General features: G+C 37.9%; 2 protein-coding genes across 9 annotated transcripts in view; both read left to right on the top strand.

Annotated features, from left to right (window-relative positions):
* Positions 1–31,697: 31,697 nt before the first annotated feature.
* Positions 31,698–134,219, top strand: Rps6ka3 (ribosomal protein S6 kinase A3). 8 transcript variants are annotated; one of them, XM_028873223.2, is made up of 25 exons: positions 31,699–31,716; positions 53,161–53,254; positions 54,211–54,247; positions 59,823–59,869; positions 60,892–60,948; positions 82,421–82,537; positions 88,261–88,342; positions 96,197–96,277; positions 96,842–96,921; positions 97,461–97,567; positions 103,223–103,260; positions 103,446–103,588; positions 104,478–104,548; positions 111,142–111,230; positions 111,414–111,478; positions 111,777–111,879; positions 112,560–112,684; positions 115,067–115,192; positions 117,887–117,976; positions 119,362–119,520; positions 121,510–121,671; positions 123,175–123,251; positions 124,599–124,716; positions 132,267–132,407; positions 132,965–134,219. In XM_028873223.2, exons 4-25 carry the CDS (start codon positions 59,867–59,869, stop codon positions 133,085–133,087), a joined length of 2,157 nt encoding a protein of 718 aa, XP_028729056.1. In that variant the 5' UTR covers positions 31,699–31,716; positions 53,161–53,254; positions 54,211–54,247; positions 59,823–59,866; the 3' UTR covers positions 133,088–134,219. The 8 variants fall into 8 exon arrangements, with proteins under 8 accessions (XP_037054949.1, XP_028729056.1, XP_028729062.1 ...); XM_028873227.2 differs by lacking the exons at positions 31,699–31,716; positions 59,823–59,869 and adding exons at positions 32,090–32,172; positions 60,180–60,201; XM_028873222.2 differs by lacking the exon at positions 31,699–31,716 and adding an exon at positions 32,090–32,172.
* Positions 134,220–143,605: 9,386 nt separating this feature from the next.
* Positions 143,606–144,179, top strand: part of Eif1ax (eukaryotic translation initiation factor 1A X-linked) — a 15,197-nt gene continuing 14,623 nt past the window's right edge. The window contains exon 1 of the mRNA XM_028873230.2: positions 143,606–143,811. Coding sequence (XP_028729063.1) covers positions 143,796–143,811 — 16 coding nt within the window. The 5' untranslated portion in view covers positions 143,606–143,795. The remainder of the gene's footprint in view (positions 143,812–144,179) is intronic.

Raw genomic sequence — 144,179 nt, 5'->3', positions numbered from 1 at the left:
TGAGATCATGTTTGCAAAGGTTGTGTCATGTCCTGAATATAGCATTTCCCAGCCCTCTCCCTGTCTTCTGGCTCTTACATTCTTTCCATTCCCTCTTCCACAGTGTTCCTGAGCCTTAGAGGATATTATGTAAATGTCCTGTTTTCAGGATGTTCATTCTTACCTTCTTGAGTCGCCATGAATTTCTACATTCACTGCCATTCACTGCAAAGGGGAACATCTCTGATCAAGGATGAGAGTTGCATCCTTAATGGGTAGAAACATTAGTATTCAAAGTGCAGTTTGTCGCTGAGTCAGTTTAGCTAAAAAACAATGTTGAGTTCCTCCTATGGCCTTGTGCTCTTTCCCAGCCATGGGTTTTTGACTGAGTTTACAATTCCAAGCATGTATTCCTCCTATGGAGTCCTCAGATCCAGTCAGAGAGCAGTTAGTAATCCCTGTAACAGTTGTGCCACTACTGCACCAACAGGCATGTCTGGCCTGGCAATTTCAAACTACAGTTCACAGGATTCATACCTGGGAAACACCACTGATGCCTTAGCTCCCCCAAGTAATCTGCACAGCACTATTAACATCATGAAAGCTACCCACTTAAGGAGAAAGCTTCCAACTGAATTCCAGCTTGCTTCCTCTATATCTTGCAATCAAGATGTGTGTTGTCTTTGGCAACATGGTCTTACCATCTAGTTCTGGTGGGCAACTGAGAGGAATAACAATAGCCTCTATTATATTGGGGGCCTCTGAGGATCCCTTACCAACAACTATTAACAAGATAGCCTACTCCAGGCACTAGGATTTTTATTTTATAAACAATGGCTTCTAGGAACAGCATTTTTCCAGCTACATGATATATCTCCCAACTGTTTTTAGCGTATATAGTTTTTCATATGGTGTTTCCAAAGGTCCTTCACTTTGGTTAATATCCCCTCCCTACCCCCTCACCTCGCCATCCCAGTTGCACCTTTCCATCCCATTATTGTTCCTCTCTAACTTCATATCATCTCTGTATTCTCCATCTCTATCTTCAGAACACGTATGTTCTACTAGTTCCCTTACCTTGAAGCATTCTCCCACTGATCCCTTTGTAGTTTCCTGGCTCCTCTAGGGGCTGCATGTTAAACACTTAACAGTAAAGATTTGAAGCTAAGATCCAAGTGTGAAATGGATTTTTACATGTTAAATGTCTATATTAATGGGATTCCATGCAATATTTCCACATAATGCATATTGAGGACACTGATCATATCCAGCCACCTTTGTTCTATACTCATCCACCCCCTGTACACTTTCCAGTGCCTGGTAATCACTATTATACTTTCCAAATCAACTGTTTTTCTTGTTTCCACATTTGAGAACCAAGTGATACAACTTTCTATCTGATTTATTTTTCTTAACATGATGTCCATTTCCACCCATTTTCCTGTAAATGACATGATTTCATTCTACTTTATGGCTGAGTAATGTTCCATTATGACTATAAAACACATTTATTTTCTTTATCTATTCTTCTGGCAAACACCTAGACTGATCTTGGCTATTGTGAATAGCACTGAAACAAACAGGAATCTTCAGGGATCTTTTTTTAATGCTAACTTTATGTCCTTTAGACACACACATACACCGGCAAATATGTACATACACACTAAGAGAAACACACACTGGTTGTATAGCTAGATTATGTGTTAGGTATACTTTTAGATTTGTGAGCACTCGCCATACTGTTTTCCATAGATAGTGTACTAGTTTGTATGCCCACAAACAATATGCAATTTCACCACATGCTCACAGGCTTTTGTTTTTGCTGTGGGGCAATAGCTACTCTAACTTGGGTGAGATAGCATCTCCTTACAGTTTGGATTTTCATTTCCCTAATAGCTAACATTATTGAGCACTTTTTCAAATTTTTATTGGGCAGTTGTATTTCTGCTTTTAAAGAATGTCTATTCAGGTCATTTGACATTTTTAATTGGATTACTTGTTTTCTTTATTTTGCTAAATTCCCTTGGTTCTTTGTAGTTTCTGGACATTAACCCTCTGTTAATTGCTTCCTTTGATATGCAGGTGATTCTTATCTAACTTCAAATGCACAGGACACTGAGGTCTGCCCCGTATATTTAATAGTCTGTCTTTCTTCCACACATCTCTCTTTTATTTTCTTATATTGTTCTCAAAGATTCATGTCCCTCCCAGGATTCTTTGTCATGTATTAAATTCTTAAACACATTTTAGTCTTCTTCCAGACTCTGTTCTGTTCTCTTGAACTATCAGCCTAGTTTTGTTTAATCACCGTATGATTGGGCTTTAAAATTTGTTCATTAATATGAGAAAACACATTGTCCTTCTGATTTGGGTGTGGCAGAACGGGCCTATAATCCCAGCACTTGGAAGACTAGGGTTGAAGAATTGTCACTAGTCAAGGCCAGTCTGGGTAACGTGGGGAGTTCTTGCCTTAAAAAAAATAAATTAATAACACAGACATCATCCCTTCTATTTCTTTTTTTTTTAATTTGACTTTTCTTGAACATTCTACCACTCAAGGAAAAGTAGAACTTGTATTCAGTTTCTTAAAAAAGATATGTTGACTATTGGCATTACAAATAGAATTAATTGAATGAATATATTAATATATTAATTTAGAAAGAATCACATTTCAAAAATTGCCCCCTTCCCCAAGATTTACAGTGTCTTTCTATTTGGTCAGATTTCATTTTTGAAACCTACCCGTTTCCTTTCTTACTGTCCTCCAAGTCATATAAATGCTGTTGTGTTTCCTCCTCTTTTATAACTAGGTGAGTCCCCAAAGACAACATTGCAGAAATGTTCCTGGGATGTGATATTTGTAGCCAAGGTCTGACATTTATATAGGCTCATATTCAAAACCTGTCTTTCAAAATTAAGATAACATTGCAGGAAATATAGTCAAAGTAGCTTCTGAACATACTTCAAGGTTTTCCTGCAAACACTAAGTGGACACCAGCATCAGACATATGAACTCACAAGTATCCATGGCAGTGTTCTTAAGAGCAAAACATCCTAGAAGTGGGTCCTTCAGGCCAAGTCCTAGATGGCGACTACTCTAGCTGACATCTTGACACCAACCTCAGATCAAGAAGCAGATCTTCCTAAAGGACTGAAAACTCCTGATCCACAGACAAAGATAATAGGCATATTTTTGTTACTACAAAGTGCTAATTTTGAGGTAATTTGTTACGCAGCAAGAGATAACTAATGAATATGGAACTATATATAATCTTATCCATGCTGCTTCTCTGGCTACATATGTTATTTTGTTTCTCAGAAGATCATGCTGCTTTCTACCACTGTTCCTATTGCCTGCTAATTCCTGCCACAGTGGTAGTTTTTATTTAAAGTAAAGGTTAATAAAATCCAAGACTTCCAAACCCAGGAAGCAGAAAAGGCAGCCTGGAAACAGATGTCAATTCAATGAGAAGAATATCTAGAATTTTCCAACTGACAATTTTGTCTTCTGGATGAGTAGTAGATTGGGTTCTTTCAAAGCTCAATACTGTATTGTTTAACAAAAGCCAATTTCTGTTCTGGGTAATTCCATCCTCATCAGCATGATCTCCTAATAAACAAAAGAGTTTCTAGGTATACCGGGAAGGGAGTGCCTTGGAGAGAAGACTTTCCGGTTCAAGTCACTAGAAAAGTCTATACCCCTCTATAAATAAATAAAAGTTTCATTCTGCTTCACAAGCAGGACACCTATAAATTTTGTTTTATGGTTTTCTGAGACTTGATTGCTTCCCAGAGCAGGAGGAAATAAACTAGTTTGCTGTTGTTTCTTTTCTCTCTCATGGCATATTCAAAAGGAAAATCAATACACTAATGTTAAAAGCACTTAAAACTTTTTAAATATCTTGACAAATATTACAGGGAAGTCTGAATTGTAGAACACTTGTAATAAAACAGTTTGTTTAATACATATATATAAATCCAACCTGATAGCAGACTTTTCATAAATAGAAGACAAGTTGAACTAGCTTCAGTTAGAAGACAATATATACTGAATCAGCTAAACCCATTTGATCAGGAGAACTTTTTTCTTTTAGTGCTGGGGACTGAACCCAGTGCTTCTCAAATAATAGACATACACTCCTATCATTGAACTACATCCTGTCCTGACCATGAGTCACTACACTAATACAAAGAGAAGTTCTTAGTCCCTGGTAAACCAACTTATAGTGCAAGGGCATCTCACATATATCCTGTTATGTCAACAGTATTCTTTCTATTTCTTTCAAGAAAAACTGAGATCTAACTTGATCGGGATTCCAAAATAAGGATTTCAACAATGACAGTAACAACAAAACCCTCATATATATGACTGGCTTAATCTTAAAACTACTACAGCAGCCGGGCAATGGTGGCGCACACCTTTAATCCCAGCACCTGGGAGGCAGAGGCAGGCGGAACTCTGTGAGGTCAAGGGCAGCCTGGACTACAGAGTGAGTTCCAGGAAAGGCACAAAGCTATACAGAGAAACCTTGTCTCGGAAAAAAAAACAAAACAAAACAAAACAAAACAAAAAACTACTACAGCAGCAAGCTGACATGCATGACTGCATTCCCATCTACTCAGAAGGTTGAAGCATGAGGCTCACTTGATATCATAAGTTCAAGACCAGCCTGGGTTACATAAATATACCTTACCTCAAAAAAGAAACAAGCTACTAGAATAGGAGATAGAATAGGAGGTTGACACTCTCTCCTCCTTGGCTTTTTTCTTTCTACTGCAACTGGCTTCCTCCATGTGACAGAAAATATAAATAATGATAGGGTTCAAGACACAACTGCTCCAAAAAAAGGCACCATGGCATTCAAGCAAACCACAGAAGCAGGAAGGACACTTTCTGACCTTACTACGCCTCTCTCTTCTTAAGCAGGTCATAAAATCTCGGAAGTACTCAGTTACCTTCCTCTGAAGTAAGCCGTAAACCCTCATTAAAGAGGTGCCCTCAGCCAGGTGTGGTAGCAAATGCCTTTAATCTGGTACTTGGGAGGCAGAGGCAGGCATATCTCTGTGAGTTCAAGGCCAGCCTGGTCTACAGAGTGAGTTACAAGATAGCCAAGACTGTTACACAGAGAAACCCTGTCTTGAAAAACAAAAAGAGGTACCCTCCACTTACCTATAAGGAGCATGTAATCCCATACTCAGGAGGCAGAGGCCTCCCTGGGCTACACTGTGAGTTCCATGCCAGCCTGGATTACATAGAAAGACCCTGGCCCCACCCCACCCCCAAAAAAGCACAAGGACAAGACTCTTGGAAAACAGGTCTTGTTAAGCTTCTCCTTCAAGATTATTATTAGATCATAATTTTTCATCCAATCATCTCCTTCATGAAAACCCACTTGTCCATTAAACCTAGCATGAGAATACACAGGTTTAGCCATTTCCTGGGTGTCACGTCCTTACGGAGGTTCCTGGATCACATAAAACTTACATTAAATCAATGTGTATGCTTTTCTCTAGTCCCTCTGTCCTTTGTCACAGGGTGTTCAGCCATGAACCCAGCAATAGGCAAGGAAAGGAGAGCTTTCTTTCTCTGCCCTAACAGCTGCTTCTGGCTTTTATGTCCACTTTTCAAGCCTCTGGGGAGAAAATGGCCCTAGCTTTTCTTTCCATCTCTAAGATATCTTAGGTCCAGACTCTGAATGGCTTGACTTGGGCCAAGTGACCATGTACCTGCTACCTGACCTGACGCAGCAGGAATGGCTGGACAAACATTGTCATCCTTATGATCACCAAGTGGCTGAAAAGGCAGTTATCAGATAGAAAAAAGTAAGCAGACAGCCCAGTCTTTGTGCTGTCTTTTGTAGAGTTAGTTTCTTAGGACGTCAATACATTCCATCAAATGCTCATGGGAATTTTCAGAGATCTGTAAAATAAAACAACCTCATGTTTATAAACTTCTGCCTTACTGAAGCTTATGTTCTTAAACACTCTCCCGAGAACCCACATAAGAGAACATATATACTCTCTTCAGTGTTTCCTGATTTTTTTTTTTTTTTTTGCATCAGGATATCGCTATGGAGCACAAACTAGCTTTAAATGCACAATCCTATTTCAGCCTCTCAAGTGCTGGGATTACAAGCATGTGTCACTCTGCCTCATTTCGTCTCATACCTAACTTTTCCTAAAGACTTTATGAGATAAACACAAATAAGATTCCCACTAGTTATAAGATAATTGAGTCCAAACCAGCAGCTTTGTCATACCAGAGATCTCATAGTTAATCTCCCTATAGGGTATAAATATTTTCCTAGTTTTATATTACCATTCTGTTTACTAGAATGAGAGGCATCAATTCATGCCTTTGCTTAGAAAAGCATCATCATGCCGGGCGTTGGTGGCGCACGCCTTTAATCCCAGCACTCGGGAGGCAGAGCCAGGCGGATCTCTGTGAGTTCGAGGCCAGCCTGGGCTACCAAGTGAGCTCCAGGAAAGGCGCAAAGCTACACAGAGAAACCCTGTCTCAAAAAAAAGAAAAAAAGCATCATCATTACCTGAACTCAGGAGCTGATGCAGAGGTCATGGAGGGGTGCTGCTTATTGACTTGTTCTTTGTGGCTTGCCCAGTCTGCTTTCTTATAGACCCCAGGACCACCAGCCCAGGGGTGGCACCACTCACCAGGGGCTAGGCCCCCCCTCATCAATCACTAATTAAGAAAATGCTCCCTCCTTTCAGATGACTTTAGCTTGTGTCAAGTTGTCATAAAACTAGCTAGCACATTACCTGCGTGATCGTTAACTAATGTCTGACCTTGATAGTTTGAGAAGCATGAAGAAGAAGCCAGAAAGACCCCTCAACCTACCAAAACTGTGCTCTGCTGTATCTCTGCATTTGGGGCCTACCACTCTTGCCCTGCCACCACCATGCCCCAAAGAAAGGATGAAGGGTATGCTAAAGGAGGCAAGGCCAAAGCAAAGGACAAGCCACAGAGAAGATCTGCAAGGGGGTCAGCCTAAGCCCAACAACGCCCCTGCAAACAAGGGAGAGGAGATGCCCAGAGAGCAAAAGACAGAAGCTGATGTTAGCAAGGAGGGGAGCAATCCTGAAGAAAGTAGAGATGCCCAAACTGACCAGGCACAGAGAGCTGCCAAGTGTACGCAATTTTTTTTAATAACTGTGTACTTCTATTGACTGTACAATTTAAAACACTATTTTTTTTATCAAGTTTTAGAAAATGCAGGATTTTGTTTTACTTTTTAAAACAGTTATGTTGTTAGCACACAGAACATTTCACTGTTTGGGGGTACAGGGGTATGTGTCACTAACAAAATGTCTCCCAAGCTGAATTAATGGGAAAATATCTTCCCTGCTAATCTTGAATGGCTTATCTTGGCTTCAGGAGGGATTTCCTGGTATTCACACACCTGGGCCCCTTGGCACAAAAATACCTAGAGACATGAGAAAACTTTAAGTTCATTTTACTCCCTCTCCATCATCAACATAGACTTAACTCTTAAAACCAGAGTCCCGCTGGGATCTAATCCCCTAAAATTGATTTGACCAGTATGTTGAGTGAACTGTGCCTTGCAGTGACATCATTGAGTTGGTGTTCCTCAAAAGAGTAGTGGATCCTTTTCTGAAAGGCTTTTGCTCACTGGGTGGTGTTGGTATGTGCCTTTAATCCCAGCACTCAGGAGGCAGAAGCAGGCAGATTTCTGTGAGTTTGAGGCCAGCCTGGTCTACAGAACTAGTTCCAGGAAGACTTTGGCTCTTCAGGCTGAAAATTCTACCATTTTAATTTCATTTCCTAAAAGCAAGGGTTGGCTTGTGGAATGTTGTTAAACAACATCCTTAGGTGAAAGGTCAATTCTCACTCCAAAATTGGATTTCATAATGGCTTTCTGATCTTGGTAGCCTTTATAAGAAGGGAATTTGGAAACTCTTGCATACCGTTAATGATCGTTACCCCATGTCCTTCCTTAAACACCCTGATGGTTTATAAAATGTATCATTAATAAAGCTGGATAGGTTCAGCTTGAAAAAAGAAGTGAAACACAATGTAGCAAGTTTGAGACAACCTAGGCTACATAACAATGGCCTATCTCAAAATAAAATACATTTTAAAATAATGAAAGAAATGAAACTATTGGAATGTTGTGTAATATTTTGATTGTGTTCTGATAAATAAAGCTTGCTTGGAGTCAGAGGGCAGAGCTAATCTGTTAACCACAGAGGTTTTGGAGGACTGTAGACAGATAGGACAGGAAGTAGTAAGGTGGGTGGAGAGGGATCTTGGCCCTTTTGGAGGAAGGAACAGAGCAGGTTGGAGAAGACTAGTGGCTTCTCTGTTTCTCTGATCCTTCAGGTTCTTACCCAGATACTGACTCCTGAATTTTTATTGATAAAGAATAATTAGAATAACACTTCATTGGAGACTAAGAAAGCTCATAAGGGAAGCTCCTTCCCTTGCCTAATGATTACTATTAATATATTTAATAGTTGATGTTTTTCCTAATATCCTCTCCTGAGCTTCTTTATGAGGTAATAACTTGCAAAAACTACAGTTATGGCCACCCTATCTATCCAGTATTATGCAGATCACATGAGTGATTAATAAACGTGGTACATAAGAAATAGCTACTTTTGTTCTTATCAACCTATATCTATGCCTAAAGAATTTTCAAGTTATATTAGATCATACTGTATATGCCTATATCAATTGATGAAGAATTATCTTACAATCCAGATGTATTGATTCAATTTAATGTTCTAATTACATCACAAATATGGAGAAGCAGATTTAAGTATGCATTTAAAGAATCAAAAGATATTAATAAACAAAAACTTTCAACAAATATTTGAGTCTACTCACTAAAAGATTATCTACTTGTAACTCCTATAATATTGTAAACAAAGTCAATGTGAAAACAAGAATCAGGTTCCAAACTGTTTTGAAATATACATACACACACACACACACACACACACACACACACACACACACACACGTATATACATACATAATTCACACATACACACATAGAGTATAGAGTAGGAAAAAGAGATATAAGCAAACTGTACTTTGGATCTGACTTTACCCACATTCTATTTTTGTGCCCTTGGTTTATGACCTATGCACATGACCTGAGCAACCCTCCAAGTGTAACATTTTAAAATCTTATTTCTGTTTATCAGTTAGAATTAGATTTATTTAGTAGCAAATAAAATGGATCCAAATACTTGTAACTTAACAAGATAAAAATTTACTTTTTTTTCACATAAAAAAAATGAGCGCTGGGCAGCAGTGGCACACGCCTTTAATCCTAGCACTTGGGAGGCACAGCCATGCGGATCTCTGTGAGTTCGAAGCCAGCCTGGTCTACAGAGTGAGATTCAGGACAGGCACTAAAGCTACACAGAGAAACCCTGTCTAGAAAAAAAAACAAAAACAAAATGAGAAGTGGGGCTGGAGAGATGACAAAGCAGTTAAGAGCACCATCTGCTCTTCCAGAGGACCCCAGTTCAGTTCCCAGCACCCACATGGCAATTCACAACAGTCTGTAACTCCAAGATCTGACCCCCTCACACAGACATACATGCAAGCAAAACACCACTGTACATTAAAAAAATTATTTAAAAAAATGAGAAGTAAGCAATGTAGCCTTTATCTTCATAGTCTAAAATAGTGGTTAGAGAGCCACTCATCACTTCCATGCTTTAGACAAGAAACGCAAAAACCAAATAACATAAGAAATAAAATGCACACACTAATTGTCTTATAGCAAAATCCTGAAAACTGATAGCCATGATTTCTGTCAATATCCTGTTGACCACACAGTTTCAATTGAAAATAGAAAGTGTAGTCTTAATTTTTCCAACTGCAGTGTACAGGGAGGCCAGTGAAATGCCTCAGTGGGTAAAGGCTCTTGCTGCCAACTCTAACAAATTGAGTTTAATTCCCAGAACTGTAGTGATATATTGTGTACTCTAATAAACTTGCCTGGGGATTAGAGGACAGAGTTAACCACTAGATTAGACATAGAGGCCAGGCAGTGGTGGCACACACCTTTAATCCCAGCAATTGGGAGACAGAGATCCATTTGGATCTCTATGAGTTCAAGGCCACACTGGCAACAGAGCCAGGCAGTGTTGGCACACACCTTTGATCCCAATACTGGGAAGCACACATACCTTTAATCCCAGAAGTGATGTCTGGACAGAGAAAGGTATATAGAGTGTGAGGAAATAGGAGCTCACTCTCTTTAGGCTGAGAATTTCCTGGAGGTAAGAACTAGCGGCTGACTGTTCTGCTTCTCTGATCTTTCCCCTGGCTCTGGGTTTTTTTGTTTTTTTTTTAAAGACCATCTAAGATTCAAACAAGACAGAACCCACATGATGGAAAAGAGAGAACCCACTGCTGCAAGTTGTCTTCAAGTCTATAGTGGCACATGTACACACACACACACACACACACACACACACACACACACACACACACACACACATACACACACACACTGATGTTAAGTGCCATAAAAATTAAAGCAAGGGAGAGGATAAAGAATAATGAATGATGTTAGTAAATGCCTATAATCCCAGCACTCTGGGTGGGGGGTGAGACAGGAGGATCATAAGTTCAAGGCCAGCCTAGAATACATAATGAGTTCCTGTATCAAAAAAGAAAGCAAAGTGACAAAATACAATGGAGGTGATAGTTGTTATTCTTAGTAAAGTGGCCTTGCTCACCTGTAGGAAATGAAGTCTATCACATCTGAAGGACAAACTGCCAAGCACAAACTGCAAATAGTGTATGCAAAGACCCTGAAAACAAAGAATAGATCTGTGAGGAGAAAGGTCCATATTCCCACTCAAGCCACTATTTTGTCTACATATGAAAGCTGAAATTCTGTGAACATCTCACGACCATAATAGATAAGCCAGAAGTCCAAACCAATTCTCTGAGAATTGTGGGTCAAAACGATGGAATCCGAGTTCAGTTCTCCCTTGAGCCCATGTGGTGGAAGGGCCATGCTGACTCCCACAGGATGTCCTCTGACCTCCATGTGTGTGTGCATGTGTGGGTGCATCTGCACCACAAACAAACACATGCAAATAAATAAACAGATGTAAAGGAGGATCTCAATGACAATGTCATCAACGAATTAATCTTTGGAACTCCCTATTCCCTTGTGCTCTTGTTGTATTAAAAACATGAATGCCCTTCATTCTTTAGCTACTTCTAGATGGGTATTCAGCTCTCTGCAGTTCAAAAAAAAAGAACAGTGGAGAAATCTTACCTAGTATAATACAAAAGAGTGATACTTTTGCTTGATTTTACATTAGCTTTTGTGCACTTCTCTAAAAGCTTAACCTCTAAGATAAAATGATGAATAGAGTTGAGGTTTTATATGAAATGGAGAAAATCTTTTCTACAAAATAACAGAGAGAGAGAAAAGGTTATTCCTCTTCAGTCAAATGTATTTGGGCAGATAACAATGACATCAATGGTCTTGAATTATTTAATACGTTCTTCCACAATGTCACTTATGAGTAATGTCTTTTTCAGGTCAAGATAATAAGAAACTTTTCTTTGTACTTAATTTACCTTGATCACATAGGGTTTTTTTATTCATCATATATTTTGCCTTGATAATGTGCGTTTCAATTAATTGAATTCAAAACACCACAAGATATATACAAAATACAAAAGCAGAGAATATCTAATAAGCAATCACCCCACATAAATAAGCCTCACTCTAAATTACTAAAGCTAGCTATACAGAGTTCATAAAGTTCAAAGAACCAAAAATGACGAGCAAAGCATAGCATTAAAATGTAGAAAAGTTCTATTACGTGAAAAAAAAAATCTTTAAAGCGTATTTCTCTCTAAGGTAAAGCTGTTGTGACTTTAATGGATCTGGGCGGTAAGCTTAGATTCTGAGTTGGAACAAGCTTTAAAAAGTACCAGGAAAGAGCATAGTTCAGTAGCAAGGGCTGGAAAAATAGGAAGAAGAAATAAAATGAAGCCAAGGAAGAAGATGAGATTATGAGATCTAAGTTTTGTGTAATTAAAATGAAAACTTTCCATTATGTTTACATAGATTTTTATATAAATCAGCATTCAAAACTTATAAATATGTCCCCCAAATTGCTACCTGTCCATTATCTAGAAGATACCCAAGGAACTCTGCTTTTGAATTAGTGAGAATTCATTGGCATGTTTTTTTTATGATACTATATATATGAGTTGCATGAACATTTTAGGCAGTGTTATTGAAATTCACCTCAGTTGGAATACTTCAGTAGTTTCCAACATTTCTAATTAAGCACTAAAACTTTAATAACCACTTAAAGAACATTTTATAATATAGGCTTAAGTGAATGAATTATGTTGCATTACTTCCAAAGGAATTTAGCAATGACCTAACTAAGACCATTCATTGTTGGCACTGTCTTAATGTTAGTATTAATTCTCTTAAATGGAAATAAATATTGACTTGGTTACTTATTCATTCACTCAATATCTATCAGCATGGTTTTGAGTGAAGCCGTGTAGTAGGTCATGTAGAGAATATTCAAGTGAATTAGGCAGCTACTCTATGCCTTCTGATTCCATAGTTAGTTTGAGAAAATAAAATATACACACAAGCTTATAACATGAAGTCGGAGTGGTAAATGATACAAGAGAAACCATAGAAGTTACTTTCATATAGCTGTGACCACATACATGACATAAACAACTTGAAGAGAGGAAATCTTTGTTTAGTTCAGTTTCAGAGAGTTCAGTCCACCATGATGACAGGAGAGCATGGTAGAGCAGAGCAATTGATGTCACAACAATCAGAAAGCAAAGTAAAAGTGACTACACATGAGGCCAACCTCCTATTTTTTCACAATCTCCCAATAATGCCACTGCATTATGAATCCATTGTTGGATTAATCCATTGATTAGGTCAGAGCTGTCAGGACCCAATCACTTTCCCCAAAGTCAATATCCAGTCAACCAAGCTCCCAATTGACATGAGGCTACAGGAGACATTTTATATTTAAACCATGACAAACATGGACATACAGCTTAAAAAGAGTAAGATTGCCTAGCAGTGGTGGCACACGCCTTTAATCTCAGCACTCGGAAGGCAGAGGCAGGTGGTTCTCTGTGAGTTCGAGGCCAGCCTAGTCTACAGAGTGAGATCCAGGGCAGGCACCAAAACTACACAGAGAAACCCTGTCTAAATAAATAAATAAATAAATAAATAAATAAATAAATGTAAGGTTGTATTTATAGGAGCGAGCTACAATAAAGGCTTGGTGGAAAGTGAATACTGGTGTTAGATGTGTTTTTTTTTTTTTTTTCTAGCAAGGAATGCTTACTGAGAGGAGCTTTGGGAGTTTAGAGCTTTGTCTTACTTCCAGTTCACTCTGCTCGGTATTGTAATTGAAGATGTGATCTCTCAGTTTCCTGATCTCCTGCTGCCGTGCCTCCTTCCACTATTATAGACTCTTCCCTTAGAATTACAAGTCAAAATAAACACTTTCTTTCATAAGTTGCTTTTGGTTATGATATTTAATCACAGCAACAAAAAGTAACTAATAAAGTATGTGTGTACATTGAAATCTATATTCTGCATGTGAGAAAAATAAGTAATATTTTTGTTTTGTGAGGCTGGATTATTTCTTTTAATAGGATGGTCCATCCATTTTCTTGAAAATGATGTAATTCTGTTTTTCTTTACATATGAGTAAAGTACCATTGTATATGTATCCCCCACATTTTCTGTATCTATTCATCCATTGATGTACACCAAGGATGGCTGTAGCCTGAGAGTTTTTCTGCCTTGCCCACAATCAGGACAAACCTCTGCCACCCGCCAGTCCCACAGCCGCTCAAACCCAACCAAGTAAACACAGACACTTATATTGCTTTCAAACTGTATGGCCGTGGCAGGCTTCTTGCTAACTGTTCCTTTATCTTAAATTAACCATTTCCTTTTATCTTAAATTAACCATTTCCATAAATCTATTCCTTGCCACGTGGCTGGTGGCTCACCAGCATCTTCACATGCTGCTGGTCATGGCGGCGGTTGGCGGTGTCTCTGGTCATTGTGGCGGCTGCAGCGTCTCCTTCTGCCTTTCTGTGTCCTTTTATTTCTCCTCTCTGCTAGTCCCACCTATCTTTCCTGCCTAGGTTTTATTTATTAACCAATCAGAACAACTTGACATACAGACCATCCCCCAGCACAGCCAAGTGCAGACCATCTCAAACACCTGCACTCAGGCCCATGGTCCTAATCATCCTCTATACGGACCTGCTGGGTAACGCCACAAGGAACCCAAGAAGGGCTCCCACAGGACATACAGAACATCCCACAGCAGATGGCTATATTGACTATTGTGAATAGTGCAACAATAAACATAGATGTGCAGGTATGTGCTGTTGAGTTAGAGTCCTTTATGTATATTCCAGGAGTTGTACACCTGGGTCATATGGAAGTAAAATTTTTATTTCTTTGAGTAACCTCCATACAGTGTTTCTCTTTTCCTACATCCTCACCAACATTTGTTGTCATTTGTTTTTTGATGATGGCCATTCTGAATAGTGAGATTGAGTCTCAAGGCAATTTTAATTCGCATTTCTCTTATAGCTAAGGATGGTGGACATTTTTCATATATACCATATTTGTTCCTTCTTTTGAGAACTGTCAGTTCAACACATTTAGCCATTTATTGAATGTATGAGTCAGTTCTTGGTGTTTAATTTTTATCTCTCTGTATATTATAGATATTAATTCCCTATCAGATATATAGCTGTCAAAGATTTTCCTCACTCTGTAATCTCTTCACTCTAATGTTTCTGTTACTATGAAGATTTTAAAATTGCATGCAATCCATGTGTCAATTCTTGCTAATATTTCTTATATTGCCTATATTGTTAAATTTTTTCCCCAACAGTTTTACAGTTTCAGGTCTTACTATTTAGTTCTCTGATCCATTTTGAAACTATTTTGTGCAGGAGAAGAGATAAGGATCTAGTATCATTCATATATACATGGATACCCAGTTTTCTTAGCACTGTTTGTTGAAGAGGCTGATTTTTCTCTAGTGTATGTTTTTGACACCTGTTGTGTGACACTATTCCTAGAGAGATGTTGTTGGAGAATATAATTTTATGGTGTGTTACTTTTATTTATGTTGCATTTGTTTAACTCTGTGAAGCTGTGTTACTGTACCTGTCTAAAACACCTGATGGTCTAATAAAGAGCTGAATGGCCAATAGCAAGGCAGGAAAGAGAAAAGATAGGCAGAGCTGGCAGGCAGAGAGAATATATAGAAGAAGAAATCTGGAAGGAGAAGAGGTCTAGAAGAAGCCAGAGAAGGAGAAGGACATCAGGGGCCAGCCACCCAGCAACACAGCAGCCACAGAGCAAGAGTAAGATTTACAGAAGTAAGAGAACAGGAAAAGTCCAGAGGCAAAAGATAGACGGGATAATTTAAGTTAAGGAAAGCTGGCAAGAAAGAAGCCAAGATAAGGCCAGGCATTTATAAGTAAGAATAAGCCTCCATGTGTGATTTATTTGGGAGCTGGATGGCAGGCCCCCAAAAGAGTAAAGAGCAAAAACAAACGACAAGATGTGAACAAACATATAATTACCCTAGAATCAAACAACAGACCTAAGTAACAACACCCAAATCCAACTTGTTGAACCAATGAGGTTTTCTGGATTATTTAAATGTGTATATATGAAGTGGTCAGAAAAACAAATGCCACATGTTCTCTCTCATATGCAGATGCTAGCTATGAACCTTTGGATATGTGTGCTTAAATTAGGGTACCCATAAAAATCAGGAAACTAGTAAGGAGCTATGGGGTGTATTTTAAGGGAAAAGAGACAGAGCAGAGTTAGTATGGAGTGAGGAGAAGAAATAATGAACCAGGAAGGATTAAGTGGGATGAGAGATGGGAGGGCAAGGTTGAAAAGGGAATATGTGAAGGAAATAACTATATGAAAGACCTTTGAAAATGTCATGTGGAAACTTACTACTATAAAATCTTCCTAAAATATGCACATACATAAAAGAATTTACATGTGTTTACCCAACAATGGGGCAACAATGCCACTACTAGATGCCAAACATTTAAAAAAGAAAAGAATAAAAATTAAAAAAAGCCTAGTACCAGGAGGTTACCTCTTTCAGAGTTTTTAGAAAGTGGGGCCTCATAGACACCCCCAACATTGTAGACTATTGCTATTTGTTCTTCATTATGCTACATAGTTTGAGGATAAGACTCTATTCTTGAAAATGCCACATGCTTAAGTTATAACTTCATCCCTATTGGCTAGCTTTCATGGTGCTGGAAGGCATTTTGCATGCTACTGGGGGAGAAAGTAACCAGTAGTCTTACATAGCTGTGAACCCTGCAAACTACAATAACAAGTAGCCTGGCAAGATATGCCCATGTACAATAGTGCCACAAATGTTATGGGAGGAACCAACCACTTTCCGCATAAAATTAAGACCTATTTCACAAGACAGAATTCATGCCATGCCTGGCACCATTATAGTGTCAAAGAACCCTTGGATGGGTAAGTCATAGGTCCTAGGTGAGAACGTACTATTATTACTCTGCTATGTGGATGCAGTATTAAACTGTGTCCTAAGTACCTACATTTATACCCATAGATTAGTGCATCTCTTAATCCTCATCAGAGAAACTTTTTTTTTTGCAGTAGATGGCGATTAACAAAGTGGTCAATTTGCAGAGAATAAGAGACTATGGAGTGCTAGAACTAAATGGGACATCTATATCACACTTCTTCCTCCCAAGGTTCAGCAATTGTCATGGGAGAGAGGGCAGAGTGATTGCAAGAGCCAGAAGTAGTAGGTGACTGCAGTGAACCAATGTTTTACAGACATGACTGAGCTATTGCACGCATGCACTCACAGCAGCTATGACTGCATGTATAAGACCTATGCAAGATCAAAGTAGACAAAATCCAGCATAGATTGGGAAGGGGACCACAAAGTCCCATCCCTACTTAAGGAGCTAATAGCAACTGATGGTTGCTAGGAAGGGGAGGGGGTCAATTTTCTCCAGGAATGCTGCCCCTGAGAGACTACCAATGCTCTAGTAGATGGCCCCTGCACTCATGCACATGCTGGCAGCTCTAAGTGAACTAAGTGGACTGGAAAAAAAGAGCACCTGAAATTGGGAATGAATAGTGGTAGAAGAAATAGAGGGAGAATTGGAGAGGTATGGATGTGGGGTGGGTTTAATCCAAACGCATTATATGCATGTATGAAATTTTCCAACAATAAAAAGGTATATAGGCAAGGGATTACTTACAGGAGTGTCAATGACTCAAATGCAACTACATCACCAAAAGCTCACCACAGCATGGGGTGAAAACTGGAACCCTGGCGGTCTCCACATTATTTAAACTTGGGGAGAGAGGTTTCATGTGCTTCTGCTGAGTTTTAGGAAATTCTTGAAACTTTTGAGTTGTTTACTTCTTGAATCTTAATGAGTCTCCTTTTAGAATTTTCTGAGTCTTGTAGAGCCTGTTCAAGTGGAATGTTTCAACTTCTAGGAATCACTGCATGACAACACCTTTGTCAAAACATTGGTGACTGTGACAATGTGGATTTATTTCTGCTTTTTATTATATTTCACTGACCTATGTGTTTGTTCTTGCACCAGTTGCCTGCTGGCTTTGTTACTGTAGCTCTACAATATAATTTGAGATCAAGTGATACTTCCAGCGTTGTTCCTTGTGCCTAGAATTGTTATGGCTGCTCAGGATTGTTTGTGCTTCCATACAAATATCAGGGTTGTGTTTTCTGGGTCTGTGAAGAATTCTGAATGGGATTTCTCTGAATCTGTAAAACAGTTTTGAGGATGCCAATTTGTGAATCACTGTCATATAATAAATAATATTTAAATCCATGGGCTTGTATAAGACCAATAGGGAGAAAACATTGCTACAGTGGGACAAGAGAGCTTGGTTGTTTGAAAGATGGATAATATTTTGATAGACAGAGATATAAACAGTATCTAACTGTAAAGAAGAACATAGTGAACAAAGGCTAATTTAAAGACGAGCTTAGCATAAGTAGGAGAGCATAAGCATGAGGAGATAATGGAAGGTTTTTAATTTGCAGAGGGTTTCTACTTCTGATGATATATGAATAGTACACACATATGACCACCACTCTCTTTATAATAACTATAAATATAAATCAATTTTTCCAACATAACATTTTTATTGTTTGGGAATTTCACATCATGTACCCTGATCACACTCATTTCCCAGTACTTCTATGTCTGCCCCCTCCCTTGTAACCTCCCCCCCCAAAAAAAATTAAGAAAAAAAACAAGTACAATTTGTTCATGCATTCACTGGAGCATAGTCAAACTCTCAGTGGCCTGCCCCTTATGAAGAACTGAGTCTGAAACCAATTTTTAATCTTACTAAAGGCACTGGAGAACAAATAAAAACTGCCAAGTGCTGAATGGGTAAATGCTTGAAGGAGAATACAGCTCTCTTTGAGTTTCCCATGTTCATTAGCTTTTTGCTTAGAGAGAAGTTCTGGCCTTCACCAAACAAGGTAGATATAACTAACATTATTTACTGAAGAACCAGAAAGCAGTTTAGAGAGAAAAGTAGAACTCTCTTAAAGAAAATATCCAGATTCCAGGTGTTTTAAATTCTGTGTTTAACTTTGCCTAAATCTCTGGTTGATACTGAAAACACATGTACATGGCAGATTACAAGAAAACCAGCTCAGACTTACAGATTTGGGCTAAAACTTCCAGCTGCTTCCCCATTTGGAATCTGAGTTCAGCTCAGTCCCTTGCCTATAAAAACAAACAAAAAAGATGAAAACTTAATTCATACTCCCTAGGCATGTCATTTACAACATGTAGGACATAATTCATAATCATTAGATACATGGATAGTAAAACATGACTCATGCTCAAGAGAAATAATAACCAATGGAGAAAATGTTGCAATAAACATCCAAAAGGAAACGCACTTATAGTGTATAGAGCTGAGTAGTCAACTCATCATTGCACACTTTAGGAGAATGAATCATTTAAGTCAGTAGATGAGATGAATTTAAGTAAACAAAGGCCAGAGGTAGGAGAACAGTAAGGAAGCTATTAATTAGCAAAAAGATACTTTGTGGAAGACATAACTTGGATATAGGATGAGAAATTCATGTTGGGAAATATTTGATTTCAAATGTTAACATGATATTCAGCTGGAGTATCCAACGTGAGCCCCAAATACAAGATGGAGTTGTGCAAAAGGTCAGAAGTGAAGCCTGAGGAAAATAATTTGGAGTCTGTCAATATAGAAGAGATTACTGAAGTCCTTTGGAAGTTAGGTTTGCAAAGTAGAATATGGGTATTTAAATGCTAAGTTATGTGCATTAGTTGTCAAGTACTATGATGCTTTGTGTTGTCAACTTGACAAGATCTAGAATGTCTAGGCATGCCTCTGGGGATTATCTTGATTATGTTACTTAATGTGGAAAGACCCATCTTAACTGCCTGGGAGACCATTCCCTGGGCAGGGAACCCTGTGTTGTATAAATGGAGAAAAGGAACCAAGCAGTGGTGTGTGCTTATTGCTCTCTGTTTCTGCTTATGGATACAATGTCACCAGGTTTTTCAAGCTCCTGCCACCTTGCTTACCTGTCTTGATGGACCATACCCTTGAATTATGAGCAAGGATAAACCATTTCTCCCTTAAGGTGCTTTTGTCAGAGTATTCAGGAAAAGAAAGGAATACAACTACCATGTGCTTAAAGCAACAACCAGCCAGAAGAGGCAGTGCATGCCTATAATCCTAGCAGAGACTGGAAGATTGTGAGTTTGAGGCTAACTTGGACTACATAGTGAGATCCTATCTTTAAAAAAACAGCCATTTATTTGGTCTAAAATTTCATAAAATGGGAATTCGGGCTAAATTCAGCTGGATATTCATTCAGCTCCCTTGTAGATCCATCATGCCTCTGCAGTTAGCTATCTAGACCTTGGCTGCACGCTCTCACTATTTTTGAGCAACATCTAACACGTCTTATCTCTACTTCATGTGCTCTTTCTTCCCTGACTATTTCTGACCTACATGTGTTCATGTGGACTCTGAAAAAGGAAGCAAAGAAAGGTGCAGTATTAATGGGGCTCAGACTTGAAACCAGTACCACATTGCATACATCACATTCTATTGGCTAAAAGTAGTCATCTAGTTGCCCCAGGTTCAAATAGCAGAAAATCATCTCCACCTTGATGGAACAAACTGAAAAGTCATGCTGTGAAGTGGCATGGTGTCGTGTGACCAAACTTTTCCTAGGGATATGCAACACACATGTCTACTCACCCCAGTTAGCGAATGAACAACTGAACAAGGACTGATACTACCAAAGTCCAAGTTGGTGGAACAATGAGTTTTATTGGAGTGACTTACAAGAATATAGGTGAGGGGTCATTTACAGGATCAGAAATGACTCAAAGACAGCTGCATCACCAGAGTCCACCTCAGCATGGGCGACAGCTCACAAAGCTGGGAACCTGGAGCACGCTGCACAGCCTGCAGGCAGCTAACAGGATAGAGAGTGTCCTTAGCAGGTGCCTCAGTTGGTCTAAACCTCTTCCAGGCAGCTCAGCTGGTCTCTGCTTCTTCCAGGTAGCTGCTCTGGTCTCAGAATCTTCTTTGCAACTTTTCTCCTCTGAGAGTCTTCTTTGAAGCTCAGCTTTTTATTGTTCATTCTGGCAGGGAGGGGACTAGTGAATCTAGTCAGTTTCAGGGAGTTCTTGAAACTATTTTTTAGTTGTTTACCTCTCTGCTTAAGGAGCTCCCCTGCAGAATGGAATGTTTTAATATCTGGGGAGACAGTTACACAACACATGGATTCAAGCTTAGTTTGTGAATTGCAATCTACCATATAATCATGGATTTGCATATTCATGTTCATAGAACATTATTCATGATAACCAAAAGAAGCAACCCATTTTCTCATTGATGGATGAATAAATAAAATAAACAGTCTATTATAAACAATATTACAAATTACAACTGGTCAAAGTGCAGAGAATGAGCATCTGTAGAATGCTCAAGTACAAATGGGACATTTCTATTACATCTCTTCCTCCTAAGTGGGGAGCTATTGACAAGTTGATAGCTTCTGAGGGAAGGAGAGTTTGTTTTCTTTAAGGGTGTGGCCCCTGATAGTCAACAATGTTCCAGTGGATGGTCCCAGACCCATGAGTATATGAGCAGCACAAATTGGAATCAATAGGCTGTAAAACACACACACAAACACACACACACACACACACACACACACACACAGAGTCAGGAGGGGATGGGGGTTAGATATTGGAAGAGTCAGGGGAAGTAGTAGGGGTAAATATTATTAAAGTGCATTGCATGCGTGAATGAAATATCAAAAGTTAATAAGATAGTATATCTTAAAAGAATATTACAAGGATGTAGATAAATATCCAAATTAAAAAGTCCTTAGGAAAAGATTCAGAGGGGCCTTGACTGCAGGAGCTTCTATCCCTGTGAAATTTGGATGCACTAGCCTCCTGGCACGGAGATGTGTTCATCAACCTGGAAACTCTCCAAACCCCACAGCTTAGGAAATTTTAATGTCTGCTTCATCATATAGGCATGATTAGTTATTAACTCAATCTCCCATCCCTTTCTTCTCCCTGGAGCATGACAGGGATGAAAGCTCCAAGCTTCTAATCATATTCAGAGCCCACCCAAAGTCACCTTATTACCACTGACAAAATTACAAGAGTTTTAGGAACTCTATGTAATGAATTAAGGGCAGAAACTCTCTCTCTCTCTCTCTCTCTCTCTCTCTCTCTCTCTCTCTCTCTCTCTCTCTGTGTGTGTGTGTGTGTGTGTGTGTGTGTGTGTGTGTGTGTGTGATGTTATAACATGAAATGGAATATTATTCAACCTTAAAAGAAGGAAATTCTGTCACATGCCACAACGTGAATGAACCTCGAGGGCACAGTGCTAAGTGAAATAAACCAATCTTGAAAGATTGCTAAGTGAAATAAACCAATCTTGAAAGACTGCTAAGTGAAATAAACCAATCTCAAAAGAAAAGACAAATAATGTATTTGTTACATAAGGTATCTAAAGTAGACAAATTTCCAGAGACAGAAAGTTACATGATAGCAAACAGGGCCCAAAGTAAGGGGAAAATGGGGATTGTTGTCTACTGGGTATAGAGTTTCAAGCTTTGCAAGATTAGAAAAAATGTTCTAGAGATTATTTGTGCAGCAGTGTGAATGACTTAAGACTACTGAACTGTGCACTAAAATGAATAAGGTGGTAAATTTTGTATGACATATTTTTGTTACAAAAATAAAATATTAAAAAGACAGACTTTATACATGACCTATATTTGGGGGAAAGGAAAATAAATGAAAAATCAAAGGAAACAAACATTTTTGCTATGTCTGAAACTAATGGAAACCATCACTGTGAGATAAAGGGCTCCAAAATTTATCTTTTGCTTACAGGAGTTAAATGGAGGCCAGCTCATCTGGCCTTCATCTCTTCAGGCTAGGGTTCACACCATCTATCCTATTTTCCAGATTTATAATATCTGGTGGAAACTCCAAAGCCAGACGCACATTCTTTTCTCCTTTCTCTAAAATCTGTCTATGCGAAAATACTAGATATTTTAAGATCTTGATTTATGGAAAAGCATTGTGGATTTTAAGGAATTAGATGAGGTTTTCACTAAGAATGCATCCTTTGGCTATAGGTCAGAGCTAGTGAAAAATGCTTTGAAAAGCAGACCAGTGATAGTGAAGGCCTAACCTTCAGAAACAGTGACAGAGAGAGAGAGAGAGGGGGAAAAGGGGAGGGAGGGAGGGAAGGAAGGAGGGAGGGAGAGAGAGAGAGAGAGAGAGAGAGAGAGAGAGAGAGAGAGAGAGAGAGAGAGGAGAACAAGTAGATTAGAAGATTAGAAGGTAGAACTACAATCTAGTTGTGTGATGCTGCCTGAGTGAAAGATGAATGAGAGAAGGACAAGGGTTGGATGGTATGATGAAGACTACCTCCCACACACCTCCCTCGCTTCCTTTCTTTCCTTACACAGCCGAAACACACATACTCATCCTGACCTCTCCATTTCTAACTTGTTAAACTAAGTCAATGCTGATACAACAAACCTCTAGAAATTGAGGAAGAGAAGAAAAAAATTTTAAATGAAAAACTTAACCCATCCAAAAACTTAACCCTTCCTATAGAAGGAAAGATTGAATTTTAAATTGTTCTAATAATAGTGCTATACCATATGAGGGAGAAGTTTTTCTTGTAACATTTTCCAGATTCCAGAGACCTATAAAGAAGAGTCAGGATTGTGTTGTTGATATTAAGTCTTTAACCTGAAAAAATAGAATTGAGGCTATATTCTTAATCCATTTTAAAATGTATTGCAAATTCCTCTCTATTGTTATTTTTCCCTGTTGCTTGCAGAGATAAACATGCTATTTGAGAAATCTTAAGTTATAGATGTAATACCCTCGGAAGTAAAGATATTTTGCAAGTATATAAGCAAAAATTATCTCCATGATTGTATTAATCAGGTAGGGCTGATTAATAAATAATAATAAATAATAAATAAATAATAAAGTACCACAACCTGGCTAGCTTTAAGTGTCAACCCTGAAAACATACATGAAAGTAACATTATACAGACTAGAATGTTATATTTAATAATATATATGTGTATATAACAACAGTTAATGAAAAAAACGAAGCCATGAATTTGAAAGAGAGCAAGGAGGGATACATGAGAGGGTTTGAAGGGAAGAAAGAGGAGGAAATGATGCAATTATATTATAATCTCAAAAAGAAAAGAAAAAAGAATTCCATCCCCTTCCCACCCTCCATTCAGGAGACTGAGGCTGAAGGATGATGAGCCTAAGGCCAGTGAAGGCTAGCCTAGCCTAGCCTTGGCTAAGCACAAACGAAAAGGAAAGGAGAGAGAGAGAGACAGAGACAGAGACAGAGAGACAGAGACAGAGAGGAGGGAAGAGGGGGAGGGGAGGAGGGATTATCTTACAGTTGTAGAAACTAGAAGTGTGAGATTATGGTAGCCCACAGAACCTAACTCCCTCTGAAACCTGTAGAAAACCCTTTTTAGCCCCTCCTTAGCTTCTGCTGCTTTGTTAACCACCCTTGACATTCCTTGACTGGCAGGTGCACCATTTCAACCTTCCTTTGTTACAAAGCATTCCCCCCACCCCGTATCTTTGTTCACAGAGCAACCTTCTTAAAAGAACATCAGTTATATTGGATTAGGGGCCTACCCCATTAAAGTATGACCTCGTTTTGATTCATTACACCTGGAAAGACAGTGTTACCAAATAAGGTCATATTCTAAAGTAGGCGGGATTAGGAACTGAGTATCTTTCGGTCGGGTAGCACAATTCAACCCTTAACAGTGTTTAAAGACCTACAGAAAAGTTTTTCATTATTACGCTTTCAAAATACCTGGGTTTGTTTGTTCTCTCTCTCTCTCTCTCTCTCTCTCTCTCTCTCTCTCTCTCTCTCTTCTCTCTCTCTCTTATTGTACTGGAAAGGGAACCCAGGGCCACTCACATGCCAGGAAAACATTCTACCACTGATCTATATCACCAGCCATCAAAAAATATTATATATTGCTCTTTGGAAATAGTAAAATATTTTCAGTTTCTCTAAATATCATTTCACAATAATTCTTGCACAAACATAAACAATTTAAATGTACACAGTTTTATTAAGTGGTATTAATTACATTTTCAAATAAAGCTATTTAACCTATAGTTTCACCCCTTACTTAATAAGCCATTTTAAGTTATATTCAGGTTTTTAAAGAATATTTTTGGGGAATCTATACCCTCAATGTATTTTTTCTTACCCCTATCCATATAATAAATAAGTTACTGAAATCATAATCAATGTGTTACATGATGTAAATATACTTCCTTTGTAAATGGCATAATTAAATAAATCACCAGTTTTTCCAGCAACAGACTTCATTTAACACTGCCTCACTTACACAAGTTTGTTATTAAAGTTGCATATTTCCCAAGCACAGAGATTTAGAATTTGGTAAGTAGCCACAGAATAGAGTTCCATTTAATTCCATGGTGTCACTTCCAGTTGAGCGTCCGTTATGGGATGAGTTTAAATCCAAATAAAAAAAAAAAATCCCAGAGTTTTTCTTAAAGTTATCTTCCTAATTGCAAACTCAAATCTACATTCCAGAGAACAAACACAAACTTTAAAATAACCACAATAGCAGCCACATTCTAAAACAATAGTTTCATAATGTTTAGGCGTTTCTTTTTCTTTTCATTTTTTAAAATTTCCTTTTTTTTTTTTTCTTTTCATGATGATGAATAGGAACCGGTGGTCCTTGGGGTTTTGCTTCAAAATGGTTTGTGAACTGAAAAAAAAATGAGAACCACTGTTCTAACCAAGCACACTAAATTGATAGTTATAAAGCAGAAAGGCTGGCCTCTGAAGGAATGCATTATGCTATGATTTTTGCTTAATGTTAACACAGTCATTTTTAATATTGGTTTGAAAATGAAATTTGAATGTATTATCTCCCTCTTATGAATTAATGTTTATAGACAAGAACATTTCGAGGGTCTTTTCTGCTCTAGTCAAAAAACTGAAAGAGAACAGTAGCTTATTAATGCTCCAAGAATGGCTTCTCAGTTCCTTGTCAAGTCTCAAAGCCTCATAATTCTTTCCCTTCAAACGACTCTAAAACAGAATGACACCTCCAAGGATTAAACATTTTGGAAACCAATAAAAGAAAACATTAAAGCATGCCTGACACAGACTCCATATTTCCCTGTTCCTCCTGTGTTCCCTCCATAAGTATGAGTCAGGTACTGTTAACTTTGAATCAGACATTTGTTAATTTCTTTTGAGCGTTCTATAAACAGGTTTTGATCATAGCCCATGAGGCAACTGACCTGTAATCATTTGCATTTCAACACATGCAGCTTGAAACACAAAACAGCCAGTTACCCTACATTCTCTTTTATTTAAATTCCACAGGAAGTTACTCACAGTACCTTTGTGTGTGTGTGTGTGTTGTGTGTGTGTGTGTGTGTGTGTGTGTTATGAATGTCCTAAAGAAATAGATAGTACTACAATAAAATGCTCTCTCAACAAATGGAAAGCAATAACTTTCAAGAGTCACATTATGTACTCGAGAATACTCCCTTTCTGAAATGTTTAACAAAAGCTCCATTTATTGAAGGCTTTCTAATGACGATGTACTTAATGCTTTCTAGACATGATTCCCATTTAACCTTCCCAACCATCCAATGAGATGAGTACTATTATTCTTATTCAGACAAGGAAATCAAAGCTTATTTTGCAAATACCCACTGAGCAACTCTTATATGCCAATTCCTGTTCTAAACAAAATTGAAACGCAGAGAGATAAACAAATATGAAACTTGGATATACTCTTATCGTGACCCCATCCTCCCCTTGTGGAAATAATGCTGAAGAAAATGTTCCATGGGCCGGAAAGATGGCTCCGTGGGTACACACTCACTGTACAAGCGTGAGGACCTGCGTTTGAATTCCAAGAACTTAGGGAAGCCCACAGACCAGCTAGACTGGCACACACAAGTTGTGAAGAACAAAGAAGAGACTCTTCCTCAAACAAGGTGAAAGGTGAGGACCCACAAACCCCTGAGGCTGTCCTCTGACATCCACACATGTATGCCTGTGTGAACACACACAAATAAATACAGTTTTCGAAAGGAAGCATTTCATGTAGCTGTATTGTAGAATGCCTTTACCCTTGTTCCTTATAGATTTTATTAATGTCTTCTTTCATCGTGTCATTGAGCTTTCTATCTGGAGAGGAACCTAAGGAAAATGTTTATATTTCCAAATATTTGAATTTTCTCAAATAAAACATTCAAATAGCTCTTTATTGTTCTTTCTTAAAGGCTTGTATCATGGTATTTTTTCATTTGACACGGGGTCTCACTATGTAACCCTGGCTGGCCTAAGCTCCCTTGTAGCCCAGGCTGGCCTCAAAATCACAGAGATTCACCTGCCTCTGCTTCTGGAGTGCTGGGACTAAAGGTGTGCGCCACCATACCTGGACTTGGTAATTTTTTTTTTTTAATCTCAGAAGTCTCAAGGAAAATCATATACATGAAAAATACACTACCATGCATTTTGTTACTCTTGTGTTGTGTGATGTAAGATATGAGCCTAAATCATATCATTCCTTCTGTAAAGAAGAACATGTCTACTGTTTGCGTGCCATTTCTTTTTGTGAAAACAGATTTACTTCATATACTATAAAAGGGAAAGCCTTTTCCTGGAGGTGACAGTGATTTGCTTTGTGAGTTTTCTATGTTAGTGTCAGGTCTATATGTATAGAACTGTGACTTTTGAAAGTGGGTGAGACAGAGAGCCCACCATGAGCCATAGTTAGTCATGTTGCAACTTTTCCAGACTGAGGGAACTCCATTTTTTGACAAATGTTATTTTGTCAAATGAGTGCCCATTTAAACTTGTACACAAAGGTTATAATTATAGCAGGAAATGGTTGGGGGCAGAGGAGGTTGAAGCTAGCTGTCCTGTCATACATTAGGAATCATTTCTTGAAACCCTAGTTCAGATTTTCTACTGAGGTTTGCCATTTCCTCGGCTGCTGTTTCAAGTGCTTTCCAGTGTTTTGGTTCTGGAGACATAGGGTAGGGAGATTAGGAAATAAATGAATCAACTCTTTCTGCTGATTTTGCACAGGGTGGCGGCGGCGGCGGGGGGTGGGTGGGTGGGGGGTGCAGAGCCTGGAGCTATGACTTTAAGGTTAGGACCTGTAGGCATTCACAAAAGGCTCAATGTTAAAAGATAATTCTAGAGCAGTGCTGCCCTATAGAACCATAGTGTGAAGCTTAACAAGAAATGAACTAGTTTATAGGTTTCAAAAGGTAAAATCAAACACAAGGTGTTGGAGTGGTGCACCCCTATAATCCCAGTACTCAGGAAACAAAAGCAGGAGGATCACAAGTTTGAGGCCAGCCCGGGAGAGGTAGTGAGATTCTGTCACAAGGCAAATCAAAAGTGAACTTAATATAATGAATTGTATTTAACACAAGAGAGTCATAGTATCATTTCAATATACATACAGTCAATACCAAAATATCGATGAGATACTTTATAGTCTTTTCTTAAGATACAGCACACCAGAGCATCTTTTTTTTAAAGACAGGGTTTCTCTGTCTAGTCCTGGCTGCCTTGGAACTCACTTTGTAGACCAGACTGGTGTGGAACTCTGGAACTCAGAGATCTGCCTGCTTCTGCCTCCGAAGTGCTGGTGTTGAAGACATTAGACACCACACCCAGCTGATACTATGCATTTCAATTTGGACCAGCATACCTTTCTTAAGGCTCAATAGCCACATAAGGCTAGTGGCTTGCCATCTTTGCAGGTTTGAAGGTAGGAGGCACCTCTTTGAATAGCAAGACTTAGAGTTCTTCGTTAGGAAAACAAAAGTAATCATTCAGGGCAGCATCAACTATTTTTTTTCAAAATCCTGTCCTCTCGCGGTTCCCTCTATCTTGGTGCCTGCTGGAAACAGGACTTCTGAAATATAAATATGTCTCGAAGGCTGTGATGCAAGGCCATTTTTGCTGGCTGTAAGTGAGGTCTCCAGAAACAAAGAGAACACATAGCTCTTCTTAAAATTGAAGTGTTTGTGCCCCAGATGAAACTGAATTCTATTCAGTGTATTAAAAAAAAGTGACTCCTGGAGGCAAACTGAATAAAGTCAGAGTAATCTGGAGAAACATAACCCCAGCCCATGGAAACAGTGGCATGATTCATGCCAAATTCCACATTCCAAAGCAACCCTCCTGCTAAGGCCATTGGACACAGAGTATGTGTAATGGTGTAGCCCTTCAGGATTTACCCTAATGAAAAGCAAATAAATAAAAGTGTATGGGGGTGGCGCGAATCCTGTACTCTTAGCTGATTTTCCCCAAGTTACCCAAGCAAAGAGGATGGTTGCACTACTCTTGGATCTAGTAAAATAAATAAATGGGGAAAACACTCCCCCATCATTTTCTTTTCTTTGGAGGCAAAAAAAAAAAAAAAAAACAGGTAGAATTTCATTTTTCTGCACCAGTCCACGGTTTAAGTTGATCCTATGTGCAAGAAGATATCTGTGGTAGTAGTGTTTAAACCCAGTAGTAGCAGTCAATTTAACGTTCATTTCCCGCAATTAACCACCGCTTACATTACTCCAGTTTAAAAGTTATTACAGGCAGGGCCCTATGGCACTGGCCTGTAATCCTGGCTATTTGGTAGTCTGAGACAGGAGAATAACAAGATTTAAACTTCACGGAGAGACTGAGACCTTGACTCAAAACAAAGCAAACAAACAAACAAACAAACAAACTAGGCTTGGGGATATAATTCAGTGGCAGTGTTTTCCTATCCTGGAGGAGGCCCCAAGGTCAATCCAGAGTGCTGTAAAACATAAGATTGAAATAAGTTACCCTGGTTGGTTTTCAAGATAAACAGAAATCAGTAAAAGTTGGTCTTGAAAATCGCAAACAACATGCTTTGTTTTTATTTTTTGTTGCTTTGACTTATTATGCAGGTGTGTGCACATGTGCACACCAGTTTGGGAGATCACAGGAGGCAGTTCTTTCCTTCCACCATTTTTGTCTTGGGGGTCAAACTCAGGTCATCAGGCTTAGCCACCAAGTGTCTTTACACACTAAAGCCTCTTGTTGGCTCAAAATGCTTTTTTAAAATATGGTTTTTTATGGGAGTAATTAATGCCAGACAGTGTTTGGGCACATAATTTAGGCATTCTGCGTATAAGTGCAAAATAATACATAATTGCCTATCTTCAAACTTCTGTGAGCATGTTTTTACATCAAGAAGGTGCTGCCAACTAACCTGAGTTAGGGTCCTGGTTGGATTTGCAGCACCCGAATCAAATATGGTGACAAGCATCTCCATGTGTCCCTCTCCTCCAGATTACTCAGAGCCTGCCTAGTTGTTGATCAACGTGAGCTGTCCCAGAGTCCAAGGCTGAGGGAGAGAGCTCTCAGCAAGAATTTCCGGCTGCCTTCCCCAAACAGTTGGAGCTTTCATCCGATGAGGTTCCCAGGCCTGGAGGGGCACACTGCAGATGGCAGCCCAAAGAGCCCAACACCTGTCTCTGGCGGGCCAGGCAAGAATCCTCGCTCACACATCACAGACCTGGCCAGCTGGGCGTGGATCTCTAAGGTCATTCTCACACCTGCCGAAGGGAGGGAGGCGAGAACTCTCCAGGTGTCTGGATCCCCAGGATGATTAAAGGAAACTGTTAAAAGGCCAGCAGGGAGAGCGCAGCGGGGGGACGCGCTGTGGTAGCCAAGCGTGGGAGGTTAGAGATGCCTTCCTCCAGGCCTCAGGGATTGAAGAAATCAAGCTGGCCTGAGATTTCCCTGGGCTTTTTTCCCCCCTTCCCGATGCAGGGCGATTAGCCAGAGGCTGCAGTAGCTTTCCACTCAGCTCAGCGACTTTCACACTTTTCTACCCAGGCACACAACAGCGCGCCTAAGCAGCAGGCGCGACAAACCCAGTATTGAACCTTCCTGGAACCTACTCTGAACGTCCAGGCCTTAATTCTCAAACTCTTAGAATTCTGCGGCTCCGATGCCTACTGGGGATTGGGTTCCCTTAACCCAGGGCTTCCTCTTCTTGGGCAGGAGGAGGAGTCACAACCTTCCCCTCCCTTTCTCCTCCGCCTACGACCAGCTTGATTTAAAAAAAAAAAAAAAAAACCTAATCTTTTATTTAAAGTCAACGGAGGAGCAGGAGCCCTGCGCTCCTGCCTACAAGATATTTTTACTAACTCCTTAATCTCTGCCAAGGAGGGCAACCTTAAGGAACCTCTGTTTTCTCTTCTTTGAAGATTTAGGTAGCAAGGGAGGGGTGTGACAGTCTGGGCTGAAATTCGAGGGCTCAACGCACTTGGGAAGGGTTATTGGGGAGGAAGTAGGATCGGACAAAAAAAATCCCAAATACTAACAATTTAACACAAGAATCAACTTTAAAAGCTTTGAATCAAACTGGGAGTTGAACCTACATGCAGCTGACTCCCTGGCACGAAGCCTCTCTAGTCCCTGTACAAGCCGGAGGAAAGGGGTCAGGTGAATACTCAGCATGTGACCCCGAAGAAGGAGTCTTGGGCCAGGAGGGGACGTGCCCATAGCCTAGGCGCGCCCACGCGCACCCCTGGAGGAGAAAGGCCGAAAAGACATCTCCCGCCTCCGCCCCGGGCTGCTAGCACGGGACTGCGCCCCCAGCGCCCTGCCTAGCTTCTCCAGCTGAGCGCAACCACTCTGCTCTCCCAGTCTCAACGAGCCTCCAACCTGCTTGGACTCGTGGCAGTTAAAGTCACCCAGCCTCTCGTCCTTCCTGCATTGCCCATTTCTCCCCCACCCCACCCCCCAACTCCCGCCAACGCCCCCAAATCTCTTGGGCTCGCCCTTCCTGAAAGTAGGCGAGGCCCCGAAGCTGAGGCTGGGGAGAAGGAGGAGGAGGAGGAGGGGAGGGGGTGGGAAAGGGGAGGAGCCGAGCGTAGCGGCCCAAGGGCGTGTCCTGCACTAGCCACGCCTCTGGGTGCGCGCGGTGGTGGTGGTGGCCGCCCAGCCTCGCTCTGAGAGACAGGTATCGCTTAGACGCCATGTTGTGAGCGGAAGTGGGGGAGCGCGCGGCGGTCGCTGTTCTGCTGGGAGCGGGCGCGGGAACCGGCGGGGAGGGGAGGGGGGGGGCGGAGCCGTAGTCCGGGCGGCGGAAGGAGGAGAGGAAGAAAGGGGCGAGCCCTGGTGCCTGGCGGCGGCGCGAGGCTCTCACTCCGAGTGCGGGCAGCTGTGGCCAGGCGCTGGGCGGTCGGGCGGTCAGTGTTGGCGTCGAGCTTGCTCTCGGGAGCCGCCGCTGCTCTGCTGCTGCTTCCCGACTCTGCCTTGCGCTCGAGCGGCGAAGGAGCCGGGCCGGCGGTGGGGCGGGTGGGGAGGGAGGAGGTGGTGAAGGCGGCGGGCCGGGGAGGGGGGGAAGATGCCGCTGGCGCAGCTGGCGGACCCGTGGCAGAAGATGGCTGTGGAGAGCCCTTCCGACAGCGCTGAGGTGAGTGCAGCCGGACGGCGGGGCAGGCGCGCCCCTTCCCCACGCCCGCGCCGATTAGCTCTCTTCCCTGGGGCTGCCCTTCGACCATCTTCTCCGGCTCACATCTTGTCCCGGGTGCGGGATTCTGCTTTGGGTCGTTGGGGTTTGCCCATCTGTCTATTCCTCCCTCCCTCACCTCTCCTTAGCATTTTTTTTTGGGGAAGGGGCTGCCGGTGTGGCGGCGCGTGGGGTTTGGAGTGGGCGCTGAGGCTTTGCAAGAAGCCGGTTTTAATCAACTTTGCGTGGGGGAAGCAGGAGGCAGAGCGGGAGCCGGCGGGGAGTTGGGAAGTTTGGCCCTGCGGGCTCCGGGGGCTTCTCCGGATTCTTAGCGACTTTGGGGTAATGGGTTCGGTTCACCCTGGATCCAAGTCTTGAGTCTGGCCGAGGGAGGGGGTTACTGCAGAGAGACGGGCGCACACAGGGCAGGGTGGTGAGCCATGAGGATTTTGAGTAAGGGGTACAGGACTGAGGGGTACTCCCTATCTGCCGCAGCGCTTTCTGCTGCTGCGAAAGAAAAACGGGACGCCTCCGGTCCCCTACTCCTCGGTTTTTGAGGTCACTGAGTTGTAAGACCCCGAGTATAACTTTGTTTCCTGTCGGTGGAGGTGAGTGGGTGAAATTCAAGATCAGCGGTTGTTGTAAAAGGCTATCTGGTTTTCCTCGCCCGGGATCTGGTGACCATCCCTGAGATACCCACCCCAGTGTCAAAAAGCCCAAACAATATACCCAAACAAGGCAAAACAGAATTTCTGCGGACACATCCCAGCACTGAGCATTTCGCAGCCGCCTCTGTCCCAGAATCAACTCGAGATCTGAGAAAATAATACAGACAAGATCCATTCCAGGGTATCAGCGCTCCTCTCCAGAGTGGAAAATCAGTTCCTGATGGTGGCGCGTCTGTGATTCTTCTTTCTTGACTTTTCGCTGCCTTCTGTCCTCACAGCGGACTTTAGGGGATTACAGGATGATAGGCTGGGTGTGTGTAATAGTTACTGAGCGAGTGACCCCATTTCTGGAAAGCATGACTGAAACGCGGGGGTGGAATCGGGCAGGCTCTGATGAGTGGTGTACTTGGCGGCAGCCGCTGCCCCTGCCGGCCTCCGCAGTATGAGAGGTGGATAGGGTTACTGGTTACGTCAGTAAAACTCAGGCTCAGTTTGGTGCGAGATGCGGGACACTTATATTCTCCAGGAGGGGGAAGGGGAGGAGGACAGGAATCCTTTCAAATCGTTTTTCAGGTTTTTCTCCCTAGTCACTCCATTGCCATATAAAAATATTTACTTGATCTTCCTAAATGCAGGAAGAGTTGTAATAAAGCATGAGTCCGTACTTAATATATTTTGCTACTAAATAATGTCTTTAATATCTAAATGCTTCTCGAAAATATAAAAGACATAGATATTTAAATATCTATTTAAAAATATTGCCATTTTTTTAAAGGAAAGGCCAGTGGGGGGAAAAAAGAAATGGTGTTTTTAAGACTGGCAGAATTACAAGAATTTCATTTAAATTTGAGAGCCAATATGATTCTGTAAATCTTTAATAACAGTTAAATTTAGAATATTTAATCGCCATTTGAATGGATACTGTGAAAAACCGTATGGCAAGGGAGCTTCTTCATTTTTTTTTGTTCAGAAAAAAAATTGCATTTAAAAATACAGCTATCAAGGTGGTTAAAATGTTCCCAAAGTACTACACCTGTCAAAGACATTATATATGCTTAGACTCTGCTTTTTAATTTAGTGGGTTTTTTTTTCTTAGTATTTTGGAGACAACCCAGGCTGGCCTGAAACTCACTATGTAGACCAGGCTGGCCTTGGTCTTACAGAGATCTGCTTGCCTCTGCCTCCCAAGCACAGTGGTTAAGGCATATGCCTCCATGCCCAGATATGAGCCTGCTTTTTAAATATACACAACGATTACGTTTCAAAATGAATCCACTGATGAATTAAAAATGATCTGTTAAAGATATACCTCAACAAACTGCCTCTAGGTAGTTTGTTTCCTTTGGTTGTTAAATTGTAATCCACATTTTTTTCCTTGGCATGTGTCAGTATGCAGGTAGAAATCATTTAAAATTCTACTTTATCTTTTTTCTGTATAGTATGCATTAGATAAAGAAAATACAAGCTTACTTATTTAGCGTCTACTATATGCAAAGATATTGTGGTATATTTGCTGTTTCATTTTATCCTTCCTGTAACCCAGCAGAGAGGATTGTGGTATCCATTGTTACAGATTAGGAAACTAAATTCAGTAGTTAAGAGCACAAAGATTATAAATAGTAAATGGCAGAGCCATAATTTGAAGCCAGGTAGATACAATTTGTGTGCTTTGCTTTATTTTAGAATAGATGCTTCAAATCATTTATAGAAAGAGTCAAGGCATAAAGAGTCAAGATCATGTATTCTTCATAAGCAAATATAAGATCTGATTTGTAAAAGCATCAATATATGTAATATATATTAATTAATACACATAATGTTTATATATATATGTGGGTGTATGGGTGTGCTTGTGTGTGCATGCTTGCATGTATCAGTGTCATGTTTTCCAAAGCCTGGTGGATAAGATTCCACAAATTGTAATTTCTAATTTTTTTTTACTATTCTAGCATAAAATATGTCCGAGTTGCCTAGATTTATTAAAAGTAGACTTCAACACACTGCCTTTAGATACTCTATTTCCTTTGGTTGTTAAGCTATTGCAGGTAAAATAGTTCTGATATGATTTTAAAATACTGAAACCAGTGAGAGAAGAGTTGAGAGTTTTCATAAAGAGCTAATATTGATACCCATTATTATGCCATCTCCTCCCCAGTAGACTCACATCTTGGAATAATTGTATTTTACCAGAGAAATATCAGGGTTTCTAAAGAAATATTTGCTTGAGCAAATGCATCAGAAATTTCCTTTCCATGGTAAAAGATTTTAAGGTTGGTCTGTATAGGATTACATTTATGGTGTCATCACTAGATAGACTGAGCTCTTGAAAACAAACTCTTTTTTATTTCACTGAATCCTCAGCAATTAACATAATGCCTGGCACATACATATTATGAACTCAATAAATGTCTGCTAAGTGAATTATGAAAGTCAGGAATAGGGTGCTTATGATTCTTAATCTATGTTCTTATTTTAATTCCTCATTGAACTATGAACAATTTTAGAAGACCTGTATGCCTCTAAAAACAGTTTCTTCATTCCTTCACACCAGCCTTCCTGCTTTAAGACCTCACACAAGTTTCGTGGTGTGCAAAACAAAAACCCCTTGTGGTTGAACTCAAACATGGGTCATAGCATGATAGGCTAGAAGTAGGCCAAATGTTTAAGGCAAATTTAGGATAATGAAGTACTATGTAAGCAAAGTCGGATTATTAGAAGATAAAAAAATCAAAATCACTTCCGTAGTAGATATTCAGAAGTTCTTAAAGGATTACTTTAAGTTGCAAGTACTTCTTTATTTGATATTTGACTGTTTAGGGAGTAGATATCAAGGAATTGTGGTTCTTCTACAAATCTATTGCCACTGCTGTCAGAGACAAATATCACTAGATGACCAGCCTAACTTAAAGTATATGATCTTCCTTAGTTGCACTAGAATTGGGATAAATGCTAATCTAAATAGAAAACAATGTAAAAGCAATAAAATGAAGGTTATTTTTGCTCTTTAAAAAATACTCACAATGCAATGTATTGTATATAATATGAACAATGTTTTTTTTTGTTTTGTTTTGTTTTTGTTTTTTTTTTTTTTCTAGACAGGGTTTTCTCTGTGCAGTTTTGCGCCTTTCCTGGAACTCACTTGGTAGACCAGGCTGGCCTCGAACTCACAGAGATCCCGAGTGCTGGGACTAAAGGCGTGCACCACCACTGCCCGGCAAACAATGTTTTTATACAATGTGTTGCATAAAAATAGCCACCTTGACTTCCTTTAAGTAACAAGTACCTAACAGGCATTCAAAAATACTATATTTGATAACAAAAAATAAGAACTTTGTATTGTAGATTTAGTGAACATGCAGCCATTTTTAACCTCAAAAATTATACAGTAACCCTTATTATAATAAAGCATAGGTAGCGGGTGGTGGTGGCGGCGGCGGCGCACGCCTTTAATCCTAGCACTTGGGAGGCAGAGCCAGGCGGATCTCTGTGAGTTCGAGGCCAGCCTGGTCTACAGAGTGAGTTCCAGGAAAGGCGCAAAGCTACACAGAGAAACCGAGTCTCAAAAAAACAAAAACAAACAAACAAAAAAAAAACAGCATAGGGTGTCTACAGTGCTTCTAATATGTATTATATAGATTTCTTAAGTTTAATCTGTTCAGAAAGTGTTTTATTCATCTATGAATGACTTTGAACAAATGTTTTATTAAGTTCTTTTCTATTTCCTGTTTCATTTTTACCCCTTTTCAGGTTTTTTTTTTTTTTTTTTTAATTTCCCCAAGTGAAGATCTGAGGCGAGGACACATACTACTTTTGTCAGCTGTCAAGTAACTGTGACACATTACTGAATATCATTGTTTTCAGTGATTCTGATACAGGACAATGTGTTTTTTTTTTTTAAATCTAGAAACCTGCTTTATTTTGGCAGCCATATCCTGTGTTAGAGTGTATCCAAAATGTGAAACTTCCCATGTTCCTTTGAACTTTAAGATAAAGAGAGAAAAGTGTTTATTCAAAGAAGCAAGTATAGGCACACTTGGCCTTTTCTTTACTACAATTTTGGAAATCACAATAAATATATGCTAATTTTACATAAGAAAATGACATAATTTAGATGTGCACTCCTGAAACAAGGATTTGACTTGGTAAGTTGTAAAATAAATAGAAGTGTAGTAAATTATTTATCTAGAAGTCTGAATTGAAGAATTATTCTTAAAGTTTTTTTTTATTATCATCCACTAAAAAATTCTTATCATTGTCACAGTTAACAAGATTTATTCTATCCTTCCATGCTCGAGAACATGTATAGTGTACCAGGCTATAAATGATGGGTGAAGTCAGAGTGGCCTAATTCACTCATTACACATTGGATACTTTAGGCCCAGTGGCTCAGATTGTAATGAAGGATAATAACATTTGCTTGTCTCTCTAATGATGCATAAGTATAATAGTGTTCAATTGTTAAGGTATTTTGGTGAAAAATGCATTTTAAGCCGGGCGGTGGTGGCGCACGCCTTTAATCCCAGCACTCGGGAGGCAGAGCCAGGCGGATCTCTGTGAGTTCGAGGCCAGCCTGGACTACCAAGTGAGTCCCAGGAAAGGCGCAAAGCTACACAGAGAAACCCTGTCTCGAAAAACCAAAAAAAAAAAAAAAAAATGCATTTTAAGCCTTGAAATACACCAGCACAAGTGTGTGTGTACCTGTGTATGTGTATTTATATCCTATTCTCTGAATTAATATCATACAAAAATTAAGTGATTAAGTTTTAATACATAGTATTAACACATCCTCATACCCACCAGTGTGTTGTTTAGATTTAATACAGTGACTACTTGTATTATGAATTTGGAACAAACATCAGTTACTCAGATAGCATGATATATCAGTTTAATAGCAAAAATCATAAACACAAAGAAAAATAAAAACAATAAATCTTGCTAAGTAAAATGTGTCTAGATTCAGCTAAATAAGTACATTCCACAGATACACTGTACATATTATAAAACAAGTATAGAAGAAAATATGCTCATATTAGCATATAATGATCATTTAGTACATTTGATCTACTCTAAGTGAATTAATTAGTTATTATTTATAGTTAAGAGTTTCAGCTTTATCACCTTGAAATTTAGAAGGAACTTTATGAGATCACTTGCTTCCTGACAAAGTGTTTTTTTTTTTGTTTTTTTTTTTTTTAAATTTGGAGCTATAAAGTCCTGTGTTTTGAGTCTTGGCCTTGCCTCTGAATAACTTTCTAACCATATCAAGGTTTTTTGCTGTGTCTATTCTTGAATCTTCAAAAATAAGTATAAAAATATTGACTTCAGAGTTGTGATGAGAATTAAATGAAATGATAATGTGTGTAAAATAATTGTATACTCTGATTTGTGTTTATTAAATAATACTTATAAATGACTTGCTCAAAGAACTGTCTTCTTGGATATTTTCTTCCAGAATTAAGTAAAGCAGGTCAAATTGTTTATTTGATTGATCATTTTAAACAGAATCATTGTAATATCTGAATATACCTATAAAGGTAAGATAAACAGAAATCTCTTCAGTCTTGTCCTTTTTGTGTTGTTCTTTGCAAATATTATCTTTAAATACAAACCAATAAAGAGCATCATGAAGGACATGTAAGGAAAAGGAGGACAGAAAAGAGTATTCCCTTTTTAAAACTGTTGAAACCAGAAGGTGTGTTATAAACTGGCATGCCAGGTTTTTTTTCTTAGAGATAAATAAAATGATAGTAGACCTTATGCATGATGCTGTCTTATTATCAGTGAAATACAGGATGGCCTGTACATTGATCTCTTGAAGATAATGTATTTGTGAAGAAATAATTAGTCAATATATAGCATCAATAGATAGAATTTTGATTTTTTTTTTTTTTTTTTTTTTTTTGGTTTTTTTCGAGACAGGGTTTCTCTGCGTAGTTTTGCGCCTTTCCTGGAGCTCACTTGGTAGCCCAGGCTGGCCTCGAACTCACAGCGATCCGCCTGGCTCTGCCTCCCGAGTGCTGGGATTAAAGGCGTGCGCCACCACCGCCCAGCTAGAATTTTGATTTTTTAAAATATATCAAAACAAGGTATACACATATTTTCATGATTTAGGCTTAATCAGTTCTTGTTTATTTTATTAGGGAAATTAATATAGTATATCTCCCTTCCCATTATTGTAAGTATATTTATTTGGTTATTGAACAGACCATGGATAAATAGGATTTCCTGTCTAGAAATGTAAGCCTTTGGATTTTGTCTGTTGTGAGGTGTTGGTATTTTAAAAACTTTAAATACTATAGAGTATTTTACAGAGAAAACTCTAGAGACACTCTTAAAGTCTCCAGAGACTCTGGGATTGTTATTAAAGGATATATGTGAGCCGGGCGGTGGTGGCGCATGCCTTTAATCCCAGCACTCGGGAGGCAGAGCCAGGCGGATCGCTGTGAGTTCGAGGCCAGCCTGGGCTACCAAGTGAGTTCCAGGAAAGGCGCAAAACTACGCAGAAAAACCCTGTCTCGAAAAAACCAAAAAAAAAAAAGGATATATGTGACCCAGCAATCAACTTCCCCCTCTAAAAAATAAGAGCACATGACATCAGTAAATTTAAAAAATGTGGAGTTAAATGAGATTAACCAGTATCTTTACTGCATAATTTCTGAGAATGTTAAAGATGTTGTACACAGTGAAACTGCAAAACAGTATTTGAGCCAGGGGTATATAGTGAGATCCTGTGTTTATAAAACAGATAAGCAAAACAACAAAAATTGTATTTGAGACTTGATGTCAGGGTCCTGTTTTCATGAACCACCTATTGGAATCTTAAACAACACAAGTGTTTTACAGAACAGTTTCAGAAAGTTCAGTACCTTCATTATTGCCTGTAGAAGAGCTCCTATTATTAATTGACTATACTGAAGCTTTTGACTTTGTCAAGAAAATTTTCATTTCACTTGTAATTAAAATCTTTCTAAGTTGTACAATAAATTTCCAACTCATTAGTGAACTAAAATTTAAATATAAGATGTCTCAGTGGGTAAAGATGCTTACTCACCAAGCCTGATGACCTGAATTCAATCCTGGGGCCCACATAGCAGAAGGGGATATATATATATCTCCAACTCACATAAATTGTCCTCTGATCTCCACACATGGGTATGCCATGGCACATGTGCACTATAACTTGATTGTGCCCCACTCACAGCAAATAAATGTTAAAAACACAAATTTTTAAATAAACCTTTTTAAAATTAAAGGTTTTGATTTGATTTTTGATAATCCTTAGTTATATAGTTCTTTAATATCAAGACTTTACTAAATTACCCCTATGTTAACTTCCTCTAACTTTTGTCAGGTATTCACGGTTTTTAATTTTTTTTATTTTCAGATAAGATCTCAGTGTAGTCCAGGCTGGCCTCAAATTTGCTGTGTGGCTCAGAGTAGCCTAAAACTGCTGATCCTCTAGCCTCAGTTTTCCAAGTGCTGGGATTATATTTGTGCACTACCATGCTCAACTTTAAAAAAAAAATAGGTGGGTTTTTTTGTTTGTTTTTTACTATGTGCCACTTTATTCTTCTGTTAATCTTTCTGCCACCTCACATTCTCTCTCTTTTTTTTTAATTAACTGCTTCTAACTTACAGTTAGTAGAGGGTAGAAAACTAGAGTTAATATGATGGAGCCATTTTTACATGGGAATATTTTGATTTCATTTTTTAAATTCACCAAATAATGTATATTGGTGAAATTATTAAGGCAACTCCACATAGTTAAAAGGGAGGTTTATTTTGTGGGGTAACTCACAAGTGTAGGGATAGGTTACAGGGTCTGGGAAAGAAAGGTATAGTGCAGTCCAGCCGTGTTCTCTGGAGAACTCTGCTCGGTCTACCTCCAGTGTCCAGGAACCAAGAGAGCCGGCATATCCAGATCTCAAGAGGACCCCGCCTTGTAGGCGTGACAATTACCGAAGCCTCAATGGGGGTAGTACTTCCAGGTCAAAGCTGAAATGGCTACCCACTACAATGTAAAAGGACGTCCTCCACCTTCTGTTAGACTCTGTCCATTATGTAGAGCAGGGGTGTCCAACTTTTGATACTGCAGCTTGACATTTATAGATAGCACATAGTTATCTATGGAATGTGCAAGTGTAGACATACCTAGAGGATCAGGTATTTACTGGACATACTACCTAATAGTAAATGGTAATTTTATGTTTTGGCATACCATAACAAATGGCTCGTTGCCTTCTCTTAAAGATGTCAGCTACAAAGTAGAATGTGAATGAAGTAACGACTAGGCAGCTATAAAGTGGAAACCTAGCCTATCTCCCTACATGTAATCAGGTTTTCATACTATGGATCCAGTTTTGTTCTTGGGAGATTTTGCTGGTTTCCCAAATATTAGATATTCTACACTTAGGTATCAGTCCAAAAGCACTTTTATATTTCTTTGTTCTTCTCCAATAATAGAAGTAGTGTTACAGGCAAAGTAAGTTAAAGAAAATTTCTTCATCTTAGCTAATACAGTCTCATACATACTTAGGTGTTGACTGTTTTGTTGACCATATAAATTAATTTTTATATCATCATCTTACATAGGATGATCTTTAAATCTGATCTGGTCATCTAGTTTTATGTGTGCTTAACTCTAATCCTTTGGTTCACAAAGCTTGTTGTAGGAAACTTAGTTCAGTCATATGATATGTGTTAGAAGCAAGTATCAAATGATAGCCTGAAGCAAAAGACCATTTTGTCACTAATAAATTGAACTGCATCTTACATGCAATGGTTGGGACAGAAATCTTTGTTCTAGGGTTGGGGATTTAGCTCAGTGGTAGAGTGCTTTCTAAGGCCCTGGGTTCAGTCCTCAGCTCCAGGAAAAAAAAATCTTTGTTCTAAAGATCTTCTTATTAAAACCCACAGTAAAATCCTCAACATTAGAATGTTATTTATTTCTACACATTTGGGATCAAAGGTGGCTGTTTTTATTTTTTATTCTGAAAACAGTATAAAATAATGAAGATTTACTTTTAAAAGAACTGTTAGCTGGATATAGTGATACATACATGTAATACTAGTTCATGGGAAATGAAGACTTGAGGATGAGGTTTAAGGTCATCCTGGATTACATGTATCAAGTTTAAGACCAGTCTAAGCTATGTGAGACTTCATCTCAACTGGAGAAAAAAATGGATCCGGGGATATGGTATGGTGGATAAAAACAGTTACCATATAAACATGAAGACCTGAGTTTGAATTTGCAGAACTCATTCATGCAAAAGCCAGATTTGTAGCGTGAGCATTTGTATGTATTTCCATCACTCCTACTGGGAGGTAGAAGGCAGAGAGAGAAACAATCCCCTGAAACTCAAGGGCCAGATGGCCTGGCTTGTGCAGAGGAGAAACAACAGAGACCTAGTCTCAAATAAGGTAGAAGGGGAGGACCTTTAGAGATTGTCCTCTGATCTCCACATGTGCACTTTGGCTTATACATACCCACACTCTTCTCACATGCACATGCATACATACACATTGTACACACACACGAGCATAAATTAATTTTTTAAAACTGAGAGGGGTCTGGGGAGATGGCTGAGCAGTTAAGAATGCCTGCTACTGTTCTTCCAGGGGACTGGACTTTAGTGTCTAGCACCCATGTCCTTCATTGGACTTAACCACCTGTAACTCCAACTTCAGGGGATCTGTCGCCCTCTTCTGGCTTCTGTGGGAATCTATATGCACTTGCAACCTCCCATGCTCATATAAATAAAAAAACAAATCATTTTATAAAATTAAAACTTGTAGCTCAGTACCATTCAATATAGTATTAATGGTGGATTATTAAGCACTTGAAATACAGTTGGTGTGGCTGAAGAACAATTCTAGGGATGGAACATGGGGCTTCACATATGCTAGGGAATTGCCCTGTCACTAAGCTACCTCCAAGCCCTGAATTTTCAGTTTAGTTTAAATAGTCACTTGTGTTTATTGTCTACTATATAGACCAATGCAGTCATAGGTTATAAGGATTTGTATGAATAGAACTCCCCTTCTCCTTCTAGTTCAGTGTTCAGTTTCCTGTTCTCCTACTTCTTATTTGTGTTTTGAAATGAACAGAGACTAAGGCATTTTTCTAAATAAAAATATATTTGATATACGTTTTTCACAATTATTCAATTATTCCTTCCCTAGCCTGATGATTTTTTATAAGCCTCCTTAAGTGATGTATGTTCCCAATTCACCATTCTCTTTAGTAGTTTTGCTGATGTCATTTCCTGTTGAAGCAGTGAGAATATTTAGCTATCAAAATGTAAAAATTATAAGTTTCCTCTTGTGGACTAAGCTGTGGACAGAAGTATTAAATAAAATAGGGCAGAAAATAACCATTATATTCTATATTATTGAATGAAAAAATGCATGGTAATTTATATTCTCTACATTCTACTGTGCCACTTAAAACTAAAAGTGGGTTTAAGTATCTTAGAACTTGAAACTTTTATTTTAATTTAGTATAGAATTTTGGAACTAAGAACAATTTAGCCCTATTCTATGTAAGAAAACTGAGACCTAGCCAGATGTTGTGGCACACCTTTAATCCCAGCCCTTGGAAGGTAGAGGCAGGCAGATCGCTGTGAGTTTGAGGCCAGCTTGATGGACATAGTGAGTTCCAGGACAGTCAGGACTATGTACAGAGACTGTCTCTCACATACACAGACACTCGCACACAAACACACAGAACTAAGACCCATTCAGAACATCCCATTTCACTAAAATACATTTTTCTATCCACTACATTCATAATTTAAAGGTAATTATTTTAAAACTGTCTGAAATAGAATAATTTAAAGAGCCACTATGTAAAAATTCAAACATTTTTCTCTTCTATTTGTTAATTTTAACTTTGTTTGCTTTGTCAGAATACTAAAATCAATTTTCCTCAATTTTATTTTGTAAATTTGGAAAATTCAGCCAGTCCTGAGGGTAAAGAAACAGCTTGGTAACAGCCCTACCTGCAATCAAATAGTGTGTCAAGGTCACTACTCTCTTTCTCCTAAATGAATGGACTCTCACATCTACCAAATGCCCTTTGGATTGGGTACTTGGTGTGTTTGAACTGGAATGAGGGATATTGTTATTCTTATCTGGGGAAGTTGAAGCCCAGAGGGAAAGAAACTGCTCATAAGATTGCATAGCTAGTTAACAGGAGCAAAGATTCAAACCCAAGTTTCACAGATTGCAGATTGCATTGACTTTCAACTGAGTTGGCATGCTTGAATTGAAAACATCCAGATGAGTAATGCCATCTAGATGAAATCATCTATAATGCAGAAAGTATCTAAATGGTTTGCATAAGTGGCTGTATTTGTGAGAATGTAAGGAGGTTAATGACTTAGAAAGATAGGCACCTTCTCATGTATGTGAAGTCCTCTCAATGAGGTCGATGGAGAATATGATCCTGGCATAAATTAGGAATGTTGTTCATAATAGAAACAATGTCTATGTAGTCAGGAAAGTCAATAAAAATTAATACTGCTTTGCAATACAGCCTTTTTAAACTAGCCTGAGTAAAAACATTTCACATTATATGGGAAAATGCATTCAGATTTATAAACAGCTATGTTACCATTGAAACAAAGTATCTTGTATTTGAGGTGAGGAAGAAGGAGGCTATCTAAACATTATTGACCAGCTGTCCTTATAGAAGCCCCTCCATAGGAATTTGAGTAAATGTGGCTTGCTACTTGCAGTTTTTAATAAATCATTACCTATTGATATTTGATTGCTCTTTCAGAAAAAAAAGGCCCATAAGATACTCTTTTAAAGTGCCAGGAAGTAGGATCTGCTTCAACTAATAAGCAACAACAACAACAAAAAAAACCTTAACACTTGAAAAAATAAAGTTATGTTGCTGTAGCATAAGAAAAGGAAAATTTTAAAGTTATGCAATCAATGAATTCTTTTATTAAACTTTTAAATAAGTCAAGTGGCCTTAATTTTTGAGATAGAAATTATAGATTTACTATAAGATTTACCCTTATAAACAACGTGTAATAAAACATTGACTGAAACCAACTTGGGGAAGAATCAGTTTATTTGGCTTACACATCCTGGTAATTGAGGGAAATCTGGATCTTTGAGGGAAGTTCAGGCAGAAACTCAGTCAAGACCTGAAGCAGATAGAGGAACAGTGCTTACTGACTTGCTCACCATGGCTTCTCAGCTTGTTTGCTTATACAACCCAGGACCATCTACCCAGGGGTGGCCCAGTCCACAGTGAGCTGGACCCTCCCACATCAGTCATGAATCAAGAAAATACCCTCTTAGACATGCCCACAGACGAATCTGATAGAAATAATTCCTCAATTGAGGTCCCCTCTTCCCAGTTAACTCTGGTTTGTATCTAGTTGACAAAAAACTAACCAACACAGTGACTCACTCTTACTATAGTCACAAAATTGTGCATCCATTACTTGTCTGATTCTAGAACATTACCATTACTCCAAGAAGAAATGCCCTACTCATTAACAGTCACATTTCCCCACACTTGCTGGCAACCACTGATCTATTTTCTGTCTTTATAGTTACCTATTAGATCCTACAATAAATGGCCTTTGTATATGTTGTCTTATGTTTTCAAGGATCATCCATGTTGTGTAGAATGTATCAGTGCTTCCATCTTTTCCCCCACATTGTATGAGTATGCCACATTTTTTTTTTTACTCATCAGCTGATGGAATTTGACTTATTTCAAACTTCTACCTTTTGATTATTATGAATAATGGTATCAATGTTTGAGTAAAGTTTTTGTGCGAGTATGTATTTTCAATTATTTTATGTATTAGAAGTAAAGTTGTGGAGTTATGTGATCTATGGTTAACATTTTTGAGGAATTGCCAAACTCTCTTACAACTTATTTTCACCATTTTCCATTGCCCTTAATAGTATTTCTCTACGTTTTCCCCAACATGTGTTACATTTCTTTACTGAAACTGTCTGTAGTCAGTATAAAGTATCTCCTTGTTTTGATTTGTATTTCCTAGTAACTGATGGTATTAAGGATCGTTCCATTTGCTTTTTGTCCTAATTTCTGTGCTTGTTACTGATTTAGACATTTAAATGGTTTTTTTCTCTAGAGAAAAAGAAAGTGCCCTATATGTCTATATTCTCCAAAACTTTCCCTAGAACAGTAGGTTTTCAATTGGATTCATAAAGGCCTAGGTTCTATGAACATGCTTTAGGTTACCTCATCACCTAGTACATTTTATCTAAGCAGGAGCAGAGTTCCTTGAAGAACACAACATAGAGCTATAGACTGGTTATAGAAAGCTACAGATAATTCAGAAAGTACTCTTGAGGGTGAAGGCAGGGAATAGCCCTCTAGGTCTTGGAAACTCAGATTTTTTTAAGCAAAAATATAGAAATACGTTGATAATCAGAAATAGTCTAAAAAAATCTCCAAAGTTAAGTGTATTAAAGGAATTCTTTTTAAGAATCCTTCTCAAGACAGGCAGTTGTGGTGCTGCCTTTAATCCCAGCACTTGAGAGGCAGAGGCAGAGGCAGGTGGATCTCTGTGAGTTCAAGGTCAGCCGGAACTACAGAGCAAGTTCTGGGACAGCCAGAGCTGTTACACAGAGAAACCCTGTCTTGGGAAACAAAAACAACCACAGCAAAAAGAATCCATCTCAGTTACCTCTGTCTTTACTTGCCTTCTTTCCTTCAAGTTCCTGCTAGCAATTGGTATAATTCAAGAGAATAACTATAACAGTGGATGTTGGTTTCGGTAAAAGGGGAGATTGCTTACAGAGAGAAATAGTATAAGCAAGTTAAAAATAAGATATGCCTTGGATCAATAAAAAGAATGTGCAAATTAGTTTTAAAATGTTCTTTTCCTCTTGGCTCCCTTTAGTGTGTGTACTAAGTGATAATGAAGTAAGTAGAATTCTTTCCTTTGGTTTATATAGTCTAAAAATACCTGATTTGTCTGGACAGACAACCAAAATAGCATAAAACAAGCTAAATTGATCAGGAATACAAACAGATGTAATTGGATATTTAGAGGAAAATTATAATCATACAATGTAACAGCTTTCCATAGTAGAGTTGTAATGATGATGTGAAAACTAGAAAACAAATGTCATTTTTAATATAAATATCACTTGGGAGAAATTTCTGGTTATGCCAAGATATGGAAGAACCCTATAGCTCCCAGGACTTTTCCTTCCAACTGAAACTCAACAAATAGGACCAAAAACAGTGGAGCAATGGAAAAGAAGGCAAATTGCCTGAGGATCCTAAAGGTAACACAAGTAATGTGGTCTCTGGGTTTTCTTACTGTTTCTCCATATATCACAGACAAGATGCTAAAGGCACAAAAAGCTCAAAGAAAGCTCCATCCTCTTTAGCCAAACAGTTGGGGAAAGGGCAGTTGAGTAAGACTTGGCAGTTCTCATTCTAATCTACCCTAATACTGACAGGAATAGGGAACAAGTGGCAGTGTTCTGCTTTTCCGGCAATAAACAAAGTGGACAGTGCTTTGGTTCCCTCTGCTGGGTGACTTGCAGACTGTTCAGGAGGCTGGTTTTTCCCCATTCCTACCCTTGTAAAAGGCAGTTGATTTTTCTCAGTGTACTGTCAGCAGTAAGTTGAGCCTCCACCACAAACCCCAGATAGTAAGACTTAAAGTAGTTAAAGGCTGGGATAGTTTACACTAAGCTTCTACCTTCCCCCCAGAATCAGCCAGGCAGAAGAAGATAGCTGGAGGCAAGAGTACTCAACTGTTTCTCATCCCTGCTAATGTCAGTGGGCCTTAGCAGACAGCTGAGCCGCCACTGTATCTGGCAGAGGGTGAGACTGATTAGCCATCCACTTCGTCTTGTGTTCCTCCCTTTGGTTAACTCTCCTTGAGGAACTCTTTGAGAAGATAGGCTTTTGGTTCTTACCTTGCTTCCCAAGAGCCCAGAAGAAAGGTGAACTCACAGTCCTAACCATTAGGCATGGAGGTGTTTAGAAGTTGGTAGTTCACTGTCTGGAACCAAGCATATAGCTGAATACATCTGCAAGAGCATTTGAGACATTGTTCCACTATTGCTTGGGTAGTCTTGGTAGTCTCCAGAGAATAAATCGAGCTGCCCTCACACTGTACCTCAACATGGGATTGTCTGCCAGAGTATATTAAATTGGATTGGTTAAAATGCTTGGCAGAGCCAGGCGGATCTCTGTGAGTTCAAGGCCAGCCTGGACTACAGAGTGAGTTCCAGGAAAGGCTCAAAGCTACACAGAGAAACCCTGTCTCAAACAAACAAACAAAGAAAATGCTTGGCATATAGCAAAAAAAGTCATCTGGGTGGTGGTGGTAGCACATGCCTTTAATCCCAGCGCTCAAGAGGCAGAGGCAGGCAGATCTCTGTGAGTTCAAGGCCACCCTGGTCTATAGAGTGAGTTCCAGGACAGCCAAGGCTACACAAAGAATCCCTGTCTCCAAAAAAATTCAAAAGCAAATACTAGAAAAATCAAATACTGGGGAAGAGCTCTGGCCTTAAACATCTCAACTGAAATCAAGCAGAAAAAGATGTCACCTTTTTTTAAAAAGCAATGTAAATTCATTTTTAAATGAATTTTGAAAAAATATGAATTTGTTTGAAAAATGAATTCTAGATTAATTCAGTTGTGTGTGGGGGTACTTTTGGGGTAAGACTACAAAATAAAGTGATTTTTATGAAAATGTTTTTTAAAAATCTAATGATCATATAGTAAATGTAAAAATAAAAGTCCAGGTAATTTTTTTTTCATAATCACACCAAAATAAATGTCTGGCCTTTGAAGCCAACATGATGGTATTTCTCATTTGAGCTTCTGGAAACCAACTAAATAAACCTGAATTAACTCAACCCAAACAATACATAGATTATCTAATTTTGGGTTTTTAGCTCTGAAAACGGGAGAGGATGCTTAGGACAGGGGACTCCTCTAAAGCTCCTCATATGATATTTGCCCTAAAAAGTAAACACAGGAAAAGAGAAGTTGAAATTTACTGAATATCCCGTAAGGTTGTCTAGACTGAATTTATCACAGCTTCTGGTGGATTGAGTAACTCTGGATTGGAAAACTGAGGTAAATCACTTGTCCAAAGACACCTGTAATAAAGGGCAAGCCAGGTTTTGAAACTTGATGTGGCAAAAATCACAACTCGTGATCTTTTTTACTACACTGTTTTCCCAGAGTTGTATAATCACAGGAGTCATCCAAGATGCCCATTTTAAAAAAAAAAAAAACAAAACTAATCCATGGAGCTTCTGAAAAATCTGATTTTGTTTCTGTGTGGAGGAAGTCCAAATATTTTATTTTATTTTGTATTGTGTTTGTGTTACTATAAATTGAATGCAGGGCCTCACAGATACTAGGCAAGCAGTCTACTTACTACTGTAAGTTAACATAAAATTTAACTAATTCTGGTCATTGTGCAGGGATTGGAAACATGCCATCTATTAAAAAGAAGTAGGGCTTGGGAGACAGAAATAGAATTAGGAATCTACATAGGAGTTATTTAAAAAGTTGGCACTGCACCAGTTTCTCTGCTAGTAAAATACTGTAAGATTGGATTGTGGAAATTATAAGATTGCATTAGAGGGCCGGCGGTGGTGGCGCACGCCTTTAATCCCAGCACTCGGGAGGCAGAGCCAGGCAGATCTCTGTGAGTTCGAGGCCAGCCTGGGCTACCAAGTGAGTTCCAGGAAAGGTGCAAAGCTACACAGAGAAACCCTGTCTCGAAAAACCAAAAAAAAAAAAAAAAAAAAAAAAAAAAAAAAAAAAAAAGATTGCATTAGAATCCTTAATCTGTAAAGAAAACCCATATTTTATTTTTCTTTTAGGTGACAACAGCTGTTCCATCCACTCTTTGGCATTATCCTTCTTTACAATAGGGAGCAAATGCACTACTGATAGATACAGATAAAACTATTCTGGATACAGATTAAAGAATTACTCTTAGAAAGAAAATATAAAATAGCTATAAGCACAGAATTGGTAACTTCCTCAAGTGTGATACAAAACAAAAAATCTTAAAAATAATCAATCTAAAGCTTAATTTTTAAAATCAAAGGATTATAACATTTTCAAGCTGAGGGAGCTCTCAGACTTAGGGGCTTACCCACATTGGCAGACTCTCAAATCTAAACTGACCAAAGTTCCATAGAACTCTGGGGATTGTAGCTAAGTACCTTTTCCAAGATCACGCTGGTTTTTAGAAATGGACAGCAAATCATGTTTACTTTTGATTCCTTACTTTATCTAGTTTTATGTTATTTTCCATTTTTTCATGGCCCTATTGAGAATAGACTATAGAAACTCGTCTTAGGTGATAATATGATTTGAAATGTATTCAGCCAATGAACTGTTAGAAAAATGAACCATGCCCTTATTAGAATAATGTGTTTACAAAGTGATTATTTTCAGAACATGTTGTATAAAAGAACTCTGGTTTTCCCCACTTTTGATATAAAATTTTGTATTATGCAAAAAAATAAATAAAGCATGCCTGGATGTCAATTCTAACAGTGTTATAGCAGTATTTCTAAGTACTTTGCATTTTGATTTTGCTTCACTTATTTTACTTACTTACTTTATTACTAGGATAATCCTAGTAGCTGTGATCTTGAACAAAGTACTCTCAACCTCCCTTCATCTCTACTATACATAACATCATACCTCATGATTTATTAATAATTGCAAATAAATTATAGAATATGTAACATATGGAAGGAGAAATTGAGTTCCCACAGTTGTCCTTTGACCTCCATGCATATGCTTGGCATGTGCATGCACACAGACACATGCGCACGCACGCACGCACGCACGCACGCACGCACGCACATATACAAAATAAAAAGGAATTTTAGAGGCTAGATACAGCTCAGAGGACCCCAGTTCAGTTCCCAGGACACATTGTTAGTGTGCTCATAATCTCCTGTAACTCCAGCTTATATAGAAAATAATTACAAAATAAAAAAATATTAAATATTTTTAAATTTATTTTATGGCTTAGAACACAGTTTTTAATAGGTACTTGAATCCTTAATCTTTTTATACTTTATTTTATTCTAAAATATAGTATTTACCTATCCTAGTATAAATTAAAACAATTTGTCCTAATTCTCTTTTTATGTTAGTTAATAGTCATGTGTTAAAGTTTTCATATCTCCCTTGTTTCCATTTATTTCATGTTATAGTCCTAATACATGTGCTTTTGTGTTGTGGTTTGTTTAGTCTATGGATAAATGTTCAGTACTTTTACACACTGTTTGATTATTTTTGTATCTAAAAAAATAGCACATGCTAATTATAGAAAACCTGGAAAATAAATATACACAAAAGGAATTAGGTATCTGTATTCTTGCTATAAAATATTATTTGTGATTAAAGAACAGCATTATATTTAGATTTGAGTCTAATGTGGTCCCTACTTTTATCTTTGGACAGGTTATTGTACTTTTTCATGTGTTCACCAAGTATTTATTGAGCATGTACTATGTGCCAGGCATTTTGCTGAGACTATACCAAAAAATATTGACAAATCCATCTTGGCTTAATTTTTTCATTTGTAAAATTGGTGATAATGTCTCTTGAAATTGGTAGAATCATCAGAGATAATAACACTCAGTATTTGCCTAGTGGTCAAGAGCTCAGTAATTGATAGTAACCATTATTACTATGCATTCGGTACTGGTATCTTTAGTCCAGATGACCTTTGTGATCACCTTGAAGGTTCTTTGTGTTAGATTTATGTTTAGTATTAATATTACAAACACTTGCTTCCAGTTTTTTTTTTTTTTTTGTTAAGTGTACATTAATTATACAATGAAGAGCTTGGAGATGACATAAATAGTTAAGTGTTAAAACATTTGCTTAACATGAATGAAGGCCTGGGTTCAATTCCCAGAACTGAAAAAGTTAGTTGCATGTTATCTTCTATATGGTTCTCTAAGATTAAAGTCTCAAAAGTTACCAATTCATGACCTGCTATTTTATCCCTACTGCTTCCCCTCCCCCACACTACCCTACACATACTTCCTTGCCCCATCTCCAGTGAATAATTCTGAAGCTAATCCTAGATGAGTCAGCTCCAGTGTAAATAAGGAGGATTGAAGTACAAAGCTTGCACAAGCTGTAGAATGGGTTCAAGTCCAGGCTTGGCAACTTAGTGTGACCCTGTCTCCAAACAGAAGAGAACTACAGATACAGCCTAGTGGTAGAATATTTGTCTAGCTTGTGTGAGGTCCTGGATACTGCCTCTAGCAGTTCAAACAAAAGGCTACAAGAGCATCAAATACTAGTCACTTTGTTTTAATTAGATACTTCTTATACCACCTGCAAAATGGTTGCTTGTCATTTTGTTACTCCCTTGAGAATTTTTTCTTCTGCCATATGGAATGCTTTCTTTGAGACAATTGTGAAGGATAGAAGAAAGACTTACTGAGCTGAAAAGACCTGGGTTTGAGTCCTGTTTCTGCCGTTCACTAATTTATTTGCCAAACTTTGGTTTCCTCAGCTGTGGAATACAAGTAATTAATATTTACCTCATATTCTTAGGGTTGAATATGATGTCTGCATAAAGGACTATCAAATCGGATGTATCAGCCACATAGCACATTCTTTAGTGGTTCAGACTGTAATATCTATTTTTTATTATTGTGTGGTTTTCCAAAATATCTGAAACTTAACAGATACAAACTAAAAATAATGGTTGTTAAATATACTTTTAGGAAGGATGGAGAATTAATTTTTTCTTCTCCTCCTACCTCTTTTGAGTCTATATTAATTTAGTCCAAGGTTATAAATTTCAACTCTATAAAATAATTTTTCTTTTACACTGTTTATATACTTATAGCAATAATTATTCATTTTTCTACATTATCCTTTAGTAGGGTTAAATTAGTCAATTATTCCTGGATATTAACTTGGTGTCTATAGACATTATTTCTTCTCATATTCTTGAGCTCTTTATTCTCCTGATGGTTTTCTAGAGTGTGCCTTTGAAGAGTTTATTTTTAAAAGATTTTACCAAGATGGTGACATTTTATAAGACTTTGCAGATGTAAGAATAATTTTCTATGACCTTTGAACTTGAAAAACTAGGGTGAGGTATGAAATCCTTAGATCTTAACTGTTTCCTTTTAACTCTCTGTAGGTCATTACTTCATCGTCTTCTGGCATTTTGTTGTGAGGAAAAATCTGAGGTCAATTTGATTTTAGTGCCTTTGAAATAACCTATTTTTTCTGCTTGTATGCTTATAGGATTATATCTTTATCCTTGAAATTTAAAAACATTTGCCAGGATATGTCTTGGTGTTGATGATCTCTGTTGAACCTTCTCAGTCTGCAGTCTCAGGTATTTTTTTCAGAACTGGAAAGTTTTCTTATACTTTTGATTGATTAATCTGCTCTGTTTTTTCTTAGGAACATTTGTTATTCATAGATTATTTCTGTCTGTCTTCCATAGTTTTTAAATCCTTTCTTTCTTTTTTTTTTCATTTACTCAATTTTGTCCTTTGTGGCATGGATTCTGTTTTCTGCAGTGTGTGTTCTGATATTTGCTATTCACAATACAGACTTAATTTTCGCTACTGTGTTTTCATTTCTTTATTCCCAACATAACTTGCTTCATAAACAGAATTTCCCTTAAGGGTACACTTCAAAAAACATGAGGTGGATCTAGGCCTAAACCTTATTTTCTGAGGCCACAACTACAGGACCAAGGGAAAAAAACTAAATTAAAAACTTAAGAAAGGACCCTCATAAACTTAAAAGTAGAGATACAAGCCAGAGGTCATACCTACCTAGTCTAGAAAATAGAGCAGTCCTGGGTACTAGCAAATTTTTGGTAGCAAGAGAGCCAATAAAGCAGGCATAACAGCACTGTAACAAGAAGATAAACCAATTTTTTCTAATTACATTTATTGCCTTTTCTCTTTAAAAATACATAATAAATGCATATAATTTTGAAAAGACAGTACCACGAAGAAAATCCTATGGCCCAGGTAACCGCTGATAAGATTTTATGTTTTGCTAGTTACATGCTCCCATGTTGGGAGGGAGGGTACAGAATTGGGATCATACTTACAGCTTTATATCCTCTTAAATGTAATATATTGCAGACATATTTTGCATCATTAATTTTTCATTAGGCCCTGATTTTAACCATTGCATAGTGTTCCTACATATGAATAGATGTTTTGTGATTTATTTAATCAGTCCCCTGTTGGTCATTTAGATTGTTTTCTATTTTAAAGTATAATGAATATCACTGTACATAAGTCTTTATGCACATCTCTGATATTTCCTTAGGATAAATGAGGAGCTGATTCTTAATCCTGTCACATTGGTAAGGATTATATACATTCCTTATTAAGACTATAAAATGCTTGTTTCTTATTGTTTCAATGTGATTGCATAGAAGCTTCTTTGGATTCTGAACAATACAATGGTATCTTGACCACAGTTGGAAAGAGGTTTCTGCTGCCTCATGTACAGCACCTTTATGATGAAACTTCTGCTACATACACTTTCAACAGGAAAACCACTGCTAGGATCAGGGAGTTTGGAAGGCAGATATACTTGTGGAAATGTGAGGGTGTTTTGTTTTGGGCTGTTGTTTTCTTAAGTGTGGTCCTTGCTCCTTCCTGCAACTTGGGTCTCTGTATTAATATGCTGTGGCTTCAGACCCTTTTCTTCTTCCTTTCCTATTACTTTAGACTGTTATTCTCTATGAGTAATCCTTTTCTCCCAGTGTTCTTAGGTACATTTCACTTCTAGGTAAGAGAGTGTAAGTAGTTGGTATGTCCCACAAAGGTAAAGGTCAAATTTCAGCCATCACAGACCACTTCTTAGTCCTCATACACTTCTTCCAGATGATCTCCTGTTAGAAAGTCAAAGAATTTTTTAAAACTTACCTTATATTTTTTCCAAAGACCAGGCAATACCCCTGGGAATATATGGTATAACAGGTATTGCAACACAATAATCTCCATAGTAGGGTTGCTGAGAGTGAAACATTCTTAAGAAAGTAGTCTTATTTGTAACATACCAGCATTTCCCTTAAAATGCTTTGGAATACTTTAGAGGTATTGAAACTTCAGTTTAGAATTACTGATTGAACTGCCCATCACACCTCAAAGACAGTCTTTACTGATCCCTGATATTATATAACATTGAAAGTTGTTTTGAAAACAACTCCTGCTGAAACTGAAGCGAACAGTCTCCTTTATCTGATTTGTTCTGATCAGACCCATATTGTAGGTTAATCAAATTTGTGACTTTTTACACATTTCAAAGTAACAAAGTAAAGCATGATTAGCATTTCCTAACCTTTTCCAATATTTCACATAGTATTTGCATATGTACAATCTGCCAAGCTCTATGGGTTTTTTGTTTGTTTGTTTTTTGTTTTGTTTTTGGCTGGCAGGCATTTTGGTAGGATGAGAGAGGAAAAATACATTTGCCTTACTTTAAAACTATTTTTCATACTTATTCTTCAACCACATTGTACAGAAAAATAGCACACATATGAATGATTTCTTCTATCCTGCTTGGCAAGAAATTGACTGCTGTGAGTGGTGAGAAAGACATCTCTCCTATTCTTTACGGCATAACATCTTTAGAAATTATCTGCAGAAATGCAAATATTTCCTGATCATTTGAGGCAAAAGAGAAAACGTGTAACATTCACTGTCCTGTGATGGACCCTTGTAATTCAATATCCTGCAAGATTGGTATTATATTATATTATACATATTATGTATATTATATTATACATCTTACAAGTGGATAAACTGCAGCTTAATTTTCAATTAGCTTACCCAAAGTTCAGGTAACTGTACCAGTATGGGACATGGCCAGGATTTAAAAGTGGTACTGACCAACTTCAGTGCACACTTTTGTATTTGTCTTAAAATTAGAGAAATCTGTTTTCTTGTTTAGTAGACCCTATCCCTCTATCTTTAGAAACTATATTAAGTACTGCATTGAGTCAGACTGGTCATCTGTTTATCCTAGTCTGTAGTGATAGCCAAAGGTCAGTTTTCAAAGGGGAAATAAACTTAACTGCAAACATAACAGTACATTCATTTCTAATCATGCTTCGATCCTTATTTTGATGAATGATACCAAAGGTTCATTGAAACAGATTTTTTATAGTAGAGAAAAAGGGTTGTAAAGTTGGTATATAGGACAATGTTGGCTTCCCTATTTCCCTACTTTAATAATGAAGTTCAAAGTTGAATCTTCCCTAAATTTAGCAAGATGTGGATTATTTGCCTACACTAGAGAATGGGATACCTTTGGGATCATGTTTCACTTCAGTTGTTTCTTAGAATGTTTATTTTCAATGGTTATTAGGTAAATATTTCAGAAAAGATAATGTATTGTCAAAATTTGTGAGTGACATGAAGCTGAAAATAGTGAAGTAGTTTACAGGTTTTTTATTCCAACAAATAGAAACTACCAATAAGATTATAGGTGGGAAAAGTTGAATCAAAATTTTTAAGTAAGGCTTTTTCTGTGGGAATAAGTAACAACAGGTTCAAGATGAAAGATGCATTATCTTGGATATGCCCCAACATATTGCTGGTGCAATAAATTATACTGTAAGTAAAAAAGTGGGAATGGGCTCTAGATGGTTCTTCACATAAAGGTAGCTTGGAAGCTTGATGACCTTGGTTCAATCCCTAGGATTCACATAGTAGAAGGTGTGAATCCATTTCCTCAGGTTGCCTCTAACCTTCATACACACACTATGGCACATATAACCACCACCACCAAAAGCAAGCTAAATAAATGTTGGGACTAGAGAACTAGATCAGTTAAGAGGACTTTTTCTTGCAGAGAACCCAAGTTCAGTTCCCAGTACCCATGTTAGGTAGCTCACAACTGTCTGTAATTCCAGGGGATGCAACACCTCTGGCCTCCATTGGCCCCTGCATGTACCTACGCATACCCACACACAGAGATACAGATACATATAACTAATAAAATAACTATTTAAAAAAAAAGACAGGGACTGAATCAACAGAAAACTTAGTATGTTGAGGCATATCCAAAATTTTGCAAATGTGAACAGCATCAATGAAAGTGTATTATCTAGGAAAGGGAGGTATATCACCCACGTTTCTGCATTTTTAAAACCAGAGTTGGAATGTTGATTGCATGTGTTTTAATATACTACTCTTTAAAATGAATCAAGAATATGCTCAGCAAATAGTATCATAAGTCTCATCTGTCTTAAATATTTGGAGAAACTTGAGTTATCTATAAAAGATAAGACTTGGGCACATTATAAGCATGGATGTAGATTTACTTCCTATGGCTTTGCAGGTAATCTAAAGGCAAATTAGTCTTCATTTATTAGTATCTTCTTAAAGTCAAATTTGTGAGGAAAATTACTGTACAATGAGTAATTGTGTTTTGCAGACAGTATTTTTTCAGAGGCAGTCTAGTAGTGGGCTACCTGATAAGCCTACATCCCCCCCCCCGCCCCCCGCCCCATGCCTATCCTGGATCTCGCTCTGTAGACCAGGCTGGCCTCGAGCTCACAGAGATCCACCTGACTCTGCCTCCCAGTGCTGGGATTAAAGGCGTGTGGCGTGTGCCACCACCACCACCACCACCACCACCACCACCACCACCACCACCACCACCACCGGCAAGCCTACATTCTTATCCTGATAGCATTTGAACATAGGTAAAAACAGGGTGGAAAGAATTTAAATAGATTATATGCAATATGCAGTTGAAACAGAAGATTTTTGAGATGTGTTACTGATTATCAACAGGATTTTATGTTGTCTCATTTTATCCTTATGAAGCTATTTCATCTTAATAGTACTTTACATTGGTACAGTTAGCAAAGTGCTTTCTTATGAATCCTCTCAATTTTGAGCTGAATAATAATCTTTTGAGTAGACAGGGCAAATAATCCCTATTTGAACAGAGAAAATGATAAGTTCAGAGAAAGTCCAATTTCCCCAAATCATAAGGCTTCTGAGTACCAGGTCTCTATGTCAGTACCACTGGTCTATCAATGCCAAGTTCAGTGCTATTCCTGTTGTACCAGCTGGCTTTAAAAGTAAAAAATGTGATGGCTGTTTTGCATGCATTGAAACTTACAAGGAACCAGCCGGGTGGTGGTGGTGGTGGTGGTGGTGGTGGTGGTGGTGGTGGTGGTGGTGGTGGTGGTGGTGGTGCACACCTTTAATCCCAGCACTCGGGAGGCAGAGCCAGGTGGATCTCTGTGAGTTCGAGGCCAGCCTGGGCTACCAAGTGAGTTCCAGGAAAGGTGCAAAACTACACAGAGAAACCCTGTCTCGGAAAAGAAAAAAAAAAAAAAGAAAGAAAGAAAGAAAGGAAAAAAGAAACTTACAAGGAACTGGCGGTTCTGAAATTCTGTTCCCAAGGAAAATATAAATGTACCTCCAGTTAGACTAAGAGTTCTAAAATCCAAATAATAGAGAAAGGTAAATATAATTAGATGGTAGCATTCACTAAGAGAGCAGTTACAGGAAAGTTATAGCAGGTTGGCCAGCCATAGATGAGATGATTGCATCTGGACATAATAAAAAAAAAAATAACTAATCTGATGATTTACTAAATGCCAAATACTCAGATTAGGTTTTCATGTATTTATCTTTCATCTTCGCAATCCTCTGAATAATACTCTCTAAATTGTTACTTTCTGTGTACAGAAACTAAATCTTATGTGGTTTAAATAACTTGCCCAAGGCTTCATCACTGCTAGTGTGAGAATGAGATTTCGAATCTACACACTTACCTCCAACTCAGTATTCTTAAGAACTAATGTAAGGTTTCCTTGGGGTCCCTAGATTGGATTAAAAAAAATCAGAAGTCTGTCAAATAAAAGGTTACACCTTTTAGAAGAAAGGCATGTCTTGAAGATAGTTTGGATGCCGTTACCACAGAAATGGGGGTATTGTAGCCTCTGAAAGTGTGTCAGGAAATTAAGATTTTATTTTACATATGCTCCCCACCCCCACTTTCCTGCATCTTGGCACCAGTTTTGTCCTTTGTGTTATTGTATAGACAGCCTCTAACCAAGGCGTGTAGGTGCCCTTTGTCAGTAAACAAAGATTTTAGGATGGAAGACATGTTTGCATTTATCTCCAGGTCAGCACCTAGAACATAGCATGAATAAATGAACAAATGAAGAATGAATGAATGAATGATAAATAGAGCTGGGGAGAGCAGAGAGACAGGGATTTAAATTCAGAGAATCTGCCTTATGTGGTATTGTGGGCTGCCTTTTATTATTTCCCCATTTATAATGCTCTAAAAATGGTTAATTTAGGTCCTGGTACTTTTGTTGAATCAGCAAGGAGCTTTAGAGGGCTTTTGTCCACTGAAGGAATAACAGATGAATTTTTATGAATAATAATATTCCTAAGTTCCATTTTTTTAAGTTTTGTTTTTGTTTCTTTGAGATGTGGGCTTGCATATCTCAGGCTGGCCTCAAATTTACAGACCTGCCTCAAGATCCCAAATTCTGGGACTAGAGACATGGGTCACCACTCCCTACTGTTTCATTTTTCAGTTACACAAATAAAACCTATTATAGGTTGTAGATACTATAGATACATTATAAAATTCAAATAAGCAAAATAAAAGTTTAAGTCATCTGAAATTCTGCCATTTGGAGATAGCCACTGTTAACATTTTGATGTATTTCCTTCCAGAGTGTTTTCCCATACAAATATATACATTAAGACATGTATATATTTGTTTAAAATGGGTTTGTTATAATCCATATCATTTTGTAAACTGCTTTTTCACTTATTATATGTGACTGTCTTTCCATGTCAATAAATTTACATCTTTATCATTTTAATGACCACATAGTATTCCGTTATATGGATGTATCATACTATATTTAACTAGTTTTCTATTGTTAGGAATTTAGGTTTCCAATTTGGAGTTCTTTTTGGAAAAAATAATTATGGTGAGCATCTTGTATATACATCTTTGTACACTTGTCTATTTTAAAAGAAGTAGAATGGATGGGAAACTAAAATTTTATGTGTGGTATTTGTTTGTTTTTAATAGACTCAAATTGTCCTCCTCAAAGAGTGCTGATTTACACTTTCTCTACCAGTAACCCAAAATTTTCCCCATGCCCATTGAGTGTTAGTTTCAGGTTTTTGGAAGCTATTACTGATTTGGAAGGCAAAAGCTATCTTTGGGTCAAATGCGTTTTTATGACTGGCACTAAGGCTGAATTCTTTTTTCCCTTATTGCTCATTTCTGTTGAGGTTCATCGTTTTTTTCTTACAGGTTTGTAAAACAAAGTTCTTTATGTATCAAGGATACCAACTATTTGTCATGTTGCTTTAGTTTTTTGTAATCAGTTTGTCATTTGTAATTTTTTGTGTCTGGTAGAATAACTTTTATGGATGGAAATGTCACTTTTCTCTTTATGATTTATATTCTTGTAACGATTACTCACCCATATTCTAATACTTACTTAGTTTTATTTTTGGCATTTAAATGTTTAGTCCATATGGAACTTACTTTGATGTGGAGATTGAGCTTAGTTTTCTCCACAATAATTAATCAGTTTTCCTGATTAATTATTAATGGCATTGGAGTTTAGAATATGTTTTGCTGTACAAAGTATTATAAATGATGTTAGGTGAGGCTTGACTAAGACCATTTATAATGCATTTACTTATGAAGCATGAGAGCTCACCTGGAAAGGTAGTCATTGTTTATTAGTTCCATGGAAAAATGCTCAGTTAGTTTAAAATAATTAAATTGCCTATGAACTTCTGAAACAAAACTTGTTGCAAAAGTTGTCACTGCATTTTTAGATGGTAGTTCTGTTTCACAGAAACTCTTTAGGGATGAAAATATTCTAGATGATGGGTTGGTAGTTTTGTTGGTTTATTTTCTTTTTGTCTGTCTTCATACAATTTTGATGTGAAATCTTTCTTGATAACTTTGTACTTGCTGTGCTTTTCACAGAATGGACAGCAAATTATGGATGAACCTATGGGAGAGGAGGAGATTAATCCACAAACTGTAAGTAAAATATGTATCACAAAGGACAGAGACAAACCAGATGTTGTAAAATTATTCTTAATTTTAAACTAAGTAAAGCAATCATTTTATAATATAAGGCACTCGTTGATGCTTTCACATTAGTTTAATATGTTGATATGTTTAATATGTTGATATTTTTTTATTTTATCAATAAAACTTTGGGAGTCAGATATTGAGGTAAGAATCAGAGAAGGGACAGAGAAGCGACCAGTGACTTTCTATCTCTTTTGTTCCTCCCTCCAAAAGGGCCAAGACTCTCTCAGCTCTGCCTTACTACTTTCTGTGTCTATCTGTTCTCAATTCTCCAAAACCTCTATAGTTAATTTTGGTCATCTAGTAGCTAGCTCCGCCCTCTGATTCAAAACAAACTTTATTATCAGTCTCAGGAGTGTCAGAATGCAAACAAAATATCACACAACAATATGCCAATGACCTTTCTAACTACTGTTTAAGATTTGTGTGGGGCGGTGGTGCACGCCTTTAATCCCAGCACTCAGGACTCAGGAGGCAGAGGCAGGCGGATCTCTGTGAGTTCCAAGGCCAGCGTGGTTTACAGAGCGAGATCCAGGACAGGCACCAAAACTACACGGAGAAACCCTGTCTTGGAAAAAGAAAAAAAAGATTTGTTTTAAAAGAATGACAAAACTGGGTCTGGTGGCACAGATCTGTAATAAACTCTCAGGAAATTGAGGCAAAAGAATCACATGTCTGATACCAGCTAGGTTAGTAATAAGACTGTTTCTTGTTTCTGTGTGTGTGTGTGTGTGTGTGTGTGTGTGTGTGTGTGTGTGTTCATTTATATGTACATACCTATTATGGTCATTCTTTAAAGAAATACTTAACATAGAAAGTGGATTATTTACCATTTCCTCCTTTTTTAATTGTTACTCAATATTGAATCCCTAGCACCTAGAACAAGGCACACATGAAGTACTCATTAAATATGTATAAATAAATTAGTAAGTTGTTCCCATCTCCCTGGGACAGCTGTCCATTGTCAACAGCTCAGCTATAATTTTGCTATTCTATACATATGACAGTTATTTTGCAACTCGCTCTCTTCACTGGCATGTCTTGAACATCTTTTCATAACATACACAGATATTACCTCTTTTTTAAATGGTTACATCTTTTTACAATGGTTACATGCTATTCTATTCTGTGTTTTTCTTTTATTTAATGTAATTTTTCCACTATTTTTATAAACTTATATTTCAATAGACTACAGAAAAGGTTACATTGAGCCACAAGGTATGAATATTTAAATTTCAATAGATATTACCAATTAATCTTCCAAAACTGCTGATAAAGTTTCGGCATATGAGAGTACCTGTTTGACCATTTCCTGTCCCACAGTGGAGTGTTATCAGAGAACAGTCTTTAGGAGCCACTTTAAATATTTAATACTTTCTCATTTTAGTTTGCATCTCATTTGATTATTAGATTAAGTATCTGCATATTGTTAGTCTTAATTTTTTTTATGTTTAGCATGAACTTCTTTTGGATAATTCATTTCCTTTTTTATTTGTATGTCTCTGAATATATTCTGGACATTAATCCCATGTCTATTATCAATTTTCCAAATATTTTATACAGTTTTTTAAACATTGATTTTTATGCCTTGCATTAGATGTACACATGTTTTTATTTTTAAATTAGCCCACCTTGTTCTGGCAAGAATACCTATCCCTGTTATTAAAACAAACTCTTATATTTTGACCTATTAATCTTTGGATTTTTGTTGTATTGCTGGTTTGTTTTATATTTTTCTGTTATTGCATTTAAATCTATCATCCACTTGGTATTTTAATTTGTGGTATGATGTTTATATTTTACTTTACTTACCAAATAGATAGCCTGTTGTCTTAATCCCTATTTATTCAATAAATAAAATCCATTCTTTATGCATTCATTTAAGATATCTCTTTTATCTTATTTAATTTGTCTTTTACATACTATATAAGTTTCTGAGGGTTGGCATAGCAAAATAGCACACAAACTGCAAGGCTTAAAATAATTGAAATTTATTCCCTCAGTTTGAGCAGTCAAAAGTCTGATGTCAAAGTTTCCGCAATACCTATCCCTGGAAGCTCCAAAGTAGGATCTTTCCTTGCCTATTCCAGCTTCTGGTGTGCCAGTAGCCTAAACATTGTTATGTAGACATATTTCAATATCAATCTCAGCCATTACATGTAGCATGAATCTTAAAAGTTCTTATTAATAAAAACAAACCTGGAGCTAGGTATTGGGGTGAATGCTGGAAGATCACAGAGGCAGAACAGGCCACAGCTAACCTCACCTTGCCAACTTCTCAGCTGATCCTGTTTCCTCAGACTGGAAGCCTCTGAGTCCTCATCCAAATGAATCTCAGCTAAACTGCTATTCAAAAGCCTGAAAGCTTAACTAGCCTCTAGTTCCTCATCCTCATGCCTTAAATACCTTTCTGCTTTCTGCCATCAATTCCTGGGATTAAAGGCTCACTTCCTGGGATTAAAGGTGTGAAGGTGTGAATCACCATGACTGGCTGTTTCCAGTGTGGCTTTAAACTCAGAGAGATCTGGATGGATCTGTGCCTCCCAAGTGATAGGATTAAAGGCATGTGTGCCACCATTTTCTGGCCTCTATATCTAGTGGCTATTCTGTTCATTAGGGTGCACAATATTTTGGGGAACATAATATCACCACAATTACATGGTGTTATTGCTGTCTGTATCTCTGTCCAAAATTCCTTCCTCATAAGAATGCTGGCCATAGGATTTGGGGCTGTCTTATACAATATAACCTAATTTATATTGCTTTTACAAAGATACTACTTTAAAATATGGCCATATTCACAGGTAACAAAGCTTGAACTTGAACATGTCTATTTGAAGGATACAATTTAACTACAAGTATTTTGGTGTACATACTTTTCCAACCATTGTGTTTTTTACCATATTTTTAAGTATGTGCAAGTCAAGACCTTTTCTTTTTAAAAATTAAAGTCTTATGCATTTAATTTTCCAGTAATATTACATTTAGTTTGTCAGTTACTCCTAAAGAATGTATTGCGACTTTTTAATTAGAATTGTGTCAAGTTTATAGGCTAACATGATAAAAGTTATTTTAAAAAATTTAGTCTTCACATCTCAGCATATTCACTTATTTCAATATTCTTGTGTATCTTTTCTCAAATTTTATGGCTTCTTTTTGTTTGTTTTGTTTTTCGAGAAAGGGTTTTTTTATGTAGTCTTGGCTATCCTGGATCTCGCTCTGTAAACCAGGTTGGCCTCAAACTCACAGAGATCCACCTGCCTCTGCCTCCTGAGTGCTGGGATTAAAGGTGTGTGCCACCACTACCCGACAATTTTATGCCTTTTTGCATACAGTTTTTATATACTAAGTGTATAAGTAAGATAATTTATGGGGTATTTTTGGTTTTGTTTTTTATTTGTTTGTTTTGGTGGTTGTTTGGTTGGTTGGTTGGTTGGTTTTGGTTTTTCAAGGCAGAGTTTCTCTTTGTAGCCCGGGCTGTCCTAGAACTCTTTGTAGACCATGCTAGCCTTGAATTCACAGAGATCTGCCTACCTCTGCTTCCCAAGTGCTGGGATTAAAGGCATGTGCCACCACCACCAAGCAATTTATGGGTATTTGTAATTCTTTTTATTGTTTTTTTCCCCTCTGAAGCTAGTCAGGAACTTACTATGTAGCCTAGAATGGTCTCAAACTGGTAATTCTCTTGCCTCAGCTTCAAGTACTAATATTAGAAGGCTACCATACCTTGTTTCAATTTTTGTTATTGTAAATGGAATATTTTTTGTTATGTCTTCCATCGAGTTACTGCTAATATGTGTATATGTGTTTCTCTTCTTTGATAGAGGAGTAGCTTTGAGACAGGGTTAAATGTAGCCCAGGCTGGCCTCAGTCTCTCTGGGTAGATAAGAATCTCCTTGAATTCCTGATCCTCTTGCCTTCACCTCCCAAGTTGTGGAATTATAGACATGTACCATCATGCCTGCCTAGTTACATGTTTCTATTGGCTTTTTTTTAACATGTTGCAAAAGTTAATTTTTCAGAAGTCAAACAAATAGTTATACTATATGAGTTACAGAGGAATGAGTTTATTTTACTCTTCTGCTTAAAGCCTCTCAATAGTTTTGTGCTTCCTTTAAATAAGAGCTAAACTCTGCAATATGACCTATAGTATCCTGTATAATAATAAACAAGGTCTTTCTCCACTTGTCTTCACATCCTATCTGGCCACACTACTCTGTCTTCTACTCAGAGTCCACCCATTCTAATATGTCAGCTTCTCTTTTGCTTCTTCACTTCCACAGGTATTTCTTCTCCCATGGTTCTTAACTGCCCACCCCTTTCCTTTTAACCTAATCATCTCTGAGGTTCAGGATTAGGTATCATTTTAGCTGAGGCATTTTCCTGACACAACTAACACATTGACTTCCATTTTTACTTAAGCATTTTCCTTTGTCCAGCCATAGTAGTCTGCTTATCTTAATGCAAATACCACACCAAATCCCATTATTTATTTACTTGTCCATATTCCATATTAAAGTGTAAACTTCATGAAGTAGTGGCCAAATATGGCTTATTTGCTGTTTAATAGTACCCAAATGACGAGGCCCATGCTATTCAGTGCCTCCTTTTGATATAGGGTAACCTAGGGCTGACTTTGAACTCCTGTGTTCATGCAATTCCCTTGTCTCAGCCTCCTGAGTAGCTGGAACTAACTCCTTGTGTAAAAGGTTCCACCCTTATTCAAATGAATAAAAATGAAAGAAATAGAAGAAGAAACACCATTAGAAACATATTTTCACATCTTTTAATCTCTGAAATCAGAATGTTAGCTATAACCAATTGAATGATTTTAATTGCCTTATTTTTCTTTCATACTCATATAATGATGCTCATTTTCTTCTATTAGGTAGTCTATGATAGTACCATTTTCCCCCAAGTAAGGATGAATCTCTGGATTAAAAAGCCCTACCTACCAAAAGACTACTAGTAGAAGAAAGACCAAAAGGGCCTGATCTCAAAAATAGTCATTTTTATGAAATACTAAAACCACAGGAATAAAGATAGCCCCCCCTCTTTTGTTTGTTTTGATTTGGCCAGCGTCTCATATAACTAGGATTATAGATATATAACACTCTGCCCCATTTTTAAGAACTTTTTAAAGAGATTTTAAAAAATCATATACAGCTGGTTGTGAGATTCCTCCTATATGATAGAAGAGAAAGAACAATGTCTTTAAAATACATAGTGAAAATTATTTTCAGACAATATATTTTCAGATATTACCTGTGGGAGGATGTTTCTAGAGAGTTGTTGATGAAGAAAAAGAGACATGGTACTCAGGACGCAAAGTATCCAGTACTACAATCCTGCTGAAGAAGGGACCTTCTAATCATAGTAAATAAATGAATCTTCAGAAAGCTCTTTTATTCAGTAGGCTTAAAGAATACTAAATCCAAACTGAGACACACAGTTCCAGGAATGCTGCCCACAGAGAGGATAGGGAAGCCGTCAATGGTATAAAAGTGATGAATTCTCTAATATGTCTGAGTGTTGAAAGTTCACTTGAGAAGCTGTTGCAAAGCAGAAAGAATTTGAAATAGATACAAGGAAAGTAAGTTTTAAAACAAAGCCACCATAATGCAATCTTAAGGAAAAAACAAAAAAAAAATGCAGCTAGCATACTAGGAAATTAAGTTTCTACAAAATCACAGTAGTTATAAAGAGTAAATAACAGTTTTATTGAAATTAATGTTATGATTGCTAAGTTATAAAATAGGATGTCTAATGATGTCAGAAATTGATAGCATTAGATGACATGTCAGGAAAGCCAAACACAGTGGCTTATCCCCTTCATCCCAACACTGAAGCAGGAAGGTTTCGACAAGTTCAAGGTAAGCATGGGCTACATAAGGAGTACCAGGCCAGCCTGAGCTTGAGTAAGACTGGCAAAAAAAAAAAAAATCAGAGGGAATGATGAAGAAAGCTGAAAGGGTACCAATAATGCTGCTTTTTTGTTATAAGCCTGGCAGCAATTTTTGACCCTTTAACTTTTAATAAAAATTTTAAGCAACTTTTTTTTTTTTTTTTTTGGTTTTTCGAGACAGGGTTTCTCTGTGTAGCTTTGCGCCTTTCTGGACTCATTGTAGCCAGCTGGCTCGAACTCACAGAGATCCACCTGCCTCTGCCTCCCGAGTGCTGGGATTAAAGGCGTGCGCCACCACCGCCCGGCATTTTAAGCAACTTTTAAGTAGCTGTATTATGTAATATTTTAAAATGTAAATTATAGAATATGAAAAATGAGTGTTGAAGAGTAGGATTTTGAAAGTAAATGTCAATTTGGCGATTAATTTTTTCAGGGGAAAATGGTGTAAACAAAAGACAAGGGAGGGAAGGTGAGAAGTGTGATGGTTAAATCCATTTGCCTAAGACAATACCTGTAAAGAAGAGCCTAGGTTCTTCTGAATACAAAACATCTCCACTCAGGCCTTCTATCTAACACAGAGGTAGTCCCAGTGTGTATCTTAAGCATATCATTCTATTTGTGATAAAGCCATTTCCTCATTAATTCCTCTATTCTATTTGATGTTTTTCCTGGAGTCTGCTTCCTAGCCATGTCTTAGATCCTCTTCTGTCTTCTCTAAGTTTTAATGCTATTATTCTTCCTAAAGAGTAAAGCATTAACTGTCTTTACTCACCTAAAGTTCTTTATTTCCTCTGTTCATCTCATAACATATTAAGAAATTTGCCCAAATTAAAATAAATTGCTCATCACCAGAAGATCAAATGATAGCATCTCCTCCGGATATGTTGCTTTATCAAATTCATATTTATGCACAATTCATTTATCTCACAACTTAACTCCAGCCAGTATCTTTTATTTTGTCTCCTCTGGTGATAAGAATGGGTTACTTTATCTTTCATTCCTGCGGGACTTAGACAAGAAACTGCCTTCATAGCAGAGATAGAACTCCATGGTCTTCATGATCTGTGCTGAAGAATTGGCAAGTCTTGACTGCCAAGATGGTCATTAAAGAATAATATAAAGCAGCTTTCTGTTTAGTAGGGAATTGATTCTCTTAATAGTTCTTGTAATAGTATTCAAATGTCCTTCTAAGGATCGAGAATAAAAGGGGAGAAGTAATGCCTAGCACAAAGTAAGAGCCTAGTAAGTATTAATTTTCCCATCTTACTCCTTCTAAAGGCTGCTCCTGTTTTCTTATGTTGTTGGCCAGAGGTGAAGTATGTTCCTAAGGAATAGGGTTGTAGCCAGTGTTTGTTTGTTTGTTTGTTTGTTTGTTTGTTTGTTTTGCTGAAAGTAGGCCTGGCCTCGGGCAAATTATGAAATGAGTTCACTTTCCCTTAATTTAGTCCTTTGACCCTTCCATCCCGTCTGCCATTCATTCACTCATTTATAAAAAAAATAAGACACAGAATAATACTCTCTGCCAACCAGCTTCAAACTCCTGGGCTCGAGCCTTTCTCCTGATTCAGCCTCCCAAATGAGTAGCTAGGACCAGAGTTGTGCACCACTGCACCAACCTCCCTTCTGTCATGTATTTTCAATAACCATGCATACATGAATTGCTTATAATGTCTTTGTAAGTGACATATTGCTACAAAACAGCATTTATTAATCCAGTCTCCATAGCTCTTAGAGTTATGCATATAATTGTTAAGCAAAATAAGCTGGTTAAAACTAATATATCCAAAGTACTCCAAAATACAGAACTTTTTAAAGTATGGACATGATGGTACAAGTCAAAAATTCCACACCTGTACAGATATGACAGATTGTAGTAAAGATTCAGACTCATGAAAAATACTGGATAAAATTAGCTTCTGGCTGTATATATAAAGTGAATATGAAACTTACATGATCCCTATGTTTAGACTTGGGTCCTGTCCCCAAAATGCCCCATTTATTAGGCATTTGAAAATATTCTGAAGCTTTTTTTTGCCATGCTTAGGATTGAACCCTGGGACCTTGCATATTTCAGGTTCCTTTATGAAGGACACAGGCAGTAGTACACAGGCAGCAAATAACCTGTTCTTTTTAGATTTCCAGAAGTCACATTGGGGCATTAGCCGTTAGCAGTAGTTTCTATCTTCCACTTCTACCATTATTTTAGATACTGCTCATTCTGTAACCATGAGACTGCAATGGTGTGCATAATTCCTTTCAGGGTATTTCACTTGCTCATTTAGGCTCCCTCAATCTGTCTTAAAACTTGAATTTGAGCATCCCAAATAACACTTAAAGCCATGAGTTCAGCACACTCTTAGCAGCCCTGGTTAAAGCACAAAATAAGCTACAGAAAGAATCTTAAATGAAGTAGACAATAAGCAATGCGCTATTCAAAACAGAAAAGTACAGTTGAGTACTCATTGGCAGGAAAATGCATGGTGTGGTACAATAACACTTATTGACTAATTTCATCAATTATTGTCTGTCATTCTAACTCATTGACTGAGAAGTGTAGTTCAGTACTCAGAGCTTGGGATAAAATCCTCTAGTTGATCTAAATAAATGCCACCTAGGGAAAATACTTCTGAGATAAATAGGATTATAATTAGCACAGTGTGGTAGCATTAAATAGAATATGTGTACCCAAACTTACAAGGCTTCTCTTTGCTGGTTTTTGGCATTCTTTCAGGGTGTTTTTGTTTTGTTTTACTTCTAGAGATCCTTTTTTCTATGCCTTAAAACACCTCTTCACCAGAATTTAAACAAAACTACTTTTCCTTTTATCACAGCTTACCACAGGTATGGCTTGCCTCCTCTGATTTAAAGTTACTTCTCTGCTCTGGTGTATTCATCACAAAACAGTATCCATTCTTTCAGGTTGAGTGATTCTGTTCATATTTGGAAGGAAAGCAAGTAACTTAACTGAGTGATATTCAAGCATGAATGGTTGACTGAGTCAAACTGAAATACTGACATATGAAAAGCTATGGCCCCTTTATCTAAATGAATATTTTAAGTTAACTATTTCATACAAGCATGACTAAGATCTTGAGAGTAAACAGAAAAAACTATGTAGACAAAGAGAGATGTGATAAGTTCCTAGCCGGGACACTGATGCTGCTTCCCCTCTCTTTTCTGGCCCATGGGAAGGACAAGTAGAACATAGCGTCCTTACTTTCCATCTAGACAAGGCCTTAGAAGTAAGTCCTCACAGTGAACCAGGAGTCCACTACCATTTAGCTCAAGTCAATCATCTTTATAAACCTTGTATCCTGTCTCTGATTTCAAAACCTTATCATCTTATAGTAGCAATTATGGATGAATGTACACTAAGACTCTTATACTTTGAGGAAAACTTTAGATACCAAACCCTTAACTATCTGAAGAACTTGTATTACTATACAAAAATATATTCTAAACAAATCAGTTAAGAACATGATGATTTTACGTGGTTAGCATACAAATTTAGTTGGGTTTTTTGTGGGGGGGTTGGTTGGTTGGTTGTGTGTGTGTGTGTGTGTGTGTGTGTGTGTGTGTGTGTGTGTGTTTTAAGACAACTGCAAATATTCCAGGTTGGCCTCAAATTTCCTATATTGTGGAAGATAACTTTTAGCATCTTACCTTTCTGCCTCCACCTCCAAAAGTACTATGATTACAGGTGTGTACTACAATGCCTGGTTTATGCCTGGCTGATGATCAACCCCAGGGCTTCATGCATACTAAGCAAACACTCCACCAACTGAGCTGCATCCCCAGTTACAGGATCATGAAGATGGTTAATAATTGGGCTTAACTGTGTTTATGGTTCTGCCTTGGACCTTCTATTGAGCTATCTTCCTTCAGAGCCTTATCAGAAAGTTTAGCAACTTCCTGATTTTGTTTGTTTTTACCTAAGTGAGCTACTGGTTTGGTGGTTCTCAACCTGTGGGTCTTGACCCTTTTGGGGGTTTGAACAACACTTTCACAGGGGTTGCATATCAGGTATGCTGTATATTGGATATTTACATTATGATTCATAACAGTAGCAAAATTGCAGTTATGAAGTAACAATGAAATAATTTTATGGTTGGGGATCACCACAACATGAGGAACTATATTAAAAGTTGAGAACCACTGTGCTAGTTAGTTCACATACATTCTCCATTCTCCACTGAATTGCTTTATTATGCTGCCACCAACATCGCATCAGTTCCATATTCAAACTGTATAGACTTGAGCAGCAGGTTATTGAATGTTCCCTCTAAGCCTCAGCCCCTTTGTCTGTTGTAAACAGAATTCTCTCCCACTTCTCCCACCTGCCAGTTCCCAAATAACCATTCAGAGGTTTAATGTTACTTATGTTTCACAGATGGCTCAAGCCTATTACTAGCTAGCTCTTACATCTAAATTAACCCATTTCTATTACTCTAACTATTGCCACATGGCCATGGCATTACCAGTCTGCTGGCATGTTCTTGGGCAGCTGTCTGGCGTCTCCCAGACTCTGCCCTTCTCTTGTATCTCTGCTTGGATTTGCTGCCTGTCTCTATCCTACTTTGCCATAGGCCAAAGTGGCTTTATTTATCAACCAATGAAAGCACCACATATTCACAACATACAGAAAGACCATCCCACAGCAATCTGTAGTGCAGATAATTGAACTTAAAAATGAGTTAAGTGGTAACAATTATCTGAGATAATTCCATGTAAATGATAGTGGCTAGGATATAGTACTATCTTAAATATTATTGTTACAGCTATACCTGCAAGAGAGCATCAGCAAATGGGATAATTGAAATAAAAGCAGTTCTATATTCACTTAACAAAGAAAAAAAGTAGACCAATAAAAACCAAGAGGAGGGAATTCAATATAAATTCAGTCAGTGAAATAGATAGTGAGGGGATGCAAATGTACAACACTAGGAAAGCAAAACTATATAACCACGGATAGGAAGGAGATTCGGGGTTATTTAAAAATAATTACATGAAAGGGGAAGTGAATATATGAAACATATATTATTATTATGCAAGAATTATTAAAGCTGCCCTGAAGATGTAGCTCAGTTTATAGAACACTTGCCTAGCATACAGGAAACTCTAGGTTCTATCACACCACATAAAACCAGGTGTAATGGTGCAGAACTGTAATCCCAGCACTCTGCAAGTGAAGGAAAGAGGAGCAGAAGTTCAACGTCATCCTCAGCTACATCCTGAGCTTGAGGGCCAGTCTGGCTACATGAAACTCCTGTTTAAAAACAAAACAAGAGGGATTGGAAAAATGGCTTAGCAGTAAAGAGCACTGGAGGGCCTAAGTTCAATTCTCAGCCACATGGTGGCTCACAACCATCAATAATGGAATATGAATAATGGAATCTGATGCCCTCTTCTGGCATGCAGGTATACATGCAGATAGAACACTCATGTACAAAAAAATAAATAAATCTTTAAAAAGAAAAAGAAAAAAACAAAAAAGGGATATTGTTAAAGCTCAGTGACAGGGTTTATTACTATACTAGTCTTTCTTTGCATTTCTGGGTATGCTAAAAAATACTACTAAATATAATACTATATTAATTTGTTCTGAACTATATTTAAAGGGAAATCTAAACTATATTATTCAGAAATGAATAGTAAAAATAATTTAAATCATTAGTAAATGAGCATAAAGCATGTGTACATATACCATATGCACACACACACACACATACACACTCACATTCACATTCACAGTGCAGACCATCAAAATTTCTTATTAGCATCTATTTTGTTTTACAAAATTATGGCCATGAAAATGAAAAGTGGTACAGAAAAAAATAGCGTGATAATTTAACATGAACACAAGTGCAAATATCCTAGTAAAACATCTATACATTAAGTTCAAAATTACATTAAGATAATTTCCCCCCAAATACAAGTATAGGTCAATATTAAGAAACCTATTTAGATAAGTTATCAAATTAGTAGATCAAAGAAGAAACTCTGGGCTTATTATATTAATAGAAAATCAAAATTTCTTATAACATTGACGATTTAAAGAAAAAATGTTACCATAGGTTTAAAACTAAATGTTTATGTCTAAGTATTTTAGTGGCTATAGCCACAAAGTCAAGATCAAAGTAGCATTTGGTATAGCTTACTTTAAGCTCCATTGATGGAGGAATTTAATTTTGTTTTATAATTGGAAGCCAGTGAAGAGTTTTGGGTAGGGTCATAACCTATTTTAATTTATGTTTGGGTTTGTGTTTCTGGGTGGTGGTTGTTGTTTTTCCCATAGCTAGGATATAGTATGAAGCTGTGAATAAATAAAGCCTTTATTTGTGTGTCAGGCTGGCCTCAAACTCCAGATCCTCTAGCCTCTGCCTCCCTGGTGTTGGAATTATAAGCCTGTGCCACCTCACCTGGCTATGATATGTGCTTTAGGATTATTCTGCCTACTGTAAAGACAAAGGACTTCAAAGGAAAAAAATGCAAACAGGAAAACAATACTCCTGATAATATACTACTACTTTAAAGAATTAGTTCTAGGCTGGGCGGTGGTGGCGTACACCTTTAATCCCAGCACTCGGGAGGTAGAGCCAGGTGGATCTCTGTGAGTTTGAGGCCAGCCTGGTCTACAGAGCGAGATCCAGGACAGGCACCAAAACTACACAGAGAAACCCTGTCTCGAAAAACCAAAAAAAAAAAAAAAAAAAAATAGTTCTATGTAACTGTGAATGTATAGTCTGATGAAGTACCTCATGTTCAGACTATAGTAGTACATTAGGTGGATGTCCTAATTTGCTGCCCTGTTGGAGCTTCTTAAGACTTAAGTGATTCATGAGAGAGGGAGAATTTTATGAAAAGCTTATAAGTGCTTTCCTTACTGAAAAACAGAGTCATGTGTTTTTAACTAAGACAAGTGTGCAGTCATCTGAGTATATAAGTCAAAGATCTATGGTAGACATTTATTTTAGTTGATTCTAATGTATTTGGTGATGTAGCATTTTTTAAAAATTATTCTCCATTTACATGATGCCCTTGCCATGAAAATTTGATGTAGCAAGAAGAACCCTCGCTTTTTATTTAGCACATAATGGGCACTATATTATAGCTCAATCGATAAGTGCTTAGCTGAGCCCCAACTCTAGAGAACTCTGTCGCCAAAAATGTGCCTAGCTCTGCCATAGTCTCTTCATCCTGAAAGTTAGCTTATTCTTACTGCTCCTCCTCCTCCCCACTTTCCATGTCCTGAGGATTGAAGCCTCGGGTTCTATACATGCTACACAACATGATCACTGAGCTACACCCTAAGGCCCATATTCTGGATGTTTTCAGAGTCTCTTTGGGTTTGAACTTTCAGTGATTTTATTTAATTTTGTAAGCTATGTAGATTAGCACTTGAGGTTTTTCTTGGATCCACATATATTAAATTTACATTAGATCACATCATGTATCTGCTGATCCTTTGGTTATTTTAAGTGCCACTTACAGTGATTCTGAGTATTGGCATAATTTAAAAATATTTTCCAATGCAAAAATGCCAGTAAGTGAAATGAGGAAGGGCTGATATAGAAGCTAGGCTCTGCCTTCCTTTCCAGCTTAGTTTCTTGGAAATATGTTTTTGCTCACTAATAAACCCAGAGGTTGGACTTTTTAATTTAGATTTTATCAGCTGAGAATTGAATTTTAGTTACTAGAGCCTTGCCTTTAACATGTAAGTTCCATTTCTATTCATTTGTGATGGAAAGAATTTGTCCTTTAGTCTAAAAGGTTGTTGTTTTTTGTTTTGTTGTGTTTTGCATGTAGCCTTTGTTTTCTAAGCATAGTTATGAAACTCTTCCTTACTGACAGGGAACACCCATGGCATGGCTATATATATCTTGAAAGTCATCTTGAGGCCATGTCTTGTATATGGGTATAAACAATACAAAGGCTAAATTCCCACTTGTGCATCAGCAACTTTTATTATTTTAAAGGCAGTGACTAGTTTCACTTGCTTTTAAGAGTCATAGTTAAGAAATACTGCCATTTCTCAGGATTCTAAAATGGCATTCGTTTTACTGGTTGTAAAAATTGTTAGGACTGCTGGGAATCAGGAGAAAAAAAACACTTCAACAGGATTTGGTTATCAGCAAATCTGTTGCAGTTTCCTGTTCTGGCCTCCCTACCTATCAGCTACAAGAGAGCCTCTGTAGGCAGGTTTCTCCTTTCTTTTACCACAGGAAAACTGTCCAGCCTTTTTTTCTAGCATTTTCAGGACCCGCCTGACAGGAAATTTTCTAATTGCCGGAACAGCTGGTAGGAGCAGACTTTGCAGGGCTTGGCCTCCTCTTTCTAACTTAAGTTTTACCATCAGGAATTCTTTATCAGCAGCATGGGTTCGTAGCCATGTTTAAATTTTTGTCTTTTCGTGTTCGCTCTATACAGGTAAGCTTTGTTCAACTTCTTTTAAAAATAAGATGTTTTATTCAGAATGAACTATAATTATGCTCGTCATTCAATTTTATAGGTTCTTTTAAGGAACTTTAAAAAATTCAGAGTAAGTTTTGAACAAAACATTTTTACTTACTAAACATAAGCTATTTGGTTGAATTAGACATTTCAACTCTTCATTTTGTTAACTTATTTTTATATTGGATTATTTGTGCTAGAGTAATTTTATCATGCTTGTATTTATAATTTTATATAATAAAACAAATGACTGACTCTCAGAATTAAACTAGTTATGAACAGAATTGCAAACTTAACTAAAATTAGGTGCTTATTGTTATGTAAGTAATATTTTGGCATATAAGAGAGTATTCTTTTAAGTAGTCAAACACTTAGTCAGGGTTTTGTTGAAATTGGTTCCTGTAAAAACTCAAGAGTTTCAAGCGGCTCTACATTTAAGTAACTGTAAGCAAGTGATTTAACCTGACTCAGTACAGGCACAGTGTTCAGAGAATTATTTTTGTCACAGTGGGTTTAGTAGATGATAATTTGCATTATATTTAATATAAAATCCTGCCAAAATTAACTTGGTGTGTTGCCATGAGAATTGTTCTATATTGCTCTCTTTAAAGAGAGTTAAATTTGCTAATTGGGATTCTGGGCGGGGGTTGGGGTGAATGAAGTGTAGAAAATGTTGGTCTGGAGAACTAGCAATACTCTTTCTTTTAAACATAGAAGTTGTCTCATGATATTCTCTTAAATAATTTTGTTAAGTAAATATGTTGTACTGATTTATTTCATTAGCAAGTGAAATAAATTGAATCTAATCAAATTGTCTTCTAAAATAAATTAAAATATTGTTTCTTAACATGGCTTGGATAACCATCCTAATTTTTTGCCATACCAAATAATTTATAGAAGTCTAAATCATATTAAAAACAGAAGTTAAAGAAGCCTTTTCAAATAATGATTATAGTGTTATAGTAATGTCTGTAGGAAGTGGTTGTCCAGTGACTTTAGTCTACAGTACCTTTAAGGGATAAGCTATGTATATTTCATTTGTAAGGTGTTTTGTATATTACACCAAGATATAGGTCCATAGTTAAGAAATATTTTTTATGGTCTTGTACCAAGGAACATTTCAATATTTTTCATTGAGTTTTAAAAATGTTTTCTGGCATTCAAAACAATTTGGAAAATATAAATGCCTCAAGAACAGACTTCCTGACTCAAGGGAGGGGAGGAAAAAGGAAATTATGTATACAAGGTAGGGCATAATGCCAAACATTGAATCATTCCTTAAAATCAGTTAATACCACCCAGTTTGTGTTCTTAGTGTTAGCATGGAATAATATTAGGTTTTTAATAACTCAAAAAGACAGCATTAATGTAAGTACCTTTTCTTTAGTACTTTTAGGTCAAGGTTACATTTTCCTCTCATGGCTTGAAAAGGAATTTTTTTGAGACAGGGCTTCCTTGTATAGCCCTGCCTGTCCTGGAACTTGCTTTGTAGACCAGGCTTTGTATACTTGCTTTGTAGATCTGTCTGTCTCTGCCTCCTACTGCTGAGATTAAAGGCGTTGACCACCCTGCCTGGCTTAGAAAGGAAATATTAAGTTAACCTTTCTTCCCACTTTAAGGGTGAGCTTTAAAGACTAAGAATGAACCTGGTAACTTTTAATACTAGTATGAGGTCTTCAGTACCCTTAAGCTATAGATGACAAATGTCAGGGAAGTTTAAAAGAACGACATAGACTTGTGTTGTAGATTTCATTGCTATCCCATTTTGCCTGTCATAAAACATTTGCTTAACAAATAAACAGACTTTGTTACACACACACACACACACACACACTGGAGAATTTATAACAGTTTCAGGTGCACAACATAAGGATATTTTGTGGTGACAAAAGTATTCATTTGTTACTTAAAACAACGAACACTAGGGTAGGCCTACCACATCAAGCTAGATGTGATGGTGCACAGCTGTAATCCCAGCACTGGGAGGCTCATATAGGAGGATTGGTTCAAGATAAAGGTCTGCTTGGGCTACAAAATGAGACTTTTCTCAGGAAAAAAATTCAACCCAGGCAGTGGTGGTGCGTACCTTTAATCCCAGCAGAGGCAGGCAGATCTCTGTGAGTTTGAGGACAGCCCAGTCTACAGGGTGAATTCTAGGACAGCCAGAGTTACATAGTGAGACTCTTTCTCAAAAGAAATTAATATAAAAATGAGAAGATAGTCAAGAAAATTGATCAGAAAGTAAAGACATAAGAGATTAAATATATAGAATTCCAAATCTAACCCAAAGGGGAGTTGCAAAAATAGAAGTCCTGAAAAAGGATTGGAAGGAAATTACTAAATATTAGAGTTCCCCATAGAGATAAAGAATTCATAGATTATAAAATTATCTAAGCACCTCTCAGAGAAAGCAGACTCTTCATTAGTATGGAGTTTCAAGAAAATAAAGTCAGCCAAGGTTATATGGTGAGACCCTGTCTCAAAAAACTATAAGTAGTAAATAATAAAGGCCAGCAAGATGCCTCAGTGGGTAAGGGCATTTGCTGCCAATCCTGGCTACCTGAGTTCAGTCACAAGAGCCACATAGTAGAAGGAGATAACTTACTTTATAAAGTTGTCCTCTGTCCCGCACTTTGTCGCACATCTCTCTCTCTCTCTCTCTCTCTCTCTCTCTCTCTCTCTCTCTCTCTCTCTCTCTCTCTCTCTCTCTCTCACACACACACACACACACACACACACACTCTCTCACACACACACACACTGCAAAAATATGTTAAATATATTTTTAAAAGAACATCTAAGGATGGAGAAATGACTCAGTAGTTATGAGTACTGGCTGTGCTTCCAGAGGATTCAGGTTCAATTCCTAGTACCCACGTGGCATCTCACAGACATCTGTATCTCCAGTTTTGTGGGATCCCACACCCTCTTCTAGCCGCCATGGGCACCAGGCATGCACATAGTGCACAGACATATATACAAAGAAAATGCTTATACACATAAATTAAAAACAAACAGCACAGAGAAGAGGAAGTAGACACAACTCCCATCCCTAACCAAGAAGCTATTCATAGTAGACACCTGCTGGGGAAGGGAAAATCAATTTTCTCCAATGGAATGTCACTGGGTACATCAGCCATACTCCAGGGCAGGCTTCATGCCCAGGAATAGTTGGCCAACACAAAATAAACTCCATTTTTTTTATGTTGGTTTGGTGTGGTTTGGTTTTGTTGTTGTTGTTATTTTTGTTTTGTTTTGAGCTAGAGAAAGAACATGAACTTTGGCAGATGGGAGGTGGGGAAGAGCTGGAAGAAATTGGAGGGGGGCATATGTGACCAAAATATATTGTATGTAAATAAAAATGATTTTAAAAGGTGATCTGCTAAATTTATCTAGGTTAGTGTCACCCATCTTGTAAGCAACACAGTTGCTAGAAGGCAATGGACAAATGACACCAAATTCTGAGACAAAATTATTTTCAGCCTGAAATTTGATATCAAGCCAAACTTTACAAATATGAAGACAAAATAAAGACATTTACAGATTTATGCAGTTCAGAAATTTTTCTTCCAGCAGGGTATATCAATATACTTGTAAGCACTCTGAAGGCTGAGGTAGAAGAATTGTAAATTTGAGACCAGCCTGTGCTAATAGCAATACCTGTCTTAGGAAGCTAAAAAAATCATTTTCTTCTATGTAATATTTTAGCTCTAGGAAACTCCATGGACACCTACACACTTGCTCATTCACATGCAGAAAGTCATACATATACATACTAAATTCTTAAAAATTGAAAAATATTTCAGGCTGACAAAAGACTATTATATAATAAAGAAGTAGGTTGAAGCCATATTGCAAAGGACCTCAAATGCCAGCATGAAGCACTACATGAAGAATTTGGGAGAGCTTGGAGAGGTGTTTGAGTAATCTGGTCATATAACTGGAGCTGAATACTTTTCAGAAAATGTATCAAGAAAGATGAACTAGACATAGACACGATGAGGTATTATGCATACCATACCCACTTCAGTTTTCTACATGAAAGATTAAAGGATTATATATGCATGATGCCATTGGAATGGAAGAAGAAAGGATGAAAGGTCTTCTAAACACTGCGTTTGATATCTAGCTGGTGTTTTAGTATATATTTATTGAGTGAAAAGATCAAAGAGAGCCTGCATTTTTAGTGGCTTAATTGACATGAGAGGAAAGAAAGGGTAGTCATCAAACATAAGAATAGAAACGGGTGTTTATTTTGAGATCCATTCCCTGATTGTAGCCTACACTTGTAACAGTAAACCTTGATCCCCTTTGCTTGCTACAATCTACTGAATGCTTGATTCAGGAGCTGTTCCTCCTTGCTTATGTTGCATCCTTATGAAAGGCATCACAGCAGGTATTTGCCGTAGACTACAAGATGCAGAAATATTGTAGCTGAATTGAATTGCATCCCACTTACCCAAGAAAAAAGAAATGATAAAATGTAGACTATTGCAGAGTATATGGTCATATGATTTAAGAACATAAATTGTACATGCTAGAATCCAGCCAGTGAACTTGGCTCCATGAATCAAGTTTGCAGTCCAGTAGTCTTTAAAATACAATGTGGTGATACTTTGTGTGTGGAGAAGCAAGAGAACTTCTTTTATGTGTATATAATTTATAAACCAATAAGCATACAAATATTGGTTCTGTGATAATTTTATTGCTAAGGATGTGCTACTGAGGTAACTGAAGCAAGAGATAGACGACTAGTTACAGCCAAGCATAGTGGCTCATACCTGTAATTGCAGAAATTAGGAGGCTGAGACAAAGAGATATACTAGAAGTTCAAAGCCAGCTTAAACTAATAGTGATACCCTGTGTCAAAAACAAAGACCACAAAGCCTAGGGGCATAAAATCTGTAGGTTCCTGCCATTGTTCTTGTGTGGGAAACCACCAAGAACATCCACCAGCTTTAGAGTATTGTAACTGTATGGGCCTTGTTTGGATGTTAGAATTGAGTGCTGAGTCTGGACCATACTGGCTATGCTCTTTAGCTCTCATTTAATCTCTTTAAACTTTAGACTGAAGATTGTTCAAAGCATTTTGCCTTGAAAAGATCTGTTCAATTTCTCATGGTGAATGGATTTGGGGGAACACATTAGAATTCTGAAATGCTTGTGTCTGATCTGGGAATTTATTCTGTATTATCCTTGGCCCTCAAAAACATTAATAAAAAAATCAAAGGTTTGTCACCAAATGTAAATACAAGATATCAGGTGAAAAAGCACCTAATGCATGTTTGATACAAGACTGATAATAAGTATTTGCTGGGTTTTCATCTAAATCTTATTTATCACTCTTCCATATGCATTATTCTTCAGAAAGGTTGTTTAATTTGGTAGTTTGCTTCCTGATTTTCTTACTGTAACTGCTCAGTCTCATTCAGAGAGAAATGTGTTGTTCAAGAAGAGGTAGCATCTTAGACTCAGTTGATACTTAGTTCTACTCTAATATTTCACATAAAGGGTTGTCAAGCAAATTAAGGGAATAATGCTTGTGAAATTATAAAATACATGACAATATTGGGGGAATATTTTTGTTATTGTTGTTAAAATTCTAAAAGACTCCAAACTGAGTAAGTTGCTGAAGTCGTAGGCTAGCCTGTTAACAACACATCACATCTGCTTTGGAAACTAAAATGGTATATTCCTTTATATCTTCTACCTGGAGATTCTTTTTCTTTTTACTGCCCATTTCCAGAAACTACATTAGGGTATATTGTATCTTTTTTGAGAAATCTCTGTACACTATAATTCTTGTTTGGTAGTTTGTTGGTTGGTTAGTTTTATAGTACCAACCTGGGGCCTCCCACATGTTAAACAAGTGTTCTACCACTGGGCTTATTTCCAGCCTTTAAGGGCATATGAGAAAATGCTAACCAGGTATGGTGGTACATGCTTATAATCTTAGTGCTCTGGAGTCTGAGGATCAGGAGGATGATGGAGGATCATGGCCAGCCTGGATTACACAGTGAAACCTAGCTCCAAAACCGAAAGTATTTGTATAACATTTTTAGATTCTTCTACCAGTACTTATGCGTCTAGAAAAACTAGCATTCATAGTTAACAAAGTAGAAATGACAGTGTTTATTTAACAGGCTTGTACCTCTGGTTTTACTAAATTTTGTTTTATTGTTGTTGTTTTTGTCTATAACTACAGTATTGTCTTGATTAATCTGCTCATCTCAATACAAATAGGTAATTGAAATCCTATGTACACATTATATATTTTCTAGTATCTACTGTGGGCTTTGAAGAGCCTTCCTTAAGATGAATGTGGTGTTGCATGCCTATAATCCCAGCACTTGGGAAAAGTTGGAGGCCAGCCTCATCTACATAATAAGACACTATCTCAAAACATCCTTTCTTGGCCCGAAGATTTTTCATTGTATTTATTGTGTAAAACAGCCTTTTCCTCCCATGTTTAATCCCTCTATCCAAATATTAAATCTTTTCTGACTTCGGTTTTTAGCGTTAATAGCCCTTTATCTCCTTTGAGAATGGGAAGTAACTTACGTATTTCAAACATAAAACTTCACTCTGCTTTTTCCTGCTCCTCTTCAGTATGCTTTCTTAGACAGCTGTGTTAAGGATGGAACCATGTGTTTACCCTAAAACAGTTTTCAGTCCCTCTCCCCAACAAATAGTGCTTTAATATATAGCGTTTGTTCCACCTGCTATAGTCACATGCCAGACACAGTATAGTACTCTAATCTGCTATTTTCAGATATTCTCACATGCTTTCCCCCCTCAAAACTATTCTGATTATTTCTGATAGAAAGAATAAAGATTTGGAAATAATTAGTGCTGATATTATATAGAAGCTAATATGGCTTAACATTCTCTAACATTTAGCTAGAAAGTATATTTACTTGATGTGTGTTTTCTATTTACTTGATGAGTCAGTCAAGAGTAGTTTTGTATATTAATCTGAGCATTTCTAATATGCTATACTAAGTTAAGATTATTTGATTATGGCTAACAATGTGTTTTGTCTCTTTATATTTATTTCAACAGGAAGAAGGCAGTATCAAAGAAATTGCAATCACACATCATGTGAAGGAAGGACATGAAAAGGCAGATCCTTCCCAGTTTGAGCTTTTGAAAGTATTAGGGCAGGGATCATTTGGAAAGGTAAGTCATATTGTATGCTCTAAGCAAAGTTTATAGAAATTCGGTAAACATAGAAAATAGAATACTAATCACACAAAGCTTGGAATAGAGGGAGGCTAGATAATGGATACCAAACTTAGATACATAGAATGAATAGGATCTAATGTTCTATGGCACAGCAGCATGACTATAGCTAACAACAACTTATTACATATTTTATCAAGAACTAGCAGAGAAGTTTGGAGCTTCTTAGCACAAGGAAAGTTAACATTTTTGGGGGCATTGGATCTTACTATGAGGCAGGTTACACAACCCTCCTGCCTCAGTCTCCTGAGTACTAACTAGGATTATAGGCATGTACCACCACAACTGGCTATACATGTTTAAAGATACATAAATACTAATTCCTCAGATACGGTTATTATTCATTACATATATTTATCAAATTGTTGTATTATACCCCATAACTATGTATAGTTATATCCATTAAAATATACATAGATGGGGCTGGAGAGATGATTCATTTTTTAAGAATGCCTGTTGCTCTTTCAGAAGAGTTTGGTTCCCAGCACCCACATTGGGCAGCTGACAACCAGCTGTAACTCTCGACTAGCTTCAAGAGTTCTGGCACACTCTTCTTGCCTCTGTGGGCACATTCACATCTATAGACAGACATAGATACATGTAAATAAAAAATAAAAGTAAATATTTTTATAAATAATAAAATATATGTATATATCCTAAACCATAAGGTTTAGATTAAAAAGTTACAAGGAGGCTTGGCATAGTGCCACATGCCTTTAGTCCCAGCACTCAGGAGGCAGAGGCAGGCAGATAGATCTTCATGAGTTCGAGGCCAGTGCCACATGCTTTTAGTCCCAGCACTCAGGAGGCAGAGGCAGGCAGATAGATCTTCATGAGTTCGAGGCCAGCCTGGTCTACAGAGTGAGTTCCAGAATAGGCAGGACTACATAGAGAGACTGTCTTTTAAAAAAAAGAGAAACGTTAAAGGGAACTGAATACAAATTTAAAAGATCTTCAGATTTAAAAGGAGTTAATGTCTTGTGCTTGTAATCCCAGCAATTGAGAGGATAAAACAGGGTGATTGCCATAAGTTTGAAGCCAGCCTAGGCCAACCTAGACTAGAATGAGAACCTGTCTCAGAAAGAGCTGACTCTTAATAATTCATGGATGTTTTATCACATTGGAAAAGAGGTATTTTATGAAATGCTACCAGTTTTTCTACCAGCAATATTTTCTCTTTTTATATTTTTGCTATTAGTATGTATGAAAAGATAGAATTTCAGAACTACAGTAGAAACCTTAGTAAATTGACAGTGTTCATACTCTTTTTTTTTATCTTTAAGACTGTCATTTCTTGTCATGCTGCTAGGGTGGGTGTATGGATAGGTAGTTTGTTTTACTTTGTTTTGTGTCTGCAATGGGGAGGTTAGGCTTAGGGTGTCAGGGCTTGTTGAACGAGCACACTATTGCTAAGCTGTATTCTCAGCTCTCATGCTTCTGAAATGATTAAAAATCACAAGCTATCCCCTTCATACACTCTCTTCGTTTTGTTCTCTTATTGTTGTAGTTACTGTTGTTTTAAGACAGGGTCTCCCTCTAGCCCACACTAGCCTCAAACTCCCAACAGTCCTTCTGCTTTCCACTTCTCAAGCTGCTACTACTTGATTTTTCAAGACAGATTCTCAACAAGAACAATATTCTGAGATTTCATGCAACTTTGACAGTGCAGTAGTAATTCCTTATCACCCCCCATAAGAAAACAGTGCCACGCTCTGTAAGCATCAAAACGGCATCAGTGGATCTCTCGTGTGCAATTTAGTGGGGCTGTTTAGCAACTCTTTGCTAATACAGATAATCTGTTATGGTTGTTTAACCACTTTTAAACATAGAGCATACTTTTAATCCAAATATAGACTCAAGAGCCAGCAGAGCAAGATGGTTTTAAGTTTAACTTCCCAACCCCCAAAATAAAATAAGTTTCAACCCAAGGTCAGCCAGACTGAACTCATTTTTTTTCTACTTATCACTATGTTATTTAATCTCTTAGAGCTCTGTTTCCCTATTCTAGCATGTCATTAAATATGGAAGTTCCTTGAGGTTTGATTCTAAACTGCAATCTTGTACTCCTCACTAATTGATTTTCTCTATGTTCCTATATTAATTGTAATTTACATGCTGCTGACATCACAGTTTATATTTCCAATCTGTTTTTTCTCTGACCTCTGAACTCTTTCTGTGGCTACTCTTCACCCCCATTTGTCTCAAAGGCATTTTATTTTGTGCTTGGTGTATCTCAGACCAAACTCACAATATTTAGCACCCCCAAATCTATACTATTTCATTTTCTCTGTCACTATGAATAGTATCCAGTCAAACAAGCCAGAAACAATCATTTTCATGTCTGCTTGCTCCTCTCTTCTTTTCCACCCTCTAACCCCCACCATGTCACATAGCATCCCCAGCCAGTGTGACCCATCACCGAATCCTGTTGATTTAGTAAATAGTTTTGAAATCATAGAAATCCTATCCTGCATTGCCACTGTCATTCCCTGCTCTGTTGAAAGAGTCTTAGAAGAGTATCTTCCCAATTTCTTTTCTTAACCTCACTTGTGTACATGAACCAGTATGAACTGGTGTTACATTAACTCCTCAGCTGCCTCCCTTTGTTTTTATGATAAGGACAAATTCTTAAAATTGCAGAGGAGCCCCTGAGTCTGACTCTTCAGCCTCCTCTAAAACATCAGCTTAAATGTTATCCACCACTGTGTTCTGACCCCATTGGCCTTTTTTGGTCCTAAGCTGTCTTCAGCTGGTTAACTCTTCTTATGCCTGTGATCTCAGAGACTTCCCTGCCACCCTACTCGTCACACTCCTTAGTTATACAGCCTAGGAACAGTATATACCTTTACTTTATGGCACTCACTACAGTTGCAGTCACTCATTTGTAAAATTACTTACTGACTATCTCTCTTAGTAGACTAGAGGTTCCATGAGTAGCATGGTGCCTAGCATACAATTTTGAAAAATATTAGAGTCATAGTGCTGACCTCATAGGATAGCAGTGAAATTAAATGATACAAGGCCAAACACATCTGGCATTCACTGTATTACCTACTCTTCAACAAACCCAAATAGAGGAGTTTATTTTTATACATTAGATCTCAAGGAACACAATAGTTAAGTTTCAAGGAATTTGAATGCTTCTCCCTTTATTTCTTTAAAAGTACTTTAAGTGCCTCACTATAAATAGCAAACATTAAAATAGGGTGTCTTCTTTCTTACTCATCCTTAAAGGCCAGTGTAAACCAAAGAAACAGGGATGACCTGTCAGAGCCTAGAATAGCTGTGTGAGCAAGTGAGGACTCCTGCTGCTGTCACTAAGCTTAGCAGCTCACTGGCTTAAGCAAACAGTTAAAGAATGCCATGAGTAGGGCCCCAGAACTGAGTATATGATCCAGATCTTGTCCTACTATGATGCCAGACAAATTGTTTGATTTCTCTAAGCCCTGATTTGAGCAACTATAAAACTGGCATTGTTTAAGCCGGGCGGTGGTGGTGCACGCCTTTAATCCCAGCACTCGGGAGGCAGAGGCAGGCGGATCTCTGTGAGTTCGAGGCCAGCCTGGGCTACCAAGTGAGTCCCAGGAAAGGCGCAAAGCTACACAGAGAAACCCTGTCTCGAAAAATCAAAAAAAAAAAAAAAAAAAAACTGGCATTGTTTAGACTTGTCTCTTCACATTGTCATGATGCTGCATTGCAAATGTTTCTGAAGGTACTGTAAAAGTTAAGAAGTGCTGAAAGTCATTAAGAGGGTGCTTTCAAAGAACCGAAACAAGTTTAGAAGCCCTACGAATTTCCCCTTTGCAACAGAATAGGGCAATCTCTAATTACCTCTACCCAATTAGAATTTATTTCTGTTCATTATAATTATTAATAATATCTGACTGCCTTTAACATTTGAACAGTAGTCCACCTTAGAACCACACTCATTAAAAATGTTTTTCTCCTTCTAAGTCAGCTCCCCATAATTGACTAAAAGAGCTACTGGGTGGGGCTTAATGCTGGCAGTGAGAACACAATTATGGGGGAGCACATCCTGCCTCTGGGGGTCGATGTGAGATGTGATGCTTTTCATTTGATTCCATTACCCCTTAGTTTTGTACCACTTCTCAAAACAATAAAATTCTGCCTTGCCTAAGAATCAGTTGATGAATTATTTGGAGATTTTTGTGCTAATCACACAATGTAAAAGTCAGATAATTGAAAGCTGACCCTAAACTTAAATCTTCTTCCTACCCATAGCAGCTCAAGAACACTGCTTTCCATCAAGGCATGGTGGCTTACATCTCTAATTCCCAGCAGTTAGGAGCTGAGGCATGTAAATTATAGTTGAGTTCCAGGGCAGCCTGGGCTATACAGAGTATGACCCAGTCTCAAAAAACAAGAACAAAACAAAAAAGTGGGGACTTGTTGGCTAGCAGAGTAGCTCCAAGTTCAGTGAGAGGGTATATCTCTGAGGAATGAAGTGGAGAGTGATAGCGCAGGATACCCAACACCCTTCTCAGGGCTATTTAGCAGGTGTCTTTAAGTCTTGGTGGCAAAGGTCAAGAATGAAATAGTCAAAATTAATATGATGTATTGATAAGTATTTGTATAAGCCATATTATAGCACAATTATGAGTTATTTAAAGCACATCTTAATTTATTTTGCCTAAACCCCACACTCTTTAAAGAATCCCCAAATATATGAAAATTGAAGATGCTAAATAATAATCTTTATACTTTGATATATATGCTGATTTGCTAGTAAATAGGTGAAGAGGTAGTATCATATTAAATATTGATGTCTAGGATTCTTCATTAGCAGTTTTTTTTAAATTACTCTCCCTAACAGTGAGACAGATGTGTGTATACTTTTCATACACAGAAAAGACCCTTCATCTGTAAGTAAATGTGTCAACAGAAGTTTGTCACAAGAAGCCCTGGTGTAAGAATTTTGATGGGGGCGACTCAGAAGGGTCTACCCCCCTCCCTGAGGATTCATAGACAGTTGATGGTTGCTCAGGAAGGGAGGGACATTTTCTTCAGTGGTATAGCCACTAGTTAGATGTCCATGCTCCTATAAGCAACACAATTAAGCTCATTGGTCACCATAAAAACAGACATGAAAATAGAAGAAAGACTAGTTAGGAAGGGGAAGATGACAAGAAAATAATGGAGAAGGTAAATCTGATTTAAAAAAAAAAACTAATGAAAAAAAGGAATTGTGGTATGGGACTGGGCCTATATAGCTTAATAGTAAAGTGTTTGCCTAGTGTGAATGAGAACCCAGGTTACATCCCCAACACCCAGAACAATTGAGGGACTCAGAAGAATTTTGTTTCAATAGAGCACACTCACCATCTCCTGTGGTATACGTTGAATGCGTGGGGCTGTTCTCTAGTGGCTATATTCGTAGTTGAAAGACTTTTGTCTTATTCTATATTCTATGTGCTCCTTTGGAACTGGCAAACAACAAAATGAAAAACAGTACCATTCACCTATATTGAAATGTCAATCTATAACTATTGTTTATAACTTCTATTAACAACCAATAATATTTTGGAGAAAATGCATTTATAATATATTAGAATGTATTTGTAAATATAATGGGTATTGTTGTAACAAAGGAATATTTTTGTGATTCTTTGTAACATTTATTTTCTGTCATTTCAACATAGGTTTTCTTAGTTAAAAAAATCTCAGGCTCTGATGCTAGACAGCTTTATGCCATGAAGGTATTAAAGAAGGCCACACTGAAAGGTGAGTGCTGCTGCTATTTGCCATGTTTATGTAGTCTAAACAAACCAAAAGGTCGCCATGAAGCTCCCGTGACCCTGAGGCCACTTAGATTCTGAATTTGCTCCTGTTAACAGCTTTAAATTTAGACTGACTTCCAGTGACTTTCCTACTAGGCTAAGAGTCATATGACTTGAGAAGAGGACTTACCATGTTAGAAAAGAAGGATTATCAATTTGTCTTGGGCTTTAAGCAAGCAAAAGTTGAGAAGATTAAAACTGGGTTTGACTCATCTTCAAATTATTTGAATATTTTGGAAAATGTACTAATCATATAGATGCAAAAGAGCTTTAATTCTTTAGGATTTTGTCATCTTGACTTCTGGTCTCCAAACACGTTTCTGGGTCTGGGATTTAAAAAAACGTAATGTGGAATTTGAGTCTGATAGGTAAAAAGACATTTAGAGGATCTATACATAGTTTTTAAAATACTTAAACTTTCCTTTTATTTAATAATATTGCTTATTTTGCTACATCTTTAGATTCTAGATAGTTTAGGTATTGATTCCCAGGTTTGTTTCTCTTAAATTTACATGTAATTTGTAAAGCATTAAATATTCAAGAGAATATTTGTATTGATCATTTATTATTTCCAGTGTTCCCAGTCATTCAGTGTGGATATTATCATCATGCCAAGAAATTTCACCATGTTCTACAAAATATCCTCCTTTGCTTTCAATTTCTTGCTCCTTTTCCTGAATACATTTTCTATCCTATATAGTCTTTACTTCTGTGGCATTAACACTTACTTGATTCTTGCTAGAATTGGTGAGCTAAAGTTTTTCAGCACCTGTCTTTTTAAATTTTATACTCCTGAATCCCGTGTTAGGAAATCACAAAGATGGAACTCTGACAGTTGGTTCACAAAAGCAAGAGAAGTTTCTTATTCTCTTATATTTAACAAGATTTATGTTGTATATAAGATCTTAGGGAAATTACAAAACTGGAAACTTAATATACTAAAAAAGGAAATAAATATCCAATTCCTATGAGATAAAGCTGTTGATCCTGTACTCCTTTATCTTTCAGATTCATTAGCTGAACATCCAGATTCCAGTTGAATACTTTTTTTTTTTTTTTTTTTTTTTTTTTTTTTTGGTTTTTTGAGACAGGGTTTCTCTGTGTAGCTTTGGAGCCTGTCCTGGAACTCACTCTGTAGACCAGGCTGGCCTCGAACTCACCGAGATCCACCTGCCTCTGCCTTCCGAGTGCTGGGACTAAAGGCGTGCGCCACCACCGCCCGGCTCCAGTTGAATTCTTAAAACTTACCAAAATGAAAAAAATTTTGCCTGAAAAACATACCTTAAAGAAAAATGAGAAAATAATAGCTCTAATATTAAAGCTTGTTTAAAGTAGTGATAATTGGGCTGGAGAGATGGCTCAGAGGTTAAGGGCACTGGCTGTTCTTCCAGAGGTCCTGAGTTCAATTCCCAGCAACCACATGATAGCTCGAGACCATCTATAATAAGATCTGTGCCCTCTTCTGGCAGGCAGGCACACATGCAGACAGAACACTGTATAGATAATAAACCTTAAAAAAAAAAAGATTAATTATTAAAACAACAACAACCAAAAAAAAAAGCAGCGATAATTTGGAGAAAGCAATGCAAACATAAATCAGCACAACAAAATACTAAAATATATATTGAATTTCATTGTATCTGTCACAAGTATTGAGTACCTGCTGTTCTGCCTGCTAAAACCAATAAATAGAACAATGGGAAATGAAATAAAGAATTCACAAGTTTAGCTACTTGAAAAACAACTAGTTTAGTCTTCTCTTGAGTCTTAACACCATAACAAACTATCCTTTCTGAATTTCATAATTTTTTTTAATGTCAAAAAACCTCAGAAGGAGATTTGCAAATTTCAACAAGCAAATTGACAATAAAAACTTTGAGGTGAGGCAGGGAGGACTCAATCATTAAGACCAGTGGCTACTCTTGAGAGGATCTGGGTTCTATTCCCACCACCCACATGGTGGCTCACAAGCAGCTGTAACTCCACTCCTAGGGAATCCAGTGCCATTTTCTGGTCTCCTCAGCTATCAGGCACACATGATACCAAACATACATGCAAAATTTTGCTGTACACATAAATATTTTTAAAGTTAACCTTTCATACAATGTAAAGTAGTTTAAATAGGGAACAGAAAAATGTATGCCTCAAATATTGTACTTATGTGAGAAGTTGGGGTACTAAAGAGATGGGTTAATTTTCTAAGCACTTGCTTAGAAAGTGTAAGGACCCAAGTTGGGAACCCAACACCCACACAAGAGCCCAGTGTAGCCACATGTATGCCTGTAACCTCGGACTGTTTGAGGCAAAGACAAGGATATCTGGAGTTAGCTAGCTCTAGGTTTAGAGAGATTGTATCTCAAGGTAATAAGGCAGGGAATGGTAGAACAGGATACCTGACATCCTCCTTTGGCCTACAGACACGCATAAGCATGCGCGCGCGCACGCACACACACACACACACACACACACACACACACACACACGCATACAACACATACACATGTATATACACACTTGCACACAGAAAAGGAAATAGACATCCGGAGTTGTCTCTGGAGTGGTTTGTCCACTGCAATAATTAGTATTATTAGTTTATTAAATTTGTATTAAATAAGAATCTGTAGGTAATCCATAAATTAATGAATAAGAAAGGAAATCTCTTCTTTGCAGTAGAATTCCAATTAATAAATGTAAAAATAATGGTGTAGGTAGGAGTTGATAAGGCATATTATTACAACCTTATGTAAAGGACTTTGAATAAAGTTTACTTAGGAAGATAAATCTTTTGAGTGGGGACTGGAGAGATGGTTCAGTGGTTAATTGCACTGGCTGCTCTTCCAGAGGGCCCAGGTTCAATTCCCAGTATCTACAGTGGTGGCTCACAACTTCAGTCCTAGAATCTACTGCTCTCTTCTGGCCTTTGTGGGCACTAATCACACATAAGTGATACACAGATACACATGCAGGCAAAAGGCCCATACATATCCAAAACAATAAAATAAAACAGGAGCCCATTCCCTATGGAACGGACACCTTGCTCAGCCTTGATGCAGAAGGGAGGGGCTAGGCTCTGCCTCAACTTGGTATGCCAGACTTTGTTGACTTCCCACGGGAGGCCTTACTCTCTGAGGAGTGAATGGGGGTCAGGATGATGGGTAGTGGGAGGAAGGGGGAACTGGGGTTGATATGTAAAATGAAAAAAATTAATAAAAAAAAATCTTTGAAGAAATGATGAATTCCATAAAATAGAAATTTATATTAAATAATATACATTTTAAACAAGAAATGTACACCAAATAATAATGTTATTTCATATGATGACAGCATAGCAGTTTTGAATTAAGCACAAAGTTGTCATTAGTGCTGCTGAATTAACCTGAGGAAATAGCCTTACAGAATGAGTTCCTACACTTGAAAATATTCACAAACACTTACAATAATATGATAAAAATTGCATAGATATTGAAAAAGGAATGTTTGGGAAATCATGGTATCATACTTAATATAAAATAAGATTAAACAAAATGTTGTTGAGCACTTGCTGCTTTTCAGAGGATCCAGGTTCAATCCCAGTATCCACAAGGCTTTACTGTCTGTAATTGTAGTTTCAGGGATTCGATTGCCCTCTTCTGGCCTCCACAGGAACTGCATGAATATGGGACCAGTCATACATGCAAACTACTCATACACATGAAATGAAAATTAATGTTTTAAATATGATTATAGAAATTAATTAAAACACAACTGAAAAATATAGTACATTGGGCTATTACAAGTACATAAAATTATATAGATAAAAGCTATGGAAGTAAATTCTAAAATGTGTGTGCAAACAGAGTTATAGAATTGTAGACTTTAGATAATTTTGGATGTGTTCTTAAATATGTATTTTATTTTTATCAAAGTTTTGTCATGTAAGGCAGCTGTACTTTTTTGTTTGTATATGTTTTTGTTTTTCGAGACAGGGTTTTTCTCTTTGTAGTGTTGGTGTCTGTCCTGGATCTCATTCTGTAGAAGAGGCTGGCCTCGAACTCACAAAGATCCGCCTGCCTCTGCCTCCCAGTGCTGGGATTAAAGGCATGCGCCACCACCTGTACATTTACCACATCTCTAGGCCTGTCCTAATTCTTGAGCTTTCCAGAGTCACTGACTTGCTGCTTCTCACATTCACTTTCACAAATCCACACTCATCTTTGCAATCCTTTGGTTGTCTTCATTTGGAGCCAGAATCTGTTTATTTCCCAGCATGGAAGATTTTCGGATTTAGTTGCTTTATGCTGCCACCCATAGTTTTCATGTCTATGTCTGCCCAGCAATGTTTTCATTATTTCTGCTTTTTAAAATTGATCATTGGAGCTAGAGAGATGGCTCAGTGGCTAAGAGCACTGACTGCTCTTTCAGAGGACCTGGTTCAGTTCCCAGCACCCACCTGGCAGCTCACAACTGTCTGTAACTCCAGTAGCAGGGGATCTAACACCTTCACACCAATTCACATAAAATAAAATTAAATAAATTTCTTTTAAAAAATTGATCGCAACTGAATGAAATAATACATTGGAACAGGTGTCCTTCATGTCTTTGCTATATTTCCTTTTTCTGGATTTTTTTCCTACCTTTTACTCAGTGTACCTTCTAGATTGGCTTGTGTATATCTCCTAGTAACTACTGTAGAAAGGCAACTGCATGGTAAAATTTGTGTCATCTAGCATGTCTGAAAGTATATCTGCCCCCTTACTGAATTTATGACTTGATCAGGTTTACAGTTCTAGGTCACAAATAGGTTTCCCTCAGATATTTGAAAGTACTGCTTCCATTGTCTTCTTGTTTCCCGTGTTCCAGTGATGAAGGCCATTGCCATTGTATTTGCCAGTCCTTTGTGTGTTAACAACTGCCTCTCCAGAAGTGTGTGTGTGTGTGTGTGTGTGTGTGTGTGTGTGTGTGTGTGTGAAAATGTGTCCTGACATTTATAAAGTAGTATCTTTGAGTGCACGGTGGAAAATTTCATCATACCAAATATGGGTGGTCCCTTTGAATCTAGGGACTCATTTTCAAGTTTTCTGAAGTTTTTTGTTTTTTTTTTTTTTTGTTTTTGTTTTTGTTTTTTTGTCATCTTCATTTTGTGACACCTAGTTTGGAGATATGTTGTGCTTCCTGGATGATTCTCTAAGTTTTACTATTTTTATCCTTTCTGTCTTTTTTTTTTTTTTTTTTTTTTTTGGTTTTTCAAGCTAGGATTTCTCTGTGTAGCTTTGGAACTACACAACTACCTGTCCTGGAACTCGCTTTGTAGCCCAGGCTGGCCTCGAACTCACAAAGATCTGTCTCTGCCTTCCAAATGCTGGGATTAAAGGCGTGTGCCACCACCACCTGGCCAAAGAACTTTCATTATTTTTTCATGTTTTTATTTTATTTCTTACTGTGTCTAATGTGGAAATTATATTTTTCATAGGTATGTGTTTGCAGGGTTGGTATTTCATTGGTTTTAGGTACCCATAAAGAGTCCTAAAACCAGGGCTGGAGAGATGGCTCAGAGGTTAGGAACACTGGCTGTTCTTCGAGAGGTCCTGAGTTCAATTCCCAGCAACCACATGGTGGCTCACAGCCATCTGTAATGAGATCTGGTGCCCTCTTCTGGCGTGCAGGGATACATGCAGACAGAACACTGTATACATAATAAATAAATAAATCTTTAAAAAAAAAAAAGAGTCCTAAAACCATAGATAGCCCTTGCAGATAAAAGCTTCCTACTATCATTTTTCTATTAATACCATTTTAGTGGGGTTTTAGAAATAATTAACAGAACACCTATGTTTACCCAGAAGTCTTTCCACTTCAAAGTTCTTACTAATACACTGAGTGCCATCAACTAGAATTTAACGACATTAGATCAATTTAATGGAGAATTTTTGTCCTACTAGGGTGGTCTGTCAGCCTAAAAGACTTTATACATCAATACATAAAACAATTTTCTATATACATTCTTGGAAACACAAATAGCCTTTCTTCTTCCTCACTCATATTCAGAGGATGACTGACTTACTAGCGTTCGTTCTCTTCCTCCACCATGGGCCTCAGTGATCAAAGTCAGGTCATCAGGCTTAGCAGTACCTTTTTGCCCAGTGAGCCATCTCTCACTGGAGTTTGTTTCCCAAAGGTTTTATTTCTATGTTTTAAATATCTGTGGTTCCCTTGAATTGAAAATAAAACCAACTAAAGTTTCTCACACACATACTCCATCTTTCTTTTTGACCTAATCACTAACATAAACATTAAATGTTTTTGTTGTTTTGGTTCAGTTTGGCTTTTTGAGACAGAGTCTGGTATAACCCAGGCTGGTCTCAAGCTCACCACATAGCTGAGAATAGCTTTGAACAGTGAAAGCTCCTGCTTCCACCTCCAAAATGCTGTGATTGCAGACACATGCCACAACACCCGACTTTCAGAATGTTTTCTGATCATTTACTTAGTTCTCATCCCTACTATATTCAAAGCCTTTGGATGTACTTCCAGCTCTAGTGCCTAGCATTATAGGCTTTGCTCAGGAAATGTTTTCTAGAAAAAAAAGTTTTACCACAAACCCAAATTCTTCCCAGCATTTCGACTTGTCATGAATCTGGATCCTCTATATGCCATCTCCCCTATAGTGAACCTCTGTTTCCACATTGATATGGCTTCTTCCAAGTTATTATTTATGCTTCCATGTCTGTTCAGGTGTTGATACTCCATACTTGGTCTCTTTTAGAACATGTCTTTTCCATCCTACTGGAAAATCCCACTGGAAGAGTCTTAGAGCTCATAACCTAACCCTGCTTCTTCTTCTTCTAGACTTCTAGTCTTCCTATACAAGTAAAACTGATCTTGCCTTTCTCTGAACTCCAGTAATACTTACCACTGGTAATAAAATGCCCATTAGGCATTGCCGGGCGGTGGTGGCACGCGCCTTTAATCCCAGTACTCAGGAGGCAGAGCCAGGCAGATCTCTGTGAGTTCGAGGTCAGCCTGGTCTACAAAGTGAGTTCCAGGAAAGGCGCAAAGCTACACAGAGAAACCCTGTCTCGAAAAAAAAAAAAAATGCCCATTAGGCATATGCACACTACTGCTTTTCAATATAATAATAGTCCATTACTTGAATACCTCTTACACACAGGCTTTATCCGAGTAATCACAAATTCTTCAAAGGTATAGTAGGATTACCCAATTTTATACCTCAAAAGTAACGGAGGTTCCACAGAGTTTAAGTAAGTAATTTACTCATGATTATACAAATGAAAAAAAGCAAAACAAACCTTTGACTCTTTCAGCTGTACAACATTTCCAATCTACCCCTCCTCTCTTCTCCTTCCCTCAAAATAGACCAATTGGGATACATCTATCCTTTACCAAGTCTGCCACATCTTACAGATAATTTGTGAACATTTATTGATGTGACAGGGTTAGTAAAAGTACTGAAACCTATTTCAGGTTATTGTTTTAATGTTTCATGAAATGCCTTGTTTTTTAAAAACTGACATGCTTTTTGCCATTTTCCACAACTTCAACTAAAATGCTCCTAAACCCAATACGTAATATATTTTACATATTTTTAACTTAGAGCATAGAGTTTATAAATACATAGTTGCCTTTGATTATGTAATGTAGTAAAAGTTATTTTTATAGATTTAAAAAAATTCAACAGCAATAAAAATTCATGTTTTATGCACATAAGCAAAATCTAATTTAAAATACAATATAAAAATAATTTGTTTTAATATAACCTTTGAAAATACTTGCATTGTATCATGTGTTCAATCCTTTGTAGTTCGAGACCGTGTTCGGACAAAAATGGAGCGTGATATCTTGGTAGAAGTCAATCATCCTTTCATTGTCAAATTGCATTATGGTAAGTTTTGAACCACCTCTCACCTTATCCCTTTACCTCCATTCCCTCACTCCAAGTGTATTCAGGTACACTAAAATATATAGAGCTACGTAACACTGTGATACCATTTTATAGTCCTTATGTGTTAGCCCAAGCTGAATACAAGAAAGAGGCCCAATATCAGCATCCTAAAACTTCTGTCACCTACCTTTCCTTTTCTCTGAAAGCCAAGTGCTATTTCTCAGTGTGTAAATAACATAGAATCCTTGTACTATGTTATTAAATCTAACCAATTCACCCCTGTGACATAGCTTTGTGTCATAATTCATAGTTAAATATTTCTGGTGTGAGTTTTTCTTACTGGTCACATTTAGAATGATAGCATTCTTGAGGGAACTCGTGTCTGTAGAAAATTTTGTTCCCTGATAATACACACTGTATTTGACATTTCCTCATGGAAACTAAGAGATTAGATTTCTGATATCACTTATTTGCTAAAAATAACATTTATAAATGAATTGACTTAATATAAGCCTAAAAAATAAACTACAATGGTCTAAACAGAAATTTTGTTTCTTCATTCAGCTTTTCAAACTGAAGGGAAGTTGTATCTTATTTTGGATTTTCTCAGGGGAGGAGATTTGTTTACACGCTTATCCAAAGAGGTATATAATTAATGTCTATTTTTAATTTATTTCTACTCATCCTATTTTAATTAAAGCTTTGTTATTTCAATGTTGCATGTATCATACTCTCTTATAACACAGAATTCTTTCATTCAAGAAACTGAGTCAAAAAATATTATTTTCCTATCTTTTGAATTTATACTGAAAGCAGCACTTTATTTGGAGAAGTTGGCTTAACCCTACTGCTTTCATAGTTTTTTCAGAATTGATAATGTATCAATAAATGTCCTTAATAATTGATATTGTCAATTCAGCATTTATTCTCAAAATCATTTTCCATTTCTAAAATGTTAATATGCTAAAAACCATTTCTGTGACAGGGCATAGTTAACATTTAGCAAGTGATTATATTTGACTGATTAGATCATTTTGCACATTTCTTTCATGAGTAAATTGTAACTTAATCTATATCTGATTAACATACTTACAAATTGAATATTTAAAGTCTTAGGTGGAATTTCACATAAAAGTCATAGACATAAAAAGAAAATAAAGTTGGGAATATTATTTTGTTGTAGGTGATGTTCACAGAAGAGGATGTCAAATTCTACTTGGCTGAACTTGCACTTGCTTTAGACCATCTGCATAGCCTGGGAATAATCTATAGAGACTTAAAACCAGAAAAGTAAGAAGCCATGCTGTTACATTGAATTCAGTGTGATACAGCTATACGTGAGGTCATAAAATGTACTGACTTAGTAGATCTCCACAGCACTTCCTTGTACTACTGTGCTTCACATGTCTGCTAATACTAAATGATCTTACACTTGTAAAATCTTTGCAAAACAACACTATTAACCTGTTTTCAGTTAGTTAGTTAGTTTGTTTGTTTGTTTGTTTGTTTGTTTGTTTGTTTGTTTTGAGACAGGGTCTCCCTATGTTTCCCTGTCTGTCCTGGAACTCACTCTGTAGACCAGACTGACCTCAAACTCACAGATCCACCTGCTTCTGTATCCTGAGTGCTGGGATTAAATGTGTGCACTACTACCCCTGGCTTTCTTGTTTTTCATTTACATTCTTTGATTTTTTTTAATGAGGTTAAAATCTATTGGTTGGCAGGTTGTATTGCGGGGGGGTTTCTATTCATGACCTTGATTCATTTTTCTTTTGGAATATCATTTTTCCCATTGATTTAAAAGAGAACTTTACAAATTAAAACATTTTAAATTATCTTCAATTCTTTCTTTTGTATGGGTGTGCACACACACCATGGTGTATATTGCAAATCAGAGGACAACCCATAGCAGTCAATGTTCCCCTTGTACCATGCATGTCCTGGGGATTGAACTCAGGTTGGCAACAAGTATCTTTACCCACTGAGCCCTGTTGCCAGCCCCAAACTAAGTATTCTAGCCATTTATCCAGAAACAGTTGAGCATTCATGTATGTAGTCATATCTCTTGGGCAAACTTAGGTAGGAGGATTACTTGAGCACAGATCTGAGGCCAGTCAAGGCAATGTATTGAGACTCCTATCACAAAAAGGGGGAAAAAGAGAACTTTAATCATTTCACATATATTACAAATCTTTTCCTTAAAAACCACACACATTTTTTTTTGTCTCATTGGGCCAACTAATCTTTTGTAATTTCTTCAAAGACTTATTGGTAGAAGAGTTTTTCCCAATGTCATGATGATATTTTTCTTCTAATTGTAGGTTTTTTCTTTTACTTAGCTCTATTAAGAATGGTGTAGAGCTAACCCTTTCTCCAAAAAACTGTTTATTGAAAATTTCTTCTTAGCGAGCCTTGGTGACACACACCTTTATTCCCAGCACTTGGGAGACAGAGCTAGGTGGATCTCTAAGGCCAGCTTGGTCTATATAGCAAGCTCTAGGACAGGCAGGACTACATAGACCCTGTCTCAAAAAAAATAAAGAAAATTTATTCTTAAAATTTCAATTTTTAAATATAATGGGCAGATTTTCCACAGCTCTTACAGTGACATTTATCAAGAAGCTGATATTTCATATAATATGCACACAGGAGATGTTTTTTCTTTTTCCAAAGATATAAACAGAAGCCTTGGTCTATAAAGAATATTTTTCAACACTTTATTGTGATGAGATCCACATGTCTATAGTAGGTGTACATGCCTATAGACCTACTACACAGAAAGCTAAAGTGAGAATATCACTTGACCTGCCTGAACAACATAGCCAAGACTCATCTCAAAAAATAAAGCATGTTTGGCTTAAGAGTTAGCTCAATGGTTAACAGCACTTGTTGCTCTCCTAGAGGACCTGGGTTTGATTCCCAGCACCCACATGGAGGCTCACAACCATCTGTAACTCCAGTCCCAGGGGATCCAGTGGCCTCTTCTAGTCTCCATGGGCACCAGGCATGGCATGTACATAGTGCACATACATACATGCAGGCAAAATATCCATATACATAAAATAATAATAAATCAAAAAATTTGGAAAAAAAAGACCATGCAATTTATTGCTTCTCAGTATATAAAGCAATCACCGTTACCAATTTTTTGTTACTGCTTGACCTTTGGGATTTTGGGGTGTTTTTTTAAAGTCTTACATAGCTCAGGCTAGCCTTGAACTGACTAGGTAGCCAAAACTGGGCCTGAACTCTTTTTTTATTTATTTTTTTAATTTTCTTTTTTAGGATTTATTTGTTTTATGTATATTGTGTTCTATCTGCATGTACACTTGAATGCCAGAAGAGGGCATCAGATCCCATTATAGATGGCTGTGAGCCACCATGTGGGTGCTGGGAATTGAACTCAGGACTTCTGGAAGAGTTGCCAATGCTCTTCACTGCTGAGCCATCTCTCTGGCCCCTGGGCCTGAACTCTTAATCCTCCTGCTTGTACTTCCGAGGTGTTCTGATTGTACCTGTATGCCACCACACCTGAATTTTACTGAGTTATTTTGAATATTACTTAGTTCAAGATGTTATAATTATGTATTGTGACAGAAAATAAAGGGCATGCTCCTATGAAAACCTATAAAGGATCATTTAGAAATTATCATGCTTTTTACATTTTATGTATGTTTTTCGGGTTGTTTGTTTGTTTGGTGTTATTTTGTTTGTTTGTTTTCTGTGAGACAGGGTTTCTCTGTGTAGTTTTGGTGATTGTCCTGGATCTCACTCTGTAGACCAGGCTGGCCTCGAACTCACAGAGATTTGCCTGGCTCTGCCTCCCAAGTGCTGGGATTAAAGGCATGTGCCACCACCACCCGGCTATATTTTTCATATAGTTTGTTTTTTATTTTCCAGAAGATTATTGAGATCTGCTTGCCTCTGCCACCCAAGTGCTGGGATTAAAGACTTATGTCACTACTATCAGCTTTCTAGATTATAAAAAAAAACTAAAATTGTGTTATAATAAAATGTTTATAATATTCATTAATAGCTGAAAACATTAATATTCCTTTCAAAGGCAAATATGAGCATTGTTATCTTTAGACATTGATTTGTTTTGTATACTAATATTATTCTCAAAAAAATTCTTTTTAAAAAATACATTTGGTCCAAAAAAAAAAAAAGGCCGGGCGTTGGTGGCGCACGCCTTTAATCCCAGCACTCGGGAGGCAGAGCCAGGCGGATCTCTGTGAGTTCGAGGCCAGCCTGGGCTACCAAGTGAGCTCCAGGAAAGGCGCAAAGCTACACAGAGAAACCCTGTCTCGAAAAACCAAAAAAAAAATAAAAATACATTTGGGCCGGGCAGTGGTGACACAGGCCTTTTATCCCAGCACTTGGAAGGCAGAGCCAGGTGGATCTCTGAGTTCAAGGCCAGCCTGGTCTACAGAGAGAGATCCAAGACAGGTTCCAAAGCTACACAGAGAAACCCTGTCTCAAAAACAAACAACCAAAAAATACATTTGGTCTGGAAAATATAAGCAATACATTTTTTATCCAGATTTTCTTTTCTTAACTTTCTAAATTGCTAAAAATAACTTGAGGATTGAGATTTGTTTTGTTTTCAGAACAGTCTTCTATTTATTAGATAGAAAGGGCTATATTTCCACCATCCAATTAGTGTCTTTAGTAGTTCTCTCTCTCTCTTTCTCTCTCTCTCTCTCTCTCTCTCTCTCTCTCTCTCTCTCTCTCACTCACTCACTCACTCTCACTCTCACTCTCACTGTGTGTGTGTATGTGTATGTGTGTAAGTAAGTAAGTAAGTGTATACGCATACATGTTCTACACTTGTATAGAGATCAGAAGACAACTGCATTTAGGACTCAGTTCTCTCCTTCCACTGTAGGTTCCAGGCATGAAACTTTTAGACTATCAGGCTTGTATGGAAAGCACTTTTACCCACCGAGCTACCTCACTGGTCTTTATTAGTGTTTTTATGTTTCCTAAATATCCTGGACTGCTTTATAAATAAGCATAATTAAATGAATTTTTCCTAATAAGTAGTGTGTTATAAAAATGACTTGAAAAATATGTCCCTTCTAAATTATTCTCAGTGCTAAACATCAGTGTAATTATGTTTAGAATGCTCCATTAAGAAAGTTGGTTACGCGTGGGAGGGGGGAGACTAGGGGAATCCATGGCTGATATGTAGAACTGAATGGTATTGTAAAATAAAAAATATATATCAAAAAATAAATAAAAAAAAAAGAAAGTTGGTTACTAACTTGGACAGGAGAAAGCCCAAGAGACCTCAACCCTGCACAAAGAACTATAGGAAACTAAGGAATCCTGACAGTAGGAGAGATAGTCTTCTCCAGAGAAGAGCACACCAATTGGTTATCCAAAGCCAAATGATCTGAAAATATGTATATGAGTAACATAGAGACTGAAGACATTATATTAGGAATGTATACATATATACATATATGCATGCAGTAACTATTAATGAAAAAAGAGGCTGTGAATTTGAAAGGGGTTTATGGGTATATGGGAGATTTGGGGTTAGGGAGCAAAGATAAGGAGGAAGTGATATAATTAAAAATCTCAATAAATAATTAAAACATTAATTTTTTTGTTCAAGTAAAATTTTATTATAATAAATTTGATTTGCTTTTAGTTCATATTAAAAGTAAGAAAATGCCTATATTATAGGATAGCTTATTTTATTTGATTTTTCAAGTTAATATACTAGCATGGCTTTCCCAAAATACAAGTATGAGTTTATAGCTTAGTACTTAGTCCTTCCTGTGACTCCATAATTTGGCATTATCCCCCACAAAAGTTATCTGCTCAAAGATGCAGAGACCCACAGCCAAACATTAGGCATAGCATAAGAGGGCAAGTAAGGATTGTAGGAGTCAGAGGGTTAAGATACCACAAAACAACGGTGCAGAATCAACTAACGTAGGCTCATAGAGGCTCACAGAGACTGAACCGACAATCAGGGAGCCTGTATGAGTCTGACCTAGGTCCTCTGCATATATGTTATGGTTATGTAGTTTGATGTTCTTGGGGGGAGTCCTAACAGTGGGAGTGGGGGCTATCTCTGACCCTTTTATCTGCTTTTGGGACCCTTTTCCTCCAACTGGGTTGCCCCATTCAGCCTTAATATAAGGGGATATACCTAGTCTTATTGGAACTTGTTATTCTGTGTTCAGTTGATATCCCTGGGAGGCCTGCCCTTTTCTGAAGGGAAAGAAGGAAGAGTGGAGTTGAGGGGAAGGACTGGAAGGAGAGGAGGGAAGGGAAACTGTGGTCAGGATATAATATATGAAAGAGAAAAGGAAGGAAAGACCAAAAACATTCTTTGTACAGACTAGATACTTGAGTGTCCTTTTCCAGATGTTCTACATGATGACTCAAAGAACTCACTAAATACCCATATATTCTCCTCTGTGCCTTTATACATCCCTTTCACTAAGAAGAAGCAAGGATTATTGGGAATGCCTTTTAAACCCTATGTAAACTGATTTTATTCATTCTACAAATATTTTTTAGATTTATTTTTAATATTTTATTTTTGAGATTATAATTACCCAGAGGAGCCAGGTAGAGTGGCACACACCTACAATCTGAGCACTTGGAAGCCTGAAACAGGAAGAAGGCCTTGAGTTCAACTGTAATCCTGTCTCAAAAAAAAAAAGAAAATTAAATTGAATATGTACTTCATCTGTCTAGTATGTATGGACAAGATTTAGACAGGTCCTCTCAATAGAAGAGCAGTAGGGTGAGCACTTCAGAAAAATAGAGCTTGTTTAATTGTTTTCTTCATCATTACTCATGGCCTAAAGTAACCCTTTAGAGTAAATGTGGTCAGCTGATGGCTGAGTAATTGCAGTTTTAGCTTCTGTATATCTCCATGTAGAATGGTTTAAAGACATTTTTCTGATTTTTTTCTTTCAGCATACTTCTTGATGAAGAAGGTCACATCAAGTTAACTGGTAAAAGTCTTTATTGTATTAAAATATTCTCTCCTTTATTTCTTTTAAGGTTGATTATGACAAAAAAAATTGAGTACTTGTTAATATTTTAGGTTAATATTTCTTATTATAAATATGTATTGGAATTCAGAGTTTAAAATTTATGTAAAATATTTTGGATATTTATTCAATATTTATTTTGTCAGATTTTGGCCTAAGTAAGGAGTCTATTGACCATGAGAAGAAGGCTTATTCTTTTTGTGGAACTGTGGAATATATGGCTCCAGAAGTAGTCAATCGTAGGGGTCATACTCAGAGTGCTGACTGGTGGTCTTTCGGTGTGTTGATGGTAAGGCTTCACTTCTGATTTTTACATGTGGAAGTTCTTTTTTTTTTTTCTCAAATGAGACTTGGCAGGGCATATCATGAGAAAAGCTAGTACTTTGATTTTCAATATTTTCTATTATTAATACTGAGTAACCAAATAAAATGATTGCCTGAAGGGTAGGACTAGAAAACCTATTGGTTGCTTCTATCTCATCCTAATTTGTAAAGACCAAAATATATTTTCTTTCATTTTTCTACGTTATGTGTTTGACTTGCAGTCCATGAGCTGCTTATACTCTAAAATATGTGTGAATACAGCCCAACCCAAAATCATAAACTTATCTAAAACATTAGGAGAGTGGGAGTTTGGGGGTGTCACTTGTTAATTTGATTTGGCAGTTCTCAAGTGTGAATTTATAAATGACAACATTGTATTATGGTGTCGTTGGGCTAGACAAGCCCAAAAGCATTAATAGTGTTTATTCTTTGCAAAAGCCTCTTAGAGAATTCTCTTGGTAATAACCCTTTAAAAAGCTCAGTTGGAAAATGGCAGTCTGTTAGACTAGTCACATATTTACACTTTAAAAATGCCATTTAAAATATGATTGATTTCTTCAGAATTGTATAGTTTGGTTATTTATGTCTTATGAATTATCAAGAGATTCAGTAGTAAATATAACAGAAACAAAAATGTTTATTTTAAAAACTAATGTATTATAGTACAACTTGCATATTAAGTAACACTATAATAGAATGATTTGATGCTGTTTTAAACAAGAGAAAGGGGAAATGACTTTCTATAGTAATTTTAGAAGATTTAGTCATAATTAAGATGATGATTTTTGCTTTTAACCTTCTGGCCTTGAAACTTTATATTTATTGGCTAATACCTCTGTTTTACCTTTCTGTAGTTTGAAATGCTCACTGGTACACTACCTTTCCAAGGAAAAGATCGTAAAGAAACAATGACTATGATTCTTAAGTAAGTATTCCCAAATGAACACGTTTTGGTGAGATGTCAAAATAAATGCTTCAAACTAAAGACAAATCATGTATATATGCTTTTCTCTGTTTATCCCACTCCTAGGCATGCATTTATCGTTTATGTGTCAGGGTACATGAGAAATAAGTGCAAAGATGATCAAAATGTTATTGATAATAGTGAAAATTGTATCAGTAACAATAGAGTGGATTTATGATAATGGTATTTTCATACAGTTGAGTCTTCATTACATTGCTCTTTATTGTATTTCTTAGTCCAATACTATACAAATATAAAACAATTGTTTTTGTTTGTATTTTGAGATAAAATCTCACTATGTAACCCAGGCCGGTCATGAACTCATGATTCTTCAGCCTTATCCTCCTCAGTACTGAGATATAGGCATTTACCACCATGCCTGACTAAAACAAGTTTTGACTAAGTAGCCATACAAAAACAGGTCCAGGCCTTTATATGAACACAATATGCTGTATAGCAAAGAAAATGGACATGTCACAATTCCATGCAAGAATTTATATGTCTTACAAGGAAGTTAAATAAATAAAGCTTAGACCCAAAAGAACTGATTCTGTGAGTCTATTGATAAAGTTTACAAACTAGCAAAACTAAAGCATATTTTAAGGTCTATATTCAGATGGTAAAAGTGGAGACAAAATGTAGATGTAACCATCTTGTTAAATAAGAAACACAGAGCCAATAGCAAAGTTAAAAAGCCAAAGAGGTCAGAGCAAAAGCGAAGAGCTAAAAACCTTACTGCCGCTGCTGTCCTCCGCAAGAGACCTACTTTCTGTGTGTTTGTCCTTTTTATTGACTTTCTATTCTGCCTTCTCATTGGTTGTAAACCTAACCACATGACCTCCTTGACACTGCCCATCTATACAGACCTCCAGGTCTTCTATGGTTGGTATTGAGATTAAAGGTGTGTGTCTCCAATGCTGGCTGTATCCTTGAACACAGAGATTTGCCTAGCTCTGCCTCCCAAGTGCTGGGATTAAAGGCATGCACCACCACCGCCCAGCTTCTGCTATGGCTCTAATAGCTCTGACCCCCCCAGGCAACTTTATTTATTAACATACAAATAAAATCACATTTCAGTACAGATAAAATATCACCATAACAAAATAAGAAAAAATTATTATGTTGGATGGAAGTTTCTGGCAATGCTATCGTTCTTGGCCAGACAGCTATATATTGAGCTGTGTACTTTAGGTGAGCATTTGTTTGTTTGGATGGCTTTGGGGCATGTTATTCTGCACAATAAAAAGGTTAAAAAATACATATTACATGAATGAATGTTCATTGAACTCTCACTATCAAACTTTAATTGCCCATCTCCTAATTTCAGCTAATGCTTTCTAGTAATTAAAAAAAAAAAGCCAAGCCCTTTCTTTGACCTGGCTTTCCTTTACAGTTACTGCATTATCTTCTTTCATCCTTTTGCAACACAAAGTCTCTTTAAATGTAGTCTGTGCTTTTTGTTATTGTTTTTCAACTTCTTTTACTCCACAACCTATTTGTTCACTAAAACTGCTCTCCATTTGTCAATGGCCTTCTAGTTGCTAAATCATGACAGGTTGTCAGAAAGGTAATCCTATTGTTCATTCATATGATTCATTCAACAAGTAATAGAGTTCTTGCTACAATCCTTGAATTCAATATGAAGAATACTGAAAAGACCTTCAGTGTCTCACAGTCCTTATGTTCTAGTGGGGGAAGTATATCATTAATGCTTAAATAAATATAATTTCAGCTGTTGTGGGATAATATCTTAGTGTATACTTAAGTATAAAAGAAAGAGCAGGAGTTATTTTACAAGAGAGAAATGAGGAAAATTTCTCCAAGGAGCGTTTGACACTGTTGGCTACTACACACACACACACACACACACACACACACACACATCTCTCTCTCTCTCTCTCTCTCTCTCTCTCTCTCTCTCTCTCTCTCTCTCTCTCTCTCTCTTCTTAGTTATTTCCTACTCTCCATCTACTTGTCTTACCTTTCTAACCATGTTCTTTTGGTATGATTTTGTTTTGTATTGTTTTGTTTTTGGTGTGTTTGGGGGTTGGGTTGTTTGCTTGTTTGTTTTTCAAGATGGTTTCTCCGTGTAGCCCTTGCTGTCCTGCAACTAGTTCTATAGAACAGTCTGGCCTTAAACTCAGAGATCCACCTGACTGTGTGTGTTATTTTAAGATAGTATCTCACTATGTAGCTCAGACTGGATCACATGGGGTTTTTTTGGTTTTTTTTTGTTTTTTGTTTTTTGTTTTTTGTTTTTGTTTTTGTTTTTGTTTTTCGAGACAGGGTTTCTCTGTGCAGTTTTGCGCCGTTCCTGGAACTCACTTTGGAGACCAGGCTGGCCTTGAACTCACAGAGATCCGCCTGCCTCTGCCTCCCGAGTGCTGGGACTAAAGGCGTGCGCCACCACCGCCCGGCTGGATCACATGTTTTATTCTCTTTCTTTGGCCTCCTGAGTGCAGGGTGTAAAAGCGTGTGCCACTGAACCCAGCTGTTCTTATATAGAGTTTCAGGGAGTGGTAGGATTCAAGTAATAACAGGTTTTTACACATCCAGAAGTAGGTTGGCATCACACATGAGTATAATTACTGTCAATAAGTTGGCACTTCTGGTGTCTTTAGTTGAATGAGGCTGTTCCTGATCTGCTAGTTTTCAGAGATAACACTTAATGGTCAGTTGGCATGGAAGTTTTCCAGGCAAATTGTCATTGATAATTGAATGGATTTAAAACCAGTTCTGTGATTCTTTTGGTACCTTAGTTACATAACAATTAGTCTACTCCTAGAACTGTGCTAATAACTTAATAATTTATTCCACTAGTAATTTTTTCCGCTATCCTGTTTTTTGCTTAAATTCTTGTTTTTATGATGATATTTGATTTGGTTTTGTAATTTTGTGACAGTCTTACTGTGTAGTCAAGACTGATCTGAAACAATATGCATATCCTAGACTAGCCTCAAACTTTCAATCCTCCTACCTCAGCCTCTAAATATATAGGACTAAGGGTGTGTGCTACCATACTCAGTTGTTTCAACTTCTTGGTAGTAGTATTTGATGGCTTATACTGCATACTCCCTATTTCATTGAGTCAGATGGCTTAGAGTAGATGATTGTCTCACTTTCATTCGAGCTGAGCCCATGACATTTCCTGTCAAATGTTGTCTAAGGGTTTAATCTGTTAATAATCATTACCTTAAAAAATATTTTAGCTGGATGGTGGTGGCACAAACCTTTAATCCCAGCACTCGGAAGGCAGAGCCATGCGAATCTTTGTGAGTTCGAGTCCAGCCTGGTCTACAAAGCGAGATCCAGAACAGGTTCCAAAGCTACACAGAGAAACCCTGTCTCAAAAAAACCAGTGTGTGTGTGTGTGTGTGTGTGTGTGTGTGTGTGTGTGTGTGTGTGTGTGTATACATATATACACATACATATACATATATATATATATATATATATATATTAAAGATTCAAAGAGATGATTCTTCTATTGCTGTCTTTCTTTCCTCAATTTTTAGCTGGTATTTTCTGGAACAATGAACTTTTCCTTCATCAAATAATCAGTGTGATTCAACCAGTTATATTTTTCTTTGTTTTTTGTTGTTGTTGTTTTGTTTCCTGATGCTGGAATTGAACCTAGGGTCTGGTATATGTTAGCACATGCCCTACCACTGAACTGTCCTCCCAGCCTATTTTTATTATCTTTAATGTTCAAAATATTTCTTTTTTTAACCACCTCTCAAATGATCTTCTCTTTCCATCTCTGATGTATTTTCTCCCTTTCTTCCCTCTCTGTATTCAGTTACCCAACCTACTTCAGTCTTTCCTATAATCTCAACATTTTTTTTAACCTTCAAAGTCTTCTTACATCAGTATACTAGGCACAAGACGTATACTCTAACTTACCCATGTGATTTTATAGTAAGCATGACTTCACATCTTTAAAATAAGTTCCTACTTGCTGTTCTTTGTGGTGGTATTGTGTTCCCCAAAATATTGTGTACCCTAATAAACTTATCTGGACAGAAGCCTCCAGTCTGAGGAAACAAGACCAGCTGAGGTTTCTGAGTCCTCATCCAGAATGGGTCTCAGCTGAATTGCTGCTCAAAAGCCTGAATGCTTAACCAGGCCAAATGCTTCTAGTTCCTGGCCCTCATGCCTTGTATATCTTTCTGCCTTCTACCATCACTCCCTGGGATTAAAGGCTTGCTTTCTTGGATTAAAGGCATGTGTCACCATGTCTGGCCGTTTCCAATGTGTCCTTGAACTCACAGAGATCTAGAGGGATTTCTACCTCTGGAGAGCTAGGATTAAAGGTGTAAGTGCCACCATTTTCTAGCCTTTGTATCTAGTGGCTGTTCTGTCTCTGACCCCAGATAAGTTTATTAGGGTGCACAATACTTTGGGGGACACAATACCACCACAGTTCTTTTCTTATCTGTATACCCCCAATAAACATTTCTATATATCCTATTTTCCAAGTCAGAAACATGTCTTCCTCCTTCTTTCATATCCAGATATTCTGATTTTATTTTAGAACTATTTAATTGTTCTAGCCATTCCTCTGCAATGCATTGCTCACAGTGTTCAAGCAATGGGATGATCTCTCTGACACTGTTGAGCCACACTTCTAGTATAGTACCTACCATCTCTTTCCATTCTAGATTGTTTTCTGGAGTTATCTTGAAAATAAATCTGGTCATGCTAGACTACTGTTTCAAGACTTCTGCTATACCCCCGTTACTGAATTACAACAGTGCTTTTCCAGTTTTCTCAAAAGAGGCCTAATTCTATAACAAATATTTATCTTCTCAAAAGGGGATGCTAGAGATAAATATTTAGAAAATAAATTAAATTTAATAAATACTAAAAAAATTATTTACTCTAGATTTCTTAGCCTTTTATATATAGTATACTTTATTTTATGTCTTCAGCATGAAGGCTGCAATAAATCACAGTCCACAAGCTCACTGGATCATAGAACAGTCTTTATTGTTGTCCCCAAGTATCTGGGGGGCGGGATAATGTTATTTAGTAACATTTTGGGCAGTACTAACCCAATGAGTAACTTCAATCTAAATTCAACCTTTAAATTCATTTGAAGGAGGGCTAGAAAAATGACTCAGCTGACTAATAGCACTTGTTCTTGCAGAGGACCCATATCTAATTCCTAACACCCAAATAGTAGTGCACAACCATTTGTAACTCTAGTTCCAGGGACCCAATACCCTCTTCTGCCTGTCCTTGGGCACTAAATGCACATGGTGGAGACATGCATGCAGTCAAAATATTCACACATAAAATTTTTAAAAATTAAAAAAAACATTGTTTGAATGTCCTTCACCATGTTCTGTGATAAATTAGATACCCATTATTGCTCCCTTAGCATTCTTTGCAAATGCCTTTCTAGGTCTGTCTTTTGGTTAATCAGTTGGTTTTGTGTTTTGTGTTTGGTTTTGTGAGACTGGATTTCACTGTACAATCTAGGCTGACCTGAAACTTGAGATCCTCCTGCCTTAGTATCCCTAGTGCTTTGATTACAGATGTGCACCACCATTCCCAGCATTGGATTCATCACTTAATATACTATGGTTATCTCTATTAATCTTTTATAGGCTGAAGGGGGGATACTACCTATAGCCAGAGCACTAAGCAATATCTGGCACATACCAATTCACTAACAACTCAATAAGTAATAAATAGAAGATCTATTTCTGAAATAGGAAATTCTATGCTAGCTGTTTTCTCTAGATCTATTGTTATTGTCATACTTACAGGATCTTTGCTTTCTTTAGGTTGGGGAAAAGAATGCACTAGTACACTAGCTGAAATAGACCATAAGGTCATCCAGCCTTGTGGTTTTCAGCTAGTATGCCATAGGATCTCTAATGTTCCATCAACTCCTTTCCCATCAGTTTCCCTTCATTAGAGGGCTGTTAAAGGAATTGAAACACAGGAAAGTGGTATATAAAGCACCCATATTCTCTTTTCAGTATTAGATTTCTTAAAGTCCATTTGGAAAAGGGTTCTAGGGCTATAGTTTGAAAACCCAAGGGTTTCCAATCCCTTTGCTTTTAAAGATGCACTAACGAGCAAAAGAGTAATAGCCATAACCAAGGCTCAGAAGGCCTTATTCTCATAGTACTGATTTTTATAATGCTTACTCAAAAACCTGTACATGTATGTTTGTAGCAGCTTTATTCATAATTATCCAAACTGAGCACAATTCAGGTATCATTCAGAATTCAATAAATAAATGAACTAGTACATCCATATAGGAGATTACTCATGTACATGAGGGCATTGCATAAAACTATACAAACACGTAAGTGCAAATAAACCTGGAGTCATCTGAATGATATCAGTAGCTTATTTCAGTCAGTTTTATATTGCATTATAGTTCTATAAGATGCTGCCATTGTAAGAATTGTGGAATGATCGCTATTATTTTTCATAACTTAGTATGAATCTAAACATATTTTAAAATAAAAAGTTTAATGTTTGAAGATGAAAAATGCCTCCAAAAGTTAAATGTTGTTACATGGATTTATATTTAGAGCCAAGCTTGGGATGCCACAGTTTCTGAGTCCTGAAGCCCAGAGTCTTTTACGAATGCTTTTCAAACGGAATCCTGCAAACAGATTAGGTAAAGACTTTGAATTAATTAGTTTCCTTCATGAGTTTGTATTTTTTTTCCAGTGGAAGGTTAATGTTTATTTTTTTGTAGTGGGGTTATTATATATTCACACAAATATTCAAAGCAAAATCTGTGAATGATTGTACATGTTTGTCCTCGAAATAAAACTGTTAACCAATCAATTTCCAATAGGTGCTGGACCAGATGGAGTTGAAGAAATTAAAAGACATTCATTTTTCTCAACAATAGACTGGAATGTAAGTACAGACTAAAGACACACTTGAGGGAATTAAGGGAGCATTTCCAAGGCTCTGGGTACTCAACTACTTTAAAAAAGGAAAAAGAAAAGTTTGAACTGTTTTTAAAAATTAACCTGAGGGCGGTGTTGGCACACACCTTTAATCCCAGAGGAGACAGGGAAGGTGGATCTCTGTGAGTTCACAAACGCCTGGCCTACAGGGAAAGATCCAGGACAGCCAGGACTACACAGTGAAACCGTGTCTGGAAAAAAAAAATTAACCTGACCCATGTCTAAGTCTTTCTTGTTTCCAACAGAAACTTTATAGAAGAGAAATTCACCCACCTTTTAAGCCTGCAACTGGCAGGCCTGAAGATACATTTTATTTTGATCCTGAGTTTACTGCAAAAACTCCCAAAGGTAAAGAGAAAACAGGAAAACTCATAAGACGATGGCTATCACTTTCTGGTTCAATCAGAAAATCTTTTCCTTGAATCTCCTAAATTTGCTTTATATGACCCTTGCATTCCCCCCCCAATAAAAATGAGGAGCCATATTATTAGTAGATCATCATGTAGGACCATGATGTCTAGTATGATAATCACATGTGGCTGATTGAATTTAATTACAGTTTAGACACATTTTAAATACTCAGTAACTATATGTGGTTGCTTACTATATTGGACAGCACAGATCAAGAAAATTTCCCTTGTTCTTAGAAAATGAATGGAATGACACTAATTTCAAATACCATTAAGCCAATAATTCATTGATTTATTATGTTTTTCATACATTAACTATTTTCTAGGCTCTAAGAGTAGATTAGTGCTAGGCAGTGGTGGGGCACGCCTTTAATCCCAGCACTTGGGAGGCAGAGCCAGGCGGATCTCAGTGAGTTCAAGGCCAGCCTGGTCTACAGTAGAGATCCAGGACTAGCACCAAAACTAAACAGAGAAACCCTGTCTCGAAAAACCAAAAAACAAACAGAGTAGATTAGTAGGCTGATGGTTGCAGTATAAGAGAGAAAATTCAAAATGTCAACTGGTTTTCCCTTAAATACTTTCCAAAGACTCATTTTAGTAATTCCTCTTTCTTTTTAGATTCACCTGGCATTCCACCTAGTGCTAATGCACATCAGCTTTTTCGGGGGTTTAGTTTTGTTGCTATTACCTCAGATGATGAAAGCCAAGCTATGCAGACAGTTGGTGTGCATTCAATTGTTCAGGTAAGTAGTGTCTCAATAATTTAGAATTTGAAATGTTGATGTATTTTAGTATGTGAATAGTAAGGTTAAATTTTATGTGCTGACTTTAAGTGAACATATAAAATACGTTAACATTTTAGATCATTTACATCAGAGAAATTTCTTTCATATAGCATTGCAATGATTGCATGAACCAAAATCCTATATGTGATTTGAAAGTATAATTCTAAGAGAATTAAGGTAAACATCACTCACTATTTTGTTGACCCCCTCTTCTATATCTCAAAATGTTTATTAGGCTTACTTGCCTCTGTCAGGTCAGCAGTAATAGATTCAGGTCTGCAAGTTCATAACTTAGCAGATTTTATAAAAAAGAAGAAAACAAACATCTGAGGCTTTGTTAACTATTCTCACAGTTACTCAACACTGCTGTTGTTGCAAAAAAGTAGCCGTGGTGCCACTTGTACAACAACAATGTTCAGGAGGCTGCAGCAGAAGGATCGATTTCAGTGTTAGTGGGGGGGGGGTGCTCAGAGTTAGACTAAGACAAGCCTTGGCTGCTTAGCAAGATCAAGTAAAAAAAAAATAATAAAAATAGCAAAAATACAGACATAGATAATTCATGTACAAAGTACATTGTTGGGTTCCAGTAAAACTTTATTTATAAAAACAAGCAGTAAATAAACTCAAGGCAGAAACCTGGAGGCAGGACTGAAGCAGAAGCCTGGAAGAACACAGTTTGCTGGCTTGCTCACTCTGCTTTTTTACACAACCCAGGACCACCTACTCAGGATGGCATTGCTCACAATGGGCTGTACCCTCCCATATCAACCATTAATCAGGAAAATGTCCCACAAACATACCCACAAACCAATCTAATGGAGACATTTTCTCAGTTGGTGTTAAGTTAACAAAAAAAATTATCTAGCACTGTACCTTTACGCCTTTATATGACCTGATTATCAGACTTGGGGGGGGGAAGTAGGTAAAGGACTTTAGAAGCTGGTTTCTAAGTACACGTATGTGGGAACAGCAGTGTTTGCAACAGAAAACTAACCTGGTAAAGACTGTTAAAGGAGGAGAAACTCTGAGATTCCCTTTTTTGTCATAACATTGTGGGAAGATAGTTTTAATTTACCCTGTGTGATCATTGTGTACATATATTGAAATATAATATACATCAGAAACGTGTGCAATTACTGTATAGAAAACTAAAAATACATTTAAATTTTTTAATTCATTAAATTAAATTAATAGCTTTCTTTAGCCAAACATATATAAGTTATGACTTGAAGGTGAAGAAAGGAGGTCATAGCTACTGAGAGATGAAAATGAGAGAAACAATCCAGATTTCTGATTCTGAATCCTCCTAAAGGTTTTCTTAAGTGCCAGAGGTCTCAAACTTGTGTTCATTTTTAAAGGTACTTCTAAAAGCCTGTAGGTGTTTGGGGAATGAAAGAGGCTAGAGATATTAAAACAACTTTCCATTCTTCCAGAGGACTTGAGTTTAAGTGCCATCGTCCACATTAGGCAATTTACAACCATCTATCTGTAACTGCAGCTCCAAGGGACCCAACCCCCTCTTCTGGCTTCTGTGGGCACCCCACAAATGTAACATACATATAACATATGCATAAATTACATACATATATACACATATATCTATATACATAATATATATAATATATGTATTTATATTAGAAGTACAAGCTCAAGCCAAACAAAATCCTAGCATGTAGAAAAGGAAGTAGACACAAAGTTCCACCCCTAGCCAAGAACCTATTTGAAACTCAAACCTGCTGAAAAAGGAAAGTTTGTTTTTTTAATGGAGTAACGCTGAGTATGTCAACTACACTCTAGGACAGACATTATGCTCAGGAGTAGTTGGCCAACACAAATCAGATTCCATGGAGGGTGTGTGTGTGTGTGTGTGTGTGTGTGTGTGTGTGTGTGTGTGTGTGTGTGTGTGTGTGTGTGTGGTGTGTGGTGTGTGTGTATGTGTGTGTGTCTGTTCCTGATTATTTGTTTTGTTTTCTTTGGTTTTGGTTTGTTTTTTAAGAGAGAGAAAGAACATGAAGTTGAGTGGTGTGTCTGGTAGGAGTTTGGGGGGAGAAAAGAATATGATCAGAATATATTGTATGATAGTCTCCAAAAAATGAAAACAAAAGAGGATATATCAAAGATAAGGGTATAGGTGGACTACCAATTATTTCTGTTTTTTATATTCTACATATTTCTCTTGTTAAATATAAGCACATGCTATGAATAATATTTTTACTCATTTTTATTAATATTTATATTAGTGAATAACATCAACAATACATGCTCAGTAAAATATTCCTTGTTTATAAAATGCATTAGAGACATTACAGAACTCATATCAATCTATGATTTTGTTTGTAGCAATTACACAGGAACAGTATTCAATTTACTGATGGATATGAAGTAAAAGAGGATATTGGCGTTGGCTCATACTCCGTTTGTAAGAGATGTATACATAAAGCCACAAACATGGAGTTTGCAGTGAAGGTAAATATTTTTAGATTTAAAATACAACTCTTAGCAGTTCTTAGTCATATATATCAGTATGAGTTAAAAATTATACTCTTCAACCCAGGTGCATGTGCAGTAGCACTTCTGCAATTCACTCAGGAGGCTGAGGCAGGAGAATCATGAGTTAGAAGTTAACCTAGCCAGTATGGCAAGACTCTCCCTAAAAAACTACATTCTTCTCTTTAGCAAAGTGCCTTTTGTTATAAAATAAATTGAATATAAATTTAAGTATCTGAGTTAGTGATCTTCAAAGATCTTAATCTGGAATCATGGATTCCCATTCTGCTGAAATGAACAGTAAAATGGCTATATAGCCAATTAAGCCAGAGAAGTGCCAGTTTATACAGCATGATTTTTAATAGGATTCCCTGTACTCCAAATAGTCCCTACTTTATGATCAGAGTATCAGGGAATTCCCCAAAACTGTGTTCAAATTTTACATTATATCTGGTGAAAATGTTTATATTTACATTTCTTTATATCTAAAACGAATCTTTGAACCATTAAAAGAATTAAAGAACCATGATCATTTCTCATCATTAGTAAGTTTAATATGATATCTTAAGACAGAAGTATCCAAGCCAAAACCTAAGTATATAGTTTTATGATAAAGTTTGAATTTTTTTTTTTTTGAGACAGGTTTCTCTGTGTAGCTTTGTGCCTTTCCTGGAACTCACTTGGTAGCCCAGGCTGGCCTCGAACTCACAGAGATCCGCCTGGCTCTGCCTCCTGAGTGCTGGGATTAAAGGCGTGCGCCACCACCGCCCGGCTAAAGTTTGAATTTTAAACCTCTAGCTATTAATGAACAAACATTATATTCAAATTCTTTGCCGTTTCACTATAATTTCCCACTTCAAGTAATTCAAGTAATGCCAAAGCTTCCAACTGACCTTGAATCTTCATAGTAGTAGTTTATAAGTATAAATAGTTCATGTTTAGTTGGGGAAAGAGTAGCAAATTATTATTACTATGTAAACCTGGATATAATTGCTTTAAAGAGACATGAGTGTTCGTGAGGCTTTCTATCAGATACAATGATGAACCAAAGAATTGGATTTAACATGCTGTTCTGCTGTACACTGTTCTTATTGAAATCTAAAGTGAATAGAAGTTTCAGATTACTAACATACAAGGAGAAAAGGGGAATGGTATACTTGATAGGCAGTTTAGGAATGTGTCTTGCATGCATAAACACATCAAACATGTCCTAAGGTCCCATTTTATAAAGATTGCTGCCACTGTGAGGCCAGCCTGAGCTAGCTACATGGTAACTTTGAGACCGATATGGGCTACAAAATGAGAATCTACCTTAAAAAAAAATTAAAAACTAAAACTGATAAAAATAAAATTGAACATAAAGACCACAAAATTTGTTTCAGACTACTCTTTGAATGACTCAAAAGCCAGAATTGAGCCAAGTGTGGTAGCACATGCCTGTCATTGCAGCATTTGGGAATGGAGGCAGGAGAAATCAGGGGGATTTCATCCTCAGCTAAATAGTGAGTTTGAGGCCAGTGTGGAGTCCGTGAGACCCTTTCTCATAAAACAAAGCACAAATTGTCTTTACAAAATATAGTACTTAGAGCTGGAGGGATGGCTTAGGGGTTAAGAGCACATACTGTTCTTGCTGGTTTGTTTCCCATCACCCACATGGTGGCTCACAGTAGTATGTAACTCCAGTTCCAGGGGATCCAACACCCACTTCTGATCTCTGAGGACTCCTACACACGTGTGGTACACACACATAAAATAAAATCATTTAAAAGAGAAAGCATTTACTGCTCTTCCAGCAGACCCAGGTTTGAATCCTAGAACCCACATGGGAGTACACAATCATCTGTAACTCCAGTTCTGGAGATTCTAACACCATATATGTGTATAGCACTTGAACATACTAAAACATGCAGAAAAAAATTTAAGCAACTAACATAAAAGAGTTAAAAGTCTGTGTTAATATTTTAAAGAGCTTTATTATAGTCAAATATAGTCAAGTAATATTCATGGGGTGGTTTTATACAGAGCTTTCTACTTAGTTTCAGAAATAAGGTTGTTTACTTAATTTTTGTAAGTAGCTTACAGCTAATGTAATAGTCTATTAAAATAATTAAAAGAAGTAAATCAGCTGGGTGGTGGTAGCACATGCCTTTAATCCCAGCACCCTAGAGGCAGAGGCAGGTGGATCTCTTGAGTTCAAGGCCAGCCTGGTCTACAGTGGTAGGTAGTTCCAGAACAGCCAAGGCTACACAGAGAAACCCTGTCTTGAAAAAAAAAAAAGGAAATTTCATTCAATAAGCAGATGCTAATGGTGGTATTGCAGACATATCTATCTCTTAGTTATCTGTATTGATAGGGAATTAGAAGTTGATTCTCAAATTTTTGAGAAATTCAAGGGTGAAAAAAAAAAACGATGTGGTAACTTTTCTTGCAGCTTTTGAGTTTTTAGTGAGTCCCAACTTTACTACCAAGTTTCCTTGGCATGACCTAGTAGGAATGTGTGGCATGGTTAGCCTTATCTAGCCATCTATATGGAGACTAGCTTTCTAATGAAACAATCTTGCTAAGTAGATAACTACAACTGCCTAGTATATAGTGAGGATACCTAAGGTATGTAACTAGAAACATTTAAGGTTCATGTTCATAAAATTTTATGACGAATATCTCGCCTTTTAGATTATTGATAAAAGCAAGAGAGATCCAACAGAAGAGATTGAAATTCTTCTTCGTTATGGACAGCATCCAAACATCATTACTCTAAAGGATGTAAGTAGATTCTTTAGCAAAGATAACTTGAAGCAATTGTCAAACTCATATTTGGGATATTTTTCAAATATTACATGGTACACAAAGACTACTTCAGAATAGTCAGCTTAGAAAGTAACATTGAATGGATGAAAGTGGAAATTATCGTAAGAAAAGTATCCCAGACTTTGAATGACAGAAACTGCATAGTTCTTCTTATATAAAGATCCTAGATTTTGTGTGTGTGTGTGTGTGTGTGTGTGTGTGTGTGTGTGTGTGTGTGTGTACACAAGTGGGGGTATAGGTTATGAAACAGGAAAGGTGACCATGAAAGGTGATAAAGATACCTTAAGGGAAGTTTGGGAAGGGGGCATGAAATCATAAGAAGGGACTTGTAGTAGTAAGAAGGAGGGGACCAGCAGGACAGGGACAGGAGTTAGAAGGGAATATATTGGAGGAAGAGGATTGATTTTTAAGAAATTAATAATAAAACATTTAAAATCTATAATTTGGGGCTGGGGATTTAGCTCAGTGGTAGAACGCTTGCCTAGCAAGCACAAGGCCCTGGGTTCGGTCCTCAGCTCCAGAAAAAAAAAAAAAGACAAAAAGCAAAAAAAACTCTATAATTCATTTTCTACTTTTGTTTAAAAACCTATTTTATCATTATTGCTTATATTATGTGAATTTGAACTTACTAATATTCAAGATTGATTAGTCTTTCTGAAGGCTCCCTAAACTGTGCTTCCACCTGCCTTCCTCTGGAGCAGTTTTCATACTTTTTTACACCCCCTGTGTTCTGGCCATGCTTTATTTGGGATGTAGACTTTTTAAAGCATGCGTGCCTCATTTTCTCCCAAGTGCTTTTGAATGTGTGAATCCTTAAGTAGGAATATCATTTCCCTTCTTTACCTGGTTGACTACCACAACTAAGACTTTGCTATAGGCTGCTTCCTCCCAGGAAGCCATTTCTGACCATTATCACCCCAGGACAAGTGAGGTATTCTTTACCTGGGATGTCCTGATACCTCTGTCTTCTGTGGCTTTTGTTATAACTGAGTATTGATGAAATATCCACTTCCCAAGTAAGTAGTCAGCTTTCTCTTGCTGTTGGTGCTCACATAGACTCAAAGGCTATCTCTTTAGATACTGTCAAGACTCTTGTTTTCTCACAATAATTTGTCTTAGATAAAGAGTGTTGGCTAAGTCACATTAAATGTGAAGCTGTTCACTGTAAATGATTCATTTGCACAATCTCCAAAAATCCTGTATTGGTTTTTCACAAGTAAATTTTTCTTGAATATGCAATTTTATTTCTTTTAATATATTCACTTATCTTTAGTATGTTTGAGTAGTGATTTAGAGACATAAAGCTTCAAATAATTTTTATGCTATTTTAAATTTTACAGGTATATGATGATGGAAAATATGTGTATGTAGTAACAGAACTTATGAAAGGAGGCGAATTGCTGGATAAAATTCTTAGACAGAAGTTTTTCTCAGAGCGAGAGGCCAGTGCTGTCCTGTTTACTATAACCAAAACTGTTGAGTATCTTCATGCACAAGGGGTAAGTCTTTTGAACATAATTTATGCATACACATACTTGTATGCACATCCTTTTTTCTTAATACTCAAGCTAAAATTAAAAATATAAAAGTAGCAGAAAACTGTAATGCGCTTCATTATTCTACCACTTTTCCTTTACACAAACCTTTTTAATTAAGCCTGAAGTACTTTGAAATCTTAGCATGCTTATATTGAGTTGTTATGCTTTCTAAGAAAAAGTTGATAAGATCTTTGGATCTGTAAAACATTAGCACTCTGTATCCTTGAAAACCAGGTCCACTTAAAATTATAAGCAGAAAAAAAGAATGGTGGTTTCTATCCATATACACGAGTAAAGCCAATTTGTCACCTAGTGAAAGATCTCATTGTTTTCTCCTGCATACAGATTTTACTAAATGATTTTTTAAGAAAGAAAGAAAAAAAACTAATTATTTTTAAAAGAATGAAGTCTGTGGAAGAAAGGGGAAAGGAAAAAATAAAGAGAAGGAAGATAGAGGAGGAAAAAATATCACAGGGAGAAAGTTTTCTTATTAATAAAAATGCATTTACGGTATAGGTCAAAGGTTTTTTAAGTATTTGTGTGTGTGTTCTTGGTGTGTGTGCGCGCGCGCATGCGTATGGATCATGGAGGACAACGTTGCTGTCATCCTCAGGAACACCATCTATCTCTTTTGGATCAGGGTGTCTCTCACTGGCCTGAAGTTCACCAATTAGGCTCAACTGACAGCCGATAAGCTCCATCCTGTCTGCCTTCCTAGCCGTGGGATTGCAAACACTTACTACCGTGCCTGGCACATTTATATAGTTTCTGGGGATTGAGCTCGGGTCCTTGAGCTTTCAAGGCAAGCACTTTACCAACTAAGCCAATCTCTAGCTCGTGTGTGTGTGTGTGTGTGTGTGTGTGTGTGTGTGTGTGTGTGTGTGAAAAATAACTTCTTAAGGAGTTCATTTCGGTGCAGTGGTCTCATCTTGGTTGGTTGTTCATTTGGTGGTTATGTTTGTTTGTTTGTTTTGCCTTTAAAAGCTAAGAAGTGGAATGTGTTAGATCTACAGCTCTCTGGTCGTGTGGTAGTCAAGATTTGCCTAGTACTGTACCTTGAAATTAGTAGAAGACAATATTTGCTGAACAACTGATAGCTTTATGGTTATCTAAGTCTTCTGTGTTCTTTTCCCTGTGTCTTACCAGTTAATTTGGAAAATACAATTAATGTCCTGGATGTTAGGAACTATAACTAAGGTGATTAAAATATAGACTTGGACTTGGTGATTGAAAAAGGAATCAAATCTAAACTTTTTAAAAAGAGAATGATTTTGTTTATGTGACATCTTGATTTGTACATCAAATAAATGAATTTAGGGGGTTTTGATTTGAGTTTTTTAAATTAGTTGGTTTTTACTCTTAAATAGCATGCCTGTGTGTGTATTTATTGTTTTCCTATCTTGATATATACCATTCCCTCACTTTAGAATAGCTTTATCTCACAGTTTTCATGGCTTGTTTTAAGTGTCTACTTTAGGTCTTAGGTCACAATTTATTTCCTCTCAAAACTGTCTCATACTTTAAAATGCCTTATGTGAACCTGTCTGTTATATTCCTTTCCACTATGTAGCAAGTGCCTAGCATGAAACAGCCAGGATCTTATGGGACTTACTTACACAGTATCTGCAGCTCTTTATATAATACACTGGCATGTGGTAGAGACTGGATAACTATTATGAAGTGAATGAATTACCTGGAGATAGATATAGTTGCTATTTGCATTTCTCCTTTACCCAGTTACACAATTGGACAAGAGGGAAAAGTTAACTAACATTGTTTCTTCCTCCTCCTTATGCCCAGGTTAGTCAGTGTTAGAACAATACACTTACATTAACAGCATTATGCACTCATCAGCTTGTTAGGTGCATTGTTTGGCAGTACGAGAATAAAGAAATTTCAGTGGGGAAATGTATTGTGTTAACATAAATCTCTAATTTTTATTTCAACTAGGTGGTTCACAGAGACTTGAAGCCTAGCAACATTCTTTATGTGGATGAATCTGGTAATCCAGAATCTATTCGAATTTGTGATTTTGGCTTTGCAAAACAGCTGAGAGCGGAAAATGGTCTTCTCATGACTCCTTGTTATACTGCAAATTTTGTTGCACCAGAGGTAATTGTGAGAGTGTGCTTGCTGTATTTAGGTATATTTAAGAACTCATTTATATCTGTAATATAGATAGTTAATTATTGTTTAATTGAAGGATCACTGAACTGATCATTGGAATAAAATGCCAGCCCTTTATTTCCGTTTAATGCTTCATTGACTTCAGGTTGCCTACAGGAGAAAAATCTGAATTCTTCTGTTTCTCTAGTATCCTCTTCCTGAAGTTCTAGCTACTTTTTACTCCTTTGCCTATCATTAGCACTATTCTGTCCTCTTGTTTTGTTCTGAGGCAGGGTCTCAATTCTGTACCAGCCTGGCCTTGAACTTGCAGTGATCCACCTCAGCCTCCCAAGTTCTCAGATTGCAGATGTGAGCCACCACACACAGCTTTGTCTTTTGCTTCTATTTTTGACTGCCTCTTTTCTTTGCCTACAGCCATCTTACTTGAAGGTCCAATACAAACTAGCTAACTCTCTCCCTATATCAAGAATTATTGGAGCTCAAATTATACCTCAGTGATAGAGTGCTTTCCTAACCTACAGGAAACCCTGGATTTGATCCCCAGCTCCACAGGTGGAATTCTATGAGTTCTAGGCCAGCCTGGTCTACATAGTGAGGTTATGTCTCAAGAAGAAATATGTAAAAGAAATTACCTTTGATATGTCCTGTATCCCTCTCTGTACCCACAGCAGTACATAATAAATACTCAAATACCAGTGTTAAATTCATAAATGTATATATGAATTTAACATAATATACATAAATGTATATAAGCAGAATGTTCTAATTTGATTACTGCATGGTCTTACTTGGTTTTTGTTGTTTCCTTTTAAAAAATATTTTTATTCATTTTTGCATACCAACCACAGTTCCCTCTCCCACCCCTCCTCCCGGTCATCCCCCGCTCTCTCCCGCCTCTCATTCCTCCTGTACCCACCCCCACATCCACTCCTCAGAAAGGGTAAAGCCTCCCATGGGGGGTCAACAAAGCCTGGTACATTCAATTGAGGCAGGACCAAGCCCCTCCCCACTACATCAAAGCTGAGCAAGGTATCTTTCCATAGAGAATGGGCTCCAAAAAGCCAGCTCATACACCAGGAATAGATCCTGGTCCCACTGCCAGGGGCCCCTCAAACAGACCAAGCTACACAACTGTCTCCCACATGCAGAGGGCCTAGTTTAGTCCCGTGTAGGCTCCACAGCTGTCAGTCCAGAGTCTGTGAGCGCCCACGAGCTTGGTGTGTTGATTTGGAAAATACAATTCCATTCAATATCTAAATATATCTAAAAAAACACTAGTGTGGAGAAGCTGGAAAGATGACTTCAGTTAAGAGCATTTGCTGCTCTTGCAAAGGATCAGCAGCTAACAATTATTTGTAACTCCAGTTCCATAGGATCAGACCCCTCTCCTGGCCTTTGTGGTGCACATACAGACAAGCTGGCCTATGCACAAATATATAAATTTTTAAATATATTAGTGTGTTAATAATCATCTTTTACTTTTTCTAGGTTTTGAAACGACAAGGTTATGATGCTGCCTGTGATATATGGAGTCTTGGTGTCCTCCTTTATACAATGCTTACTGGGTAAGTGTGTACCATAAGCATTTATTCATCAATATTTTATCTAAATTATGTAGGCTTTTTAAATCCCTATATTGTAATATCTTTCCATGTTTCTCATACTAATATATATAGTAGTATAATTATTATCATATTTATAGCTGTATCCTTTTTTGTTCATTTGTTTTTTGAGGCGGAGTTTTTCTGTGTAACTTTGGAGCCTGTCCTGGAACTCACTCTGTAGAGCAGGCTGACCTTGACCTCACAGAGATCTGCCTGCCTCTGCCCCCCAAGTGCTGGGATTAAAGGCGTGTACACACACATATACACACACACACACACACACACACACACACACACACACACACACACACACCTGGCAACTGTATTCTTTTTTTAATTAGCTTTCCTTTTTTTTGTTTTGTTTTTGGTTTGGGGGCGGTTTGAGAATGGGTCCCACTGTGTTGTCCTGGCTAGCCTGGGACTCGTTATGTATATTAGGCTGGCGTCAGACTCAGAGATGTGCTTGCTTCTGCCTCTCTAGTGCTGGGATTAAAGGGGTACCACAACACCTGGCTTTAGCTGTGTTTTTAATGTCTTATGGTGTTAAATTACTTTTTCATACTTTTATTCTGATTATGTAATAAACATGCTGTTTTAATATATTATCTTAGACTGTGTCATAACTAAAATACATATAATATATATTAAGTCTATCTTACTTAGAGTTTCTATTGCTGTGAAGAGACACCATGACCACAGCATCTTTTTTTTTCCCCCGGAGCTCAGGACCGAACCCAGGGCCTTGCACTTGGTAGGCAAGCATTCTACCACTGAGCTAAATCCCCAGCCCTGCAACTTTTATAATGGAAAGCATTTAATTGGGGCTGGCTTACAGTTCAGAAGTTCAGTCCATTATTGTCGTGGTGGGAAACATGGTAGCATGCAGGCAGACATGGTGCTGGAGAAGGAGTTGAGAGTTCTACATCTTGATCCATAGGCAACAGAAAAAGAACGAAATCACACTAGGCCCGGTTTGAGCTTCTGAGACCTCAAAACCCACCCCCAGTGACTCACCTCCTCCAATAAGGCCACACCTACTCCAACAATGCCACACCTCCCAATAGTGCCAATCCCTATGAGCCTGTGAAGCCATTTTCATTCAAACTACCACAAAGTGTAATTAATATAACCTATTATTTGGCCTATGGAGCTTCATTTTACTATCTTTTATTTACTTTGATAGACTCCAATAAAGTATTACATTAACTAAACTACTCAGAATACTTTTAGAAACTATAAATAAATGTAAACATTATTAACTATAAGAGAAATTTTATGCATTGACATTTTGACTTTATTATAATCTAGTTACACTCCATTTGCAAATGGTCCTGATGATACTCCAGAGGAAATATTGGCACGGATAGGTAGCGGAAAATTCTCACTCAGTGGTGGTTACTGGAATTCCGTTTCAGATACAGCAAAGGTATGTGTGACTTTTATTGCGGGATATTTAATCACACTGTGAAACTCCAAGACTATGTAAATAAAATTAACCTTGGCTCAGGGGGCAGAGCCAGAGACTAGACAGAAATTAGCCATAGAGAAGACAGGGGAGCCAGGAAGACAGAGAGACGCACAGGAAGGAGGAGGGAGGGACTTAGAGATTCCTGGTCTTTTGGATTTGGGACGAATGGAGTGATGCTTCTCTTGCTGGATCTCTGGCCAAAAAGGAAGGTCAGCTGGTTGCTTTTCTGTTTCTCTGATCTAGCAGGTTTTTACTGCAACGTCTGACTCCCAAGTTTGTATTGGTAAATAGAATGATAAAGACTTACTTAAATTCTACATTTGGCAGCTGAGGCTGAGCCAATGCCAGCAGACCTGAAATCCTCCCCCCAACATGGGGGAGAGGCCCCCAAGGGAGCAGCAGGGGGGCCACAGAGCCCAGACAATAGTTAAAATATCAGTAGATTCAGGTATGAGCCCTTAAGCTAACAAAAAAAAATCAGACTTCTAATTACATGGCTATTTCACTTTGTTTTGTTATTGGGACTAGGAATTGAGCCCAGGACATCATATATGCTAAGTACACATTCTACCGCTGAACTGTTATACCCTCAGCCATATTATAGGCTTTTTGACAGGGGAATAAGGTGTTTGATATGTGTGCATGTTTTTCAGTGAGCAGATAGATATGTGCAAAAGGATGTGAAGTACAAAGGCAAATTTTGGGTGGCCATGTTTGATTGCTTGCTTACTTGCTTGCTTTGAGATGGGTTCTCTTAGGGATCTAGGGCTCACCAGTTAGGCTACCTGAGCCTCAGAGATCTGCCTGCCTCTGCCTCCCCAACTCTGAGATTACAATGTGTGCAGCAATGCTCAACTTTTTCTTTGGGTACTGGGGAATCAAACTCAGGTCCTAATGCTTGTACAGTGTTCTAGTTTATTTTCTATTGCTGTGATAAACAGTATGACCAAACCAACTTGGAGAGGCAAGAGTATTTGACTTAACATTTTCTGACCACAGTCCATCACTGAGGGAAGCCATGGAAGGAAGTTGAGTCAAAAACTGAGGCAGGGGGCTGGGTGGTGGTGGCACATGCCTTTAATCCCAGCACTCAGGAAACAGCCACGTGGATCTCTGCAAATTTGAGGCCAGCCAGGTCTACAAAGCAAGATCCAGGACAAGCACCAAAAACTACACAGAGAAACCCTGTCTCAGGGAAAAAAAAAACTGAGGCAGAATTCATGGAGGAATGCTACTTACTGGCTTGTTCAACCTGCTTTCTTATATTTTTTGTTTTTGGGGGGAGGAGTTGTTTTTTGTTTTTTCTTTTGAGATAGGGTTTCTGTGTGTAGCTTTGGGCCTTTCCTGGAACTTGCTTTGTAGCCCAGGCTGGCCTCGAACTCACCGAGATCACCTGCCTCTGCCTCCCGAGTGCTGGGTGGGATTAAAGGCGTGCACCACCACCGCCCAACCTGCTTTCTTATATAATCCAGGACTACCTGTCCAGGGATGGCACTACCTACAATACGCTGGGCCCTCCCACACCAATCATTAATCAAGAAGTGTGGGGGCTGGAGAGATGGATCACTGTTGAGAGCACTTTGTTGCTCTTGTAAAATACCTGGGTTCAGCTCCCAGCATCCACATGATGGCTCACAACCATCTATGATTCCAGTTACAAGAGACACAGTGCATTCTCTGACCTCTAGAGGCCCAAGGTATTCATGTGGTATACATACATACATACATGCAGGCAAAACACTCATACACATAAAATAAGTAAATCTAAAAAAAATATTGTTCCATAGACAGGCCCACAGGCCAATCTAATGGAGGCAAATCCTTAGTTAAGGTTCCCTCTTACAGCCAGGTGGTGGTGGTGCATGCCTTTAATCTTAACCAGTATTTAGGAGGCAGGGGCAAGCCAATCTCTGTTTGAGGCCAGCCCCATCTACAGAGCAAGTTCCAGGACAGCCAGGACTGTTACACAGACAAACTCTGTCTGAAAAAACCAAAAAACAAAAGAAAAGAAAAAATTCCCTCTTCCCAGGTGACTCTAGTTTGTATCAAGCACTGTACTGACTGAACTATTTCCCTAGCTTCTATTATAAGCTTTTGAAAAAAAAAAATATTTGTCATGATCCATGATGAGAAGAAACACTAACAGAAGTTTTTGTTTATAAAGTAGCATGTTGAAGTGATATTACCAAACATCTTAAACTCCAAAAAGGACTGTTTATCATGTTTCTTTCCTAAAGGACATTGGTTTGGCCTTATTGTCTCTCTACATTATAATCTTTGTTTTTACAAGCATGATGAATAATAATAATGGAAATCTTTAAAACTTGTCCATCTACTGTGTGCCTTACACTGCATTTGACCTCATAAGAACCTTGTAAAATAGATGGTAATAGCCCCATTTCACAGAACAAAGGCAAGGACTAGAGTTTTAGTACAAACTTGCATCTAGTTGCACACCAGGTCCATGTGAGCACTTGCAACTCTCACTGCAGAGTACTTGTTCCCTAAAAGAACTGTACTGTGTCCTCATTTTGATTTGTTAAGAACAGGGTCTCATCGCTATCACAATTCATAATAGCCTGCTTTAGAGCCTGGTTGCTGGAAGCCATTCAGAAAGCCTTGCCTCTAGAGATGCCATTCTTAGACTAACACTGCTTTCACTTCAATCAGAGAAAGTTCTTTTTCTTTAAAGGAGTAAACTTTTCCAGGTCACATGAGAGAAATACAGAAGAGACTGATGTTGCTGGAGGGCTTCTCTCCAGGTTCCACCAATCCCCGCAGTCCCACAATCCACGTATAAAATAATCACTCAGACGCTTATATTATTTATAAACTGTATGGCCATGGCAGGCTTCTTGCTAACTGTTCTTTTATCTTAAATTAACCCATTTCTATAAATCTATACCTTGCCACGTGGCTGGTGGCTTACCGGCGTCTTTACATGCTGCTTGTCCTGGCGGTGGCTGCAGTGTCTCTCCCCCCTTCTTCCTGTTTCCCCAATTCTCCTCTCTCCTTGTCCCGCCTATACTTCCTGTCTGGTCACTGGCCATCAGTGTTTTATTTATATAGAGCGATATCCACAGAAGACTGAAGAAACATTGAAAAAAATGCTCACTGACTTTCCTTCGAAGTGGAAGCTCGAGTTGAGGTGATTGTAAATAGAGTACATCCAAAAAGTTCATAGGTTCTTTTAGATATAGAGCAGGAAGTTCAATTAGCCAGTTGAATTGATGTTTAGATATGTGGCTTTTTAACTGTGTTTAAAATTAACATGTGAGACTAAGTGTGTAGCTCAGCAGTGGAGCATGTGCTCAGAAGCCATGGGGCCCTGGGTGAGCCCCAGCACCAAAAATAAAAAACAATCTTAGCCTGTCTTTTTCTAACAGTAAAATTTGTCAAAGCTGATACTTTATTTTTCTGGGTACCTGTTTCCTTCCTAATTCTCCTTATTGAGCACCTAGATATGCTTAATAAATGGAAAGTCTGAAGAGAAAAGGCATGACAAAGATAGAATTCTTGATCTCAGAGAACTCACAGTCTGGCAAAGAGACAGCACAAAATGTTCAGTACAAGATTGACTGTATTAGTGCAGTTTTGTGCTAAAGAAGATTACAGATGATACTGGACAAGAAAGCAGTGGGAGAGCTTTCCAGGCAGCTGAGGAGGCTATAAAAAGTTGTATTCTATCTCATGCTGAGGGAGCTCAGTGCGTGCCAGTTAGGTGGTGATGGGAGCATGAGAACAGCAAGTGCCTCCAGACTGGTCATTTGATATGACTCCTACAGCATGCACAAGCAAAGCTGCTTGATGAACTGAATTGTAAATAGCTGTGTGCCTCATACTTGGGATTATTGGCTTACTCTGGGTGGAGAGTTTAAAAAAAGAAAACTACCAAGCTAGCTAAGTGTGGTAGTGCACATACTTTTAATCCCGGCACTTGAGAGGCAAGCATATCTCTGAGTTTGAGGCCAGCCTTGTCTACAGAGAGAATTCCAGAACAGCCAGGGCGACACAGAGAAACCATCTCAGAAGAACAAAAAGAAAACTACTAAGTTGTGTGTAGTGATCAGATTTTCCATTTTGCACTTCATGGCACAGTCATTTTCATCCATGGAGTCTGCCACAAACTGTCAAGATCACATGAAGAAATGTTACCCATAACCAGAGTACCAGAGCCTACACATCACGTGCTTTTTCTAGTCAGTTAAAACTAGTTAAAGTTATCTCTAGTCCTTTGCATTCATTTGCACTCCAGAATGCTTTTTTTAGTGAAAGATGAGGATAGAGACACAAATATAGAACAAAAAATTATCTGTAACTCAGCCTGTCTTATAAATTCCATGCAATTACAGTAACTTTTGCTCCTGTATATAGTTAAGACTCCTGATTGTAAACATCATGTAATACTATCATGACCTACAAAATGGAAAAGAGGATTATGTCAGTATAGATGTATCCGTTCAAGAACAAGTTGCCTGTGTTGAACATTGTCAGTCGTTTGGGTTACATAATGGCTATGGGAAGAGAACAGGACCACAGCTGCTGTTTACTCGCAAAGGGCTCTGTTAACTGGCTTGCATTGTTTTGCTCACTGCTCACTGACCCAAGATTAGAGGTATTACTTGTAAGGTTTTATACATTTCAAATCATGAAAGGTGAAGACCAAAATTATAGCAGTTGCAATGGAATCTGAGACAAATGAAAGGAAAATTTAGAAGGCAGAGCAGACTTCATAGTTTATTGAACATAAATAAGTAAGAAGCAGCTATCAAGCATGCAGTCCACAATGCTACCTCAGGCAAATGTAAGAGAGTGTCTTTCACCAAGTGTTTGGATATGTAAGAAGCTTTGAGATTGGCAGTAGTTGAAGATTTCGGCATAATGAATTTAAAATGCTTATATAATTATAAGATGTTTGGCCATTAGGCAGCTGGCCATATGGCTGTAGGTCTTAGAAGTCTATGGTGGAGTTTGAAGGAGTTAACCATCTATAGTAGCTAAAGTAATGATTAAGAATGAAATTATTAGAGCATATTGATAGAAGAACCAAGGAAGGGATTCAAAGAAATGCTACCATTTGAAGAGAAAGCTAGGCCTGGGGCAGGGGAGTATATAGCTCAGTGGTTGAGCTCTTGCCTAATACGTGTAAGGCCTTCCCCAGAACTGCGAGGGAGGAAGGGAGTGCAGGCAAAGTGAGTAGCCATTGAAGGGTTAGCGGTAAAAGAAAGATAAGTTTGAAATGACTTGGCCCAGTCAAACACAGAGATGCTATTAAAATTACAATTGAGTTTTGTTTTGTCTCTGGAAGTTTTACAACATTTACTTTTAGCACTTTGGCTCATTTTCAGAATTTGATAGGAAAGGTCATTTTTTAGTTTGATTTTTTTAACCTATCTTTTATTTATACTTTTTTTTGTATAGAGTGTCACAAAGTGTTGCCCAGGCTATCCCAAAACCCCTGGCTTTAATGAATCCTCTTTCAACCTCCCAAGAGGCTAGGACTACAGGCATGTGCCACTGTTCCTGGCCCACTCTTTATTTCCAATTCTGTTCAGTATCTTAGTCCTGTTCTTAGCTGTTAATAATAACCAAGAGAGACTGCAAGTGTCTAAAGCAGAAGAGTAGCTAGAATAGCAACTGCCTAGTTCCCAATAGCTAGTCAGCCACCAGGTTCTAGCAAGAAATTTTTTTTCTACCTAGGAGTGATGGTGCATTCCTAAAATCTTAGCACTTGAGAAGCTAAGGCAGTAAGATTATGTATTCAAGGTGTGGTTACTTAGTGAGTTTGAAGCCTGCCTGGGCTATGTGAGACATCTTTAAACAAACAAACAAAAAAAACCTAAATCTCCAGGCTTTTGCCCCTCCAAACTATTTTCCCCCAGACTTAAGGAGTATCATCTATCTAAATTTTTCAAACTTGACTACCTTATCATCTTGCTTTTGTGCTTTATTGTTCTAGAATAAGTCCATATTTGTTAATATAGCTGGCAAAGACCTTCCTCATCTGTCTATTCTCAATCTCTTCTACTTTACTGGCTGCCATGTTCTTCTTGACAGCAAATTTCTACCGTAGCCACATTGTATTCTTGTCAGTTCCTCAGTTGTGACATTGTATTAGTTACTTCCTATTGCTGTGATAAAGCCCCATTACCATGACCATGACCAAGGCAATTTCAAAAGTGTTTAATTAGGCTTCCAGTTTCAGAGGGTTAGAGTCCATGATGGAGCAAAGGCATGATGGCAGGAACAGCAGCTCACATCTCAATCCACAAGCAGTGATACACTTCCTCCAACAAGAACACACCTCCTAATCCTTAGCAAGCAGTTTCACCAACTGGGGTCCAAGTATTGAAACATAGGAGCCTATGGGGGCCATTCTCATTCAAACCACCAAAGACATGTTCTCTTGTACCCTAGGGATTTCCTCCAGATCTACTCCTTTTTGTCTACCTGAGATGTTCTGCTTTCTCCATACCTTTTGTCTGTTTGTTTGTGATTTTTTTTGAGACATGGTTTCTCTGTGTAGCTTTGGAGCCTGTCCTGGAACTTACTCTGTAGACCAGGCTGGCCTCCAACTCAAAGAGATCCACCTGCCTCTACCTCCCAAGTGCTGGGATTAAAGGTGTGCGCCACCACTCCCCGCCTCCATACCTTTTCATGTCCAGCTCTTGCCTATCCTTGAGGTCTTACTAGCTTTTTAATCAGTGGTTCTCAACCTGTGGGTCATGACCCCTTTGGAGTTGCATATCAGATATTTGCATTATGATTCATAACAGCAAAATTATGAAATTTTAAAGTAACAATGAAAATAATTCATTGAAGTAGCAATGAAAATAATTTTACAGTTTGAGGTTACCACAACATGAAGAACTATATTAAAGAGTCAGAACATTAGGAAGGTTGAGAACTACTGCTCTTAAGAGTCACTTTTTACCAGCACTCAGAAGACTGAGACAGGAGGATTGCCACAAGTTTGAGACTAGACTGAGCTACGTACAGAGTACCAGGCTAATTGGGGGGTACATGGAAACACTCTATCTCAAAGAAAAGTAACGGTCAAAAGTGACATTTTTGAAGACATCTCCCAGTTCAGGTCAGGTATCTATGTTCTTCTAGCTGCTCTTGGTACTTGTTAATTCCATCAGAGACTTTACCTTGCTTTATAACTGATTCTTTGTCTCTTCTTCACTGAACTAAAGCTTTGTAAGGCCAGAACTCTGAATATTCTAACCCTCTAGAATTAGAACAAAGCTAAGAAAAGCTAGAGTAAACCGATCCTTTGCACCATAACAAAACTGTGGTACTCGGGGAAGAGAGAGGAGAGATTGGCGTGTTTTTCTCACAAACTTATCCTAAAATTTGCTTTGTGACAAAAGGACTGCAACCAGGAAATCGAGCATCATCATAACAAAAGCTGAACAAGAATGCTGACAATGTCAAGCATCATAGAAATAAGAGCGAAACAAAGAATTAACCTTGTCTTATTCTTCTCCTTCACCTGATGATAGGACCTGGTATCAAAGATGCTTCATGTAGATCCTCATCAGAGACTGACTGCTGCTCTTGTGCTCAGACATCCTTGGATTGTCCATTGGGACCAATTGCCACAATACCAACTAAACAGACAGGATGCACCACATCTCGTAAAGGTGAACAGCCCTATATCCAGTCATTGCTTTCTGTCTGGCCTCCAGGATAGACAAAGCCAGCTGCGCCTCCAGGAAACCTGTCTCCATGCCCCAAGCAACTTTCCCTTTCATCTCGTTTACAAGTTCTTTGAGGGCTGGTGACACAAGGCATATCAGAATGTCAGTAATTAAGTTAGCTTAAGGGAAACTTTTGCATTTTTGTCATTCTGTGTACATAAGTGTTCACTATCAGTAGAGATAGAATCTATGCATCTTTCTAAATGAAAGATCATGGTTTACAGCCTCTCATATTACAGGATTATAAAGACAAATGATCCTAAGAAAAATGAGGACTGCTGTATTTGAGCCCCTCCCTGTCCTTTCTCAAACAAAATTTCCACCTCTCACATTGGCCTCAGTTTTAGTTATAGTCTGAAAAATTGACCACAGGTTATTCTCATTACGAGGCTGATAAAGATGTATATCATTTACATTATGAAAATCCCGAGGGAGAGGGACATTTATTTCATATTTGTATACATGTCATTTTTGTTGTAATCTTTCTTTGCTTTTCTCAGGGTGCCATGGCAGCTACATACTCTGCTTTAAATCGCAATCAGTCACCAGTTTTGGAACCAGTAGGCCGTTCTACTCTTGCTCAGCGGAGGGGTATTAAAAAAATCACCTCAACAGCCCTGTGAAGTGACCTCAGTGAGATACTTGGTACCATGATGTAAGCTGATAGCACAAGTTCTGGCGACAGGTAGCACATACCTGAGAGACACTTGCAAGCACACACTGTCCCAGCTGGTACCCATAATGCTGCTGCTCCTGCTGTTCCTGCTTTCATCTCTTCTCGCTTTAATTGATTCTTAGCAAGTTAGATTTTCCTGGAGCTTCGAAATGAAAATGGAAACGGAAACATGATGAAGATATAATCACTGAATCAACACGAAAAATAATGAACACATGAATACCACCTAAAATACACTGAATAAAAGTACTCTACACCATATAGCATTATTTTTATAGGAAATATTTCATGTCCCCTAAATATTCTTTTGTTAGTTATAGGGATGGACAGTTTATGTTAAGCACTTAGCTTAAACAATCCGTTTATATTAGCACTGTATCCCTTGTGCCATCCAACATTTTGTATGTTTTTGTAAACAGTTCATATACAGTACATTTCTGTACTGATTTCTTTAATGTATACATGCCTTGTTTAACTTGGAGTCTATTAATCAATTGACTATTAAATCTGGATAAATAGTTCACCTGGACTAACAGTATTGTTGGGGAACCTTAAAGATGGCCAGACTGATTGAACAGCTGTTGAATGTAATTCTTTCAAATTGTACATATCTTCCTCCATCTGTTTCACTGGTTTGTTCATTTGTTTCTTCAAGTCAGGTGCTCTGTCAGACTAACCTAAAGAGCTGTTAATGGTAGAGAAAGTTGTTGTGTGTGTGGCATGAAATCAAGAATACACCTATGAAGTTAATCCATATACTTTGTGATTTCTTAGGGTTTCCTTTCCTTAATTAAGGAAGTAATCCTTGAACTTTTAACCTTACATAGTGCTCATACTTAGTATTTGGCGTATCATTTGAAATCTTGCCAACGTACATCAAAGGCCTTTAAAAGAATCATATTAAAGAAATTGGAAAAGGAAAATTTAGCAATTGGTAATTAAAGCCTTACATGAATATTTCATGTTTAAATAGGTGTTCTATATTAAACACTAATTTGAATGTAATAAAGGCCACAGGCCTCCATATGAAATTGGATTTAAACTTTATTATTCTAGAGAATAAACTATTCTTGGGCAAACAGTATCTGTTCTAACCTGAAGTCATAGCTGAGGCAGGCTCAATGACTGCTCAGCACTGACTGTTTTCTGAATCCCTGCTGATGCTTTATAGCCATTTCCTAATGGCCCCTGGCTCTGCTTCAAGTTCTTCAGGATCTACATCTAACTTGCTGGCTCCAGTTTTATTTGGCAAAAGAAACTTCTATACTCATCATTACCCATATCTTTGTCCCACTACCCAGTATACATTAATATGTGGTGTAAAAGACATGAGCAATGAAAAAAGTGATTTAACTTACCTCATCAGAAATGTGCCCCAGTAGATGTGAGTCACTTACTGAGCCGTGTACATCAGAAATCTTCTCACTTAGAGTACTAGCCCAAGGGTGTGTTTTTTGCAGTTCATAAAAGACACTTGTCATTCCTTATCTTCTCTGCTACTAAAGAGAAAGAGAAAATCTCCAACACCACCTTTGCCCAAACAACATGAAATGATGATTGCATAGAAATCATGTAGGTTTACCTTCTAAATGAAAAGTACACATTAGGAGGATGCCCGAAGTTCTACATATCAGCTACTGAAGTTCTTGAGTATATGGATGCTGACTATTCAAAGTTGCTTTCCATTGCCTGGCAAGAAAGCCTTTGCCCCCTCTTCATTCAGTGTGTCAGATTCTTCCATTTATCCTATCTCTCATTTAGTTTTTCCTCATAGCACCATGCTGCCTTTTTTCATATTATCACCAAAAGGAGCTAAAGTCAAAATTATGTATTTTTAGGGCAGTTCTATACTATATTATGATGCCAAATTTATTTCCTTTAAGAATTGCCTTCCTTAATGCCGGGCGGTGGTGGCGCACGCCTTTAATCCCAGCACTCGGGAGGCAGAGGCAGGCAGATCTCTGTGAGTTCGAGGCCAGCCTGGTCTCCAAAGCGAGTTCCAGGAAAGGCGCAAAGCTACACAGAGAAACCCTGCCTCGAAAAACCAAAAAAAAAAAAAAAAAAAAAAAAAAAAAGAATTGCCTTCCTTATCTAGTCAAACTGCTAGTTTTATTGGAGAAATGAAGGTTATAGATTCGCAAAACTGAAGGCTTCCTACTAACAAAACAGGTTAGGAGCATAAATTACTTCATCTGTGGCTCTAGTGTTCACATTGTCTTAGGGCAAACATGGCCGACAATGTAGTGCTTGTGCTGGGTTAGCCTTTCCATTTATTTCATAAAGTCTATTTCCTATAGGCCACCGTACTTATAGGATTAAGGCTCCTGAAGTCTTCTGCCTTTCACCCATTGCTGACAGTTTTGGGGGCTTATCCCAGAGTTGTCAGCCCTGCTTTTATGTTTCACTGAAAAAAGGAACTAAACTGACAGGACTCTTTTTACAGACATCTCTTGGTTTATGATGCAAAATAACATCCCAAACAATAGAAATGTGTTTAACATAGCCAAGCATATACTGGAAACTATGAATTAAAATATGTTTTGCATCTTCCCTTTCAAGTGATGATATTAAATTAAGGTAAGTTTTTTGTTATTTTTTGTTTTGTTTTGCTTTTTATGAAACATTTCAGCTCCTGTTTAAAAAGGTATCTTCTAAGTGCATCAATGCCTTGAATTTAACAGATGTAATGTAAATCTGTTTTTAACAAGCAACTCAAAAACTCTAAAAATAATTTTGGCAAGACCCAAAGTCAAGATGCTGTGAAGCTGGCATACAGAAGAGTAAGTTCTGAGTGTCTAGAGAGAGGATGTAGGGTATGTGTGGTAGTTTCCACATTTCACATGCGTTGCTCTCCAAAGAACAGGTTGGGAGGATCAACCATTTTCCATCTGTTCTTTAGACATGGCTTCTGTTGGGATCAGAAGACATCAAGAGAAGTGGGGGTGTCCTTAAAGCTGTGCCCATACCCTCAGTCCAAGAAGGATTAGAACAGAGATTAGGTGCAGAGGCTTCAAGAGAAGGCATGCATTTGATAGGAAAAGGACTATAGTAGACTCATCCTGGGATGATAGTTAGCCAAAGGCTTTCTAGACTTCAGGACCTTGGAATAGCTGTTCTTATTCACTGTGGAGGCCAGTAATTCACGTATCTCAACATGACTTCGATAGTCTCCAGTCTCTGGCTTTTATGAATTACCTATAATATTTCAGGTTTTTCTGTATTTTATAAGTTCTTAGTGTGGTGATGAGAATTTGAGACTTGTGAAAGTACTCAGCTCTGGAACATAAAGGATCAAAAAAGGTCTATTTTCTGTGACTCACAAAAACAATGGATTCCATGGCTGATCTTGGTGCTTAAACCAGGAGGGTCCAGTCTAACTCTGTATCTGTCCCTCTGCAAGATCCAGCTCCATGTGACTAAACTGGATGTATACTTTGAGCCTTATTTAATTCACAGAGAAGTTGACTTAATTCAGTGTTTTTATTTCAATTAATGAAAATAGTCCTCTTTTCAACCCCAGGTTGCTTACATTTTGCTGATCTCCCCCAAGTGACCATTGGTGGAGACCAATTAATGAAGGAATGAATTCAGTTTCTTGAGACTGTGGTATTCTACAGAGCCACACTTAACCACTTTTTCCACTGAAGAATCTACACAGTGATAATGCCCAAATATGGATGGCCAAGAAGAATTTGTGTCTACAGTGTGCTTTGTGTGTTTTTGACACTGCTATATTCTGTGTTGCCAAGTGACTTGTAACTGGTTCCAAAGTGACAGTTCTCAAAAAATTCTAGTCATTAAGTCAACTTAATTTTCTTGAACCTGGTGTCATTATAGGTCTCAGATTGGCCACTTTTGTGTCAGTCTTTTACCTGTTCTTAATGGGCATAGCAAGAGTTGGGATGAGAGCCTACTTTCCTACCTCTAAGGCACTTTCCTCATTGTTTTGCCGTATACCTTGAACTGCATGATAAACTGTTGAAATATCGTGACTTTTCCCAGAGCAACTAGCAAGGCCTATGATGTTTGGACTAGATATTAGTGGAAAGGAAAACTTAGAGATTTAAGTCCAGATATATGAACCTCAAGAAAATGTCTTCTAGCACATACCATTTAAGTACAGTATATGGAAATGTATTTGAGAAGAGAGTCACTATAATAGTTCTCTCTAAGTAGATTAGTTCAATGTCCAATGAAAGTGAACATCTTTATTCCTATATTACTATCGTACTGGATGAACTGTATACTGAGTTTTTCAAACAAGTATTTAAAGTAGAACTTTTAAGTACAAAGCAAGGGCATGAGGATAAAGACTTGGGTTGTGTTTCTGTAAGTGTAGTTTACCATATAAAGCTTTGTTTTTTAATTTAAAAAAGGTTTCAAAGTATTGCCATTCATTAGCGTACTTAATGATTATGAGTGATGAGTGTATAACTCAAAATCATATACATGTATTAGTTTATCTTAACTTTTTCCCTAAATAAAAAGGGAAAGTATACACCTAAAAGATGTAATTATTTTGCATTTTTGGCCATGGGTGGGAATGGGGTGGGTATCTACTTAAGCAGTTTTTAAAAAAGAAAAAAAAATCACAAATATTTTTCTACTGTTATATATGATCTTACTTTGTACTAGTTTATCTCTAGTAAGGCATGCCAGAAGCTCAAGCAAGGTACCATATCAAGGGTTCTAATGTGTTGTACCGTTTATTGGTGGGTAAATCGCATAGATGCTTGGCACTGCTGCCATAGTTAGGAACTGCTTGTAAGGATCAGATTTCACTGAGTATTTTAAGTTGTTTTACTTAAGAGTTCAATCTGGGAAGTTTGCAAATCATACTATTAATGTGTAATCTAAGCTCTTTCCAATGTATCCATGAATAATCCTGGAACAATATTGCTTGTATTCCTGTCAAAGAACAGGTTTTGTAATCTTTAAAAGAAATGGAAATTTATATAATAAAGTTTCAAGTAAACCATGTATGTTCTTTTTATCAGATTATTTTAGTTATATAATTAGACCTTTATAATATAAATATTTCTGTCCAAATTATACTTATGAAATTATATTGGTAGAATTTAAAACAGGACTATTTCTAATTTAATAAGTGCAAAATAATTTTTCTATGCATCATCTTAGACTCATGTGAGCCAAACATCTTCCCAACTATCAGGCCGGGCACAAATGAAATAATCTTCATGGAGAAGTCCAAAACCGCCCTTCTCCTTTGTTACCTTAGTTCTCCTTTGGATTTCCTTTGCTATCCAGAGTGAACCTTGTAACCTCAGAGGTGATCACTCAAACTTCTTTTTCGGAGGCATCCTGAATTTTCTTACATCCTTGCTTTTGTTCTGTACCCACTGAGCAAAACTCCAGTATTTGCGGTTTGGTTAATTCTGTCTATACATTTCTGGATCTTGTATGAAACCATTCAATTATGCAAATGGCACTGCAAGTTTCTGTTTTCTAATTGCACTTAAATCCTTATAGTATTTGTCCATCGTTTTTCCTTATTGAAATCCATTCTCCTGTTGTTTTTAAATAAAAATGTTTGTTGGGGAGAGTTAGAGGTGTTTTGGTTTAGTTTGGATTTGGATCTTAGAAACAGGATTTCACTCGGTGACTTTGGGTGGTCTGCAACTGAGTATGTAGACTATTATGTCCCCAAACTTGCAGCAGTTATCCTGCCTCTGCTTCTGAAGTGCTGCGATTATAGGAATGTACCGCTACACTCAGCTGCCATTTCTTTTCAAAATGTTTTTATTGAGATACAATTCATGTACCATAAAACTTACACATTTAAAATTTACAATCCAGTGTTTTCAGCATATTTACAGAGTTGCATGGCCATGACAGCTTAGTTTTAGAATATGTCATATACAACGCTGGCTTTGGAGATGTGTAAAAGTTAAAACCTTCCTTTTTAAAAAAAAGAAAAGGGGAAGTGCTGTGGGATGGTCTATATGTCAAATTGCTCTGATTGGTCAATAAATAAAACACTGGTTGGCCAGTGGCCAGGCAGGAAGTAGGTGGGACAAGCAAAGAGGAGAATTCTGGGAAGCAGAAGGCTGAGGCAGGGAGTCACTGCCAGCTGCCGCCATGACAAGCACTATGTGAAGACTCCGGTAAGCCACCAACCACGTGGCAAGGTATAGATTTATGGAAATGGATTAATTTAAGCTATAAGAACAGTTAGCAAGAAGCCTGCCACGGCCATACAGTTTGTATGCAATATAAGTCTCTGTGTTTACTTGGTTGGGTCTGAGTGGCTGTGGGACTGGAGGGTGACAAAGATTTGTCCTGACTGGACAAAGCAGGAAAACTCTAGCAACAATGTCATCATGCCCAAAAAAGCTATCCTACTTGAACCCACCACAGCTGTCTTGCTTGGACAATCACAGATGTCCACATGATTCTATTTCTTCCTTTGTCTCATACAGCCATTCTTTTTGTTTGTTTGTTTGTGTTTGTGTTTTGTTTTTTGAGACAGGGTTTCTCCATGTAACAGCCCTTGCTGTCCTGGAACTCGCTTTGTCAACCAGCTTGGCCTTGAACTCGCTGAGATCCACCTTCCTCTGCTTCCCAAGTGCTGGGATTAAATCTGTGCACCACCACTGCCTGGCTCATACAGCCATTCTTAACATACAAGCCAAAATGATGTATTTAAAACCTACCAAGGGTTCAAAATGATCTGGTCTCCTTACATCTCTGATCTTGGTCTTCTCCCTCCCAAACTGCTCCCTGGCTTGCTTTGTCATACCATCTGTTCTAGTTTGTTATCTGTTGGGATATGTGCCATGACCAAAAGCAACATGGGGAGGGAAGTGTTTATTTAGCATAAATGTCCTGATCATAGTCATCATAGTGGGAAGCCAGGGCAGTAGCTGAAACCGAGACCACGGGAGAATGCTGCTTACTGACTTGCTCTCTATAGCTTGTTCAGCCTGCTTTCTTCCAAGTCCAAAACCACCTGCCCAGGTGGCATAACCCACAGTGAGCTGACTCGTCCCACATCAATTGTTAGTCAAAATGCCCCACAAACATGCCCACAGGGCAGTCTGATGAAGGTAATTCCTCAGTTAAGACTCTCCTTTCCCAGGTAGCTCTAGTTTGTGCCAAGTTGACAAAAACTAAGCAGCACACTGGCCTTGGTCCTTCTTGAACATTGCAAGCGTAGGTGCTGCAATGAGGCTCTTGCCTCTCCTGTTTTCTCTGCCTATATATTTCAGGCCAGATGTCCACATGATTCACCTCTTCCTCAGTGATTCTGATGAACAGATATAGGAACCTTGCTAAAGGAATAAAAAAAAACACTGTTTTTCTCCTATGGGGTTTTACATCAAGTACTTGACTTTTAAACATGTAGCTATGTACTTGGGATCTGATTACCCGTGTACTAGGCATAATTGCTAAACTCCTAACATATTGCCTTAATTTCCCTGATGAGAAAACTGAGGCTTACAAAGATGATGTAACTATCTAAGATCACAGAGTAAGTTTTGTAGAATCACATTTAAACTCAAGTCTCTATAAACTCCAGAGCCCAATCTTAGAATCACTTGGACTTTCAGCCAGGCTTTGTAGTTCACTACTGCAATTTTAGCACCATAGAGATGGAGGAAGACTGGGCTACACAACCTTGTCTCAAAAAAAGTGTAAGTTGCAAAAAACTACAAATGAAAAGAGAAAAATCAGAACTTTCACTCACCTGTCATTTTTCATTTTTTGAGACCGAGTCTCACTGTATATGTTGGTATATGTAGATCAGGATGGCACACGCCTTTAATCCCAACACTCAGGAGACAGAGCTGGCAGATCTAGGAGTTCAAGGCCATATTATATACATATAATTTAATCCCTTTGTTCTGGGATTAAAGGTGTGCACTGGCATGCCCAGCTTCCCCTGTTTTGTTTGTTTTAGAAAGGGTTTCTCCGTGTAACAGCTATGGCTGTTCTGGAACTCACTCCGTAGACCGGGCTGATCTCACATTCACAGAGATCCACCTGCCTCTGCCTCCTGAGTGCTGGGATCAAGAGCATGCACCACCACTACCTAGCACCCCTGTCACTTTTAATTACACTCTGAGAAATACATCTGTTGATGAGTTTCTCAGCCTCAGTTCTATTCTTGTTTTCTCATTGGATAATCCTTCACTGAGGGCAGGAGCTGTAGAATGTTTAACATTTCTAGTCTCTATTCAGATATCAACATCACTGATTCCTTCCTCCACTTGTGATAACCAGAACTGTCGGCAGAGACTGCCAAATGTCCACAGTAGAGAAGTACTGTTAGATGATTATACCTTTATTTCTCTGTCATTTAGTCTCCCTCCCTATAGAGACAATGTTAAAACCTGATGTTTCCAGAAAGATTATTTAAAATAAGCCTACTTTGGCCGGGCAGTGGCAGTACACGTCTTTAATCCCAGCACTCAGGAGGCAGAGCCAGGCAGATCTCTGTGAGTTCGAGGCCAGCCTGATCTACAGAGCGAGATCCAGAACAGGCACCAAAACTGCAAAGAAACCCTGCCTCGAAAAAAAAAAAAGACAAAAAATAAGCCTACTTTTAAATTTCTACATATTATTACTGGAATGGGGGGGTATGTATGGTGGTCAGAGGACAATTTTGTGGCATTGGTTCTCTCCACACTCACATGGGTTTCAAGAACTGAACTCAGGTTGCCAAGCTTTCCTGGTAAGTGCTTTTACCTACTGAGTCATCTTGCCAGCCTAAATAAGCCTGTTTTGAAGTGAAGCTATTTGCTCTGAGTAGCCATGCAGTTATTCCTTGGAGTGAATGCCAAAACAAAGAACCAGAGAATGGGTAATGGGTTGTTTAAATGTTGTGTTGTTTTGTAATCAGAGTCTCACTACATACATAGCCCAGGCTAGTCTGTGTTATGCCCAGATCGAGGGACCCCCCCCCAAAAAAAAAGACCACAACAGAGACCAAATCCCATATGTAAAAGCAAAGAGCCTTTATTCAACCTCGAGCTTGGTCTCTCTGCCTGTCTGACTCAGCTGTGAGAGCAGAGAGTCCCAAACCTGGGCAGGGTGTTTTTTTTTTTTTTGTTTTTTTTTTTAATCATAACAGAGGTTGGGGTGAGGGGATTTCCAGGGTTCAGGACCCTGATTGGCTGACATTTGTCTAGGGGGTATCTTGGTAAAAAGAGGAAATAGGTCTGTGCTAGGCTCATGGACATCTCTCGATCTTATCTAATCTTAATGGTTGGACTGTTTGGGATGTCAGGTTCTTCCCCTTAGATGCTGGTGAATCCCTGGGTGGTGTCAGCTTATGGCTTTTCCTGGATCAGGGTGTTGCCTGCCAGCAAACCTGTCATGGCAGCTGTGTGGTCAAGCTGTTTTGGCCCCCCCACAGTCTGGAACTATGTAGCTTAGCTTTTCCCCAAACTTGCAGCAATCCTTCCTCAGCCTCACATATGCTAGAATTGTAGGTGTGAACTACCAGGCCTGGTTACTGCTGTTACTCAGTTTTGAAGGCTTCAACTCTAAGATCAAGGTAAAGACAAGTCTGATTTCTTCTGAGGTCTCCATGGCTTACAGGTGATTAGTGGCTGGGAAGTGTACTCCTTTATGCCTAGGTGCTAACTGCCTTTGTTTTGTTTTTGTTTTTGAGACAGGGACTCACTATGTAAAGGCTGGCCTTTAACTGATATATTTACCCTCCTCTGTCTCCTCAGTCCTGGGATTAAAGGCCTGTGTCACCATGCCCGGCTTAATGTCATTTTCCAAGTCATACTAACTTGGTGTCAAGTCTAAGGATCTCATTTCAATATAATCACTTCTTTAAAGATCTTACCCCCAAATACAGTCATATGCATAGATATTTGGAGTTAGAACTTTAACGTGAATTGTAGGAGGTTCAGTCCCTAATATCAACTGAGCAACCTACCATGTGCAGACATTCTGTTAAGTGCTGGTACTAAACAACAGACCTGGCTACAGGAAGTTAGGGAGGACAGATTTTTTTCTGTACCATCCAAATATTCAATTAAAGTTTGGAAAGGGAGGGCAGAAGGCCTTCTCCCTTTCCCCTCAGACTTTCCAGCCTGCCTGGGCCAGTAAAAGAGTCATATTAAAACTCAGCTAACTATGAGGTTTATGAGTCAGCAGCCTGTCAAGCTGGGACTCACTTGGCTAGGAGTCAGCAGATGGTGGCCAAGCCAGCATCCTGCACTGCCTCAATTTCCCCTCCACTCCTCCACTGTGACGCAGGGCCCCGGGGCAGCCCCTTCTGGACTTCAGGGCCTCGCTCGCTCCACCCACTGCGTGCCCTCCCTTGGCAGGGAGCCCCTCCCCAGAAGGCATCTCCCTTGGCTCCCACCAGAAGGCATCCTCTGGGCCACGCCTGCGCCGTAGGGCTGAGGGAGGGCGGGAGGCCGGCCCCGCAGATGGGGGAGGAGGAGGAGGGCGGGGAGAAGCGCCGTCTGCAGCCGCGACGCCATTTGCCACTGCCAAGCGTGGGCACGGGCGGCTCTCGGAAGCACCGGCGACCAACCTCTTCCGAGCACGCTTCTCGGCCTCCCGTATAGTCTTCCTCCCGCGCGTTTCTCAGCGTCGTCCCTCGGAGTCACCGCTGCTCCTGCCGCCTTCCGGAGCACGGTCCCACACGCCGCCTGCCCGTTTTTGCCGCCATGCCCAAGAATAAAGGTAACGACGCCGGGACCACGGCTTCGCTCCCCGCCGGCGTCCCTGGTCCAGCTCGCGGCCTCGAGGTCATCCCAGGCCGCAGTGACCTTCCTGCCATCTTTCCTTGCCTCTCCTCTGGCTACGTTCTCTGTGTCCTACTCGGAGCTCGGCAGAGGCGCAAGGAAGTTACTCCGGGTTCCCAGTTTGGCTACATTGGGGTGGAGCCGACGCCATTTTTTTTGTAGGGCCTCCTGTGTGAGAATGTGGGCTTGTGCCCCTGATTCGCGCCACACTGACCGCGGCGCCAAGGGGACCCGTGGGAACACCTGCCTCGGGCTTCTTGGGCATCCGGCACGTGGGGAGTTAAGCCCTGGGAGCGACTCTGAACT

Source organism: Peromyscus leucopus, chromosome X (genome assembly GCF_004664715.2).
Source record: "Peromyscus leucopus breed LL Stock chromosome X, UCI_PerLeu_2.1, whole genome shotgun sequence".
Taxonomy (NCBI): domain Eukaryota; kingdom Metazoa; phylum Chordata; class Mammalia; order Rodentia; family Cricetidae; genus Peromyscus; species Peromyscus leucopus.
Note: the sequence above shows the minus strand (reverse complement) of the source record. Positions and strands in the feature narration are given on the sequence as shown.

Coding starts and splice junctions, on each gene's coding strand:
- Rps6ka3 (XM_028873229.2), top strand. CDS start 32,104: ATGCCGCTGGCGCAGCTGGCGGACCCGTGGCAGAAGATGGCTGTGGAG. Junction 103,589..104,477: donor GGTCTTTCGGTGTGTTGATG/GTAAGGCTTCAC, acceptor ACCTTTCTGTAG/TTTGAAATGCTCACTGGTAC. Junction 111,231..111,413: donor GAATCCTGCAAACAGATTAG/GTAAAGACTTTG, acceptor AATTTCCAATAG/GTGCTGGACCAGATGGAGTT.